General features: G+C 46.2%; 2 protein-coding genes across 6 annotated transcripts; one reads left to right on the forward strand and one right to left on the reverse strand.

Moving 5' to 3' along the window:
* The first annotated feature begins 336 nt into the window (after positions 1-336).
* Positions 337-3,762, forward strand: c13h11orf58 (chromosome 13 C11orf58 homolog). The gene is made up of 5 exons (XM_023809320.2): positions 337-495; positions 873-953; positions 1,507-1,567; positions 2,054-2,163; positions 3,084-3,762. Exons 1-5 carry the CDS (start codon positions 439-441, stop codon positions 3,285-3,287), a joined length of 513 nt encoding a protein of 170 aa, XP_023665088.1. The 5' UTR covers positions 337-438; the 3' UTR covers positions 3,288-3,762.
* Positions 3,763-8,074: 4,312 nt separating this feature from the next.
* On the reverse strand, positions 8,075-98,142 carry LOC111842594 (pleckstrin homology domain-containing family A member 7-like). Of its 5 annotated transcripts, none has more exons than XM_023809344.2 (30): positions 97,981-98,142; positions 97,788-97,864; positions 97,591-97,648; positions 49,177-49,260; positions 41,419-41,530; positions 39,180-39,284; positions 38,839-38,911; positions 37,490-37,590; positions 30,218-30,393; positions 27,609-28,034; positions 26,425-26,941; positions 24,747-24,830; positions 24,238-24,363; positions 23,386-23,439; positions 21,087-21,155; positions 20,149-20,229; positions 19,821-19,970; positions 19,455-19,556; positions 19,248-19,359; positions 18,976-19,142; positions 18,705-18,896; positions 18,484-18,595; positions 18,234-18,313; positions 17,550-17,660; positions 14,002-14,184; positions 13,629-13,762; positions 12,955-13,097; positions 11,009-11,124; positions 9,679-9,723; positions 8,075-8,988 (listed from the first exon to the last, which is right to left on the reverse strand). In XM_023809344.2, the coding sequence occupies exons 1-28, from the start codon at positions 98,061-98,063 to the stop codon at positions 11,024-11,026; spliced, it is 3,813 nt and encodes a 1,270-aa protein (XP_023665112.1). In that variant the 5' UTR covers positions 98,064-98,142; the 3' UTR covers positions 8,075-8,988; positions 9,679-9,723; positions 11,009-11,023. The 5 variants fall into 5 exon arrangements, with proteins under 5 accessions (XP_023665112.1, XP_023665105.1, XP_072554270.1 ...); XM_023809337.2 differs by having other exon boundaries at positions 17,436-17,660; XM_072698169.1 differs by lacking the exon at positions 24,238-24,363 and having other exon boundaries at positions 17,436-17,660; positions 30,218-30,333; positions 97,981-98,141.
* Positions 98,143-106,066: the final 7,924 nt, after the last annotated feature.

A 106,066-nucleotide genomic window follows, 5' to 3' on the forward strand; every position in this document is an offset into this window, starting at 1 on the left:
TATCACTGCCAAATTGCATAATAAAAAAACAACATATGGTATTTATTTTCAAGTTCAATCTATATAGCTCTGCCTTTTAACCTCAACACGTACTTACCTAGTGAGAGTGTCACTTAACTGGGAATAGTTGAGGGTTACCTACATAAGTATAGTTGCAAACGTGAGCAGGAAAACACATTTTTAAAAAGTTGTCAGGTATCGAGCTAAAGCTGCTATTAAATTTGCATCAGCGTTTACTTGGTATCATATCTACATACATCTTCCCCACGAAGCAGCGCATCCCTAATTCTCCGGTCAGCACTCGAACTGCCGCCATGTTGGCCGTTACTACATTTCCCATAATGCAGCCCGCGGGCTAATTTCTCCACGGAGCCCGAGCAGCAAGAAAGTGTAAAGATTGATAAGGGTGTCCGGGTGAGGGTAAAGTCGGGACCCGACATGAGCTCTGCAGGGGATCATCCGCATGGGACGAAAAGGCCGGCTGAGCCACACGAAGTACTGCCTCGCCCGATACGCGCCGCTTTCATAAACTGCTCAAATTGTAGCTAGCTTAGTAATTGGCGTTAGCCACCTAGCAGGCCTCACGGCTCCTTTCATAGGCAGACGGTGATTTTTTTTTAATTTACAGCAGGCCACTTACTAAACATCAAGTGGCCCAGTAACGTTAAATCCGCATTTCATTGTCTGATGTGGTTTACTTAAAAATAATTCTGTTCTAACTAGCGTTAATACGACTAGTGTGATTACCCAGAGGGGAGTGATAGCTTGTGTCAGGTCGCTGCTTAGGTAACTAGTGGAGCTGTTTGACCGTGTTCAGTTAAAGCTTTAACCAAAGGGGTGCATGCATCGTGTTCCCGTGTCCCGTAATGCAGGCGTCCACTGCGTGGGAATCGGCGGATCTGGGCAACGACGAGAGGAAACAGAAGTTTCTGCGGCTGATGGGCGCTGGCAAGGTACGCCGTGCATGCTGCCTCTGACGTGATGTTGTCATTAGTTTGCCCCCCCAAAACCTGCCATGATCCTGGGCATGATCTTAAATTGCCATGGCTGAGGGCTGATGGAGATCTCATTAAGCGAACTCATCAATGTTTCATTGTAACATTCGCATACGCAGCATGTTTACCACCGTACCCTCACAGCCTTGAGACTCTGCTTTGATTTGCCCTTATATGAAAGGTTCCGCTAAGGATAAAGTTAATTATTGCATCTCATAATTAACCCAAGGCCATCCGCTTCACTTATGTGTACAAAAGCCTAAGTCGCTGTGTGTATTGTAAATTCCTTCCAATTATATGCAAAAAAAGAATGGTATTTTAATTGTAACATTAAATGTCGTTTTCCACACGTGTACACATAAGAACCTATTTGCTTGCTTGCTGTATTATATTCATGCTGATCAAGTTCAGGAAGGCTACTGAATATGCGCTGTACCCATTGTCAGTGACACTCATTTTTTTTATTTACAAATCTCATGAATGATTACATGTGGATTCATTTTTCCATTAGAAAGAGCACACCGGGCGCCTCGTCATTGGAGATCACAAGTCAACTTCAAACTTCAGGACAGGTGAACAGCCTTTCTCACTGTGCATACCTTGACAGAGCTGATAATATCCCTTGTTGAACAACTCAATAGCAGTAAAGTTATTCATAGCATACAGAAACCAATGATATTTCTATTTTGGTCTTTAAACACATTTTTGAATCACCTAAAGATGTCTACCCAACTCTACACCCAGAGGTTGTAATAAATGCTTAATTTGGCCCAGTGCATCTTTGGTGGCAGTCTGCTGTAATTTGCAATAAAGTCTTTGGCTCTGAGTGAGTTGATATGCAGCTTAAAATTGAGCTTTTCAAGTAGGTGTCTAGAATGTTTTGATAACATCTACCATTTTGGGGATATTAGCTTCAGACTTCTGAATAATATCTGTAATAAAAACCAGTTCAGTTGATGTGGCTGCCTCGATTTATCCATCACATTGCCTGGATGCATTTGCCTCTGTAGTTTCATATGCAGTAGGTAAGTGATGTACTCTTAACATTGCTCCACTAGGGGCCGAGGACAAGAAGATGAACTCTGAGTTGGAGCAACAGTACCAGCAGGGTCTGGACGGGAAGCTGTCAGGCAGGAACAGGAGGCACTGTGGCCTGGGATTCAGCGAGGTACGGGGAGGGTTGCACTCATGGGACCCAGGGACCATTCAGCCGGATGGCTCAGTCCTGGCCTGGTGCTTAGCCAGCCCCACGTTTTCCCTTAAGATGGCTAAAATACCCGTGACCTGGGGTTTCTGGGTAATTTTATAACAAAGGGCCTTTTCACAGTATTTTTTTTTTCTCCCTGTGAATTTATATAATATTTTTTCCTCGTCTGTTTCATGTCCGACTCGGAGCCTTCTGCGAGCTGCAGGCCTTGCCTTCCCCCCCACCCCTGAGCGTTTATTGTCAAGACTCATTTTAAATATAAGCTCCAGGGCCCTGTGCTGAACTACCGTTCCCGCACACCTGTGATCTCCCTGCCAGCTTTTCACAACTAAATTACCTGGAATTGAATTGTCTCAGCAGAGGAACACAAATGTCCTTATGAGTCATGTTCTGGCCATTTTTGGAAGTAGAAGAAAAATCTTTGACTGGATTATTTCTGATGTTTCATCGCCTTTCGGTGACCAGAACTGCTCAGGCCAGTTATTTGGGAGAGCCAAAAATCATTAAACAAAATTTAATTTCCTTTGTGGAAATGAACAGACTTTCCAAATGTTAGTCCTGTAGGTGTGTTGTCATATACATCCATCTATTCAAAGGGGGCTATTATGGTTATCCCTGAATGAGCTTAGCTGTTGTACTGAGTGTAGACCCCTGTCTTTTCCAGAGCTACTTGCCAATGTTCCTTAGACTTCACAGGGCTCAGCTCCTACTCCAAAATGATTGCATTCCTCAACAGCACCCTGTATAAGGATTCATGGGTTTGGATAGTTGCATGCGGTGATCAGTCCTGGGGGGGGGCGGAAAGCATACATGCAGACCATAAGAGCGACCGACAGCTACTGACGGCAGTTCTATGTCTCCTTCGACTCTGTGACTTATAGTCCAGCTCGCCAGCAGAGATCACAGAAGGCGAAGAGAGGACAGACAGCACAGAGGCCCAGGCCACAGACAGCCAAGAAGCGGAAGAGGAGGAACCATCAACAGAATCAAAGGCTGGCGATCAGGAGCAGAGTCAGGACTGTACAGATGGCAGAAAAGAGGAACAGAAGCGTGTTTTCAAAATGGCATTCGTGAAGTCCTCTTAACTCAGGGACAGAGGTGGGGAGGGGGGTTTAATCACTCCACTCATTTTGTATATTTCTTTCGTCCGGACAGTTTCACCAAATGATTTGGCCATGTCTTCAGTGTTTTTTTTTCCCCCCTTTTTTCATTTAAAGTAAAATACACAGCTTGGTTGTTCTTGTTCCAATAAAGAGTAAAGCTTGCCTGTACTTTGGAAAGTAACTTCCCTTTTTCCAAACTATTGTGGCCTGGATCTCAAAAAGGGGAAAACTGCTTAATAGTTTTTTAAAACTTTTTTTGTAACTTATTTTTAAACCTTTCTCTGAAAACAAGTGAGGAATATTTTGTAATGGATTAATGTGCTTGGTATCCATTGCATTTAACGGAACAGGGTGGAATTAGCATAATATGCCTTTTAAATTCTCTTTGAAGTCCAGAGTGGAGAATAACAAATGTATGAAGCACCAGCTGAATATCAATAAAAATGGAAAAACCACAGCTCTCTGTGGGAAATCTTTGGTGGATTTCTACAGGGGGAGGACCAACCCTCATTTATTGCAAAATGAGCAGAAGAGAGGATGCACTTGCCCCAACTTGGGGTCATGGGTCACTTTGCCCCCTGCTGTCAGAAAGATGTAGATTGATGTAGGTATTTCCAACAGCAAGATCGTCATGTCTTGATATTCTACTGTAATAAGATTTCACTTGGGGTTTGGGGGTGGTGTGGTCACATCCTTTGGGCCACATCTGCATTCAGCTCCCGTCATGTCAGATTATGCAAACTCAGCCACTGCTAATACAGTTAATGGGCAATAAGCACATGAGTGGTTGACTTTGATGTACCTTGGTGGTACTGGAAAGACTCAAGATATTGCCCAGAGAAGTCAGGGAGCGTGCTGATTGGAGGAGCAAAATTTGCCCTTAACCAATTAAATTATGCTGAGCTGTTGCAGTGATCATTTTTCCCCCTTTTTTTTAATGCCGGTAGCACTGCTGAGAGTTTTGAAATCATACATAATTTCATGTGCCCTGCATTTACATATACAAATTACAAAGAAATCGCTCCAGCTTATTTCTAAATGCTAACAATTATTTAGTTGTGCAATGAATAGGACAATGTATTTCTACAATGGCTGTTGGAGGAAATGAGGTTAAGACACCAGTACTGTGCGAGTTACAATCTGATCAGTGAAAAGGAAAAACAAGGCGGCTAGAAATTCCTGTAAATATACCAACACATGATTACAACTTACCTTCACAGAGGAGAATATAGATACACGAAATTAAAAATGCTCTTTTAAATGAAAAACCTTTGAACTTAAGAAGTGCCTCAAAGTTTTTCTCTGCTACCTTTTTGTATTGAAAGTTCACCTCTTTAGTCTGCTAAAGTTAGAATCCCTTTTCAAATAATAGAATGAAGTGTATAGAGGTCAGGGCAGTCGATAAAATGTTCAAAGGGAATCCTTGGAACTATGATGTGGAAATTTGCACACTCCCTTTATACCTAGTTAGTAGAAGAAAAGGTTAAATGAAAAGGCAATCTTTTTTTTTTTTTAAATTCAAGATCATCCAGCCAATCAGTTAAGTTTGCATAATGCCAACTGTAATCAGTAGGATCCTTTTGGATTCAAACTAAGATTTTATCTGGACCTCAGGACCCATGTCCTTGATCGTGAAACCAATGCATGCTGAGCTTTTGACATTTAACACAACAAAGCAGAACTTCATACCTAAACCGGAGGTAACAAAAAACATTCTTCATTTGATTCAGATAAATCCTAAAACAACACAATAATACTGAGTAATTGTAATTTGTAAAAGGTTATATATATATGCACACACCTCAATTAAAATTCAAGTTTAACACAAAACGGACGATTTTAAGATCAAAATATTTGTCTAAGACAAGTGTTCTTAACCTGAACTCCTCTTAGGGGTCCATGAACTTGGATTGATAAATAGCATTTTCTTCAACTATGAATGTACACTCACCTAAAGGATTATTAGGAACACCTGTCCAATTTCTCATTAATGCAATTATCTAATCAACCAATCACATGGCAGTTGCTTCAATGCATTTAGGGGTGTGGTCCTGGTCAAGACAATCTCCTGAACTCCAAACTGAATGTCAGAATGGGAAAGAAAGGTGAGTTAAGCAATTTTGAGCGTGGCATGGTTGTTGGTGCCAGACGGGCCGGTCTGAGTATTTCACAATCTGCTCAGTTACTGGGATTTTCACGCACAACCATTTCTAGGGTTTACAAAGAATGGTGTGCAAAGGGAAAAACATCCAGTATGCGGCAGTCCTGTGGGCGAAAATGCCTTGTTGATGCTAGAGGTCAGAGGAGAATGGGCCGACTGATTCAAGCTGATAGAAGAGCAACTTTGACTGAAATAACCACTCGTTACAACCGAGGTATGCAGCAAAGCATTTGTGAAGCCACAACACGCACAACCTTGAGGTGGATGGGCTACAACAGCAGAAGACCCCACCGGGTACCACTCATCTCCACTACAAATAGGAAAAAGAGGCTACAATTTGCACAAGCTCACCAAAATTGGACAGTTGAAAACTGGAAAAATGTTGCCTGGTCTGATGGTAGATCCTGTTTAACAAATCTGTTGGAGTTTTTTGAGGAAGCTACTCAGGAAGTTGATGATAAGAAGGCCTATGATGTCATCTACTTAGATTTCCAAAAGGCTTTTGATGTTGTTCCCCACAAGAGGCTCTCACTTAAACTCAAAGCGACAGGTATTTTAGGAACTGTAGCGACCTGGATTGATAACTGGTTAACGGATAGGAAGCAGCGAGTAGTAATAAGAGGCTCAATGTCACAGTGGGCCTGCGTTCATAGTGGGGTACCGCAGGGTTCAATTTTAGGACCACTTTTGTTCCTAATTTACATAAATGATATAGACACCAATATATACAGTAAACTGGTGAAATTTGCAGATGACACCAAGGTGGGTGGTGTAGCAGATACTGAACCAACGGCTCAGCAGCTACAGCGGGATCTTAATTTAATTAGTGACTGGGCTGACACCTGGCAGATGAAATTTAACATAGACAAATGTAAGGTACTCCATGTAGGGAGCAGAAATATAAAGTACAGGTATTTTATGGGACCTACTGAAATAAAGGTAGCTAATTATGAGAAAGACCTTGGTGTGTATGTTGATGCTTCCATGTCTCATTCTCGCCAGTGCGGGGAAGCAATAAAAAAGGCCAATAGGATGTTGGGGTATATCTCCAGGTGTGTGGAGTTTAAGTCAAGGGAGGTAATGCTAAGATTATACAATTCCTTGGTGAGACCTCACCTAGAATATTGTGTACAGGTTTGGTCACCATATCTTAAAAAGGACATAGCGGCCTTAGAAAAGGTGCAGCGTAGGGCCACAAGAATGATTCCTGGTCTTAGAGGAATGTCATACGAGGAAAGGTTATTTGAGCTAAATCTGTTCAGCCTCAAGCAAAGGAGACTGATGATCCAGGTCTATAAGATTCTAACAGGTTTGGATGCTGTTCAACCGAATAGTTACTTCAGCATTAGTTCAAATACAAGAACTCGTGGCCATAGGTGGAAATTAGCGGGAGAACATTTCAAACTGGATTTAAGGAAGCACTTCTTTATACAGCGTGTAGTCAGAGTATGGAATAGTCTTCCTGATAACGTAGTGCAAGCTGAATCCTTGGGTTCCTTTAAATCAGAGCTAGATAAGATTTTAACAACTCTGAGTTCTCAATTAAGTTCTCCCCAAGCGAGCTCGATGGGCCGAATGGCCTCCTCTCGATTGTATAGTTCTTATGTTCTTATGAGTCTCGATTTCTGTTGAGACATTCAAATGGTAGAGTCAGAATTTGGCGTAAACAGAATGAGAACATGGATCCATCATGCCTTGTTACCACTGTGCAGGCTGGTGGTGGTGGTGTAATGGTGTGGGGGATGTTTTCTTGGCACACTTTAGGCCCCTTAGTGCCAATTGGGCATCGTTTCAATGCCACGGCCTACCTGAGCATTGTTTCTGACCATGTCCATCCCTTTATGACCCCCATGTACCCATCCTCTGATGGCTACTTCCAGCAGGATAATGCACCATGTCACAAAGCTCGAATCATTTCAAATTGGTTTCTTGAACATGACAATGAGTTCACTGTACTAAAATGCCCCCCACAGTCACCAGATCTCAACCCAATAGAGCATCTTTGGGATGTGGTGGAACGGGAGCTTCGTGCCCTGGATGTGCATCCCACAAATGTCCATCAACTGCAAGATGCTATCCTATCAATATGGGCCAACATTTCTAAAGAATGCTTTCAGCACTTTGTTGAATCAATGCCACGTAGAATTAAGGCAGTTCTGAAGGCGAAAGGGGGTCAAACACCATATTAGTATGGTGTTCCTAATAATCCTTTAGGTGAGTGTAGATAAACCACAGCAGTACTAGCAGTACCTGTTATTTTGTCAAAAACCGCAATCACAGGCATGGTCATGTCACATCAAAGTTGTTAGATTTCATGTCACATCAAAGTTGTTAGATGGTGCATTTAAACACATTCTGAGAAGGGGTCCATAGACACCACCAGACAGCTAAAGGAGTCCAAAGCCCCCCCCCCACCCAAAAAAAAAATGAGAACCCCTGATGTAAGAAATGCTGAACATTTTTCTGGGGGGTTGAAATGACCATCCTGTTCCTGCCAGATAACACGGGAGTCATGTGATTAAAACAATCATCTGGTTTCTACTCAGGAAATAAGGTCCAACATAATGAAGCCCCAGGTTATATCCACCACTTTTCTTTCCTCAGAAAATGAATTTTCCAAGCGTTTACATCTTTATTGGTTACCTGTATACATGAAATTGTATACAAATGACTCTTAGATGAGAAACCATATCTGAAGACAGCTTTTTCATGAGACTCCTGTATTCCACTACAAGGCAAGAGATATTGTTATAATACATTTGGATTCAACAGTATGACAAAATATTTAATGAGGCAAAAAATATCTGATTAATTCTTTACAATTTACAGTTTTTAACAAATTGCATTTTACGAACCCATTCTGCGTTGCGTTTCCCTCCAGAAAATTTTCCTAAAGATTAAGTTATTTTTTACTATTTATTATTATTTTTTTTTTATCCCAGTGTTGTTAGCAAAAATAAAATTCATTTAGCAAGCTAAGATGGTGCTTTAACTGGCAGTGCTGGGTCAAACAAAAATATTTTACTCTTTTCACTTTATGAATATACTCATTTATAGAAATGAAGAAATGATGAAATATATGTATTTTTTTCCAATTTCCTGGCGAGCTCACCAGAATAATTCCGCCTTAGAATTCCCTTGGATTTTTCTGTCAAATTTCTGTCCATATAACGAGAGGCGATGGTGTGTTTCAAATCTTCACTACAATACAGCTTATGTTAGAAGTGCAATATTAAGTATGAAACAGATTAATGTTGACAGTAATACATTCACAGCAGCCGCCACGCTATGGATCTCCTTTACAAAATATTTAATTTCAGCTTGTTTTTCCCTTTTCTTTTTTTATTTAAAAAGTGTTACAAAAACTAGTCTTCTATTCATCTCTCAGTGCTCTGCAATAAAGGATCTATGTTACAGGTGATTTAATGCTGCAGCCCGACACAGTTCTTCTGACTTCTTGAGTCCAGGTCATCACGTCTGGTCCCTGTGTGGTAGCACCTCAGTGTTGTGACACGGCTTTGGCTGGAAGGGAAGCAGTTTGAGAGGGGCAGAGAAAGGGGGTCAAAGGTCAGACCGGCCCTGTCAACAGCACACAGACATCATGGAAGACTCATGGATATGTTGGGGGGGGGGGAGGAATCGCTCTGATCTAATATGAACGAAGATGGAAACACAATGTGAACTGAGAATAACAAAATGTATGACCAAGGAATTTTCTCCTGTTAAAAGTTGCTAGAGATACCCGAAGAGTATGAAATGTATGAGGTACCATGAAACTTGCCAGTCCGACATTACGATCAGATCTGTCAGATTCTGATGTGTTTCAGACACAATGTCAGCGTTTTGTTCCTCGATTGCCCATCTGGTCATTCATGCACATTACTCTGCTCATCATAACTGTGGCATCACACTGCTTGTTCCCGACTGTGGAAAAGCTACAGAATAGTATCCATTTTTTTTTAAGAGTACATCCAAGAAATACGGACCTACAAAAGGTACATGAAGGTTACACATACTTATAAAACGTTTTGTTGTATTTCCCATTTTTAAATTTCGACATAATCAGCATTTCATTTTATAAGTCTTTCACTTTATAAGGACCCAGACACAGAAATATGATATGGGTGGGGAAAAATGAGATGAGAAAGACATCAGCACGACAACAAAACACGGCACTGAGCAGAGACGCCGACAAAAAAAGTGGAGGGGTACCTTAATAGACCGCTGACAGGTACACGCCCCCGCCACTCCGCCTCTCTGCACGGCGAATCACAGCAAAAAGAGGTGCCAGTTAAACACTACAGCCCGTAATCAGCACGCTTTCTCCCCTCCACATTTATCAAAGGAAGGACAACGCGGGAAACAGCAGGCTGCCCCCTTAGGGTCACGACCAGAGGTGAGTAATTCAGGTCCAGAGAGTTAAAAATCCAGACCAAGATTTTGTTTCAACCAATCAGTTGAGTACTATATGACTGACTTTTCATACTCAACAGGTTGGGTGAAACAAAATCTGGGTCTGGATTTATACTCTCTGGACCTGAACTACCCACCTCTGGTCACGAAAGGGATCGTGGCTGATAAAGAGAACCCATGTGAAGCTGGGACATGGTCTGACCAGCTTCATCAGAACATCTGATTCTATAAAGCAGGTGGGATCAGATGATTTTTTTGCCATTCTGACAGTGCGGTATATGCTTGGTACAGCTTCCTTTGACCCATGGGACACCAACACCAACATGCGGTCATTCCAGCCCGGCACACAGATGCGGGGGGGATGGTGAGGGGGGCTTTCGCTGAGATGAATGGCGGTGGGAGCTGGCAATGGGCTAGCGATACCAGAACATGATGGGACGGGACCCACACACGTACCGCTGTATAGCCACATGAGTTTGGACGACATGGACCGTGTTGCTGCGCAGATGATGACATCATCTGGCACGGGGGACCTTTGAACCCCCTCGCGGCCAGCCCCCGGCCCAGGGAGGACAGGAGTGCGGTTCAGCAAGCAGCTGGAGGTGGCATGGGTGAAGTTTAACATGTAACCAGGCAGCACTGCGCGGTTCTGTTAACCAATTGGACGGCACGGCACGACTCAGCCAATCGTGGCTGCCTTCAGCACTCCATGGAAGGAGCCGTTCTCGCTTACAGATGGCAGCCTAATTGGCGTTCTGGAGCACAGCTGTGCCGCCAAGGCGTGGAAGCAAGGGAGACCTGCTCTTTGTTAATTAGACACAATGCACCATGTTTATCGTGTTTGTTGTCTTCCACACCCTCTCGGTTTGTTTTTGTTTGCCCCCCCCCCCCCCAAGCTGGCTCAGTTACAGAATCAATTTGCACACAATTCACACTGCCTCGTTAACTGAGAAGTAATGGTGGGATGGTGAGCGCCGGTGCCAAGTTCGCCTACACCCACCTGTAAGGATGCCGACTGTGAGCATGCCAGCGGTGAGGTGCAAAGCCCCCCCCCCCCACCCCCACCCAACATGATGTTGGGACAATTAGCGAAGCTCCAAGCACATTTGCTGTGTTAAACACGGCTTACTTTGTTTGTTCTCTATCAGACAAACGTGTAGTGAAATCCATTGCTTAGGGGGGGTCGCGCCGTTTGCGTGGCAGAACCAGGAAGGGGGGCTGAGGAACTGCACAGCTGCTGTGGCACTGGATGGGGGGAGGGGGGGCACATACAGAAACAGGGCTCCGTTAGTGGGACGGCTGCACCTGTCCCGCCCCGCAGCCTATATTCTCCCCGCCGCCTCTGCCACTAAATGCCAGGCACCGTGTATTTAATCTGTTACTGCCTTTCCCTGGTAGCTACTGAACGCTGCGCTGTGGTCACCGGTTCCCTAGACGCCCCCCTGACACTCGGCAATCTCACATTACATCCACCTGCAATGCTTGGAAACATCCTCCAGGGGGCTAAGTTGAACTCAAAATACCACCTTCAGGTATCATCAGGTAAATCGGACTTTAAACGCGGAGGGGAAGAGGTGAACTGAACGCCGCCGCTGCCGTTCGCTGGGCCGCTCTCGGCCAGGGAGAGAGGGGCCTCTCCACCTATCTTGCACGAGCGAAGATGAAAAAGGTTCAGGAGCTCTTTCATGCCGGTTCACAAGTGTGTTCAAAGAGCCGGCGTGGGACCGCGAGCCCGGCCCGCGCAGAATTTAACTGGGTCATCGATCGCTTCTGAAAACGGCCTCTTCGTGAGATTCCTCCCATCTGAAAGATCAGACGCGCCGTGCGGTTAGACGCGTCTTTACGCACGAGGGCCGCGCTAATCGGGAGCGACGTGCGGCCGGTAAGAGAGGGATCCTGATGAGCCTTCCTGCCGCACCGGGCCTTTGTTCTCCAGCCAGCGTTCTTGAAAGGACATGAAGCTGTATTTATCACACCTGCGGTTCATAGCTGTCAGCGTGAAGAGAGGCAAGACTTACAAGTGTCAAAAGAGTATTTAAAGCTGGGACCGAGCGAGAATCAGTATGCAGCAGCTCCGGTAGTCGCTACCATTAAGGATCAGTGTGAAAATCTGAATTTCAAAGGCCATAACTTGATGTTTTTCACAACTCACGACTATGATTTTTATTGATCAATCAATTTAATTTACATAGTATTATAGTGAGGTGCTTAAACCTTACTTTATACTTTGTGATTCTATTTTTTTTAATTATATAAAGGTGCTTATTTGATCTGGGACAGAGTTCTTTGAATGATCCAGGACTGTTTCACGTGGCTCAACTTCCATGTGGTGTGAATTGATCTGGAAAATAAAACCTGAACTCTTGACAAAATGCTCAATTTGGTCCATTATTAAATTATAATGAACAAACAGTAAACACAGGTGGAATAATAAAAGAATCACAATTAGTCATATTCCATTTTAGCATAGATTTTAAGCGAATGCTAGTAAAATTACTGATCACAGGCATTGAGGGTAGCAACACAAGTAACTGAACCGTCTCAGAATAACGTCCACAGCTGAAAGTGTTTCTCCGTCTCTTTTAAGAGGACATGCTGTATAATCCCCATTTAACTTTCACAGTGTAACTACAGAAAACCACACAAAGCATAACCACACAGAGATGCCGCCGACAGAAGCAGGTCATGAAAGCCTTAAACATTTTTGCTCTGAATCCCAGTGTCCTGCCTCATCAACACCAAAGTCAAATGAAAGGGATTTTTTGCCCAAAAACCAACTAGATGTATGTGTATAAGGGGACAGAAAAAGGAACCAAAGAACCTGTCATTACAGTAACATCAATGACAAAGAAAGACATCAACATGTGTACCACAGTTAAAGGGTGACAGCTCTGGCTTTTAATGGAAGCTCATGTTGGTTCCGAATCAGGAAAGTCTTGTGTAAATTATGGCGCTCCTGTCTGACCTCTGAGTGAGTGCTGGGGGGGCTGCTATTTTGTACTTTTAGCGTCTTCGTAAGAGGAATATAGACGGTGGGGCCAGTGGCGACACGGTGGGGCGATGGAGGCACCTCACCTGCCACCTCCTTGCTCCTCTGCGAGGCCTCCGACGCCAGCGTGTAAGAGATGGTGATTATGCGCTCCTGCTCCTGCAAGGCTTGGTCCATGTCCACGAAGTCCGGCCTCAACGGCGCAATCGGCGGCTGGAGTTTCTGAAGACTGCGAAGGGAGAGACAGGCAGACAGGCTCAGTCTGACGGATTTGCAGATGAATAAAGCCAAGGATGGTATGACGGAATATGTGTAGTGCTGTGAAAAGGTCTTAGGCAGCCAGAGGAAATGATTAAAGCTATTTATCTGGGTACTAAGTGTATATTTGCTCAGAAAAATTAAGTTTAACATTAGAACATATGCAAATTTACAGTAATACAATAAAAACTAAATTTCACCACCAGCTCATTTATTTAATTAAATTTGTGGAAAAAAGTCAACAAGTTAAGGTGTCCTAGTGGCCAAGTCAAAAATTACAGGGGTATATTGCATGGTTTCTGCAAATAGTGGGATAACTTTAACATACTTTGACAGACATATCATCAAAGTTTTTGCACCAACTTAAAGATCATTTAAACATCATATATATATATGTTGTGTGTGTGTGTGTGTGTATGTGTGTGTGATCATACATCCTGTAGACTTGTTCAACAATAAGTTTCTGAAATACTGAAGTGTGAAGGACAGGGGAACTGGCTACCTGGATTTAGCCAGGATGCTCTTGATGCGCTCAACTTTGCGGTTACGAGCCTCCTTCTCCTGTGGGCTCAGTGGCTCCTCAGGGTCTGAGTCCACGTAGCGCTCTGGGATGGACACCTTCTGTGGCTTGGAGAGCTGCAGGGATGGGGCTCTGGGTCAGCAGCTCACCACTAAATTTATCACCTTACATGCTACATTTCATCTGGAAGTTCTTCTTCCAAACCATTTGTTCTTATTTATTCACATTGCAGGTTCTCGATCCACGATAAAGTCAACCACAAGTAAACATAAAAATAATGTTTTTAAAATGGTACATGCAAGATGCTCTTGAGCAGGGAAGCCCGCCATGTTCACACCAGAGTGGCGGTCCATACCTCGCGGGTGAGGTCAAGACTGTAGTCCAGAGGCTCCTGGTCCGGCTCCCGCGAGGGCTTGTCCTTCATGACCAGCCACTCGTCCGAATGCGAGCGCTGGCGCTCCTGGTTCTCGGGGTGCTGCTCCTCACCTTGCACCGCCCGGTCCAGCAACTGCAAGTCGAACTCCTGCTCCCGTCTCCACTGGGACAGGGCAGGCAGATACAGCACAGTTACTTCACCTACACCTGACCTTCTCCAGCCTCTCCTCAGACGTGTTCAGTCCCTCACAACAGAACTCGGCAATTAATATCTTAATTCAAGAAGTGTCAATGCTACATTGGCAGTGGCTTCATGTTTGACTTCAGTCTGACGGTTAATGGACAATAAGTCTATGATTCATGTCCCAGTTTCTTTGGTCGATCCCACTCGGCTGTGGCTGGACTGGAGAAGCTGCAAAGCAGACCCACAGAGGGGCGTTACATATACACACCCAATCCACCTGGAAGAGTCCCAGCACCCAACATGCAGAGCAGAAACAGTGTGAAAAGCGGCTGTGTGACCAGTCACCACGGTCAGGCGGAGAAAGCAGCACCCACCACCCAATTCAAGACGCAGGGGCGCGGCCAGCGGTACACAGACACCCCCCCCCGGTCTGTGGGTGCTGAAGGCGGTCCACTCCGACACCCCCGCTGCTGCTCTGACACTTCAGCTGTGTGTCAGTTGCACATCTCAGGAAGACTGCATGCACATGCATAGAGGTGTATGACCGGCAGGATTGAATCATGCATGTTGGGAGCATGAGCCAATATAAAAATATACCAACTATATTCTTTAACACTAAGGAATACTGTGCAGTATATTACTTGTACATACAGACAGCGGATATCCAGTGTTCAGAAGCTACAAAGTCACAGTCACTTGGTTGTAAGAAATAAAATCTTTGTCTGGATTTGTAGCTTCTAGACCGGAAATGCCAAACACTGCAAATATCTACGGAGCCAAAATCAGTCTCATTGTTTTCCCGAAGAAGAGGATGCATTATGGGATGATTATTGAAAACCTCACAAATCCATCCAAATGACAAATCAGGCTGTGAATTAGCCTCACCAGACTACACCGAAACGTACATGAAACATACATGAAACGTACATGCCGACGGATAGCTCAGCATACATACCACACACATGCATTCCGAAATGTTCAGACATAGAAAAAAAAATGGCTAAACGGGACGGACACTGGTGCGGTGGAGAATCAGGCTCTCAGGCATTCAAGCTCTTGAGCGTCACTCCAAAGGGAGCTTCAGAAGGGCCGGAAAATACACGAAACATTCCAGGCACTACGGCGCTAGCTGGACGTAACGAAAGTGTACACTACAGAAATATCACTAATACATATTCGTACGAAGGGCGGCAATGAAAAGAACACGGCCAGCGTTTATTCATTAGCAAAGTGCTTTATTTATTCCTTAGGTGCAAACATCTACATAAAAAAATTAAAACAAGTTTGTGCCTTCCATATTCCATTGGCAGGTTAAACGTGCGGTTAGTGATCAGGCTGGGGGGGGTCACGCCAGACAGTCCTAGTCGTTAGTGAGACGTCCACCGAACAACACACAGGAGGTGAGGTCAGGTGCGTTAAGATGTTCGGACAGCTGTAAGCCATCGACTGCTCTGCCTCCCCGTGGTACCAGGCCGCACAGGCAAACAAAAAGGGCCGAGATGCTTAGGCTCACTGACGCCCCCCACTGGTACCAAAACGACATCTCCCCAAAGCACGACCAGAACAAGTCATTCCTTAAGAACTCTAAAAGGTGCAAACACAGCTTGTGCAGAAACACTTGGAGTAAATGCAAACAGAGCATTAATACTGTAAACATAAACCTTTTGAATAATGACCTCTTTGGGCATTATGAAGCGCACACTTGTTAGTCATAATGCATAATCGATGCGATTTTCAGCTAGCTAGAAGCATATAAGCAGCTTTTTTAATTGGAATCTGTGACAGTAAATCATGCGGTTGTAAGTCAATGGGACTATAATTCAACACCTCTGACTGTGAAGTCGCTAATGACACAACAAGGCCTAGCTATCAGAACTTCATGGTTATCATGTGATGTCCAGAACAGCACCACATTAGCCAGTAAAATGATGGACTGTGTGTGGAGACAGAGTTTGGGCGATTTCTTGGTGTTTTGTTGGGGGGGGGGGGGGGTGTCAAAATTGGTTGGACAGAGATGGAGGAAAAGTTGTGCGTGTAGGAGAGGAAGAACATAAGAGGAGATGATGGTGGAAGCTGGCCAGAGTTAGTGGTGGAAGTCCACCTTGAAGAGCACCCCCTCGAGCTTCAACCGCCTTCACCCACCGGAAGCAGATCGGGCCAGCAGGCCAAAGAACATCCAGGTGCCACCATGGAGCCTATATATACAGTTCTGGAAAAAATGAAGAGTCCACTCCATATTTTTTAAAAATTGTTAAATCCTGGTTTAATTGTGGTTCTGCTGGCAGAAGGCTACACTGAATGGGAAGCTGCTTCAAGGCTCAAAGTTTCTAATGTGAAGCAGGAGACACTGGGTGCGACCAAAAAACTAGCGAGGTAAAGGACGGAAGCGACTTTGTACAGCCAGAGTCACTATCAACTTATCTGGGAGCGCCTCATGAATTAGAGGATGACATCAAATGACCTTCAAAAGGAATGGGAAACATTTAAGTGCAGGTGTGAAGTGCACTGCTAGGACAGTTCATATCAGGCTCCTAGAAGGAGGACTGAAATCCCATAAAGGAAGAAGCCCTTCATCAATGAGAAGCAGGGAAGAACCAGGTTGGAGTTTGCAAAAAATATATATATTACACAGAAGCATATCCATAAATTGAGAAATAACTGAAACTAAAAATTGTCTCAATTTTTTCCAGACCTGTATATGAACACTGATTTCATGGAGTTCGAGCACCAGGCTTCCTGAATGGAATTTGATGCAGCTGGCTTACATTGGATCGATGGGTGAGAAATGTGGGCCAAGGCTGCCTCTGATATCGCGTTATTGCATTAGGCTGGAGGACAACAACGCTTTGGCGTGAACAAAACAAAAATACGACAGACTTAGGGTCTGAAAAGAACACTTTGTGCTATATATCAAAAGGTATATAAAAGATAGCTTTACAAATGTCATCTGAATACTGTTGAGTAGCTGTATGAGCTTTAGGTTCCTTCAGCAGACACACAAATCCAAGCCCCCCCCCCCCCGAAATACATTCAAAGGTTAAAGGCCCCACAGGACGCGTCCCCCCCCCACCCCCCTCCAGTGACACCGAGCTACTGTGACACTTCGGCAATTAGCGTGTGGAATTAACAATTCTGCGGGGAAGCTCGAGAGCCGCTCTGGGGGGGGTGCGGGGGTGGGCAGGCAGGCGTCGGGGGCGGGGTTAGTCATCGTGCGCCAGCACTTAACGTACTGAGCCCAGGTCGGCAGAGAGGGGCCGGGGGCACGAGGAGGAGGAGGAGGAGGAGGCCCGGGTTCCGCCCCCCTGGCGTTCCCCCTGGCTCAGTGTGCGCTTGCGGTCTCGCACCAGCGCTTTCTGGTGCCTCTTCATGCGCTCCACCTGCTCGTCGGCACTCATGCGGGCCCCACGCCGAGGCTCCTCCGAGTATAGCCGCTCCAGGGCACTCTTTGGTCTCTCCTGGGGGGACGGGAGAGGGGGTGGGCAGGAATGAGGGGGGAGTGTGTGACAGGGGAACGATGGGGGTGAGAAAGTGTGTGATAAGAGGAGGAAACAGGAGGAGAGAGGTGAGAAGGGGGGGGGGAAGGGTGTGAGAATTAGGAGGAAGAAAGACAGGGAGAAAGAGAATGTTAAAATGAAGGAAAGAAGGAAAAGAGAGGAGAGAGGATGTGTAGGGGAGAGATGTGTAAAAAGGAAAGGATGAAAGGGAAAAAAAAGAGTTGGAGAATGAGAACAGAAAAAGAGAGAAAGAAAAAGAAAGCAAAAAGCAAAAAGGAAAAAGAGAAGTGCCACAGGTTAATTTGAGTTCTGCCGTTTCTCATGGGAATGTGATGTAAGGGGGGGCAAACACAGCACACAGACCACCCTGCACCCTCACATCCCAGGGCCCCGTCTCTGTGCGCGTGTGAGTGTTTACCCCATCTGCACCAAACACGGCACCTCATCACAGCCACTCTCGTGGCATGCAAAAGCGGGGCTGCTGCCGGCAACATGGTCACCAGGCAGCCGAGCGAGCAGGCGGCGGACGCTCACCTTCAGGCCAGATGCGGGCGATCCCCTTCTAAGCACCACGAACGAGGCGGGATCCAGCCTTGAATTGGAGCTGGCCGGGCCTGTAAAGGACACCCAGATAACATGAAGGAACTGTCTCAGCCTTTGTAGCATCTGCTGGGAGCACTGAGCGCTATAAAGCCTTGGAGAGCTGTAGCTTTGTGACGTGTGTCATGCTCGCTAGTCTGAGTCTGAATCTGAGTGCTTCTGCTAGGGGGGGGCGGCAGCTTACCTTTGCTCGGTAACGTCTGGTAGCCGGCATCCGGCTCCAGCACCTCGTAGCTCAAGTCCGGTTCTCCCAACCCCAGCAGGTCCGGCTCACTTAAGTACGGCCGGATATCCCCCTGGGAGAGCAAACACATAAGGGCTCAGGACCTATGCTGGCCCTCAGGGCAGCGCGACTCGCCCTGAGGGCGCCGCGACCCGCCATGGCCGACCGGCCGGCATACGCACCTTGTAGTCTCCGTTGATGTACGGGCCAACCTCCCTGTCTCGCCGCCTCTCGTCGGATTGGCGCTTCAAGCCCCGGACGGACGTGTGTCGGATGACCGACGCCTCCTTGGGGAGGGGGGGCACGACGGGGGGCTGCTCATCAGGGCTGTACAGGTAGGGCAGGGGGGGTCTGGGAGGGACGTCCTCATCGACCTAGAACCAAGGGCACACGGTCACTCCCAGTAAGTATGCAGTGGCCCAGGCTCCCCAGCCCTCGCTGTCGCTCACTCACCCACGTCGGCGCAGGCTGTTGGTACACTGGGGGGCTCCACGTCGGCTGCTGCGACAGCCGGCTATCAGGGGCGGGGCCTCGCTGGGGCGGCTTGACAGCTGACGTGGAGACACTCACGGACAGCGAAGGCACAAAGGACGACGACACTGAAGGCACGAGTTTTCTCTCTGCAGAGGAGCAGACACAAATGTAAAGGCGTGCCTTGCAGTTCTGTGGCAGCTCAGGAGGTGGCGCTCTCTCACCAACACTTTAAATGAGGAGGCCCCGCTCACCTGGATTCTGTATAGACTCTATGGTGACCTTGTAGTTGGCCTTGCTGGAACTTAGCCCCGCCATGACATCCTCGATCCTCCACAACTCCTTCCTCATTTGACCCTTCTCTTGCTACATTGATGAAGGAACAAAGGATGCACAGCTACTGGTTAAAGATGACAGTGCGGAGAGGGGACTGACAGCTCCACTACTGACTCAGGCTTCACCTGTGACAGGATGTCCCGGTTCATCTGGTCCTGCAAGGCCTCCCTTAAATGCTCCAGGTCTGTTTCCAGCCGGCTGTAATGATTCCAAGCATTCTCCATCTCCTGGACAAGGGTTTTTTAGACCTTGCTCAATGAATGTGCTGGACTGTTGAATCATTCAAGTAATCACCATTTAATTTAGAAATTTTATTTGCTATTTGTTGTTGGGTACACATGTGGCACAAGTGTCCAATCGTGGATTACCGATAAAGCTAATTGAATTTGAACTGAAATGGAAAGTGGTGTTCATATGTAGCATAACGACAATTGAGATATCAAGGGTCTCGGAGTACTACTGAAGGCCGGTTTAGGCTAGGCTGGGCTCACCGTGGACAGCTGGGAGATCTCGGCCCTGATGTGCACCACATCTTCTTGTAGCAGCCTCTGCTGGTAAGCAATCTTCTCGGTATGGGCTGGCTGGTCGCGGTACTGCTCCATCTGCTGGTGGGACATGTCCAGTACCGACTCCAGCTTGTCCTGTTATTGACCAGTGGACGGTCAATACGAGCACCTTCCATGGGCACAAAAACTCTCCTCTGTGTGAGGCTCACCATTACCCTCCTACCTTATCGTCGAAGCCACGTTAAGCCAAGAGAAAACCCAGCAGCATCATCAAAGAGGGCGAAATCTTTTTTAAGCCCTGACCAATCAGTACCTTATCCTCCTTTAACGTCCGGATGCGTGTCTCCAGGTCCTGAAGGATCTTGTCCTGCTCACACAGCCTACTCAGCTTCACCTGCAGAGGTGAAGATTCGTTTTCACCAAACGTGGCCCTTCTAAGATACACCATGTTCGCTTACTGAAGGATCCTGTTGAACGTCATTCACTCCACCATAATGCCTCAAAATTACTTACATAAATGAAGTGCCTATATTAAGAAACAACTTTTCTTAAAATTTTACATCTATGTTCCATGGCAGGATTGTGCATCCATGGAAACATAAAGCATGTCTATGTCTAAAAACTGGGTTAGATGTTTAAAAACAAAACCAAGTCGCAGACAGAAAACATACGCGCTGACTGCCTATTTACAGACTTTCACAAATAGTGATTTTTTCTCCACTCCCAAAGTTATTTTCCATTCTGTTAAATTAATAATTAAGCTGTTTTTTCTACTTCACTGCAGTAATATTGTTGTTTTAATGATATCAAATATTCATCATTCTGACAAATGGAGCATTCTTATAAATTGTTAAACTGCAACAATGTTGCTCAGTAAAAGTCAAGACTTCCAGCTTCTACACCTCTGATCACGTTACGAGAAAGGAAGAAATAAAGGATTATGAATATCAAACTGAAAAATTTAATAGCGCAAAATATGAAAACCCCTTGCAAGTGTTTTTCCCTTTAGATTGAAAAGCCCTTGACGATAGCCTCCCCAATCTGCATGTCAGAGTCTCCTGCTCCCCACGGCCCCCGTTCGACTGCTTGTTTGTTTCAGGACTTTTGTTTACATGCTGAGTGAAACGTCTCAGATGTGTTCTGGTGACGGCCATTTGTGAAAAGAGAAATAGCGAAAGAGAATGCACAGTGATGGACGGCTTATTTCGGAGCACAGGACGGCCTGCTCCGAGAGTAGCCTTCTGTACTTACATCCACATCGCTCTCGGCTATTTTTACAGGTTTCGTTGTTTTGTCTTTTAACATCTCGCATCCAGGCACCTGGGACAACACAACAACAAAAGCAAACGATCACACACAAATGCTCGCAAACGAAAATCTGCAGCTTTGCCAGCAGTGTTAGGGCAGCGAAACTAACACCAAAGTCCCCCTTTAAAGAAAGTGAAATGAAATATTAACAGATATGTGCAGTGCTATCCGTCTTAAACTTTTCAGCGTACATTTTGTACATGTATTTTATATATAAACAAATTTAATATACATTTCACATACACACAGTTTCTTTAAGACTGGGCCAACTTGGCAAAATGAGAATTACATTTAAGTTTTAAATTTAAAATTAAAGAGCATTTTTAATTAAGTGGATTAGAGCATGACACTTCTCAAAACTGAATAAGACACAGGATCACAAAGCTCCTAGTACAGTTGCTATGGTTTTTTGACAACTATACCCATACTTACCAGTCATCTGGACATAACACAAAGTCACATGTCACAGTGAATCGCCTTCAAATATTCCCAGTAATAACATTCTTTGTGGCTTAAAAGGATGTATTTTAGAGCATTCAGTATGTGATATATGGTTCCAGATGTTTTCACTGGGATATATTTGAGGAGACCGACACCATGATTGCAGTCATGGAGTGTAGAATCTCGCAACATGCGACACAGACACAGACACAGAGCTCTATGCAATACACTGGCGATTCAGATGCACAGCACACATGCTAAGCTGCAGCAAGGACGCACCGCACAGGCTGAGTGACTGCAGAGAGACTGTAACACACCCAACTTGGTTAAAAATAAACTGCATGCGCAAATAGGAATGGGACCCTGGAGTGGGATTTGGTAACACACTGTTGATCATGATGATCAATGGTTCAATACTTTCCTTATTCTTCAAGTGGAAATAGAAATACACTTATATATTTGTCTCCATACCGCAAAATCTGTAATATAAATTGACCATATTTTCATGACCATTTGTCTCACCGTCTGCCTCATATTCCTGGCTGGTGATGCACTCAGCTTTGAAAAACGGAAGTTTAAGGAAACAGCTTTTCATTTAAAGGTAGGAAGCATCTCAACCTGCGTCTAGTTTCTCGCCCCCAGTTCTCCATAAACCCTTTGCATTATTAGGAGGTTAATATGGTACAGATGTCCGCAAATACATAATAGTCAAAAACTTCACAACAGAAATCATTGACCAATTTGGAATAAATCTTATTTTATGTAGAATCCTGCTACTGAGAATGTGAGAAACAATGTATGAAAATAATTTGGATTTCGGTGAATTCCCCTTAACCAATTAAGCACCTCAAAACACCAAGCAACTTTGACACTCTGAGATCTTCACACAGCATATAAAAAAGCTCACTGCTGCAAAACCGAAGGAAAATGGAAGGTTTCGCGAATCTAAGGAGAAAGCTGGTGTTAGACTGCCGAATCAGGGAGCTGCCCCAGGCAGAAAGACCACGAGAGGGTTTTCATGCACAGTCCAACATTTCTTCAAAAGTCTTCTGCCAATCCTCTACATACAGGAATCTCTCAGTAATGAAATCACCTGGAGTTCATGCACTCTCAGGAAAAAGGGCACTAATTTGTACCTGTGCTTGTCACTGGGCCTGTACCTTTAAGGGTCTGCCAGCTGTACCCTTAGCTGTAGGAAATTGTACCTGTACAAAGATGGACTAGGAGGAATGTTTTTTGTACCATTGGGGGTACATTAATGTTGTTTGTACCTTGGGGAGTCCATTTCCGTACCTTAAAAGGTACAGAAATGTGCCTTTTAAGCTCCAGTGACAAGCAAAGGTACAAAAACTGGTACCATTGTTTTTGAGAGTGTGGTTTTCTGCAGTGATTAAGGATGCAATTCTTGGTTCCATCAGCAGATCAGGAAATGACCCATATCTCATGCCACTACATCTGTACCTCCCTATCAAGAAATGCTCCACCTTACACAGTCAGCTGCACAACACAACAGTGTTTCCAACTGGAAGTAAAATGCGTTCCCACCATACATAATGGTCTTTAATTTCACACACTGTAGACAGATTTTACCCACAGGTTAAGAACTGGTTAGTCACAGAAATGGAAAAAGCTCTACTGCTTGCTAAAAAATTCATGTACACTAAACTACACTAAGAATGAGAAAGGGAGGTAGCTCTAAGTGGACAGTTAAAGGAGTTAGTGGGGGAAGCTTGCTGGCCAGTGGCCTGGACGAGGGTCAGGAGGAAGAGGAGGGAAGTGTCTTGGCTTTGGCAGCTCCCACCTTCAGGTCTAGATAGTCCAGGTCCTTCTTCAACTGCATGTAAGTATCATCAGCCTTCAAGTGAGGAGTGAAGAGACAAGTCACATGACATGAAACGTCACAGAGAGATTTCACAGCGCCACCTGGAGCAACGGGGGTATCAGACCTTAGACTCACACTGCAAGGACCAGGAATACACAAAAGAAAAGCGGATCCTTGGATCACGGTCATTAAAATGGTCATGTTCATTTAGTAATTAAGCTAGGATTAAAAGAAAGATGAACTACCCTGAATTTGGCCTTTTCTGGCTACACGCTCTGACCAGAGAAGAATAGAAGTTTCCTGCTGGAGCCTCACAGTGTATAAAATGTACCCGGCAGAAGTAATGGCACGATTGTACAAACACAGCCATTTCAAAAGCCCCTCTGAGTCACTTTACAAGTTTCATCAATCACTCTGTGTGTTTGTAAGTTAAACCCTTACAGCAGATTAACCTAAAACTCGCTGTGGGGGAACAAATGCAAACGTCAAGTCAGTTCTGAGGAGAAACCAGTCACACTCATCCACTGATGTTCAAACCCAGGGATGTTCATGAATGTGGGGGAAACTGAGAAAGTGCTTTAGGTTTACCCTGGATCACAAACAATCCAGAGAGAATAATGCACCTGATGCAATGGATGACGTCATGAGTGCCATGGTTACTAAGCACGCAGCACAAAGAAGCCAGCGGTCAAAAACAAACAAAATGCAACATTTGGAGTGCTATGCTGCAGTGCAAGCTGATCCAGGGACGATCGAGCAGCCAGTGCACAGCAACAAAGCTGGATTCATACGAGGCATGACCGCCATGCACTTGGGGGGGCGGGGCCTGACCTGGAGGCTGGGCCCGGAGACGGCACTGTGCCGCTGCAGATGGGCCAGCGTGGTGTTGTTGCGCAGGCCCGCCATCTTGGCCTGGTGTCTCCTGAGCTGAATGAGGAGCAAGGTAAGCTCCTCCGGCTAAGCGCGGGGATGGCGGGATCGGGGGGCGGGGGGCGAGAATAGGAATGCTTTGTTCAGATCCTGATATTTACGTTTTAATGGGCGACCTTGACGAGACTCGGGGGGGGCACCAATGGGGAAACCCAGGCCCGAGAGAGCCCAGCAGAGCGAGGTCCTCCCATTCAAACACCCCAGACAAGTGGGACCAGTACAAGCAGAACCAGTCCTCTGCGTGAGACATACGCGTTCAGTCCGGATCACATAAGCTCAAAGACCCACGCCTGTACAGACATAATGCACGCAGGTAAGACACTTCTATCATAAACCCCCTACAGGACCGAGCAGCTACACATGATTCAGCCGTGGGTGGCCAGGGGGGGTGGGGGGGGGCAGCTACTTACCGATTTACCATGTAAACTAGGGGTGCTGACTGTGTGCGTGATATAGCCCATGGACGGCATAGATCGCCTCTCCATCTGAGAAGTCTGTGGGCAGGAGAGAGACAGAAAAATCACATGGGCTGCCTTCCCAGTGCCCCATTCCCAGGGGACTAAGAGACCCCACACCCATACCTTACTGGAATTAGATGTTAAGAAATAATAATAATAATAAAACTAATAATAATCTGTTAGTTTTCGATCTGTGCAAGAAATACGAGTGAGAAAAAAACATAGAACATTCACAAGCCTTTATATTATTTAAGAAATATACATAATTAGAGCCTGAATAAGAAAGTAAAAAAATTACAGTCAGGGAGGGTATCCATGCGAATGTCTCATATGCTCGCAAAGTTAAGCCACGCCCAATTCCCCACAAAACGGGACTTTAAGAAGAACTCGGCTCTTCATGCAAACTTCGCGTAGTGCTGATCAGACAGATCCGCGCCTTTATCCCTCCGCCCTGTTATTTGAGCGTTTGCGCGTTGGATGCGGCGTCTCGCGGGACCGAATCACCACACGTTTCTGTGGATGCGGCGCAGAGACCTGCCAGGATTACCGCCGGAGCCTCGGAAGGACACAAACAACGAGAGATTTAATTACTCACACATAAATTAGCCCAAACCTGCCTCCTTAAAATAACATTTGTTCGCTAGCAGCGGGTGCGAGAGTGGGAGGCGTTCGCAGTGTGAATTCCCCCAGCCCCGTTTTTTGCTGTATAATAGGTTTTTTTATTTAAATTAGAGATCAGACGAAAGACTCTCGCTGCTGATTTTTGGGGAGGGAGGGGGCTGCTTTTGGGATCCTAAACGGCCCCCGGCGCACAGCACTGGTCCTCGGTGCTTTAATGATACATTTGTACTGGGGGAAGAGAAAAAAAAAAACACACACACACACACACACACACACACACACACACACACTGACGCAGGGGAAAGAATTAAAAATGAATAAATAAATAAAAATGGAAAAAAAAAAAAAAACGCCAAAAAAGTTGCAAGATTCACGAAAACAAAGTTTACGCAATTCTCTGGACTGGAATCATTACCGCAGTCACGGCAGTAACTGGCTCCGCAGCGCGCGCTGAATTAAACACGTCCCTCGCTTGCCCCTTTAATACAGCTGCGGACGCATTGCGCAGCGTCTAATTGCAAAGTGCTAATTAGTAGCGTTGGCTCATTAAAGAGGCCCGGCAGCTGGATGCAGGACTGGCGGACGGATGCGCTGCGACTGTACAGCTGCACGGGGCTGATTCACGCGTGGGAACAAGAAGCAGCTATGACCTGTGGGGGGGGTGTGGTGGAGTCACTGGCCGGGCAAAGAGCGTGACCTCATGAGCACCTGGCAGGCGGGTAACCGGGGCGGAGGCCGTGTGATTGTCCCACCCTGCTCAAGATGTGGCCCCATAAAACTCCAGCAGGACAATTTCCCACACTCCCGTCAAAGACCTTTCTCTACGCCAGTGATCTTAGGGCCCCCCAGGTCCTCAAATCTGTGGTCGGGGGCTCCGTGAGCGGTGCGATCCTCCACCGTCAGTCAGGGTTTATTTTAACGGGACAGGCCTTCCCAAAGCTTTTAAAAATCATTGCCACTAGGTGGCGTGATGAGCACGGCAGCACTCCTGCGGCACACAGGTTCTCACCTTGGACAGCTGGGTGCGCATTTGCAGGGGGGAGCCTGAAGGAGGCACTACCACGGGTGGCCTCTCGTGCGGCGGTCGTACGGTCACCCGCTCGGAGGGTGCGTGAAGCCTCCGCGGAGAAAGGGTCTTCGGCGGAGGCCCCGGAGGGGGGATGTCGGAGGGCGACGGAGGCACCGAGATGGAGCGGGGAACCTCCAGGGCTGCCCTGAAGGAGGCGGGATCGATGCCGTACATGGGCACCGTCGGGCTGCCGTAGCGGAACTGCTGCCGCTGCTGCCACTCGTAGAGCTGCCACACGGTGTCCTCCTTATGGGCCACGCGCTCGTCCGTGGACATGCGCAGGTGACTCAGCCGGTCCTGGGCGTACTTGTAGTCGCCGGTCAGGTGACGGGGCGCCAGAGGGGGGGTAGCGCCCATCGAGTGGCGCGAGGCCTTCGGCAACGACGGGTAGGGATCCACGGCATTTGCCTGCGGCCGCACGCTTCTCCGTTGGAGCGTGTGCTCAGAGGGCAGCAGGCTGCCACGACAGCAGAGCAGGCAGAGAAAAATTTACACTGAATTCACACACATCATAGACTCCTGGGCAACCATTACTTAGCTTATACTGTATTACACACCCTTTGGGTGGATTTCCTTCTGTTTACTCTGCTTTGAGTACAAAGGGTTTCTGGTGCATCGATGCAACATATTTGTGGCCAGTAGAGGGAGATGTTCACTCACAGCTACCACACTGTATTCACACCAAACTCCAAAGGAAATAATCTTTCAAAAAGTCATACATGCTACAAATGGTAAGAATAGGGTTTTAAACATAGCACATAAACTGTTCAGTAATTCACAAATAATTTTCCATTTTAAATGCAAAATTTTCATATACACAATAGCCAGCAAGACCTTTCAGAGTGTGACATGCATGTAGGTACTAGAGAAGTACTAGGGAGCATTTTTTTGTACTAGGGAGCATTTCTCCTCGCCTGTGTGGACCAGGGGGGCGTTCCATGAAGCAGGATTTCTCAGTTAGCTGGGTATGTTAAGCTAGAAGGCATTATTGTCCAGTAGGGTTCTCCTTACCTACACTCTTATTGGACAATCATGACCTACAGCTTAAGTTAACCCAGATAACTAAGAAATCCGGCTTTGTGGAAAACCCCCCAATGCAGGGACCTGCACCGCATCCCACTGACCTCATGGGGTCTCCCTTCTGCACCTTCACCCAGTGCTCCACCTGGGCCAGCGTGTTCTTCCTCTGCTGCTCCACATCCATGGGGGAGGCCACGCCCCGACCGTGCGGAACGCCACCATTATGCTCGGGATGGACGCCCATCTTGTGCACGGGGGGCACCGACGGGGCCCGCGAGAAGGAAGAGTTTGGGGAAAAGGCGTCTACATTCCTGCCTCTGGACGGTGACCGGCCTGGAGCGTGACCCTCGTCTTTCCGGAAGCCATAGCGCTCCCCGCGTCCCGGGTCGGACCTCTCAAAGCTGTTCACTTTCTCCGGCTTCCCAGGCTGCCACGTGTCATCCAGATGGGCGGGGCTTTTCTGCTTTCCATTGACGTGATTCGCCTGCGGGGCGGCCAGCTTGCCATCCTTCTTAGACTTCGTCGCCTCCCTGGCAGAAATTAACAAAAAGATAATAAGAATTAAATATAAATAAATCTGAATGGTTGAAAAGATGGAGTACCAAGAAATCAATGCCTTCCTGACGGCAAAAAAAAAATCCGCAGCCCATAATAACATTCGAAGAGATAATTTTTTTGAAAGCCAGTTGAGATGATGTGGCTCGTTATCACGTTTGTCACTGCAGGAAATACGAGGTTTAAAAAAAAAAGCCAGCAGGGAGATAGACAGGAATTTTATTAGCGGGGCAGGAAGATTGAGCCAAAGCTTGGGAAGAGGAACAGGCAGCCTGACGCCTGTCAAGATGACACCCTGGAAAGTGATGAGGGAGGGTGTCACCCCTGACAGTCAAAGAGATACCCTCGGGTGATTGGAGTGATCATTTGCTGCGTACTGATCGTCTCCTTGCAAGCCATTTATCATCCCGCTGGGTCGGAATTACTTAATGCACCTGTAATCTGTAATCACAGGTTCACAGGACAGAATTCATCATAAAATCGGTTCAATGCATTCTGAAGAGCATCTTAATTTTCAGGCAGAAGACTGCTCTCAAGTAAGACTTAAAGCATAGTTAATGATGTGAACAATTATATATATATATATATATATATATATATATATATATATATATATATATATATATATATATATATATATACACACACACATATATATATAAATACACATAAAAAATTGACAGCTTATGGAGGCAGTCCCTTGAAGAACACAATCTCATAGACATAACATCACCTCTTCAGGATTGGGACTGCAGTGACGCTCTTCTTGAGGTTGTGTATATGTGAGTAAAGAGTAATCATTAACTGTGACAGCGGATCCTGTCCTTATCTGGTCTCCCAGGTGGCATGGAGATCGTTCGCCCCCTTGTGGAGACAGATGGCACCTGCACTGCATCCTACTGGCCACTAGATGGTGTGTGAGCACTGCAAACCTCATGATGGAGTACGGCAGACAGGGCAAGGCTATGATTCTGCAACTTACCTGAATTCAATCTGCTCCCACGCTTTCTAATGCAGCCCTATTAATCTATTAATCAGTATAAGCAAAGCAAAAAAGGAAGCAGATTCATAAAACCAAGTTATTGGATTCCACTAGAAAAAGAAAGAAGGGCAAGAAAACTGATCGCAACCAACTGATTTGGATATTTAAATCCAAACCTCTTGTCCCTGATTGGCTCCACTGTTTACCTTGCGTGTCACAGTGGATGGATATTATGAGTGATGTAGCCCAGGTCCTGTCCAGCTAATGAAAAGGAACAAGCAGGCTCACTTTGAAAAACCCATAGCGCATTTGTCATTTAATGGCTGATCTATAGGCTATGTGGTAGCTTGGGTATGTTGGGAGAGCCAGTCACATAGGACCCGTGACCTTAGCTCAGTTTGTGCTAAAGTCATCCCCAGAAATGGCCCACAACAGCTCCAACCTTCAGGCAGAAGGCTAAAAGAGGCAGAACGAGCAGCACCGTGTGCACGTCCTCATTCAGTGACATTTAGCCTTTCCCACCGGGCCTGAGCTCATGGTGGAGGAGGAAGGTGACGGGCCGTTCCCCAGGGGCTTCTGGGAGCAGAGTGCTAGGCAGCCACAGGTCATCCCGCATAACAAACGGCCTCAACTTACCGTGACACCTGGTCTCCAGCACAGCACCAGAGAAGTACACTGAGTGCCAGGTTGGCACAGGGTGGGGAGACTGGCACAGGTGCCGGGACACTTAACTAAGCACTATCTGCCCGCGTGCGAAGGGGTGCGAGGCATTCTGTTCCACTCTCACTGCAGCCAGAAGTCCACTGAGAACCATATGCCTTTTTCCAGGATTACGGTCAGCTACCTTCCTCACAGAGGGACCCGTTTGCAGTCTTCCTCATATCACCCTTCTCATTTCTTCAGATCTGCTGTGCAATGCTCACAGACAGCTGATCTGGGCTACATTAAACATGCATCATGCTGTATACAGGCATGAGAACGACTGACAAAATGATGACATCATCAGACGAAGACACAGTACAAGCAGGATGAAGTACAGATGGACAGATACACCAAAATACTGAGACAGACACACAAACCAGTAAGCAGGAAGACAGACTGACTCACATACAGGCACATGGAGAGAGAGACAGACAAAAGGAAGCCAGGTAGGGAGGGTGCTGGTGTTGGACTGACCTACTGAGCCCATGGGTCTGCATGAGTGCCGCCTGGTTCATGGCACGGACCCAACCGTTCATGTCCTCCAGGGTGTCGGCGCTGAAGTAGTACGTGCGCATACCGCTGTGTTCGGCCTGTGAGCCAATCACAGAGTGCCTGTTGTAAATGTAGGAGCGCATCCCTGTGTGCACCGCCTGCAACAGAGTGCCAAGACGTGAGCCGGGACTGAACCGTCAGTACAAATTGTGCCACACCAATACAAAGCAGGTACAGTCCTATCAGCGACATCAATACAAAGCAGGTGCAGTCCTATCAGCGACACCAATACAAAGCAGGTGCAGTCCTATCAGCAACACCAATACAAAGCAGGTACAGTCCTATCAGCGACATCAATACAAAGCAGGTACAGTCCTATCAGCAACATCGATACAAAGCAGGTACAGTCCTATCAGCAACACCAATACAAAGCAGGTACAGTCCTATCAGCGACATCAATACAAAGCAGGTGCAGTCCTATCAGCGACACCGATACAAAGCAGGTACAGTCCTATCAGCGACACCAATACAAAGCAGGTACAGTCCTATCAGCGACATCGATACAAAGCAGGTACAGTCCTATCAGCAACACCAATACAAAGCAGGTACAGTCCTATCAGCGACATCAATACAAAGCAGGTGCAGTCCTATCAGCGACACCGATACAAAGCAGGTACAGTCCTATCAGCAACACCAATACAAAGCAGGTACAGTCCTATCAGCGACACCAATACAAAGCAGGTACAGTCCTATCAGCGACATCAATACAAAGCAGGTACAGTCCTATCAGCGACACCGATACAAAGCAGGTACAGTCCTATCAGCAACACCGATACAAAGCAGGTACAGTCCTATCAGCAACATCGATACAAAGCAGGTACAGTCCTATCAGCAACACCGATACAAAGCAGGTACAGTCCTATCAGCAACACCAATACAAAGCAGGTACAGTCCTATCAGCAACATCGATACAAAGCAGGTACAGTCCTATCAGCAACACCGATACAAAGCAGGTACAGTCCTATCAGCAACACCGATACAAAGCAGGTACAGTCCTATCAGCAACATCAATACAAAGCAGGTGCAGTCCTATAAGCAACATCTATACAAAGCAGGTACAGTCCTATCAGCAACACCGATACAAAGCAGGTACAGTCCTATCAGCAACACCGATACAAAGCAGGTTCAGTCCTATAAGCAACATCAATACAAAGCAGGTTCAGTCCTATCAGCAACACTAATACAAAGCAGGTACAGTCCTATCAGCAACATCAATACAAAGCAGAAACAGACCTATCAGCAACACCGATACAAAGCAGGTACAGTCCTATCAGCAACACCGATACAAAGCAGGTTCAGTCCTATAAGCAACATCAATACAAAGCAGGTACAGTCCTATCAGCAACACCGATACAAAGCAGGTTCAGTCCTATCAGCAACACTAATACAAAGCAGGTACAGTCCTATCAGCAACATCAATACAAAGCAGAAACAGACCTATCAGCAACACCGATACAAAGCAGAAACAGACCTATCAGCAACACCGATACAAAGCAGAAACAGTCCAACCAGCAACACTAATACAAAGCAGGTACAGACCTATCAACAACACCGATACAAAGCAGGTACAGTCCTATCAGCAACACTGATACAAAGCAGGTACAGTCCAACCAGCAACACTGATACAAAGCAGGTTCAGTCCTATCAGCAACACCGATACAAAGCAGAAACAGACCAACCAGCAACACTAATACAAAGCAGGTACAGACCTATCAGCAACACCGATACAAAGCAGAAACAGACCAACCAGCAACACTAATACAAAGCAGGTACAGTCCTATCAGCAACACTAATATAAAGCAGGTACAGAGCTATCAGCAATACCGATACAAAGCAGAAACAGTCCAACCAGCAACACCAATACAAAGCAGGTACAGACCTATCAGCAACACCGATACAAAGCAGAAACAGACCAACCAGCAACACTAATACAAAGCAGATACAGTCCTATCAGCAACACCAATACAAAGCAGAAACAGTACTATCAGCAACACCAATACAAAGCAGAAACAGTACTATCAGGCACAAGATACAAACCAGAAACTAATCCTATCAACCACCAAAATCAGTCATATTAATAGCCAAACCAGCACAAACAAAAACCAGCCCTAATGACCACAACCAACCAATACCAATCCTTTCAACCACACTGCCACTAATCACCAAACCAGCAGAAATACCACACCAAATGTAACAGACAGAGCAGGGCCATGCAGATGGAAACAGTTCAGTAATAATAGCTGTATAATGAACAACCTTTATCTCAGCTTTGTCTAATCAGGGCTGCATTTAGATTATTCCAGCCATAAATTTCCATTTCCAAAGAATCTTCGAAAGATTTTCCAAGGCTCATTAAGACATTAGAGTTGAATGCAAATGGTTCTCACAAATTAACCCTAAAGTCACGCCTGCTTCCACCAAAATTAAATCCATGATTCTTTTTAAGGCTTTAATGCCTGATTAGTTACCCTAATATCAGCTATATTGTCAAGCAAAGCTCTTTATAAGACACAAAGGGACATGTCATAGCCACTCCCCCCCCGCAATGAGCCCCTAACCCTTCCTGCCAGAAAACCAAACCTGAAGTTCCTTCAGCATCTCGAAGCCCCCTCACCTCATTGCATCTTCATCAAGGTTGGGATAGAGAGCTCTGCTGTCGAAACCTGCTGTAACCCGGGGCTTTCACCATCCCATAAATCTATCCCGTGGGGGGGGGGAGACAAGTGCAAAGGCCCCCCCACTGGTTAATAACGCTCGAGCTAAGCGGCTTGGAGTCCCAGCGTAAGGCTATCTGCTGTTGCTGCTTTGGGATAACCACTTCTCTACACCCTCTGCTCTCTGCCATTCCCCTGCAAACCCAACCCAACCCCAACGTACTGTGCATGGATCTGTGTAACCCTTTCATTAACGTAATCACACACACACTGGCCCAAGCTCCCAAATTACACGCCCGTCCTGATAGGGTTCCCACCCATCCCTTATAAAACGGGATGATGGTGGCAACTCTACGCCCTGATGAACTATGGAGCATCATACCCAGGTCTTATCTGGTTTCTCCCAAGTACAACTGGGTCTGTTTACATCACATGACCACCACAAAACAAAACAATTTCCGTTAAATATACAGGAGATGCCCGCAGGCATGTGATTTGCAAGATTACTTTAAGCTGTTGTTTTTTTTAAGCTATTGTTTAGATGGTTTATCAGAGTACTGTAGGCTGTTGCTGCACTCACTGTGGACTGGCAGGAATGGAAACAGCGGGATTACTTTGCTTTGCTGTATTCTGGCTCTGAATTTTTGTTTTCACAGTGCAGCGCTGCATTAATCCTGCCTGGCTGACCCAGTACAATCTTCATCGATTGCTTTGGGGAATGAGGGCCCCACTGTTTGCAATGGACACACACACACACGCACACACACACACACACACACACACAGACACACGCACACACACACACACATGCACAGACACACACACACACACACACACACACACGCACACACGCACACATTTTTCAAGAAGTCCTATAGTTTATTAAGCCCTTAATCATAGGTGACTTTTTACTGGGTGTACAATTGCACCCTCTATTGGTTAAATGAAAATGCTATTTCATCTATGCTATATTAAGTTCAATAGAATAAAACTATAGCATGAAGTTATATTTGAAAATGTGCTACTCATTTTAAAGTGTAATAATAATTTATTGTACATGTATTTACTATTTTATTTTATACAAATTTATTTATCTGGATGAATGACTGGTTGAGGGCTCTCTCCTTGCACCTCCTGGGAGAAAAACCCTTGAGTCACCTACGCCTCTGATATCTGTTAGGTCTATTAATGTCTACTAGGTAAAAAAAACACTTTAATTTATAGAGACATTGGTGCCATAGGACTGACTGTGCCTGACAGCAATCTACACGACTCCTTCAGAAATGAAGTGATTACGACTTAACCTTTTATCCTCACAATTCCTCTTTAACAGCCAATTCCCTAAAAGATAAGATGTAGTGATCCAACTTGATAAAATAAACTAGGATCCAATAAACCAAGGTCACCATAAAAATGTCATCCCGTGAAGTCCCCTCCCAGTCAGCAGTTTGGCCGTCCTGTTACAAGAAGCAGCCTCCGTCCCCTAAGCAATAGCAATCTCCCATTTCCCAATCTCCCATCTCCAAACACAAAAAGGAGATCATCTGGCAGGCACTTTCTGACATTTTAATCCAAAAAAAGCACGAGACACTGAAGAGGTAAAACACAGCACTACAACTACAGGAAATGCTGATTAAACAAAACAGCATGTTCTGAACATGATACATACAGATAAAACTGAGCAGCTTACACACACAAACACACACACAAGCACACACACACACACACACACACACACACAGATGTCTCAATAACTTGTTTATTTCAAAGCCAAAGAAAATCAACTCATTTATTTACAGATGAGGTGATAAGAAGTAACAAAAATCAGAAAATACCTATACCTGAAGGGGCCCTTCTGGAGGAACAGGCTCACTCGCGCCATGTACCCGAGCAGGGCGCCCGCGGGGTCAAAGGTCAGTGACCGGCCAATGGGGATGAGAGAGGGACAGAGAACCTGAGCAAATAGTACAGGGGCACCGCCTCCCCGCCCTTAGTAGGGGTGTGTGTTAGTCAGACAGGGGGGCAGACGCTTACACGGGCACAGGGGCTGGGGCCATTGATCTGCAGCCCTGGGGGCGGGAGGTACGAGAAGCGCTTAGCAGCGTTACTACAGGCATCAGATTGGGGGGGGGTGGGGGAGCAGACGGGGACACCTGACAACCTGATGGCGGTTTGGTGCTGCAGGATGACACCGTGAGCTGGAACAGCGGGCCCACGATTGGCCAAGACACTCAGAATCCCACTCGGCAGCTAAACGGCAGCAGAGTGAATTCTACGCCCAGCACGTCATGGGCCTTCAGCGCCTCATTCGTTTAATTTCCATATTTCTTCAAACATAATATGCGATCGCAGAAAGAGATGGCCTTGCTTTCAATAGGCTTACACCGAAAAGGCACTTACAGGTGAGAAAAAAAGGCCACCAGCACGCACAAGAAAAGAATGTGCGCTCAAAGCAGGCAGCCCTGACGGAACATCAGCAGAACGAGTCCCTTTCTGCCAGCACGATCTTTCTGATAATGACTACTTTACACCCTGGATAGTGTCACGGAGCCCTGTCAGCGTACGGATGAGAAGCTGATAGTTAACAGGCTAAATTTTCCCTCCTGGCACTACCTCTGTCCCACTGGAATGAAAAGAGAGCTGGCTAACGCCGGAATGACATCACACGTCACTATTTCAGCCATGCAAGACGGCAAGCGGGAAGAACGGAGAGTTACTGCCCTGGAATTCCCATTGCGGTACCTATTCTTACGAGAAGGTTGTCCCCAACAGCTGGGAGAGTTCTGCACATTCCAGATGCTTTGTTTGCGTTAGGAGACGTTACAGATGATGAGGTGTGGCCGGATAGGTGCTGCCTCCCAGACTGTCTGACAGAGAGGGTGGATCTACTGAGGTTTACTGAAGTTCGCATGACAAAACAATTTACGTGGGAGGTGTCAGATGCCTTGAAGTGTTGGAGGGAAAAAAACTACAGAAACTGGCACATAAAACGATTTGTTTCCTTTATTTCTCTTCCATTTCAAAGTCATCTACGTTGGGAGTAGCTGGAGGATGTCGCTCTCCGGCTGAAACTAGAGGTGTGTGGAAACAGGCTGTTCTGTGCTTATGGTCCAGCCCTCATAGTGAAGGTGATGACACAGCACAGTGATTAGGTCATAGGATGGGTGGGGTAATCACAGGCGTCTAGGAGAGCTACTGTTCACAAGGTTTTTAGGAAATGAAACTTCACCCTGAAACTACAGATTTGGTGCTTCATTCAGTCTCTTCCCTGTCTCTCAGCCCTACAGTAACAGCGTCTGCAGCCAACCTATTGATCACTTTACACTCTGGTCTGTAGTAGACTGAGGTGGAAGGTTCTGGTCCAGAAAGTAAAAATCCAGACCAAGTGTTTGTTTCAACCAACCAGTTGAGTATAAAGAGTCACAGTCACAGAGTAACTCAGCTGGTTGGTTGAAACAAAACCTTGGTCTGAATTCTTACTTTCTGGACCAGAACTTTACACTTCTGCTCATTATAAGGTATTGATAAAAACACGACATGTATTGCAATTTGGCCATTCCTCATAAAAAACCTTCATTCATTTATGTGTATGGACTGATGTTGGTGAATCCTGGTACAGGTTTGCTTCCTGAGAAACACTGGGTGTCATATTTGGGGCACGCAACAAGGTTCATGGGACAGTTCGAAATGTGACCAAATGTCCATGAGAAGCCACGGAGAGACCGCCAAAAGACCATTTAGGGACAACAGGACAACACAGAGCACCATGCATTTTGACAAGCAGGCAGCTGGCAAAAAGGTGAGGGGACACAAGTTACGTGTGGACCGACAGAGACAGAGACGGACACGGCTACTGATGTCATCGGCAATAACATGCTCCTCGACAGCACTGCAAACTCTGGAAAATGCATCCTCGCTATCCAACTGCTAGCCAGTTAACATAGGGGGCCGTCTTCCACGGCCTTCATTGGGAACAGAAGGGAAAGGGATTAATGTCACATGACAGGTCAACCGAAGGAACAGGGAAGCCAAACAGAAAAACGTCACGCAGCAGCGATTAACAAAGTGTTAACATTCTTAGGAATCACAGCAGTCATTTAACTGAGTCTAATTTAGCCGAAACTGAGACACATCCCAAAGGTTCCGCTAATTCTGCAGTGAAGTATTCACATGTGAGGATTATCCTAGCCTCCGGTATGGCTTAACGGCGCATGTCAGGCCTAACGAGCTAATCGAAGATGTGGGCGGCGCCTCCAGCGAGCCTGCTGCGGTACGATGTCAATAGACATCTTGCTTTCGACACCGGCGTCGCCAGCTGGCGCGAGGAGAGGAACTGCAGCTCCGCCCCTCAGAGGCACGCCTTGAGTGGCACCTCTACCCGCCCATCACAACTATTAGCACGTTATGCAATGCAACCAAACTAAGTGTGAATGGGCTAAGCCTCATTTAGATGTAATAATATTAAGCCATCAACAGTATGATGAACATCTGGGTTTACAGATGTGCCGCTTAACCCTTCGTTTACGAGACGGGCGCTTACCTTGAAGGCGTACTTGCGGCTGATGTGGTCGTCGGGGTCCACCGGGGCGACAACATAACTGGGCAGGGGAATACTGCCTAAGACCGTCTCCTCCCGGCTGTCTGTGGATACACCATAAGCAGGGTGGTCACCTATGGCGCCATGTTCCCACAATTCCCTGCTCATTCCCACACCACACCTGCCTTCCTACCTCGTATCACGCATCGTGTAATGCAATAATAAATAGGGGCAGAAGTCCTTCGTCCCCTTGAAACTGTTGCTCTTATCTCATCATCAGCAATTGGTCATTGAGTGTGTGTGCATGTGGGTCATGTATATATTACATTGTGTGTGTGTGTGTGTGTGTGTGTGTGTGTGTGTGTTTTGCTCGGCGTCTATGTGTGCCAGAGATACCAGCAGGACGAGAGGATTACGGCAGCAATGGGTCAGAAATAATTCAAGGATCTTTAAAGGAGACGTTCCCCGGACCACGGCCGGTCTTTCATCTCCAACACGCAATGGACGACGGGACAGTTTCCCGTGCCAACAAGACTGGAAAAGCCAGGATCTGTTTGTGTCCCGTTTTTGGGAGGGAGCCAGGAAGAGGGTGTGTGTGAGGCCCGGCAGATAGAGAACATAAGAACATAAGGAATTTACAAACGAGAGGAGGCCATTCGGCCCATCGAGCTCGTTTGGGGAGAACTTAACTAATAGCTCAGAGTTCTTAAAATCTTATCTAGCTCTGATTTAAAGGAACCCAGGGTTTTAGCTTCCGCTACACTAGCAGGAAGACTATTCCATACTCTAACTACACGCTGTGTAAAGAAGTGCTTCCTCAAATTTGTTTTAAAATGTTCTCCCACTAATTTCCACTTATGGCCAATGAGTTCTAGTATTTAGACTAATATTGAAATAGCCATTTGGCTGAACAGCATCCAGACCCGTTAGAATCTTATAGACCTGGATCATGTCCCCCCTTAGTCTCCTTTGCTCAAGGCTAAACAGATTCAGTTCCGCTAACCTTTCCTCGTAAGACATTCCTCTAAGACCAGGAATCATTCTCGTAGCTCTGCGTTGCACCTTTTCTAAGGCAGCAATGTCCTTCTTAAGGTATGGTGACCAAACCTGCACACAATATTCTAGGTGGGGTCTTACCAAGGAATTATATAAATGTAACATCACCTCCCTTGACTTGAACTCCACACACCTAGAGATATAACCCAACATTCTATGTAGGTAAGACCAGACGACACAGTTACACAGAAATATTTGAACTCGCAATAGGAAGAGTTTATTTTTTCCCACAGATATGATGCTAAAGACCTCCGTGGGTCCAGCCGAGCTCCCAGCGGCACCCCCAGCTGCCTCACCTTTGTAATAAAACAGGCAGAAATCGGACAGGACAAACCACCTCCGCTTCCACAGCCTCATTCCGGAGCTGTCCTGAAAGCAGAAACGGCACAAAAAACAGGGGGAAGGGATATATTTTTAGCTTTCTTTGCCTTTTTAAGTTCAAATTGCCATTTTGCAGGCAGAGGCAGCCCTGCTGGAGACCAGGCCTCAAGCAGGTCATTAAAGTAACAAAAGTCACCAGCATTCATTTACTTCGGAGTAGTAAAGGAATGAGGCAAAGGAGGAGGTCTAGCTGTTCATCTATCATGAATGTCCGCCGGGCCAAACCAACTGCCAGGGACTGGCAGGGGGGTCCCACCTGCTTGAAGAGCCAGCCCCTCACCACCACCGGTATATTTGGGTTCCGTTTGATGGCGTGGTCCCTCTTTCCGAAGTTGTGGACCTTTCCCCCGGACTTGGTGCCCTGCAAAATAAAAAAAAAAAAATTAAAAACATGCAGTTTGCTTATGATTCGGACGGCCTGGCTCATTTTCTGGACAGGGTGCGGGCACAGACCACTGAGCGGGAGGCGGACACATCCTGGGCCGGCCAAGCTTCCACAGGCCTCAATTAGCACTGAGCACGCAAATGCAGCCAAAATGGGCACCAGCGTCACCATCGGGCATGAGTGGCACGCCGCTGTGCGTCTGGGCCGTTTCCACGCCTCCCGCACATTCCCAGCGAGAGCAGTAATCCCCATCTGATGTAGGATTTATCCTGACAGCGCGGGCTTTATTTAAACAGAAGAAACCCAGCACTAATTCTTCAGCAAATTAATGAAATCATGCTAGCAAACAGGAAACAAATTACAGGCCGGAGTGAATTTAATTACTCCTAAATACACAGAAGAGAGAGCTAGTAAATGACGAGAGGCTTGTCCAGTGACACACACCATTGTGGTTCTTTGTAGCGGGCAATAACAACAAAAACAAAGGAAACAAAAAAGAGCTTGTGACGCAAGTCTGTTCATTTTGGGGTGGAACCGCTGCATCCGGACCAGTTGCGATTTCTCCAAGTCTGGTTCAGTATGAGCCGCTGGAGCCATCCAAACATGCCAGGCTTGAAGCGCGGACATGCCCATGCAGCTACATGGTCGGTTCACTCGGGAATCGATCTGTCAGTCATGATTTTGTGGGGGCACCAGGCAGCATCGCAACCAGAGCCGGTGGTATCAGGTCACAATTAGGGTCCTCGGTGTGGAAGAACCGGGTCCACTACGGACTGTAAATGGGACAGGAACATGAGAGCGCCATGCTCCATCGTGACTGACGGGATACAGAGGAGCCTTTACGAAATCACGTAGTTTTATATACCATCAGACCAGGGTGAAATGTCCTTTCCGGGGACAGGCTCTCATTCAAGAGCGAAAAACGGTTGTAAAGATGCTTCCTCTGCGACGTTATTTGAAAAATGGTTCCTTAAGCTTCAAATATATATGACAAAGCGAGAGTATGATTAACACCCTGACTCCTTGCGGCAGTGCAGCATAACATGCTTATAAGAATATTACTCATCTGGATGCTGAGGACCATGTGTGATATCAGAGTCTTGTGTATTTGTCTTGTGTATACAGAGTCATTTATCGATATGATGGACATAAGGCATCCCTGCAATGCAGGAGTTTTACTGGTTCAGACAGATAGCCAATCAGATTGTAGAAGAAGTGGGTTCAAGTAACCAGACGAAGCAGGACCAACCACTCAGATGTCTTGGTCCCGTCTCCTCTAGTTACTTGGGCCCACCTTCTCTACGATCTGATTGGTGATCTTTCTGAACCAATCATTTTTCTTTCGGCCCTCAGAACAATTTTGTGTAAGCAAAACTCCCATAAACGCAATGCAGTGCCTGTTAATGTTAACGGACAGTCCTAAACTACTGCCCCAGACTGGTCTGGGATCAGTCAAGTAGCACACGGACAAGGGAGACTGCAAGCTCATGGTCAGCTGCTCAGGGGAACAGAAGAACATAGGAGAAAGCCAGGAGGTCACTTTTCAAATTGAGTGCCACCAATGCTTTAATGGAACCCTGCCCATCTGCATCCATGCAGCTGATTTGCCAATGATCGATTTCCGGAGGTATTGCTGTGGTTAGACCCAGGGCACGCCTGCATATACACAGCCCCACTCCTGACCTCTGAAGGAGCCATTTAATTGAATCCATTCCCCACCCCCACCATGATCTGGGGGGTTTTAATTGGCTCTCTATGGACTCGGCCTACATTCATGCGCCCATCCACCCATTAAAGCCCATGGTGATTGATCAGCCCTTCAAATCAGCCAAATGGCAGCCGGCTGGCAGTGCATAGTATTGGGAGCAAAACCCAACTGCCATTAATAAATGTGTTTATCAGCCTGAAAATCTGCTTTGTCAAGGGGAACATTAATTACTCCCCATTACCCGCAGGGGAAGGCAAAACAACTCCGATTTCATTGAGTAGTAGATGCTTTACAGCTCTCTCTTACAAGGATTTGACCTTAAACGGGGAGAGGCAGGATGCCAGTGTATTAAATCTCAACAGCACCTTCTTGGGGCACGTCTCCAGTAAGCAGCGTCCTCACCTTTAGTCCGGAGACAGCATCCACCGTGGACGAGGTGACAGCTGCAGAAGACTCGCTGACCATGCTGGAGGGCCGCTGGCTGGGATGCGGCATGGACATGCGGGGGTTTGACCTGCAGGGGGCAGTGAACGGTTATGGGAGACAGTTAGGAGCCCAGATATCTGAAGACACTTTCTGTGACAGATTTCTGAAACCAACCCAGGAACAAAAAGACATCTTTCACTCTATCTGCTAACCTTTTATCCTGGTCAAGGCCACTGGGAGCCTGGGGTATGTATAGGGAACAAAGCTGGGGAACCAGTTCATACATATACTATGGGAAATTTAGATACACCAGTTATCCAAAATGTATGTGAAGAAAACCGAAATACACCATGAGAACATCTCAGTAGAGGTGGAACCAGTCACCATGACACTCAACAAATTAGACAAAGCATATAACATAGCATACCACAGTATTCTGGGTAGCGTTGCTTTTTTAACATATTGTCAAAACATCATACAGATGCTACCCAGGTTACGATGGGGTTACGTTCCAATAAACCTATTGTAAGGAAAAAAATATCATAAGGCGAAAATGCATTTTAATAAAGCACACCTAACCTAACAAACAAACATCACAGCCTAACTTACCTTAAACATGCTACGAATACTTACATTAACTAGTTGGTGCAAAATCATTAACACAAAGCCTAATTTATAATACAGTGTAATATCTTATGTAATTTATTGAATAATGTACTGAAAGTGCAAAACATTTACCCATCGTACAGTCGAAATATCGTAACATGGGCCAATCTAACTTGAGGAGCATCTGTATTCCAGGGTTTAATGCCTGGTCGGTATGGCGGTATAAGAGATTAGATACCATCTAAGCCTATTTTTAATCACAGGAGATCAAGATTGCTGAAAACGGCACTAAAAAAAGAAGGTCACCCAGAAACAACGACAGGTCACAACGGGGGACTGTTTCTCCAGCAGTGCCCCACTGGCAGGTGCAGTGAAGACATGTGTGGGTGTTGGTAGACTGTCCAAAGGGAGGCAGGAGGCTGACAATGTAACAGGTCTTGCAAGACTAACTGAACAAAGGCACTGTCACCTCAGTGGGTGAAAGAGCTAACAGACTCTCCAGCTCCCCCTTCCCACCCGGGAAAGGCAAGGGAGAAACTCATATTGGCTCGTCACTGTACACAGACACATGCGGAGGAGCCACTTTAGCCACCAAAAGGCAAAGACAGCCACTATTCCCAGGAAGGACCCAAAACAGCAGCTGAGAAATATGGTAAGAGCTTGGCCCTCTGAATCACTACTGTGTCTCTGCTTGACATTGACTCTTATCTCCAGCGGTGGGACACACCAGTGGGGGGGAGGGGTGTGGGGGGGGTTAGCCTCGTTCTCGCTGCACATCGTACTCCAGTGAAAGCATAATTTACACAGGGCTCCTACTCCCATGTTCCTTTGAGTGTCGTACAATGGGACAGTCGAGGGCAGCAAACGCACTGCTTTACAGCGGCACCCCTGAAATGTGGCAGGCTGTTAATTTCCGTTAATTAAATGCCAAAGAGCCCCCCCCGGTCCATGTGGAGCCCGGGGCTGTCGCATAGTTGGCGGAGACTCAGAAGAATCTCTGGAACCTTCTGAAGGTCATGTGAGGCTAGTGCTCTCCATCTCTAACCACTGAAAGGTCATGGTCACTGAAATGTTCAGGACTGGTGTTAAATGGGGGTGGGGGGTGGACAGCACAGCCACATGTCAAGTGAGAGGTTCCTCATTTACCATAAGGCTTTGAGCTCTGCTCTCTACTCAGTCCACAAAATGATAAATTCTCCCTGACTTCCATAACATCGAAGCCTCACAAACTGGAACCTCCATATGTGAATAGTGGCTTGGTGATCTGCATACGGCCTTTTGTGGTTTGACACGAGCCACCCATAGACACACAATACAATCTATGGGAAACACATGTGCTTACAGCCAGTCTATTCACACGGGAGACGCAGATCCAGAGCCCCAGGCTGGGGCTGCGCCTCCATAAGTGCCTCCCTAAGCACCTCCTGGTGTAAGGGAGGCACTGCCTGCCCAGAGGGGTTGGCGTGAGTGAATGCCCGTAAGCCCAGAATCAGTGACGGGTGGCATCTGGTAATGTGGAGAAGGCCATGGTGCCAGCTAGTTACCCCACCAGCTCCAGCTTTGGGGCAACAGGGGCGAAGGAGGAGTGAGACCGGCTAGAACCTTATGGGAGTTCATAAAAAGAACCGTTGACTCTTCATGAGGTTCGTTGACCACACTCATCACGACCGACGCTACATCCGCATGTCTGGATCCACTAGGCCGCCGTGACCGAAGCCCGATTCTCCTTCATCGCCGGTTCAGGAATTCAGCTGCCATGTTTAACCAGGTACCAGCTCCCATGAAGGATACAGTTCGAGAGTCATCCTTGGCTTCCAGTCAAAAGAAAGAGTGATTTACTGCATGTTGTCAAAGGAAGAATCATTTCTACTCAGACATGTGGAGAAATCCAGGTGGAGCTGCGAGCCAGCAACCACACCTAGAGAAATGCAGTGCTGGGAATTAACAGCAGACTAACTCCCATGGAGAAGTCATTGTGCAGTGTTTTATAATTCAACAAACAGAAACTGCATAGTAAACTGGAGTTCCTTGATTATGCATTTAGCAACATATGGACAGAAGCTCTTTGCTGGTGTTGATCCTGAGTTACATCATGGACCAGAAAGGTCATTTCCCATAACCGTGCAGCCAATACATGGTTACATTGAGAATGTCAATCTCAGAGAACACTCACAGACAGCACAACAAACAAGCCCGCCACAGATTAACATAACTTGCACACTCATATATGCAATCCCATCAAGGAGAACCTGCAATCTCCCCACACAACATCAAGGTTGGAATCGAACCCACAACCCTGGAGGTTTAAAGCCACGGTGCTGAGCCACCAAGTGCATTGGACACGATCAAGGATTCTTTTTACAACATATAAGCTTTTAAAAAGCAGTTAAATGATTTTAATAAACTGATTTGAATACAATGATCAACCAATTACCTGTAACAAGGGTAACCTTTTCCCACTGGGCAATGACCCCTAAATACAGGAAAACATGAGTGGAATGTTTTTGTGGTGCAGCTTTGTAACAGCGTGTGAAACTGCTCCGGGAAATAACTTTACGGAGGCGTCGTCTAAGCTAAACACCAGTGCAGCGACGTGGCAGATGAATCAGCGTTCCCAATTGGGAACATTCAGCCCATCTTCTCAGCTCATTGCTAACGTCTGTCCACCATTTCCTTCCCCATGGGAGGCAGGTTGAAACTAGTGGGGGGGCCCAGACATCACCCCACCATGGAATTGTGAAAAAAACAACAAGGAAACGAAGGCAGGTTACTGTACAAAAGCTCACAGAAGGACTGCTTTCCAGCTCCGCTCTGCTTCTGTGACTCTCAGTATGGACTATATACAATGAGTGAGGGGACCAGCTGTCTCAATTAGGACTGCTTCAGTAGTCATGTGACCTCAGTACTTTAGCGACATGGAAAATAGCTTTTCACTTCCACTCATCTCAAAACAAAACCAGGCTTAACAGGCACACCTGCCCATAATCAAGCGCATCCACAGGTACAAACTTCAATATTCAGCTGACACAGCCTCTGAAGAAACCAACCCTGTTAGGTGCGACTCACAAAGCACGCTGGCGTGACTGGATGACAGTTTGACCTGAACATGAACGCGGCGCTCACCAGGCCCCTTGTGGTACCACTACAGAGGTTTAGGTTTATAAATAGCTGTTTTTCTCCTGCAGGGTTTCATATGTTTAGTTGGGAACTCATTGGAGGGGACCTGGGGCAGCATAAGAAAAAAGATCCATCAAAACAATAGGGCTGCAATCATCAGAAATAGTTTCCTGTGGAAAGAGGAAGAAAGCAGCGTCTGACAGAGCTTTACAGCTGGAATCAAATCCAGCATTTTTCAGTGAATCTCATTGCTGCGAAGGATTTTCTCTTCTTTCATAAATGATTTTTAATGGGGCTCCTTTGAGGAGGACCCAGGAGACGTTCCCACAAGTGCAAGGGATGCAACCTGTCAGGCAGGACAGATGTAGTTCAGTAGGCCTATTACCTCACCTGAGAGAAATGAGCACATCCTCCCAGCATGCACTGCGGCATCGCCCCCCACACCACCGCTCCAGAACTCCCCAAAGCTTGAAGACACATCTACATGCCTTCCATCTCCTAGCCTGTTCTTCTACAGTGAGAACGATCACCCCTAGTTGTTCCAAGCATTCATTCCATGTCAACATCTGCAAATCGGGTTCAACTTACAAACCAAGATTAGTTGAACCAGGTGTGGAAATATACAGGATACTTTTGGGTACTCCAGCAGACTTTTGGGAACCAGAGCTCTAAATGAGGCTGATATGGACATGTTATAGATCAGACACGGTGTTTTTAATGGCCCCATTCCACACGGCTTCAGATTACGATTGTTTTGCCACCCTATGAATGCAGCAGGTATCCTATATTTAAACAACATCACTAAATATCTGCATGTGTACAAAACACTCACTAGATTGCCTATCTATCCTGAAAAGGAGTTTCCAGGAAATACAGGGATGTAACGCGCCGTTTTCAAACGCGACCACTAATTCTTGCCAATGTAGATTATCAGTTCATCAACCCAGTGCGAAGCTTCAAAGGACGGTGTTTTCTGAAGCGTGTTGAAGCGGTTTCATCTGACTGCAAATGCTGCGCTTTTGGGATATAATCCCTTTCATCTAGCAGGCAAAAGATTCCTTTTAATAGGTACAGTATGCAGGGAAGAGGGATTAAATGAATGTGTTTCAGGATGGTTAGGCTTCCTCTGATCTACATCGACAGCCTTGATTTCTGTTCAAAAGGATTCCAGTTGGCTTTCTAAGTGCCCTGTACTCTGCGGACACTTCAGGGATGCTGCCCAAATCGTCTGCAGGGTTCGGTCCCGAAGACGATGGCATGTCAGGGCGCTTATTGTCTCCTGTGAGGGGTAGAAATGCTCAGCCTGAGCGCTCGCCTCATTTTCGCCAACGAGGCCAGGGAGCTGAAAGCGGCAGAGCAGAACCGCCCAGCTTTGTGAGAAGCTCTGAAATGCAGAGGAAAGCCTGCGAGTAGCGGCTGCAGGCAGCTGACATTCAGGGAGTGGACCCTGCATCTTCCCCGCATTACCCATCTCCAAACTCCTAAACACAGCGCTCACAGGAAGTCTTGGGACACTCGCTAAATTCCATAACAATGTTGCGAATTTACTGGTTTCATAACAAAAGTCCATCGACAAGCAATGCTTAACATATCTGTACATATCTTCCGTGCAGACATTTTCTTTTTATTGTCAACATTATTTTGAACTGACTCGTTCAGTCCTGTTCTTGCCATTTTGCTGTTAATCGCAATTGTAATCATTGGCTCCCAAAGCGATACTAAACACAAATGTTTGGTGTTTCATGTTGTTCCTGTTCTTGATGTTAAGGTGTTACTGATTAGTACTCAAATGATGCTTGTCAATGAACCTTTTAACTCAACAGCTCTTTTAGAACTATAATTTGGGTTTTAATTTATTAGTACTTGAAGTGAATGTTTTACTTTAAACTTCCAGTTGTTTCTAATGTGATGCATAATTTTTTGTAAACAAATGAATGAAGTAATAATTCTTGTTAGAAAGCCAATGAATCTGCAACATTTTTACTGGATTAGCAAGTCACATGACTTTCTCTAAGCACTGTATCATCACCACGGGATGTGGAAAAATCATATTCACACATCACAATTCCAATTTCTGCTCCTATAATATTTCCAGGTATACAGAGAATAAATATGAGGTAAACAAAAATTAAAATTTATGACATAGCTTTGAGGGAAAATTAATACATTCAAATGTTATTTTTCTCCATTACAGTTTGCCCCCCCCCCAAACTAACATTGTAATTGATTCATCTCAACTGAGTGTTCTTAAATGGGATGTTATGGGGGTTGTCATAGCAATGGCAAGTAGCATTGAGGCATTGCTTGCGTCAAGCTATCCGCTCCAGGCAGACATCACATTCCATCAGATACCATAGTGAAGTGGTCTGGGGGGGTGTTGGTGGGAGGGGGCAGATTGAGATACAGAGGAGGTGGAGGTAGCAGGTCAGATGCAATATATAGCATGTGAAAACAGGCGGCAGCAAGCGGAGAAGGCCGCTAAGACCAGACACTTCAGCTGATATGACCCCCAAACTGCAGAATCATCCGCCCTCTTAAGAAAGCCCCCCCCCCCGCCCCCCTCAGCGCAATGAGCTGGGGAATTGCCTTGTGGATCTCGAGTAGCGTGTGAATCGCTGCTATCATCATGATAAAAAGCAGACTGATAACTGCAAGTCTAAGTGTCTTTCTGATGAAGGTTCTACACTTTGTATTCTGGTCATTGGGCCAGAGAGTGGAAGAACCAGGATACTGCCCCCTGGAGGCCAAGGCTCAGACCCTCATGTGGACAGCTGCAGCCAATTTGGCCTTGACTGTGTCAAAGCTGTAAGTGAGCAGCATCCATCAGGACCTGGCAGAATATTTAGCTGCCTGTCACCTGCCTCTGAGCATTGGGACTGATGTGGCATTATGACATCAAATTTAAAGGGGACCACTTCATATTTGTTATGTATTGAATATTTCGATTCCAGAAAACCACTGTGATTATAAGATATTCATATAATATTTTCAAATTGCGCAAAATTAAAAACGTAATTAAAAATGGCAACAGTCTAGACTGATGTTTCTATCCACTAGATTAACCTTTGTAATTAATTTGAATGCTCGCTCATCCTTTGTCTGACATTCAGCAGCTAGCAGGATAAGTGCCACTTATAGAAGTCAAATGGATGATTTGCGAAAGTTTAATTCCTCCAGAAGGGTGGGGGGGGGGGGCAGGGGGGGATGCCCACAGTTTCTTCCAGGCTCTGCTTTGAGCTTTAAAGGACTTTGGTCCAGGACAGCAGAAGCTGGAGGGTCAATACCTGCAGATATTACAGTCACCTGCACCCAAATGGTCCAGACAATATCCATCAGAGAATGTCACCCAGGCGCAAAGGTAAAACCAGCACAGCAGTCCTGGGGCAGATGGCCTAGTTATACAAAGCAGAAAATAGGGAACGACGACTGGAGCTTTGTGAGACGGCCAGGCTGCTCTGCTCTGACGTGCTCTTCGACAGAAAGGGGGCTGAGGCTCAGGGCTCCTGCAGTAACTCAACCCGACCCTGGGTGGCCAGAAATGTGGGCAACAAGGTGTCGTTTACAGCCTTCCCTGCCCCTCCCCTGCCTGAGAGTCACTGGCTATCCCCCCGCCCCCGCCCCACCACCATCAAATTTCACCTCAAAACACACCCCACACCTTAAAGAAAGGGACATTTCCATCATTCCAACAAATTAAAATTCTCTTTTAGGCACTACCAATAACTTTCCACATCCTTTCCTTTCTGGGGATTCTAAAACATTAGGCATAACGACTTAAGTAAAATTCAGCACCTCTGGCATTGGATGCATAATCGATTCAATCATAGGAAATCATGATCAAATCCCTTAAAAGCAATAAGGTCATTTTTATTATCACAACGTCCTGCCTTGGCATCTCTTAACACCAGACCAGCATTATTCACATCATGGTCTGTCCCTGAAGAGCTTCCCCCGACAACATCAGCTCCGAAAGACGCTCCTTATATGACAGTCAGGAGACAGGAGACTTACTGCTCTCTGACGCTGAAGTTACCGTTCTCAGAAGATAACTGGCCAGTCACAGGATGCCGGAAAGTTGTGGTTCTCTGGTTATGGCTGAAGGCAGAAATAAAAAAAGGGGGGGGGGAAATGGGTGAGGGAGGGGTTGAGATAAAACAGAATCAGTATTAGAACTGAATACATCAGTTCCGGTGTCTGTGGTTTGCAGCATCTCCAGCAGATACCTAGAGAAAGACCTCACAAAGCCTGACTGATTGAAAAGTTAGTAATTATACAAAGGGTCATAAACAGAGACAGCTCATACTTTTGGGGAGTGAGGGGGCAATTAATTAGGTCTAATTCCAGTAGGTCATTATTTGTTTGAATTAGCATTTTAAAGCACTGTGCTGACCTTGGGGGGTGGGGGGGTGGCAAAGACAGGGAAATGGTCTCCATAGGAAATTTCTCAAGAAAGAAAAAAATGCTCAATATTCACAGATCAATGTTTTCTATACAAGTCTTCAAAACAGTCATTGTGGAGTAAAATGACCGAACCATCCCTGGAGAGTTAAAAAAAAACAGTAGATAAAGACAAGAACACCATTAAACAGAAGAGTACTCACATGTGATGGGGAAGCTGGACTTTAATCCTACTGAGCAGTTTTTCCCAATCCGGTCCGCAGGGATCAACAGCCGGTCCATGTTTTGGGTCCCTCCCAGCTCCCAGCAAAACTGTGGACTGTCTACCAGGGAGCTGGGAGGGAGCAAAAATGTGGACCTTCTGCAGGACCACAAGGACCGGGTTGGGAAACACTGCTTCAGTGTTAATTCTGAACAACAAAAATTCATCTCAGACTGGAGCAGAGCGATTAAGTCAAAATACCCAACTACATAATGCAGGCTGTTCTAGACCCCCCCCCCCCGCCCCCCCCGCCATGCTTCAGGAGACACACTCTAGGCTGAGTTATTACTGCAGTCTCATACTCGCTGTCAGTTGCCGTTGAGTGTAATATTCCCAGGGTTGGTTCTGTCATGGCTTGAACTGGACCATTGTGACCTGTAAGTAAGTGTCTCCTTCTAATCGGCTCTATAGGTGTTCTGACACCATCTAAAGACAAGAAAGGGAGATTTTTTGCTGCCTGACACTGACATCAGCCCCAGCTCTGGCCATTCCAGTTCTTGAGAGAAGCTTCTAGAAGATAGGCTGAACCTGCTGCTTAATGGCACCAATATCTAAAAGAAGAGGTGACTGAGAACACCAAGGACACCAGGAAGTCTTTATTGGCCAAAATAAACTTCAGAGTTATAAATGTCATCAGAACTTGAAGGACCAGACTCCCGTCTTATCAGCTTCCTATTTTAAACGCTGGCTGAAGGCCAAGACCGGTGAGTGCCTGTAGGCAAGGAGGGGGCCAGATGGGATAGAGTCAAACCCAGATGGGGTAGAAAATACCACACTATCACAGTCACGATGGAGTCGCCTGCAGCTGAGTGAGGTCAGAACTCCTGGCAGTATTTTTCTTTGGACATGCAGTTTAAAGTTCTGCTGATCGCCCAGTCAGAAAGAGTGAAGTGAAATGCCAATAACGCCCAGCATCACCAATGTCAGCACATCTTCACTGATGCCTTCCACGCATCCAAAATGACAGTGACCTTCACTGGAGACCTAATCCTTTATCCCTTTAATAAAGACATCCCTGTGATCGCATGCAGACTCTCAGTGCAAATGGGTTATACCCCACATGAAACCGTTTTCCGGTGTGGCGACGATGTCATGCATGTCGAAAGTCAGAGACGAGAATAAGTCAGAACGTGGGACACGGCTTGATGGCAAAGGACAGGCTTTAGCACTTCAAAGTCAGCTCAGGTCTAACAGTGGGACTTGTTTCCAACATACAAAATGACACTTTGCACAGAAGATCAGCCGAGGCTGAAAGGGAAATTAATCGATCATTTGTGCCGCTGGTTCCGCACGATGTCGACAGGCTCTGACACGCTAACAGGGGCCCAATGCGAGGCTCTAAGTGCCTTCAGCCCACCAACGAGAGACCAGCAAATGTGGCGCCTCAGTCGTTGGCTTTTCAGCTCAGCACCCACGCTGACGCCGAGGACCCCCCCCCCCCCCCAAGACTCGGCGTCCCACCAGGCAGCTTCTGGGGGGGCCCAGGTGTCTCTAAAAAAGGGGACACATCTGCAGAGGCTGCGCAGAGACACGGCAGGGCGACCTTGATGTTCTGACCCATTTGGCCGCACTAAGGCACATGGGGGGTGGGGGTGGGGGGGGCAGCTCCTCAGCCAAGATCGCATTCTGCTGATGCAGCAATCATGCTGCAGTTTTTAGCATTAAAAAAAAAAATGCGACGGCAACAATCAGCAGCACTGAGACTGAAACACAAACACCGTTTCATCCAGACTGAGTTCATCGTGAGTCAATTCCAGAAAGGATGATGCCCCACAGATAGAGACATACCAAACCAGCCAAAATTCACTTAACCTACTCAAACAAATAACCGAGCTATAATCCTTAGTGGGAAACAAAAGATTTGAATTAACAGACTGTTAACTTGACTAATACAGACGCAAACGCATAACTAGGTCAGCGTGACACCAGACACCTAATTAGATGAGATCAAATAAAAGATTGCATTCTGGATTTTGTTCGCTCAAGTCAGCTGACTGACAGATCTGCCTAAGGGGAAGCCGTAAATGGCTCTATACAGGCACAGTTACTGCAATCAAGGCACCCAGCAGAGAGCTCTTACACCAGAGCGACTGGGTGCGTCAGCGGCGTCGATAAGCTGTTAGGAGAGACGTTAACGCCGCCCTACAGAAGAAAGCTATGAGAGCCTTTCCTGCAGAGTTGTTATGCAGGATGCTGGGTTACATCTCTAGGTGTGTGGAGTTTAAGTCAAAGGAGGTGATGCTGCGATTATACGATTCCTTGGTAAGACCCCACCTAGAATATTGTGTGCAGGTTTGGTCACCATACCTTAATATGCCTTAATCTGCCTTAGAAAGGGTCCAGCATAGGGCTACAAGAATGATTCCTGGTCTTAGAGGAATGTCTTATGGGGAGAGGTTAGCTGAGCTGAATCTGTTTAGCCTTGAGCAAAGACTAAGGGGGGACATGATCCAGGTCTATAAGATTCCAACAGGCATGGATGTTGTTCAACCAAATAGTTACTTCGATATTGCCTATGGCCATAGGTGGAAAGTAGCAGGAGAACATTTTAAACTGGATTTGAGAAAGCACTTCCTTACACGGCATGTAGTTAGAATATGGGATAGTCTCCCTGTTAGTGTAGTGCTAGCTTGGGTTCCTTTAAATCAGAGCTAGATAAGACTAACAGCTCTGAGCTGTTAGTTGGCTTCTCCCCAAATGAGCTGGATGGGCCAAATGGCCTCCTCTCCTTTGTAAATTTCTTATGTCCTTATGTAGTGGGGTGCAAGAGGATCTGAGCCACACATGGGTGGGGGGTGGGGGGGGGCTGCTCTAGAGCAATCAAAAACACACTAAACCAATTAGCAGCCGTGCTTCCCATGCCTACCAACCGTCCATGACGCTCTGGGTAATTTGAGGGGGATTCCTGTGAAAGTGTTTCGGAAAAAGGCCTCTGTTGACGGTCTAAAACAAAGGCTGCCAAGGAAGTTAATAAGCTGTTAAATATTAGGATATTCAGTTCAGCGGAGTGCACAGCGCACCCCCCTAGAACAAGGCAGCTGCAACAAAAAGTCCACTCCATCCTGTACTGGAGTCTCTTAATCGCCCCCCCCCCCCCCAAAAAAAAATCCTCATTATGTTCTGTGGGGGTACTTCATTCCATAAGAATAAGCATCTCAGGCTGCTGGCCCCCACGGCCGAACAGTGCTGATGGCTTTAAAAATCTCCAGGCCTCTGTCCCCTGCATCCACAGACCCGACAGAGCGCCCCTCCCCCAGACTCTCTTCCCCCCTCCCACTTGGAAAAAGGTACCACAGCCTGACCCAGCCACCTCCCTCCCTAACATAAAAGTCAGAAGCCCCCCCTCCATTTGCACAATCCACTTTACTGAACCTCACGTTTACATACGTTGACATATATATGCTGCTAGATATTTATTTTTATATTGCTGTCATTACTAATGACAGTCCACCCTAGATTTTATTTGTGCATCTAATTTAGTTGCATTTATACTGCATGCATTTACTGCACTGTACACACTGCAATAAGATGCCTGTTTTGTGTGCATGCTCCACCACGGTCCTGGACAGGAAAATATCCATCATCAGCAAATTCTGACACAGACGATCAGTTTCATGATTGCTGCTTGGCCACAGCCGAGCGAATAGCATCGACCCTTTGCAAGTCACCTGAGCCGATCAGCCACGTCAGCAATATCGCGGTTCCCTCCCCCATAATTTTGCCCACAGTACTGCACAAGGATCCGGCATGGGTGACCGCCGCTCTCCCCTGTGGCGTCCCGGGATGACAGATTTCAACAAAGTATTTCTCGGCTCTCGTCCACCATCATAATGAAGATGTTCGAGCCCAGATAATGGGCTGGAACAAAACAGGACGCAGAGGGGAGCCAGACAAACCACGCCGGACGTACGAGGGCACCAGTGGCTGTGCTACCATGACTGCAGGAATATCATCAATAATCACCAGGACTACCAGCAATAATTCATGGGCAGAAAACAACAGGGAAGACCTAGTTGCTGTTTAATCCTTAGAGGAAACCGAGGAAGAATGATCAAGCTACTGTAGTCAGTACCAGCATATATCTGTATGGGTGAAACCTAAATCGTCCACAAACATTGACTGAGCTGCTAGGATTTACCGTCACACTCCTGGGGAGTTCTGAAATCCCTCTGGGTCTTACCCATTCTGTACAGAAGGTAGCTAGACCCGGTTTTCAACTAACCCCAAAGTGTGGTCTGGCAGCTACCTAACCCACAAACAAACCGCTTCACTCCTGGTTGTACCTGGGGTGCTGCAGAAGAGGCACGGACAGAGGTAACCGGGGCCCAGCCTCTATACCCCCCTCCAATAAGCAGCGATGGTGGAGACATGGTGGTGCGGGGGCCGAACCCTGAGCATCTGGTGCGTGGGTGGATGTGCTGTCGAAGCTTACAGGCTTCTAAGCATTCTGGACGCTACACCATGTGACTCATTAATTAGCCCTGTGTGAGCTGAGGAAAAGTAGCCAGTCAGATTCTCTAATTTATAAGGTGAGACCCAGCATTGGGTGAGGGATTCGTGGCACGTGAGCAAGATTCAGCCTTATCCAGTCACCCTTGAATGGCCCAGATGCCCACGGCTACGCTTGACCTCAAGGGCGATAGAAATTGCTCAAACACAATAGGAGTCGGTCCTCACATGGGAAGCCTTATACCTCCTGCTCGATAACAGCTAGAGACAACTGGGGCCAGGCTGCAGAGGTGGAGATAAGGAAGCAGTGAAATATAGGGTGAAGATCATAATAGCAGACAGGGACTAAAAATAAACACGTAACCTAGGAAGCAAAACATTACTTATATCCTATCAACCTTAATCTGAACGCGCTTAAACAAAATGAGAAAACATCTGTGAACAATCAAGAAAGCAAAGTAAACTGGGATCAAACGGTTACACAAACTCGCGGCAGCGCTCTCTGTGTTGTCCCGGTAACAGTGTGCCATTCCCAGAGTGCACCGGGGCTGCACAAACGTTACACAACACTCTGTTGCTTCTCAGTGTTAATTAAGACTGCATTCCTGGACTCTCGTGCCTGCATTAAATTACTTGTGAACTACTTGTCAAGGAATTCACTTAATGGGCGCATAGGTGTCACGGGGAGAATGATCAGAAGAGGGAGGGGTGCAGAAGATTAATGCATCATCATATACAATCAGCTGTTTTAAACATCCATGTTTGGCTTTGGCAGCATTTAAGATCAGTCGATGCAACTCCTGTGCCTCAATGTCGCATGGAAACTAGAGCTCAGCTCGGCATCTTAAAAACCCCTCTATAAATTACACACACCCACACGCGTACAACAGCACTTCATCTCTCCCTCGCCGCGAATAACATTATAATGCTGCCAACCGGACCACACGGACTAGCTAAATAACGCTCAAGCAGTGAGCGCTGAAGTCCGGCCAATGACGCACGCGGGACACCTGTTTACGCAGATCTTCCCACAGCAGGCAGGGCCAGCCTCAGCACTGCGGGTCCTGTGACCGTCATGAAGAAACGCAGGACCCAAGAAATCAGAACTGAAGGCCACGGCTGGATCTTCCCTCCTATGATGGACGAAATCCTCTTAATGCTTAACGATCCAGCGGCACTGGGCGGATCAAAAGCTATCATCTCTAGTATCTTAGCAGTTCAATCTTTAGCTGTGGTGCTGCTAAGAAATATTGGCCAACATTGACGAGTCGGAACGATGCCGATTTCTTGATTTTTAACAAATATCAGTTAATACTGATACATTATGGCTTCTGTGCCTTGATGTTTCTCCTCAGAGAACAGAGGGTGAGATCCTCGTAACAATTCCGGGTACAGTGCCATGGACACACCCCCTCAACCCGCCCCCCAACCTCCAACACCACACACCTGCTGTTAGCCACCATCTGCTAGCTTCCTGGAAGCCTCATCACCTACAGCAGCAGCAGCTGGAAGGCGGGACTTAGACTCATGGTTGTGAGCTTAAATCCCCACAGACAACTACTGTTGCTCCCCTCGAACACGGCATTTTCCACTGAGCTGCTACTGTTGTTAAAAAAAAAATAATAAAATCTAAATTACATTAAAAAGCCCAGGAGCCGTAGACGCCGCGAGTTCGTGCAGCCGGGTTGGGATGGCCTTCTCAGGCTGGTGTCAGACGGCCAAGGCCCGGGCACAGCCAAGAGAAACATCTCTGGGATAAAGCCAGCTCTCAATTAACCTCGACAGCACTTGAAAAAAAAAAAGGGGGTCGGAAACAATTACTCTGACTGTCTCCAGGGGAAACGCGTATGCATTTTAAAATAGAGCAGTAGGGGAAAAAACTGTCAAGGTGTGGACGGGTTTGGCACTTCGGGGCTCACATCACCATAAAAATATGCGATCACCTCCTTCAAGGTGGGCGGTACATCTGTCTCGATATGAGACCATTGGAATGCACTCACCGATGAGCGAGCGTTTAGCCAGCAGGTGAGTTTAACTGAAGGTTATATCTATTTAAAGGTTTCCAGCATAAATGAACTCAAGGTGCACACAGCGGCCAACTATGGGGGAAATCTTGTCAATGAGGGGGACTCGCATTTTTCATTCAAGACATTGACACACAATGTTCGCAATGTGAGGATTTGTGAACCAGCCATCTTACGGTTTCTGAATCAGGAAAGGGTAAATCGGGGATTTCAGCCTAAAACCTCTTAGCCTGTTTGCTTATACTTAGCATGTTACTAATTTTAGCAGGGGGGGCTCAGTCCTGATGCGAGCTGAACGAAAATGGAACACATTCAAGCCTTTGTTTGGCACACATGATCAATTTTCGCCTCTCAAAGCCAGGTATGGGGGCTTTCCGAAAGTAATTCAATTACGTAAACTTTTTTGCCGACCTGTCAGAGGGCTCGTTAAATAGTAATTATTGAAAACAAGCACAGAAAACGATGGTCCTGCTGGGAAGTAATTACTGAACGGCTCCAGAACAGAGGCTACCATCGCCATGGAGATCGGAATTTCACGGAATGACCATATGCCGCGATAATCCCTTCCTGACTGCGGTGGCTGAGCCCCATTGGCAGCCACGTGTGGCATCTTCATTACCGCTGCGATGCGATGGCCTGACACTCCATGGCAGGACCCCAGACCCCAAAAACCCTGCATCACTTAGAAACCCAAGAACACGCTACCTTGCCCTGTCAGAACCCAACAAAAGTGTTTGGGTGCCAGTAGCAGAAACACACCCTGCAGTGGCAGCGAGGGAACAAGCCAGATGCCCGCCCCCCCCCCCCCGCCCCAATCTACAGCCCCATGATTGCTTCTCATCTCATGGTAGATCGCCAGCCTCCCGCATGTGTCCCACCTTCTTGGCGTTGGGTGTAGACCGAGGATTCCAGCACAATGCCCCTGAAGAAAGCCAAAGACAGGTCCTGGAAGGGAAAAGTGGCACAACTTCCAGCCCACCTCGATTCCCACACCATCTGCTGTCAAACATTTCATTCACTGGTAAGTATCGAGCAGCTATCCTGGGGTCTCGCTCTCACCTCACGCCATGGAGCTTCTCAGCTTTATCTGCATCCCCTGAGAAACCACACAAGGACACTGGCGGGCAGATAGACCATTCACTCTGTCCTTCACAAGCACAGGACAAACACTCCAAGTTCAGAGCTGGTCAGGAGAAGTTTTCATGCCCTCTACAGTGGCTCTCCTTCCAAGGACATTCAAAGTGGTTCTCAACCCAAATGCTGGTCCCCTCCAGTGACAGGTGTGCAGAGATATCAATGTCCACTGATGTTTCACTGTCAGAAATATATGAGTGACTTGTGTATATGGGCCCAGAAACTGGAAGCACTGGCACAGTGTGGTAAGGCTTTCATTTTTGGTCACCGTGGCCAGGTGGAGCTGACAGGCCTGGCACAGCCACACACTCCAGGCTCAGCTAGGGTGACCACCTAATCCATGTCAGGGGGTCACTCTGATCTAGGACAGGGTTCGTAAGCTACTATTCCAATTAAAGTCAGTGGGATTTCACTTTAACAATGAGTTCTTGCTGATTGGTCAGTCTCCTATAATCATGCGTGTGTCACTAATGTTAATGTGAAACAGCCGGATGAGTCTTTCAGTCAAGGAAACAAACCAGTCAAAGCACAAGAAAAAAAATTATTAGCCAAGTGCAGGAGTCTTTCAGTTTTAAAGCTCACACCCTACACCGTGACGCTCAACATGCTGATCGCCGAGGAACCAATCTCCTCATCTCTAACCAGTATCCAGAACGAGACCAGCTGAAGGTCCCTAAGGCGGCCCTGTCAGCCGCTCGTGGAGCACCTTGCACATCTTCATTACCCCCCCCCCCCCCCCCCCGGACGGCTACTAGCAACGCTCTAAACAATAACCGCCTCCCAGAAACCATAAAAACCACGCAGCCTCTCTCTGGAGGAGAGAGAAGCCTTCAGGAGGATCTAACAGAGGATCTAACACAAAGAAAGAACCTCTGGGACCACTGGCGCGTAGAGATTAAGACTGTGCGTTATTATGTGGATAACAGAACAAGTACAGATAAAAACACAATAGTCTGTTTGAAGCAAGGCATGCTGGGAGCAGCCCCAATCAATCCTTTATCAACAACATGCATTGCTATTCAGTGTCTCGTTCATTAGCATCTCGTATTATTTTGCTGAATTACGCCTGAGTGGCGTGTCGTCGCTAAGGACTTCCTCTTAGAGACGTCCATAATCACCCAAAGATAGCACGGGTGAGAGACCAGCTGGCATGAAGAAGTCTGTTCAAAAGGCACCATCGCGGAAGCAGAGGACGTTCTGTTTGTGAAACGGCACAAATACAGGCAGGGCTATCGAGCGGCCTTATGCAACGCCAGTGCTGGGATTAGCAGTCGGGGATCCAGCTCAGACGGAGAGAGGGTATTGTCGAGCGGAATGGGACGCACTAAGAGTGAGGATGCGCAGGCCAAACGCTGCCGTCAGAGTCTGGCCAGAAGGCAGAAAGGCGCTGCATGGGACCAGGGGAAGGAAGACACTCCAATGAAGATTTCTAACCAGAAAACAGCAAACTTCCCTCAGCACCAGACCATTTAACTTACTAATAATATTAGCCTACTGCTAACAAAAATTATTGCTATAATATTGCTATATTATCATTTTATATGATTACATTGTTGCATAGACAGTTGGATTATTTATTGAAGCAAATTAATTATTTATCTTGTTCAATGTGCATTACTACAGTTCTGCCCTGATCTAATCCTGAGATCACTGAGCTCCAGGCCCCCCCCTTACCCACGACACCCCTGGGCCCACGGAGGTCACTGACTCTGAGAGCACTGAGCTTTCACCCACACAGGAGAGAAAATCACAAGCGAGTGTCACACATCTTAAGAGCGACATCCTGGAAAAGCCAGCGATTGAATGTCAGTCATTCGTTCAGAGTTTTTAACAAAGTGATATTTCAATCTTTCATCTTACATATATACTGTAAATAGCTATTGCAGAAGAATAATAGGTCTTTCTTTACCTTAATCAGTTGTTTTCCAACCTGCGTATAATAACTGATTAATGTAAAGACACAGCGTGTTTAAGATAAACGACAACTGCCAATTAAACACATTGGAAACTGCATCTTATTACGCCAGAACCATAAAGCCCCAGGATTCGTATCTTAAACATGAGAACTGGGGGCGGGATGTAATTACCGAGCTGATAGTTAGGGGCAGAGCTGTCAGCTGTGGGTTACATCCACCAGGAAGCTATTTAAACCCCAATTAGCTGTAGCTGAGGTATGTAACTGTGTGCTGGGTACCTATGGAGAGGAATGCAGGGGGCTGCATAATAGATGGAGAGACGTGCCAAAGCATTTACAATGGAGCGCCTCTCTGCTTCCCTGATCTGTGGAAATTAACGCAGGCAGACGCTGTATATCACTACCAGGGAACTGGGCCAAAGCCAATTCTCACCTTTCCAAACGATTACTGAAGCTTTTTTTTCCAGTTAAACATTTAAACTTGCCAAGTTGTGAATGTCACTCTGCATTTTCAGTGTGTATTACATGACTGTGTAACCAGAGGCCTACAGGGAAAAGCTGCCTTTCGACAGAAGCTTGTAGTATTTGAAGATGATGCTGTTCATAATGGCTAACTGGTGTGTGACATCATTGCCATTCCCCAGACAGGGTGGGGACGGTTTCTGGATGACACTGGCCTGTTGTTTATTAACAGTGATGGTGGCTTGTCTCCGTTTCGCCCCTGGCCCTGACCACTGAAGCCCATTTCGGCTAGTGGTGGAGGTGGGGTTGGTAAATACAATAATACTCCCAGGAGTAAGTGACTCAATGGCAAATAGGCTGTTAAGAATGCAGGGGGGTGGGCTACAGAGGATAAACAAGGCTAGTTTCTATATACAGTTACATAAAGGCTACAACAGGCAGCCCCAGGCCAACAAGAAGTAATTAGCATTAGCATGGGACAACACAGTGATTTACCCGAAAAGGCGGCCTTGTCCAGCACACACCTTTGCCCCCCTGCAGGGGGGGAACGTGAGGTCATTACAGCACGGATTACCGACACCACAATCTGCTCAGTGAAAGCCGGCCGCGGGCTCACACTTCGCAGCCGTCTGACCAGCTCTGCAGGAAGACTAGTAGCATTAGCATCCTGCTAACTTTTGGAGCTGTCCTCTGCTCCCTGGGACAGGATCCCAGTCAGCTACATCTGGCTCGTTCCTGTCAGGAGCGCCTTGGGGATAAACAGAGAACTCAGCGGAGACCCGGGTGTGGCTGATTTAGTGAACGAACTCGCGTCAGAATGTGAGAACGTCAGGCTGGTCCGTTCAGAGTCTCGGCAAGCCGCGCACGTATTTGGGGCCTCCCAAGATGCCCAGCTCACTCAGACTTTCCCGTCAGGAGACAGGGGGCACTTTTCACGCAGGAGATAAGCAGGGTATTTGCATCGACAGCGAGGATGGTGAACGTAGCGGCAAAGGCATCTAGGGGCTTGGAGAAGATGTGCTTTGTCCATCGACAGAGTGACTGCTGCTCACTCTTCATATTGTAAATGAGCATTTATTTTTCACACCCCTCGCCAGGAGCCTGGGGGTGGGGGCGCAAGCCGAGTAGCGGGTTCAAGGAGCACTCTGTGCGTTCATGACTAATGCATCGCCCATTTTCTCCGCCACACACAAAACGGAATTAACACACCTTTTGTGAAGGCGGTTTGACTCTGGCGAATGGGGAAGAATAGAGCCCAGGGTATGTTTATACTAGTGGGATGAAAGCGCGGTGGGCGGGGGGTTAGCGGGGGCACTGCGTGACTGTGGTGAATGCGGACAGGAATTCACATCCCACCTACGGGGCCCCTCACAGCGAGACTATTCTGGGAGCAACATGTAAACCGGGCTCCAACGATGCATGTTTTCTGGTACAGCTTCTCTGAGGACCTATGAAAATGTACAGTACTGAAAGTGGCCCCTATCTGGCCCTTACCCATCTGAGCCCCCCCAGGGTGTTCTATCCGGGGGAGTCCGCACAGATGTGGACACAAGAATTTTAAGGATCTCCTTATACTTGGTAATCATGGCCTGCTACTCAAACCTAGACCCTTTAAATGGCCCCTCAAATGTCGCTACATCCGAACGGCTGTCCCATTAGTAGAAATGTAATGCTATTAAACAAGATTTATTAATGAACTTGTCCATTTCCAAGCACAATGCTACAGAGGATTGTAGTTTCAAAGAGACATGTTTTAACGTTGCCTGTGATATGCTATCATGTATCAAAACGAACGTACAGGTGGCCCCGTAACTGGCCACGCCGCCCACGTAGTATAGAATTGAAACAATGTGTTGAGTGTCCCCCTGTTACTGTAATGATTTGGGAAGTCGTAATTGTTTGACACCATTATTTACAGTTTGGTGGAGTCCCTCCAACTCCACCCAGTAGACATAGATATGAGGTGATTGAAATGTGGATTAATTCTGATCATGTGTGGACTAATCATCCTGAGATTCAAATACATTGTCCATGATTCACCTATAATATCATTGTATTAAGGGTAAAAAAAACTGCATAGCATGGTTTCCCCCCTTTTCTTTTCTCTCTCTGGTCACTTATATAACTTGTTTTTCACAAATGACTGGTTTCAGAGTATCCTTATCTTATGCGAAAGAATCCTTGTTTTGGAATGCTTACTGTATCCAAGGACGCTTACCAGGTGTCCCTGGGTTTCGGAGGTGTTCACCCAGTATGTTTTGCACACCATTGGTCGGTATATGAAACACCTGCCTTGTCCTCTCTTTTGAAGAGTCTTCAGAAGAGAAGAGAAAGCTCTGCTCATTCCTATTTTGATTGAAGCTGTGCCTAGCGGCAGGAAGAGGGGAAAGCATTGCCCAAGGGTACTTGTCTAACTATCTTAGATTGAAACCGCACCTAGTGGTCAGTGTGTGTAGGACACTCACCCCATCCTCAGGAGGAGGGGAAAGCATTGCCCAAGGATACTTGTCTAACTATCTTTGATTGAAACCGCACCTAGTGGTCAGTGTGTGTAGGATGCTCACCCCATCCTCAGGAAGAGGGGAAAGCATTGCCCAAGGATACCTGTCTAACTATCTTTGATTGAAACTGCACTTAGTGGTCAGTGTGTGTAGGACGCTCACCCCATCCTCAGGAAGAGGGGGAAGCATTGCCCAAGGATACTTGCCTAACTATCTTTGATTGAAACCGCACCTAGTGGTCAGTGTGTGTAGGATGCTCACCCCATCCTCAGGAAGAGGGGAAAGCATTGCCCAAGGATACCTGTCTAACTATCTTTGATTGAAACTGCACCTAGTGGTCAGTGTGTGTAGGACGCTCACCCCATCCTCAGGAAGAGGGGAAAGCATTGCCCAAGGATACTTGTCTAACTATCTTTGATTGAAACCGCACCTAGTGGTCAGTGTGTGTAGGACGCTCACCCCATCCTCAGGAGGAGGGGGGACGCATTGATTATAGGAACTTGTCTTATCACTTCTGATTGAAACTGCAAGCTGCTTACCTGGACAAAATTGGAAATTAGACAACACATTGCCTGAGGGGAGGGGTGAGCCTGGCCAGCTCGTCCCCTGCCCGCACGCAGTGCCTAAATTTAGCATAAAAGAAGGGGGAGATCTCAGTGTTGGTTGGAGTTCGGCCGTGGGATAGAGCGCGCATCGCCCCCTTTCTCGGGACTCACGTGTTGGTCTCCTGCCAGGACTGAAACGGGCTCCCCAGTCTAAGAGTGAGGGTAGGTGATGACGGCACGTCCGAGTGTGAATAGCTTTGCAGTGTCAATGTGTTAATTCAATCAATTATCGCAATAATCATAATATCAATTTGCACTTTGTATGTATGCATGTTTTTGTTGTCACTTTTTATATATGCCTATAATCTCTTGTATTGGCGGTTTGATTATTGTTTATGATTTATAATACCATTAGATATCACTTGTGATATGGAATTATTTTACATTGCCTTTGATCCAATATTTTGGTATTGATTTTAATGCAAGGTTATTTTGTATTACTTGTAATAAAGCGTTTTTAGAAGCAAACCTAAGTGTACCTGTTTGTCACTTCGAAAGCCCTATATCCCCCTCACATGATCTTAAAACAACGTTCCAGCAACTTAAACATGGATCTGATCTCCTGTTTATTCACTGATGCTGCCGCAGAGGAGAACAGAAGGGAGCAGTAAACATCCCACTTCCTCCAGCAAACAGGGGACACAGGTGCCTTCAAACCCCCATCTGACCATGGGAAGGTGGATGGTGAATCTGCTTTAAAACTCCACCATCCGCTACAGCCCTGATACAATCCATCCATACATCAATGCTGTTCATAATGGCAGTCACAAAAGTGCAGAGTAACTGTGCTATCCCCCAAACAGCCTGAAATCCACTAAATCTTCAGAAGTCGGGGACAAGTTGAAAAGTTCAACATTCTAACAGACACCAGCTGCAGAGTAAAGTCAGCGAACGAGACAGTCAACAAATCTCCTCCATTAAGTGACACCAAATATGCACACTGACACATAGAGAGCATTATACAAGCCTGACAGGCATCAGGAGAATTATTTTTATTTTATGCTACCAGGGATGATCACAAATTGAACAAATGCTTAAACCAAAAGCTAAAACATCGGAAACCAGGGGATTAGCCCATTAGCGCAGGGCTGCATCACAAGCCTTTGTGACATGATTAAACTGGAAGAACAGAAGCTTTTCTCTCAGACTGCAGGCTTCTCCCCGTGCGAGTTGTCTGCAAAAGTCAGGGCTCCACATTCAACCAAATTTTAGCTATTTCAGCCCATATCATCTGGCCATAATTTCCATTCAATCGAGTCTCCTTCAACCTGCGCTATTGACGAAACCTATTTCTTGTTAAACCTGTCTGCCATCCCGGCAAAATATGGTAAGTATCATAGTGCCCTGCCAAAACAACTGACTGGCAGATTCAGCAAAATAGCTAAACATCAAATCCAGGGCCTTTTGATCCACAGCAAAGCGGTTAATCATAACATTAATCAAGAATGCTTTAATGTCTTTTGTCTTAGTGTGTAAAATCCATGCATCATCTATGTAGACTTGACAATAAGAGGTACTTTGACATTTTGGAAATAACGGCCAGTAGGTATTCAATATTGCAAGGTTTTTTTTGCCCCTAATCAAAGATATCAGTTCAGCTACAAACACTTTCACCAGGAGACGAGTTCATATCTCAGACACGAGTGACATACAGAGGGATTTAAGCAGACTGGCCACAGAAGGTCGATTAAAGATCCCATCATTGATAACGTCTGTGCTGTGAAGCTAATGGAAGTCTGTACCAGCAAAGGAACACAAGATTAATGGCAGTCTCATTCTCTCCACGGAGCAGGCAAACGGCAGCACGCTGGAAACGTACTAAACGCCGTCAGGCGGTATCCAGAGCAACGGAAGCGCAGAGCCGGACTGCGGCAGACGAGAGCGTCACAGCGAGAGCGTCGCGTCTCCTCACGGTGGCCGCGATAGGCGACGTCATCAGCTTGATTCACTCAATCGCCACACATCTATGTTAATTGAAAAACATTAGCTATCAGCAGCAGGTAGACAGACCGGCAGTCCATAGTGTCTTTTTCCATGGTACCGAATCATCCTCAACCGACTCCACAAGGCTACACACCACCCCCATACTTTCAGCATTTGCTTCATAGATTTAACTACTTGTTGCATGTAAAGTAAAAGGCAAAAAAAGATCATAAAACTAATACACTGTCTGTCTTTCTCTTCGGTCCATAAGTCACAAATGAGCCCCACACACCCTCCGCCTCCCCATATGACATTTTATACACTCCTTGCACACACTCTCCATTGAGAACGACCAACACCTTGCAGCCAAAATGTGTGTGTCCAGAGGATGCAAAAAAACCAAACACCAGTCTAGCTGTTGACAGTAAAATGTCCAGCTAAGCTGGAGGCAGACAGGGAACAGCGAGCACTGAAGAGCAGAAAAAGTTCTCACTTTCCCATCCATTAGTACAGTGTTTCCCAGCACAGTCCAGGGGGACCCCCAGACACTGCACATTTTTGCTCTCTCCCAGCTCCAAACACAGCTACACCTGTTGATAATTGGCTGGGAGCTCAAAGGGAGCAAAAATGTGGGTCCCTGAGGACTGGGTATGCAAACACTGCATTAGAATATGGAATACAGCACCAATGAAAGTATATGGGCAACTACATGGCTATTTTCACAGGCTATAAGGGACCCCAATACAGCATATCACAGGCACCTTATTGGACTTAATAAAGACACATGCTCAGCATCAGAGGTGAGGAGAGATGTAGACCTAGACAGAAAAGCAATAAAACAAGAATACGAGACAGCGTGTGAGTGATCGAAGAACCACTTGAAGCTTCTGGATTCACGTGGTGCTGATCTGGCAAAGTTAGTACTATACTCAGCCACAAATTGTGGGATCTACGGGCACCCATGACGATGATAGGCGCCTGAGAGATGGTGAAATGTCCACATAGCGACTGTTGTGACGACAGACACTTTCCAAAGTAGATGGGAGTGAAATCAAGAGACGAACAGCAAGGGGGAGAGAGAGATTAACGTCGTAGAAATGACTACACATAGTGACATGTGATCCGGGGGGGTAATGCAAACTATGTAAAAAAACTGGGCCAATTTGACTGAAACTAAAAGCTATCACTCAGAAAGCAGTTTTACAGCACAGCTTTTCATTACAGGCCAGCAGACTCCCCGGGGGAATGAGTGAAACGAAACAGGTTGGGTGGCACCACACCGAACGCAACGGAAAGGTCTGACACTCTCAGCCGGAGAGAATTCGCAGTTAACCGCTAGCCTGAGAATGTGCCAGATTCTGCACGTGTGTGCAAATGAGATGCTCTGTCGTCATCATCATCACCAGCACCATTGTGGTCTCAGCGCAGTATATAACCGGCAGACGGAAGATGGCTTAATCACGCAAGGCCAGCCAATCAGGAGGCTGCCGTCTGGCTCGGTTGTCATCTGGGACACTAGCAGAACAAGGTGGCATCAGGCCACACGTTGCCACGGTAATGACAGACGTACTCGCATGTACAATCAGATAGAACAAGAAAAAAAAATCATGTTCAGGTGAAGTTATTTCACAAGGAAGAAAATCGTTCCCAAGAAAAGTACACAAGGTGAACGCACCCAGAAACGACATCATTTCCTTTCGGTCGGCGGTTTGTTTGAGCATCTCCCAGGCTGTGAAAAAACTGAGCTTGTATCACTCGCCGGGGCTTTTGCAGCAAGGAAACTCAAACGAGAAGCTCAGCAATCGTCTGCGAAGCATCTACATTTCAGACACCTGAGACCACAGAAAAGGAGACAATTTATGATGCTGTCGTGGATTTTCATTCATAATTCATACCTGATGTTCCTCAAATTACTGATGGAAGGACGAGGGAAGAAAAACAGAAGAGAGAAACTGATTAAAAATGCCGCCCACATGCAGTTTAGTTTAAAGGCAGTTTACAGACAGGAAATACAGACGGGAAGTGAAGTCGCACCACCCGGGCAGGACAGGTCCACGTCAGGTTATGGAGGGACTAGACAATGGCAGCATCCAGCATCACATCCCAGGGACAAACCAGGACTTGGACCGAATCAGTGCTGCAAACGTGCCTAACATTCGGCGATTAAACCGGAACCAGAGTACACGCTTAGCATTTGGAGGAAGGAAATCTACGGAGCTGACAGACAGCCAGCTGTACAGGGGAGAGACTGCCATTAAAAGTTTTTTCCTGGGACCATCAGCCCTTGAGATCCAAGAAGCCTGTCTGAAGCTTCCTCCATTCTGTGAATGGATTTACAAGCTGGCAGCCTAATTCAGGTGTAAAAAAAAAAAATCTGTCAACAACTGTTGGGCACCATGATAATGGAAGGACTTTCTTATCACGGCTGACATGAAAGAAGGCAAACATGCTGTCAGGCAGGGAGAAGGTCAACCAGAAGTTTACCAGCAGCATCGCATGAGCCAGGGGGCTTTGCGGAAGAGACAAAGGCGCCGTTGACTCCGAGTCAAGGTGTAACCCGGCAAATCTACGTCTCCCTGTAACCAAGGAGTCTCATCCAGGCGTTTCGGCTGCATTCTGCTATTTCCCTCCCAGCCCAGCATCACAGGGATCGGAGCCATGGCTGGCATGCTGTAAACACAGGAAGCTAGGCATTCCTCACCGGTCACGGACTTCCCACTCATTACCCAGGACGCCTCCCAAAGGGCACTTTGGGTGGGGAAGCCATCTTGGATCTACAGCTCCTGGAGTAAATGGCATCTCATTTACCTCCCATCACACGGATCTTAAAATGCTATTTATAGTTAAACTTGTCACGATAACCCAATTTACGCTTAAACAAAATAACGCTTAATTGCTTTCCTGAATGCCAACTGTTTATTAAAACATGCCTATCACATAAAATATCGATTACATTCATCATCTTCAACGTGATATGAAAAACGCTCCTGGCTGATAAATTACGCTTTGCAACCCTACGAAAGTGATACAGCGGCAGCGAGCGAGCAAAGCAGGCCTTTAGGCTCCTCCCCCGTAATTCCTGCATTAAGGATATTAAGACAGACAGACAGATACCATTACTTTTTATTTGCAATTATGCAGATGTATCACTCAAACTCATAAATCATCATTTTGGTTAATATGAATAAATAGCAGTAGGAATTACAGGGACCCTGGGAACAATGTAATGGCTGCTCAGCATTACAAAAAACAAACAAAAAAAAAAAAATGACGCTTAAAAACGCACCAACAATGCATCATTCTTCTCAAATATTTGAGATGAAAAATCCCTGCAGCCCACAAAAGATCCATCTACCCGTCCAACTGCTGATTCTGATCAGAGCCTCTGGACTGGGAAGGGGGGGGGGGGGGGGGGGGAGTACACCCAGATGGGATGTCAGAAGGCTCACACACCCTCGCACACACACATTAGAGATTCCAATTAGCATAACTGAAAGCCTTTGGACTATGGCAGGAAACCAGAGCAAACCGGATCCAAGACCGCAACCCACAGAAGACTCTCAAGTCAAATCAGTCCTTTCAAATTCTGTACTCCTCTTACGGGCTCCGTCCCATCAGCTCAGACAAAAAAACGAACGTCACCCATGCTTACAATCCTGAGGGGATTATAATCACACACACACTTCTGCTCACGCAGCTCCAGCACCTCATTGGCAAGCTGCAATGCTCTCCTCTGCAATGACCTCCTCTGCAATGCTCTCCTCTGCAATGACCTCCTCCCGAGCCCGGAGATTAAACTTGCTCCCCCTTTCTTGGAGACACTTCTGCAGTCAGAGGCTTGTGGGGTGCCAGAAGCAGTGGCCGGATCCAGGAAACTTTCCATGGGTAGCCTGAGGCCCATCCAAAGGCCCAGCGGGTTTCACGTCAAACATGAGTAAATATCAAGGACCCGGACTGGGTGTACAATGAAACACTAAAGACGGTTCCTGGTAGATCAGGGCCCCCAGCAGAACAGACCCTGAGAAAACATAATTAACTGACTCCAAAGAAACACAAATAACCCAACATGAATCCAGTCATTTCTTCAACCTGAAAGGGTATTTAAACAGGACTGTTCTCCTGTTTACTTATCTGCAACTATAATGTTAGAACCTCAGGTTTTGTCACTGTCAGTAATGACACTTTATTGATCTCTGTGGGGAAATTCTCTTTTCGCTGACCACATTTTGCTCTGCATGACAGCGACACACATGTAGGTGAGAGCGAGCTTGGCAGCGAAGGGCAGCCGCCTGCAGCGGTGTCCATGGAGCTGGGGGTTAAGGGCCTCACTCAAGGACTCACAGATGTAACTATTCAGTCGAAACTGGGCTCAAACCAGTGCCATGCTGCCTCAATGGTCCAGTGTCACTCTAGTTTAACCATAAATTCTTCTCTATCCTAGTCACTTGCTGGAAATTAAAGGTTAAATAAAATAAAATAAGTATTCTATGGTACAGTTAAATAACATTGTTTAATGTGATCATCTTCTAATGCATCTCAGAAGCAAGTTAAAACTGATGCAATATCATAAAATCTATGCTGTATTTAGGATTCAGAAGAGATTAATTAATTGCATACATCTATTACACTGCATCAAAGACTGAAGCCATTTGCAACATTTATTCATCCTTCCATCCATCCATCTTCTACCCACCTATCCTTATGCAACATTATGGCAGCATTATGACAGCATTATGACAGCATTATGACAGAATATGTAAGACAGCAGTTATAAGAGACTAAATATACAGCGGTGTAATTCTTAATATGACATGGGAACTTCTCGAATACCAATTTATACGTTATTTCCACTCAAGGACACGTACAAGCAAGCAAAAGCTGGAATGCACAACAGGCATGTGTGACTGATAAGCATATTACAAATTAACTGCAGTCTGACCACACACACACACACCTCCCAAATCACAAGTACTGACTGTTTCATTACATTTCTCTGATACAATAGCATGTTTGGTCTTGCGCCGAGTGCCTTTTGCTGCAAGCAGCTGGACCTTCCTGGAATCCCAGGACTGATTGTCCTTTTAAGCATTAACCACATTAACATCAAGCGCATCATGGTACCGATAACAGGAAGTATGGTTATGAGTAAATGTAGCTGATCAAGAGGCCTGATGAACCAAACTCAAAGAGGTACCAGCAGCCACATCAACCTCGAGATTTATATGTATGATGTCATGTCCAATTCACAGTGAGGTCAACTTACCCCAGAAAGTCTCCTCTGACCACAAAAGCACATCAGCTCCCCTCATGTCAGCTCCCAAGCCTGCACTTAACTTCGTTGATGCTTTCCACAGTCGTCAGCAAGCGGCTTGGTTAGATATTAATTTTTTGTTTCACAGTGTCAACACAAACGAAAATGAAAACAAGTGGTCGTAGAGGTCTTGACTCAGACCATGGAGCATGTCACAGATGTGGAGCATCACAGTAAATCTGTATGATCCGTAAAACTCTACTTAGATCGCTGAAAGCCTTCCTGAACATTTTAGTCACCATAACCTAGATAATATAGTCAATAAAACAAAGCATAACGGTTCAGGATGACTGAAACATGAATATAAGAGACTGCATTTCCAACTTGTGCAGTCCTATACAGAGATTCACCATTTCATAAGATGTTGTTTTTGACCTTTCAAATCATATGGTTCCTCAACAGCAGTCTATGACTGACAATGTGCTTATCAAATATGGAATGAGATGCAAAGACTGTGCCAGACGAAAGAAATCTACCCTTAAGCACATGGATCTGAAGACAACAGAAAATTGTCTGTCACTCTCACAAAAACACACACACACACACATTCCCAGCTGCTTCAGCAGTCTGACCGCTGCTCCTTTAAATCTTCTAAAATGAGAGAATAAATCAGTATTGAAATTACAGGCAAAGCTGGCATCGACTCGCTTTACCTAGAACTCCAACTGAAGCTTGTTCTTTGGAAAAAGAAGCAACCGATTCATTAATAAATAAAAGTTCCTATATAAACTAGGGCTGTCGAAATTAACGGGTTAACGCAGATTAATCCATCATCATGATTAATCTGATTAAAATTTTTAACGCAACTAACCCATCTGCAGCGCAGAATGACTCAAAATAGTAGTAGTTTTATATTGTTTAAGCACTACTTCTCATTTGTGGCTCATTAAATCGGTCGCACACATTATACCGTTCAACTTATCTGTGAACGTGTTGCTACGGAGTTTTATACGTAAAGCACCACGCATAATGTGTTAACTGATATTGCTAACAATGGCAATTAACCGGGCTAGAACTGGATTTCATGATTAGTCGGATTATTTGTCGGATTTACGGTAGTTCGTGCTAATTGTAAGTGAACGAAGATAAAGACCATTTAAACTGAGGTACCTTAAATACGACAAGTTGTCCGGCTAAGCAAAATATCTTGCTTTTTGATATGGGTCCATGGTATTGCACTTCTGTGGCAGATGGAATGCATCTGACTCATGTTCAAGATGTTCAATAAACATGTTAAGTGCATATATTACCTTTTTTCTTGAGTCTGTTTACTCATGCAAAATGAATTGTGATTAATATAGATTAAAAATGAATGATATTTAATCGTGATTAATCTAAATTAATCCACAGCAACCCTGTCATTAATCTGATTAAAAATTTTAATTGTTTGACAGCACTAATATAAACATATTTTAATATAATCTGAAGGTGAAAATGAGCACCATTTTGAGAGTTGGCACTAAAAATAGCCTCAATCAAGATGGCAGCAGGTCAGCTAAAAATCAATAATTCCACCAGTGGCGGCCACTCTAGCATAACAGGTCACACGGAAGCTTCCTGCCACCGGGAACAAAACAGGAAATGGATTTAATGAAGCAAGAATGATACATCAGTTACACAGATGAGGTGGAACAGCGCTGAACCCACAATGCTCAGGTCTCGCCCAGCAGTGATTGCATCTCGACAACAACATGTAACGATGCTTCAACTCTGACTTGCAACAGACAGAAGAAATGCATCTTGGGACCCGTCCAACGACAAGTCAAATTAGCCATCTTGCCCCTAACACCGGTACCTGTCCTTGATAAATTACACCGCATCCTCTACTGTGAAACGGTTTCAATTATTGGTGGGGTTCAACCCACCCATAATTTACGCCCATGGGTGTGACCAAAGCCCGTCCATTAAGACAGGCAGGGGGCGGTAGTTAGCCTAATACTATAAAAGGTAGGATTCCTACTAGTCAAAGTCAATGTCACAGAAAAAGTACCTAGGAGTCAAAAACTAGTACTAGCAAGCAATTACTAGCTACAGGTTCCGGCAAGATAAAACCACCAAATATATATAAAGATTTTAGCTACATGTGTTTATTTGAAATACCTGTGATAAGACCATTATCTTGCTGCACGGAGCAGGGTGAGAGAACACACACAAGGGGAGAGTGTCAGAGCACGGGACGGAAGCTACTGGCATCACGCCATTTCTCTGCGGGACCCCCCCGGGAGACTCTGATTGGGGGGGGGGGGGGCTCCAACCCTCCCCTCCATCAGCAGGACAGACCGTGACAGAGCGATCTTTCATCTCCCGCCTCGTTTAGGAAACACGTTCCAGAGGAGCCGTCCATTGAGCCACAGGGGAAACGCCGGATGTCGGACGGTAAACGAACACGGTCGCAACAGCAGTTTGGTTCCCGTCATTCTCATGTGATCAATACAGAGCGAGAGGCTTCTCAGAGTACGGATGCTTCCGGGCTTGCCGGGACTCAAAGGCGGCTTAGATACGGCTTGGCTCCCCCCCCCCTAACATCAATGAAAAGAGAGTCATACCAACAAACGCCGATCTCATCACTAAGACTGAACAAGAAACAGGATATAAAAGTGGGGTTTAGCTACAATCTCAGCACAGAATCTTTAAACTACAAAGCATATTCAATCTGTTTGTCCTTTGGGCATCATGACAAGCCAATCCTGCACCAATATTTGCTTTTTCCTTTTTAATACTAGAGCTGTTAGTTTTTTTGTCCAACTTTCGGCAATAACCAGATTTTCCATTTGCTGGTTAAGAACTCAGTCTGAGGGATTAGCAGAGGCAGCAGCAGCATGACAGATAAGTGCTTAGAGGGCAGGAACAGGGGGAGGCAGACTCTGGGCAGGAGGGAAGGTGTTGGCATGCGACGGCTCCAATTAGGACAGAACTTTATCATGAGCACTGCCAACTATACAAGGCTGGAATCTCAGCCACTCACACAAATTAATTTTCCCCACTAAGGCCTTAAAAATGGGGCAAGGACTTTATTAGACAACTTCTGCTGGTGACATTCTTGCATATTTACTGACACAAAGTGACCATTTCAATAGCATTCAATAGAAATAGGGCATAAAAATCCCGGCATTGCACTTCTATGTAGATCTAGTGGGGTAGAATTTAAGCATCGGCAGAACCACAAGATAATATTAGAGACCCCAGAGGCAGAGAAAAAGATCAGTTAGCATCCTCTGCCATGTTAGATACACACTCACCTACTCCCCGCTCCCCTGCAGTGGCGGTGTCGGTTGTCCCAGAGACAGCGCAATTGGGTCTGGCCACTAAGTACCATGCTATAAAACTAGCTCAGCGCCTCACAGCCAACTCCCAGGACAGTGGGATGAATGCACAGCAACAGAGCTCCACCCCCCCCCCCCCCCTACTATCAGACCCTGAGTCATCCACAACACCTAGCCAAAAACACAACTGCTCAAAGTCTATATCCCACAATACTTTGCAACAGGAAAGTAAACAGAACCAAGTGAAGTTTATGAGGACACAGAACATGAAAAATTCTGCCAGGGAATAACCTTGGGTTAATATTTGGGTTAAATATATATATAAACTGCTGCTTCCTGAAAAGAAAAACTCACAGTAGTAGCTGTTTTATGCCCACAATACAGGCTCTTTTCCCACAGTCCCTCTCACTGACATCATGGGCAGTGTCACACAGGTGCGACTGGTGTAACAGTGTCCTTTTGTGATGGCCCCTCGAGGGGGAAGAGTGGCTCGGGGACACGCAGGGCTCCTTCCTGCTTGACGGGCGGGCCCTGTGTTTGCTCTGCCGGCCGGATCAATCTCCAGGTTGACTGACCCTGTGGCCAGCAGAGAGCTCCAGGGGTTGGGGGTGCAGGATCATGCCAGAGCTGCCAGGCTGCTTTAAACGCTCCATCCGAAAGCCAATTAAGGTTCAGAGGTGCATACTGAGGCAAACATTTGGTCAGACACGCGAAATGGTGCATCTACTGATGAGCAAAGTTCCGGGAAGAAGCCCCCCATGAAGCATTATTCCCCACAGTAACATTTATTTTTAACAACAGAATGACAAATGGCTGTTCACAAAATTACCCCCCGCCCCCTTACATGAAAACCGGGAATCTGTTGCTGCATCCCTAATGTCACGCCCTAATGACATCATCAGCACGAGACAAGCGGACGGGGGCATTACCGGAGTTACTAGCCCGAGTTGGGTGTTGTCATCCACTCCGCTGAGCTTTACCGTCTGGGGAAGGTGATGATAAAAGTGGCTCGCGCCTTCCTCGTCGTGAATAAGGTCATTATCTAATTACTGTTAAACTCAGCTGTCAAAAACCTGAAGTGTACTCGGTCTTCCGGTCAGCTGTTTGCCTGGTATTTAGCTGTGTGATGCATTTACGTTTGCTCCTTCATTAGGAGTTTAAAGCAAAAGGGCACAGAGCCCGTGGGGGCGACCCCTCCCTGCACAGGCCCCAGGCTCACCGGGTCTCTGCCGCCACTGAAAACGACTGAGACCGAGTGCACTTCAGACATAGATTCCGCAGCATCAGGAGCAGGTCTGCATGACTGTGCAATAGCTTTTCCCCCCCAAGCAGTCCGGCTCCTGAACAGCACGCTGCCACCCCCCACACCCCCCACACCTGCCTCTTTACTGCACACCCTGCGTCGCACTACGTAACACTTTATATTTTATTTATTCACTCCGATCCCGTTATTGCTGCTATTATGTGAATATGTTTACATCTATGCATACCTGGACTTTTACACACGTATTCAATTCTTGCACAACTTGCCTTAATTTGCACAAAATAACTTGCTCACTTTATTACTGTCTTCATATGTAACATATGAGCTCCATGTCATTGCACTGTCTATCTATTCAGTCCTAGTCTGTCTTCTCTGTTCTATGTTCATTTAGGTAAATATATGTATATAGGTGTTGTGTAAATTATTACCCCCTCTCACCCTCACTTATTGTGTATTGTTGGGATGACAATAAAGATCTACTTACTTACTTACTGATCCAGCATCCCGCACAGGCCCCTACCTCCACCCCCCACACCACATGAGTTAATGCTAAAGACGTTCTATGGATCAACCAGGCGGCAGCGGCAGTGGAGAGGGACATATCAGATACGCACAGCGACAAAACAAAAACAAGCGGACACACAATCGGAAGACAAATCGCTACTTATCTCCCAGCAATCGATACCATCGTCACAGGGAGCCTACTGTATATGACGCCCAGTACAAGGACAATCAAAAAAAGTCTTTATCTGTGTTTGTTGTGTGTGTGATGTAAATGTACACACTGTAACAGGAGCACTCAAAAATAAGCCCTGTTTCACCGGAGAGTGTCGTTAAGAATATGTGGGCTGAGCGGCAGCTTCAGGGCCTGGGAGGGGGACCTGTCTTGGTTCAGCCAGGATCCCTCCAGATAAGGCGGCCGGATGGGCACACGGATACAGCGAAAGCCAGAGATGAGAAACCAGGTAGGACTCCCAGGGAGAGCTTCTGATTCAGTAACGGCTCATTAAAGCCAGAGGCTAGAACAGCAAGACACAGAGGGAAGGTGATGACGGCCACAGTGAACCCGGGGAGACGAGAGAAACGGACACACGCGCCGAGGAGCTGAACTTCACTCCGTCGCAGACCCTGCAGCACTGGCCGCTCAGCAGCAGCAGGCAGAAGAACCTCCCAGCTTATGAGAACCTGACAGTCACAAGAACCAGCGTAATATGACAGCCCACAATTCCTCCCAGATGACAAAAAACCAGCAGGTACTGTAAGATCCAAAAGATCACTCCGAATGTACGAGAACCTGCACAGCACAAGAACGCGCTACTTGAGAGCCCAAAGTCCCTCCCAAATCACGAGAACATCCTGAATTACGAAAACATACAGATTAAGAGAGCCTGCACTTTATCTCAGAGCACGAGAACTCACAAATGGGAAGCACAGTTCCCTGCAGTTCTTGTAAACTGTGCAAAGAGAATCACACTGACGAAACTGCTGTACTGCAGGTTCTACCACATTCTGCTGCTATACTGTCACCCCCCCCGGACACACACCTGGACACAACTCCCCCCCGCCTCCCTGCAGGTAAACACTCACAGTGTCAGCGTCAGCAGTAGTGGAAGCTGCCTGACAATGCCCCCCCCCCAAAACAAGTCTACTGCAGTTAGAAGCCTTGGGAGAGCGTGTACAGCCTCCCGCCTGGCAGCAGAGGAGGTGCCAGTCCGCATACCCACCTGAAGGACACATGGTAGAAGGGGTGTCCAGACCGGGCCAGGCTGCTGGAGAGGCCCGGCTGGTTCCACATGGCCGCTGCGTGCCTGTAATCCGCCGGGGTTGGACTACATCTGCAGGCGAGGCGGACGCTCTGCTCTCACTGACGCGCGGGTCCCACTCCCACACACAGGGAGCGACGAAGGGAGAGAGAGAGGCCGCACACACCTGGTCCCCCCCCCCCTCCCCCCAACTCCGCCGGCTACCCGCACTCCCCCAGCATCACAGGATGCTGTCGATACGCTGAGGTTCAACGGAACCGGCGGAGACGAGGCGTCGCGAGCATCCCCCCTGTATGCCGCCCCTCCTGCCGGCCGCCGTCCTCTGACAGCGAGCCGCCGCCGCCGCGTCCCTTTGGAGCGCGTGCAGACGGAGATGCCACTCTGCCCGGACCGCCCCTCACTCGCTCGCTGCCAGGTTGCGCCGCATGGACCGCGCGAGTGAGAGAACGAGGGAGAGAGAGAGCCAGCGAGCGAGCGAGGGAAGGAGAGAGAGAAAGAGAGAGCGAGAGAGAGAGACTCTCGTCCAAAAGGGCTGCAGAGGCTTGGCAGTGGTCCAGCTGATCAACGAGGCTGAGAGCACAGCTCGCCCCCCCCCCCCCACAGGCTCCCAGAAATGGTGAAAGCAGGTGAGGGGCACTAGGTAAAGGCTTCCCACAACGATGGAGGGGGCTGGCTCTGTTGGAGGGGGGGGGGGGTTAAATTAGCCCCATCTTATAAGTCCACTCATCACCTGAGCCCCTCGGTTCTTATGCTGTGACTTATGGATGGAACCGCAGAGGGGAATCGGAACCGGCATTAGCATGCTACCCCCTGCTTACCGCTGGCCCCAGAACACTGGAGCAGAATAAAAAGTGGATCGATCCCTCCCCCCCCCCCCCCGCTATTTGACTGTCTTCACCGGCAGCACAGGGTCCCACTGAACAAGAGGCCAAGATTCTCTGCCCCAACCCAGACATGGAATCGTGGCCTCTTGTTTATTGGGGAACGATGACCCAGGCAGGACAGAGAGCAAGTGACCAGTTACCACAATAGGGGTAAGTGACTTTGATCAATCGGTGTCCTTTAGTATTGAGATTATTGCTATGGGCAGGTGTGTCCAAACTTTTGACTGGCACTTTAGAAACACCAATAGTTCATCACTATAAATACTCTCCAGCTCAGACCTCAGCGGAGTGACAGGCAGAACACATTATAAATTATTCACATTCATAACCACCCACCGACAGATACATTTACTACACTAAAAGGCATTTACAAATAAGCCGACACTACAGCATACAAAAGACTTAATGCCTTCACAACTGTGCTCAAATCACTATTGTTTATAGTAAGTTATGTAAAGCTGTTACATTGACTTTTGCCTTTATTAGACATGAATTTATTATCTGTTTAATCTGGCGCTATAGAGCTCGACATTTGCAGAAGCAAAATCAGCAAGGTAACGTTCTCCTGACATATTAAGCGTTATGCTCGGAGCCCACTGAGCAGTACCATGCGGAACCACTATCTTGAGTGATAAGCCAAAAAATAGCACCACAGTGTAAACTTGGATTCGGTTGGGTTTTGTGGGCTATTTTTTCTCCAAAAGCACTTTCTTAATTAATTCCACATAAGCCTAAAAAAGCTCGTTTGTCTTTGGCGGGATTGTTATCAGCCAAAGGCCAGAAACTAATCAGATTTTCCATAATGGAACAGCGGCCTGTTAGGAATGCCTTAAAACACGCGGATAAAGTGACAGAGTAAAATGTAGCAGGCTCATTAATGAGACATCTCCTCGTTCGCTTGAGTCATTTACCCCCCTTTGAATATGACCTGCCCTGCAAAGGGCACCTCCAGTGCGCATTCAATGGGCAAAGCCCTGTTAGCCATTCTCCCAAAGGCCACTGGCTCCATCTGGCCTGCAGAATGGACGGCCATCAAAACAGAGAGGGAGAATGATTTCTGTCAGGAAAATAAACTTCGAGGCCAGCGTCCACAAGACTCTGGATTTCAGCGACCTCGGTCTGTCAATGTAAGCGGATCTAGTCGGAGCAAGAAATAAGTAAAGTCACAGAAGAGCAAAAACAGACAAAATGCTTAGATTCTCAAATTCCAACATGGATGCAGGATGTAAGTTTAAAAAATGCTTTTTTAAGCATTTTGTGTGGGAAAAACCAAGCTGGCTGAAAAGCTTACATCACAGTGTACGAAAGAGCGAAAAAAAAATACAAATGCAATTTCAGGAGCCTGCCTTTGGTGTGGTGTACATTGCACATTATGTCTGTTCCTGCCCCTCCCTGCCTTTGTGGAAAACAGGGACACCTCCAGTTAATTCCAGCACCTCTTAAAAGACACTTACATGTTCTTGTTTAACTTGGATGATGAGGGGTTTAAGTCAACAAGGGAGACATAAATGAATTCATAGCAGCTATATTTCAGGGGAATTAGTGACTCAAACCACTCAAGGACCTGTTAAAAACAGAATCTGTTTAGAAACAAAGTCCATTTTCCTCCCGATCCTTAATCCTAATCAGCACACGAAAGCGTGCCAAATTCAGGCGCCAAATCTCAAAATCCCAAGCTATTACCCAGAGAAGAAAGACTCCTACCTCAGATCACATCATACATTGTATTTCGAGCATGAAAACGTCCCTTGGCTCTCAATCCCTCAGTATCTGCCACCCAGATACTTCAAGGGGGGTGAGGCAAGACAAGAAAGAAAAGGCATGAATGATCTGTTTGTTAGGAGAAGGAAGGCGGCGGTTTGCAGTAAATCGTAGCAGTTGAACGGCAGTGAGGGTTTGGTCTTAGGTTCCCGCTGAGAAAGACAGCAACGAATTCCTGCCTGTCCCCGAACCGAAAATCCTGCCCCCAGATCAGGCAAAAATAAAATCAGGCCCCAAATCAACCCTGCAAGCGGCAGGTGTAACACATGGTGTAGCAGTTTCTGTGAAAAAAACAGACACACATTTACACGTCACACAGTAAACACACACACACTTTCGCCTCCCAGAGTACTGCCTGTCGGCACAACGTCTAAATTACAATTTGAAAAGTTTGCATTCCTAAAATAATAACGATGTGTGTGTGTTTCAGTGAATCTGACACTGCCAGTCACACCGTTAGTCTCTGCTACAACAAGATCAACTTTTAATGCATCAGGGTGAAAACGAATCGACAAGTATGAAACAAGTCGGTTTAGGTGACATGTAGGTAACGGACTGATATTTAATAACGCCTCATATGTCATAAATAAGTAAACAGTCTGCGTTTCACATGAAAGGTTGCCATCTTGGGAGGCTGAATCGCTGAAACTGATACTGAAAACCTTTTAGAACTTTTTACAAAAGGCAGAGCACTTACTGAAGTTAAGAAGCCTACCAAGGGCTTTTAAGCAGAACCTTACCTCCTTCCCCAGTCGACTGCAAAGCTTCACATTTAAATAGAAAACGGGGGAAGAATTGGCTGTTGTTCTCATGAAGGACGCTGGTCTACCGTCAGAGGAGGAGAGGGGGGAGCACAAATGGCTGTTGCTTTCCTGGGCCCTGAGGTTCTCAGAACTCTTCCCTGACTGGCTGTTGTGGCTCAGTCACCCAAATCAGGCTGCTGAAGTATGTAGCTGGAGACAAATGCCAGAGCCAGGTGCCAGAAATATCCCGGCCCCCACCTCATCCTAACCATCCATGAGCGAGTGGGCAAATGAGTGAGTGCCCCTCCGATAAGACGTATCGTCTGAGCGTCCCCCCTCACCAGCCCCGTTTTCATTTCCTGGGCCTCTCGCTTTCTGCCCCGTGTGGAATCCTATTGAGGAGCTCCTTACACATTCCCACCGTCATGAATATACCCTCGAAGCCTGGAATAGCCCCGTGACGCTACCAGTGTCCCATCTCCCATCTACCTTGAGAAAGTCTAGACAAGCATTTCCAATGCTTTTCGGAGAAGCTGCATCGCCCCCCCAAAACAGAGCTCTAGTGCAAGAGGAACCTGACAGGATAATGTATCACTGACAGCCCCCAAGCAAGACCTTTTGGCCACAGAGATTTCCAGTTTCAGGGCTGGATAAGCATGGTTTACCATGTCCTGTCGAACTAACACTCAAGGATGGCTTTGGCAACCCTACGGTCCTCAGCACCACCCACTTAAGGGGTGGTTTAAACAGGACACCCAGGTCTAACTCTCCACACCACCGAATCCATGACCCAGGACAGGAACTTACGGGTCCCTCACAACCCCAAACAGCGAAACATGGTCCAGCTGGGATGATGAACTAAATCATGTGACATAGGGGATGAAAAGAAATGGATACTTTATTTGGACATCAGAGAGGAGATGGGTTTGACCAAACAGGAGGGGAGACAGCCACTTCAACATCAATGCAAGAAAAACCCACATTAAAACGAAACATTAGATCATAATGTGATCTGGAATGCGTCGCAGTTGAAGTGATTGAATACGCTCGTCACCGGACTCAGCCCCACCACCTGACTTGGCCTCACCCCCCCTCTGTCTTTTAATGAGATGTTCCACACCATCATCATACACTTTGAGAGGATAAAACCAAACGAATAAATAGGGTCCCTGAGGATACAGCAATAGACCTGAGGGAACCTAAGCGTGGTGGTCATGGCCCTCATCCCAAGAGTCTCAGAACAAAGATGCTGGCTCCACGTATTTAAATTGAACTCCCCGATAAAATATTCAAATATACATGAAACTGCAAGTCCCTTTTCAGTGTGTCAGCAGAAACGTTTTAAATAATGTAAGCTCCCCGACCGCAAACACCCACCCTTGTCCGGCCGGACTAAGGCAGAGTGGCTTTTTCAGCCCTAACCTTCACACGACTGGAAAGCTCACCGCCATTCTGACAGATCTACACACCCATCGCCTTGGTGACAGCCCTGACATCTGCCATTAGGGCTTAAGGTCATGCAGGATTCCCTTCTGCTCTCTATGCTTAGCCTCTTTGTGATGAGAAATGGCTCAGGTTCAGAACTGATACAACAGGGCTTGCGTTAGCATTTTACCTGAACTGCTAAATATTCTACAGCACACTCTGCTACAAAGGGCCCAAAGAATAACCAAGAGTCTAATGAGGACCATATTTTGTTATATTTAAGCTTTTTGTGACTATGTGGAATAACATCCTGCTGATGATCATGCTTTAACATTTTTCATACCTGATTTCCAGGCATCCTACAGTTTCACACACACAAACACACTCAAATTTCACAAAGATATTTATTTAGTTTTCTCTGGAGAAGAGACCACATAATTCAGAGCTCTGGGTTTAATCGACACAGCTGGGAATTGTTCCAGGAACAGCACGTGGGATTCTAGGGTTCAACAGCAGCTCATACCCTGGAAGTGATCTTTCAAACACATGTCCAACTACTCAGCTCCTGTGCAACAAAAACAAAAGTCGACTGTCTGCTTTCGACCCAAAACAAGCAGTAGGCTGCAAACGTTTTTTTCACTGAAACTCAACAGCAGTCCCTGGTGGTCGATCCATGTTAGTGCACCATGCCTGGCAGCCCAACAAATCTCGACATAAGACATTGAGTGTAACTAATTAGTGGGGAGCGAACATGACACCACCCTCTAGTCACTGTCCTCCTAGAAGCACAGTATTAACCCTCATAGTCCCTGGTTAAAAAAAGCACTAAGCATACTCCTCAAAGAACAGAATCCCAACCAAGGCAACAGGTCTAACCATCTAATCGATGAATTATTAAATTCAATCAACGAAGCTAAACTGTGCATGTTAGCCCCTAGTTGGTCCTGCCCTTCTACCTTTCCTCATGATACCGGCTGTGGTTGTGATGTACCATACACCCCCACACAGCCAGCTACACCACACATCTCCCTGTGCCAGCTGTGTCAGTACCTGCCGCGGAAGTGCTCTGGCGCTCTGTTATGACACCTTTTCAGGTACACCAGCGCGAGTGTGGCACGTGTACCCACAATGCGGCGGTCCGACCATACGAGGGTGAGGTTATCAAAGGCAACATTCACATTGGGGAAGGGCTCTATACTTGCGTGGTAAACCTGCTAATCAGATTCTCTCCCACAACACGATTTAAAAACTACACGTCAACACACCCACATGTAAGTATTAAGCTCACTTCCCACGGGTACAAGCGCGGAGAGATTTGAGAGGCTGGCATTTTTTGGTCTGAAGTCTAAACTGCTGAGCAGCCTCCTGATTCCACAGGCATACTATCACAAGTTTAAATAAAAACATCAAATAAATAATAAAATAAAAATAATTCACTTCTCTCACCCAAAGAATAACAAACACCACCTTCAGGCACCAGGACGACAACATTCATCAAGTGGTATGTGTCAATCTGGCCAGGCTTCCTACGTCAGAGTACAAAACCTATTACGAGGCGGGGATGCCCTTTTACTGAGGAGACACATGGACCTGCTTCAGATAAGAGCGGCAGAGCCAGCGCTAGAGCTCCGGTTCACCTAAAGAAACTTTTCAGCCTCATCCCATTAAAAAAATCTCCCCTCTTCATTCACGGGAAAAAAAAACAGAACGGAAATCGAATCACTCGGAAGAATGACGTGCCGTGACAAAGAACGGGCTTCCTTTTAATTAATATTTAAGATCTGGAAAAAAAACAATAAGGCGGAGTAGAATGAGGTGAAGTATCTTACCATTAATGATCTCATGGGACTGAGGGAAAGAAATAGATTCACAGTTCCGGAGCAGAGCAGCGATGCAGACATTCAGCTCACCTCTCCAGTCTTCCTCTGCTAGTGACTCCCAGCCACTAAATGACTGCTATTGTTCCCCTACTGTTTCTGATTACACACAATACCGCCTCTAAGAACTGAAAGTAAAAACCGTCCTCATTCCAGGACTGAGGAATTCCAAAGCCCCGTAGTCACCACTGAATGTATTCTCTTCTTCGGCAACAAAACACGGTTATGATTTGCCTTTTAATGCAACGCCCACTCCACATTGTGAGTTTGTTGCCGAAGGATGGGGTGGATGGTGAGGAACGCTCCTGGGCCGAGCGCTCGCCCAGAAACTACGTAGACAAAACACGCATTGTCGCGAGTAAGTCCTACTCATTTGCTGCTCCATGCGCTCGGCGCGTGTGCTGTTACGCAGCGATTCGGGACGGGTGTGGCGTCACCGCTGTAATCTCTCAGGCTTCAAATGTCTGAACTTGCTTCTCTTCAAACAGAACAACGTGCTAAAACAGTAACAATTACAAATGCACAACCTGACCTTTCTGCCCGCTTCTTTCTAGTTAAACACTAAAAGGATTACAATCCTATTAATTTCCGCACATGAAATGTCTACAGAAAAATAAATGAGGATACTGTTGACTTAACCTGTTTGTTTCAGACACCCTTAGCAAACCAGCATCGGTCTTCCGTGACTGTTCATCCAGTAACTGGTCACAATGAGCCCATAGCCCATCCCACGATAGAAAGGGCAGGCTGGACAAGATGCCAGTCCATCACAGGGCGCATTCACACGCAAATATACTATAGCAACAATTTGCCGAACCACCAGTTTCTGGAGAAAACCCACGCAAATATGGGTAGAACCTGTAAACACACACACACACACACACACACACACACACCAAACTTCAAAAGCAGTACAAAAATAGATTCCAGACTAAATCAAGCAAGAATTGTCACACCAGCCCATCCAGGGTAATATTAAGACAGGACTTATTGTCTTTCAATGAAGTGGAAACTCGAGTTTTCAACTGGCCTTTTGGAAAGAGCCTCGCATGTCACCAAAGTCAGAGATCAGGGCCAAACTAATATTGAGCCAATATTATAAGCACTTGAGTGCTTAACTTGGGATCAGTTAAGGGGATTCAGTAAGAAGGCCAGCTTCGTCTCTTTCTTTCCGATGTAGTTAATTTCCGGAGTGTGCAACCACGATTTTGGGGCTTCCCAAAAAAAGCACAATAATAGACAATAATAGCTGAGAAATGGGGCCGCGGAGCTGATAGACACAGCAAGAAAGCGGGCCCTAGGTTTCCTCAGACAGAATTATATGCATGCTTCATATCTCCCAAGAATCATAAAGGTCATAGAGGAGGCGCTTTTCATCTGCTTTATGTGCCGGATGATCTATGAATTCTGACAAGTAACTCCCGCCCCCCCCCATGAAACATGATGTAACACAACGCAACGTTTATCGGTTAGCCCCTACTGCCCTAACACGGGCTGACACGCCAAGCGGCCCACGCCACAGAATCATCCATTCAGGTTTACGGCATCTGATATTTCACTTTGAAGCAAAACCCGTAATGGCAAAGAGTACCTTTTGGTTCCTGAGAGGCCTGGGTCTCCGTCCTGGCTACCATCCTTGGGGGTGGCCAGCACTGTGCCCCCCCCTGGGGCCTGGGCTCCCCAGCACCTCTGGGAAAGGCTCTCACAGCAAGCCCCCATTCTTGGAAAGGCAATTTCATCCTAGTCGCTCGCTGGACTCTCCATTACCAATGAGTACAAGTCTACAGCAGCTCATCTTGGGAGCCAACGTCGGTGTTTTCTGCAGAACCCCCCAGAGGTGGTGGTTAAATACCCCAAACTGAGTGACGGAATGGCTGGTCTGACCCACAGCAAGGCACAACCATCCACTGTACCAGGATAGAATCGCTCTTTTGTGCTTCCCTACCGCCTCTCAAAGTGCCCCCAGGGCCCAGTTGTTTTTATGAACATTACATGTCAACACTCATCATCAGTCACCACCCGTGGGATATTAATGTGATGGTCCTTCCGGGCTGCCCAGCGAGAAAACCCACGCCGGGAAAAGCCCTTTTAATTACTTTATAAATTTCCGAAAGATAAATGTGTCCAGCTTCACTTCTTCAGTGAACTCTCACAGGAGAGCCAATGAGCAGAATGTGTAAACGTGGTGGGCCAGGTGGCTGTGAATGATTTGCGCGACTGGATCACATCTCGGCACCAAAGAAGCCGCTCAGACACATCCGTGGAGAGCAGCCCTTCATTTCTTCCATTCCAGGACCAACAGCAATGGTGACTGTAGTCCACACAACCAGACCAGGAGGTCTCCATTGGGAATCCTCACGACCTCCACAGACTGATGATGGTCTTCTCTTCACCCAGCAACATCCTTCTTTGAGTTCTTGAAGTGAATAGATTTGCCCCTGTGCCCTTAGAACTGGACTTCATCATGCGGAGCACAGTATCCCCACTGCATCATCAGACACGCTCATTGCCATCAATGTGACATCTTCCTACAGCTTAAGGGAACCATTCTCAGACCCCAGAAGATCTGGATTTACTCTGGCACACGCAAAGAGTGCCAAGATTCCAAATCCCTCATTCTCTGACCCTATAGGCTTAAGAGATAACCGGGGTTGCCAACATCCATCACTTAGCAACCTACACCTTGCCAATGAGTTTGACAGGGAGAACTGAAAAGCCAACGTGATGGTTTGCTGTGACAGGCTAACAGCCTTTTCAATTTACAAAAGGATCTTTGTCTGAAATTACCATAGAGTAGGAAGATATACAAGTAATTGTTTTGTGCCCTGACAGCAACAACTGTCAACAAAACAGAGAACATCACCCGGCAAAAAGAATTAATAAATAACAACAGGAAAACAATTCTGATTCACAAGTTCATTCAAATCACGTTAGGAGGAACCTTAAATAAGCAGGACAGACCTGTTAAACCTTTGGTTGTCCACACCCTACAAATTATATTCAAAAGGCATCTTTTGCCTTTTAGATAATGTCAGTGTTGTAAAGGTTAAATATTCACCAGAGCATCATTTGCAAATTCTGGAAGTTTTTTTTAAACTACTTTTAAGAAACCACATAAACACTAGCTGTAAACATGCCTTTTCTGAAACAGTTACAGTTTATCCACAGAAGGAAATGTTTCAGTTGCCCATACTTCAGAACCTCTATCAGTCATCAGCTGTTGTGGCTGGGTGAGTCTCACTCATTACGATTTCCAGCCAAGTGACTAGCTCCTCGTGACGACCTTTCCTAGCCCCCGACACAGCATCTAAAGATGAGCCGTGGCTCAAACTTCATTTTTAAATCAAATTAATTATCTCCCCTGCCACGATAAGGCCATGTGACGATCTTATCTCATGAGGAGTCTTCACAAGATCCACAAGCACCTGACACACCTAGCCCTGCTCTTTATCACCATCTCAACTCAATTCACACCTCGGTCCAGGTCCAACCAAACGCCATCAGCTCCCAGATCACCTGGGTAATGCAAGAACGACTGTGGCAATTCAACACACTGGATTACTCATTCCATCCGGTGAAGACACACCTAGCAAGTAATTAGCCAACATCACTGACATTTAATGAAGAAAAAAAAATAGAGGACACTCCACTTCACACACTCCCTCAACCCAAAAACATTCCACGCATACTCCCATTCAACGGGCAAGCAAATGTTCCTCACACTAAGCCTGACCCCTCCCCCACTACCAGTGAAGTTCACTTCAATCCCCCTGCCACCCACAGAGTCATCTGAATAGCCCATGAAGAAAAATAACTCAGGCATTCTTAGAATTCTGTTAAATTTTCACAGCCAGGTAATTATTTAATTTGAATTCCTTGGTAGATGTTTTCCACCAAGTATAAGATAGTCTTCTGAATTAAAGGATGGGCAGTAATGCAATTCCGCTAAAAGGTTTGCAGGTGACTTCAAAAGTATTTTCTGCTAGCTGCTGACTAGAAGCATAACTGCACAGATACAGGACTGCAGGCTCCGCCTGGCCTGCAGAAATGTTTCCTCAGTAGCTCTTACTGCTCCTGTGAGCCTCTTCTTTAAAGCTTTCAACATCTTTGTGCCTGAAGCATCTCCCGACTTACTCTGCCTGAGCAATAAGCGGGATCGGAGTGAACAACAGACATAAACCTCTCAAAGAGACGACAGAGACTGACCGTAGTCTGACTGAGCTCTACACTGCTGTCGACCCCATGAGGGAGGGCATACTGGACTGGGCAGGGGAAAAGCTGGAGTAGGCTTTGTGTTCCATCAGAAATCCAGCACTCCCAGTCACCGGCCCTGAGGGATCTCGGCCGGGAAAAGAAAATGCCTTTGTCCACATAGGACACTATTGTAACCAGGCACCATTCTTTGAGCCATCAGCGGGGTGTAGGGTTGCACCAGCACTGAGTATTCTCCATCCTCTGACCTCTCTTTACTCCTCACCGCACCATTCATTGCAGAAAACACACACTAGCTGCCCTTCTGTATCTTGACGTCGCACAGTTTCATACCTCAACATTGCCCTTAGTTTAACATGTAACAAAATCTGGATAATTCATAGGGGATTTGGTGGCTGGACCACATGAGCTGTAGGAGACGTCACCAACAGAGACACACTGAGAGTGGGTCGGCCAGGCACAGGCTGACCTGCTGTCCGCTGGGGGCGACGGAGCTGAATCTGCTTCTACCACAACAGAGCAGCCCAAAACAATCACCCCCATTGTGCCACTGTGCCAACAACGTGCAAGAAGAATCACAGGCTGTTTCCAAGGCAGTGGCATGCGGGGCTGGGTCTAGGAGCACTGGGGGGAGGGGCTTGGAGGAGGCGGGGCCTGCAGGGTGTGGTCATGGTCTTAACCACCTACATCAGGGTTATTCAAATCACGGTCCTCAAGGTCTGAGCACTGCTGGTTTTCCAGCCTTCCTTTACCTGTCAGTCAGGTGTGAAGCCTCTGACCAATCAGAATCAGTAATTATTAAACTAACTACCTGGGAGAACTGAAAACAAGGCCTGGATTTGGAATTGAGGTCCAGATTTGAAGAACCCAGACCTACATCATTGAGAGGTCATCCCAAAAACCCGCACCCACACCGGCTCTCCGAGGATCAGGCTCGTCACCCCTGCAGTATATAAAGGTATTGCACAGATACGGCCAGTTTTGTATAAAACTGTCAGAGAAACCACCTGGATGCATGAATTTTACCGGCAGCTGGCCTGAAAGCCTCCATATCCTCACAGGTTGGACAGCAAAAGGCAGCCGGCCCCCTGCCTCCACAGCCCTCTCCCAAAGCCCCACCCCTCCCCGCACACCCTCCGGTTATACAGCTCCCGGTACCTTTTCACACCATCATCGGGACGACACAGTCGGCCTCTTAGCCCTGCGACTCGCACACTCAGCCGGCCGGTACAGGTCTGACGTCCATGCAGGCCCGGACACCGGATCCGGAGTGCAGCGGGGATGCAGAGACCACCCACTGGTGACACCATGCAGAGGACAGTGTCTCACCCGTCCACGGCTACGGCGCTGAGAGGCGCAGCTCCTTGGCCAGTAAAACGCAGCCCCCTCCCCAAATCACAGACAGTTCAATTCAATCAAAGCAGAGCTGGGAGGGCTGTTGTCCCCAAAGTCTAAAACAAGCCACACTAACAGCCAACCTGCACCTCCTTTCATCTTTGTCACATACAAACATGCGTCCTGCTGCCTCCACTCATCACACGGGAGATTCACAACAGCTCAGGGGCCGGTGGAGGTCATCTGCCATCCAGAAGGGTTACGGATTCCACACAACGCAAATTTCTAATATAAATATCAGAGAAGCTTCCAGATCAGTTCCCTTGGCACCTTGCATAATCACATGAACATAACATGCCGTACTTCTGCCGGCGGAGGGGATCTGCGAAGCTGACTCTAATCAGCCGTTCCCGTCTTTCTGTTAGCGCGCTAACTGGCAACATGAAAAAGGAGGTTAAAATCACTTGTAAAATAATGGTAACTTTGGCAAAACGAAGTGGCCCAAGACATATCAGACGTTACGGTACCACTTCAAGGCATTTGGGATGCAATATATCGCTGCTTCACACATTTAGGGCACAAAGGTGGCATATATGAAAATGAGTCTTGCAAGATTACAGCGACATGCAAAAACAAAAGTGTCTCCACGACCTACGGAGAGCAGGGGTGCAAACAAATGGGTGAAATTCCAGCACTGAAACACGTGGGGAGGTTCAGCCGCATCCGTGAGGCTGTAAGCAAATAATTAATGTTACTTAATGTTTAAACTGTTAAAGGATGTCAGGCCTCATCTGTTCCTCAGTGAATACAGAGACAGCAGCTTGTCGTCGCTCCCCTCAGAAATCCGCTTCCCTTGTGGTTTTGCACTCTAACAAAGACACAATGTTCGAACCCAAGATCAAAAGAGGATCTGTCGAGCAACAAAACCCAGCTTCTTTTTATGGATCTGACACACTGTTGTTTTCTTGGACCCTTGAAGGCAGCACAACGATCGCCTTCATGTGGCTAACTATAGAAGTGTCAGGGGTGACATATTTCCAAAATTATTTTCGTTGACCTTTAGGCGGCCGCCCACTTCACAGCGACGTCCGACCCGGTCCGTGGGATCTGCCTTGGGGAGGCGACATGAATCAGCAGCAGCACCATCTCGAGGTTAAAACTGCATACAACACAAAATGGCTGGAGGTACCTCCCAGCTCTTCAATCCTTGTGCATCCATCCACTCATCCATCCATCCATCCATCCACTCATCTGTCCATCCGTCCATCCATCTTCCTACCATTTATCCTGGGGGGGGCTGGAGCCTGTCCCAGACAGCATAGGGCCCAAGGCTGGAGGAAACCCACTTAAAAACAGCATGCAAACTCCACACATACAGGAGACATTGGTATTCAAACTTTGAATCTTAGGCGTGTCGTGCAAAAGTGCTCCCCACTGAGCCACTCTCTGCAGCCATCGGGAGACGCTCGATTCAACTCAGCAATCAAAGCAATGACCAGAACAACCAAATAATCAGAACACCCATTCAGATCATGCCTGCGTTTACATCATATCAGCAGCCTTTATGATTGAAGACATTACTACTTAGTAACAGGCCTAGACTTTTGTGAATGGCTTACTGGTAAACACAGATTGAATAACATCAAGCACTGAAACAGACTTTAGATAAATGCTATACCCCCACAGGCCACATCGCACCATCACCCCTGCTGTAACCTAGCAGAGGATACGCTGCCGTTAAAGTCAGCAGTGATGTCACACATAATGAAGATTTACTGCTTAGAAGTGGATGGAATTGCAATGTCTGCAAGTATTTCACACTCAGAAACCAAAATCGATAAAATGTGTTTATTCTTATAATCTAATATTCCCAAAAATCAAATCATACCATCATAAAATGTTTGAGAAACACAATTAGCAAGCTCCCCCTAATCATCACAAATGTCAATTCTGCAAAATTATGGTTTCTGATGTGCTTTTATTTTAAAATTGAACTCAAAATGTGCAACTGCGAAACGCCAGCTCAGAAATGAAGCTGGCGATGAACAGAAAACTGAAGACGGCATCAAACAAAATAAAGAGATTCTGGGGGGTAATAATTCGAGAGAGCTTGAGCAAGCAGGCAAGCTTTGAATCCATATCACCCATCTGCTTTCCAAACACTATACATTCCAGGGGATCTCCTCACTGAGGGCTTTCAAAGCCTGGAAGAGGGAGGGATGGGGCTTTTCAAAGCCGACCAGAGCGTTTGTTTTACTCTGATCCCACTTCTGTCGTCTTACTTTCCAGCAAGATTTCGAATTCGCACAGACACCATGAAAGTGAAGCCCACATCACCAGACGGTATCATGAATACGCAGATGCACAAGCACAGCCAATAGGCCCCTGGGGCCAGGTTTCAGCGGTGGACTCGGTCCGGGCCGCGTTCCGTGCCCCCCCCCCACTGCGAGAAAAAACTCTCCATCTCATTCTGTAACACTTACTCCTATACAATAAAATGGAACTGATTAATTTCACAAGTCTTACAGCAGAGTGAAAAAACTTGTTGAAAATATATTGCAAAAAGTCTTTAAAAGTGTCTGGGGGTTGACAGGATAGGAAATGACAAAAAAAAATAGCATTTAATTTAACCTGCTATGAAGAGAGGTTAATGGCTAACATAACATACAAGTGCTTAGCTTTCATCTTCAGCACTGCACTGCTACTCAGGCTGGATAGCGTACAGTGAGGGCTTTGCAGTACTGCCATCATTCATTATCTGCTGGCTACATTAACTGGAAATGGGTTTGACCGCCCCAAGAAATGCCACATACTACAGTTCAGTACATGAGCTTACTCATGCCTTCAATGAGCCAGCCTCATCATCACCTCCTAGAGGCCTGCTCTGGTCATTGCACGTGACACGGACAACTGGTGAAAAAAAAAATCCAAAGGCTTGGGCGGTATTTTATACCATCCAGTATACAGTATTTTAATGGTACAGTGGTACCTCAACCCACGAACAGTCCTGTTCACGAACAAATCGGGTTAGAAACCAGATGTTTCAAAATTTATTATACATAACAACAAAAATATCACATTTTCGAAATTACTGTATTGTTTTTGACTATTACTCAGTCTTTTAAAGTTAATTGTTTAGTTTTTTTTGGGGGGGGGGTGTTTTGTGGTTCTTTTCCATGTATTGTTGTCTTTCGAGCGACCAGCCTGCCAACAAGCATATGCTAGGTTGTGTATGGGTCCGCCTGTTCTCTCGTTCCCTTTTTTGCTCTTTAAGGTTATTTTAATTTAAATCATAAAGAATTGAAAAAAATCAGTGTTTCTGAGGTTTGAACAAATTATTTGTATTTACATTATTTTAAATGGAAAAAATTTCAGAGTCCTCGAACAAATTAAGTTTGTGAGCCGAGGTATGCCTATATTTTCAAAATCAATGCCTTTCTGGTATTTGGTGGTGTTGGGGGTGAGTGGTGGGGCTCCCATGATAAAATACAACAATTAACAATATAAACAAAAATACCATGGTATACCATATTACTATAACAGAGCCCAAATCTCGTCCAAACCATCATACGTGTTTCTCGAGGGGAATTATCGGAGCTGCCACACAAAACCATCCCTGACGCGGTCGGTCGTCTGCTCCGGGACAGGGTGTTCTCCCGATTCATGATACAAGGCCTTCACAATTGCGCACATCATCTCCCAGGCGGCAGCTGGGTTCAAGGGGCCGGGGCATCGAGCTCCATCTTCCGAGGCACCCGGGCTGAGTTACACACGGTGAAGGCCGTCTATTCATCCCACATGCCTCCCTGACATGCCTCCCTGAACTCCGTGTATGCAGCAGGCACACAGGGTCAAGAAGTTCATTTAGTGTTTGGCTGAGCATTAGAATGGCCAAGGCGTGTGATCGGCGCGATTCTGAAGGCGAAGTGATCGTTGGCACTAGATGTGATAGTTCCAGCATCTCAGAAACAGCGACCCTCCTGGGATGTTCATTCACTAGTGTCTAGAGTTGGCAGAAAATGGTGTGATTATTAAAAAAAAAACACCCAGTCAGTGGTAGTTCTGTAGGTGAAAACACCATGTTGCTGAAACAGATTGGAGGGGAATGCCCAGACCCATTAAAGCAAAGGCACTAGTGTAAAAATAACAGCTAAATACAAAGGCTTCTCTAAACGTTAAATTGATGTACCTCTGAAGTGGTTCTGGTAATAAAAGTGCGTCCTAACTGACACTAGCTAGGACTACTGCTGTACGCAGGACAGCTATGGTGTTTCATCCGAAAAGCCAGGCTCTTCAGCACTGACCCAGAAGCACCTACCAAATGGACCTCTAACAATTAATCCATCCGCTTGCTGAGTTTGCCCCTTCCTGAGTGCAAGCCCATGCTCTCCACCAGCACCCCCCCCCCCCCCAAACACAAGTGGGGAAATGTCACGGCAAAATGTCAGTGCTGGCTGAAAGGAACGGCTCCGGCGAGACTGTGCAAACACCGCACCCCCGTGACCAAAATGCAGCCCAGCCGCAAGCGAACCTAGCTGTGAGTCAAGTAGGGCACTCCAGTGTTTCCAGAAGATTCCAGGAGAGGGTCAACATCACGACAGGACCGGGGGTCACCCTCTGTGGCGGCACCCCTCCCCCCAGTTCAAAGGCGAGTGTGCGGCCACACGGCCCCTCCCACTGCCCACGGCAGGAACCAGCGGTCAGGCGGACAGAGGGACATTCCAGCCCCTGGGCAGGCATGAGCAGAATTACAATTAGACTGTTTCCACAGCACTGCAAGCCATTGTCATCAATTTCCTCAATTATGTGAGAAAAGACAGTGTGAGATTTGGCCAGGCTTGTTTTTGGGTGTGTGGACCCGCACATATAAATCCGGACTAAAGGCTCTGATAATTCAGTTACGACTCCTTGCTTCTAGCAACTCTACTGCAAAAAAAATAAACTTACACTACCAGTCAAACGTTTTTTGCACACACTGAGATTTTCTACATTTGCCACTTGTCACTTGACATTTACTAAAAATACACTCATTGTTCTTTGCCAACAAATACATTTACAGTATGTTCACCATTTGAGTACCTTTATTAGCAACAGAATGTCATGTTTTTGATTCATCAAAGTAACCTCCTCTAGCAGTTATAAAAGCAAAATTTCAGGCATCCATTCTACAAGGAACATTACTGCTGTTTCGTGGGATGAAACCCTTAATTAGTGCATTTAAAGTTAAAGGACAGCCTAGAATTACACCACACAACCAGACATGCACTGTTACATACTCTTTCCATGTTATAAAGGAAACTTGTTTTATTTGAATTATATTTTCATTTATAGTTGTTCGCCGAGCTTTCCAACGCTTAACAATAATTAAAAATCTGCAGTTTTTTCAATAAATGGAAAAGTGGTGAAAAAAATTTGACTGGTACTGTACATATAAAAAAACCACTGTCTGAACATTCTGTGTGAGGCACATTCACCTTGGTCCTCTCATGTAGCATGACATGAGACGAGTCACCTGTTAGAGAAAGACAAGCTAGAAGTGGCAAGAAAGGCTTGATCAGACCCTGACTCCACATAGATTAAAAAACTCTAATATGAGAGCCGAGATGAAAATTATGAACAGATTTATGCTATCGACCTAAAATGACTTACGTAACCATCACTGTACTGGGAGTCTGAGCGCAGGGTCCCCCTGGGGGCAGGAAGTGACACAAGCAGCTCACCAATGTGTAAATTTTGACTGATAAATTTTAGATCAATATTGTTAATACTGACACAGGGGGGCGCCAGTGGTGAAAGTTGCTCAGCTTTGCGGAGTTAGCGGAATGACGTTACGTAATTTCATATTTTTTTATTCTGTGGAAAATGGAAAAAAAAAATGGTCTGTGGACGAGATTTGATAAACTTGTTACGGATTGCATACAACCATCTCGGGCCAGTACTGGGGGAGGGGGGGGGGGGATGCAGTAGCATGCCTTATTATTTTACATTGGAAGTTGATACCCTCTTTTACTTTGTTGAATTAACCGATAAAATCGCTCATCCTCCATCACAGAAGACATCTTTTCATCCAATATGATCATCTCCATTTTAATAGTAGCTATGTCTAGCTCTGGTGTTTCTAACTTTGAATATTAATGAAGTTTAAATATCGGCCGGTAATACCAGCCAAGACTGACATGTCGGACCGATGCCCATCCACCAATACCGATATGTTAAATGATATATCGTGCATCTCTAACATCATGTAGCCACCATAAAAGGAGTCGACTGACGAGGAAATTCACTGAAGTTCCACCGTTCATGTGATTATTGTAATAGAACTCTACACAAAGGCATGTTGATTGGATTCCCTTTATTAATAAAATTAGCTGTTTCAAATTTTCATCTCCAGGCAGAAGGATCGGAACCAGTAACCGGCATTTTGCAGAATCTTCGGCAAGCATGTGGCCATTATCGTGAATATTCTTCACAAAGCACCAAGAAAACTAAGGGAACCAAGCAGTAGAAACTAAAGAGAAACACTACAAATCAATCTCATTATAACAAACTGAACACCTTAATAAGACAGGATTACATGCAATGCATCCCAATATCATCAGAAAATGACTGCTCACACTCTTGAAACACATATCAGAAAATATATGAAACAAAAAGGCCACTTTGCATTACAAAGCAACTTTCTGCGCACAAATGAATTTACCTAATAATGAAGAAAACAACAACTTTTGGACAAATTGCCATATTTTTCCTTATCTGAACGTCTACTTCCTGTCAAATTAATCCACCCCACTTCCACACATTACCACTATTTATGAAAAAGAGCATTACAAGGAAAGGAAGTGATGTCACACTAGGTCTCTTCAGCAGAAAGGACTTTTACTATTACAGTAACATCATCCACCCTCTTTCTGTAACCACATGTCCTGTTCAGGGTCGTGGGAGGGTCTGGAGCCTGTCCTGCAGGCCACAGGCGCAAGGCACAGAACAACCCAAGATGGGGCACCAACCCATTGCACTCACACACACTCAAACTCCACACACATGAAGCCCTGGCGGAGCCTTAATCCCCCGTCCCAGAGGTGTGAGACAACAGTGCTAACTACTGCACTACAGTGCCACCCCAGTAGCCTCATAATCAAAGAATTCCTGAAATTAGCAAAGCCATAACTCTCCCCTTGGGGGCTATTGATGTCACAATTATTAACGAACAGTTTCAATATTTGGTGTTGGAGATGCACTATGTTCCTAGGCTATGATATAAACATTCCAGCAGTTGGCAACAAAAACTTAGTGGTTTGATTTGTTCCAGGAAAGCACCCACTATATGCTTTTGTCCTGGAGTATAATCTGCAAATACTGCACTATTTATTTTTTTTAAATAATCCTTTTCCCAAATAAAAATCAAGAAGGCAATAAAATAACAGAAGACACACAAACTACATTCTGAATATTAAACCTGACATTGGGAAAAAAAAATATATATAGCATAAAGCATTTGAACAACATTTATGCACCGCCTTGATGAAACTGTACATCCTGTAGATTAAAAGTCAGAGAAATACATCAGACACATGCATTAAATATACCACGTCAGCAATGCTATACTGTAAGCGCTACACTCATGGTGCAGCAGGACTGTTGGTTCAGAGTCCTGAGCCACTTTTAGACTCGGAATCATTCTGCTCTTGACCTCTGCTCCACCATCACACGTTACAGTTCGCCTGACAGCATAGACGGCGTGTTTGACAGCGTGATCTCCCTGCTGATTCTATCTCTGTGTTCACACCCCAATGAGAGGTAAAACAGAACGCGTCAGGAATTTCTTAAAAGTACATTTTGACTTTTTTGAGGCCAGGGGTGTTTTTCCAATGTTTTTAAATATGCTACAGGAACCATCTAGTTACTGATTTCTCAGGAATGTTGATTACAGAAACGAGTTTGCCTTAATGAATGTATGTATTGTGTCAGTATGATTAAATAACATAAGGCCTTATTATTAACTGGTGTTAGACCGTATATTTTGAAGTGTAGATTGTTTTACTAAATTCTTTAGTCTATATGCATAACAGGTTAACTTTTTTACCCATTCAATAAATCTCGGGAAAAATGTGTCAGACTACCAAACAGAAAAAAATACATACTGTATAACAAAATAGCATGTAGCTATTGCCTTCTTTGTGCACGGACCTAGAGCAGGTAGTGGTCTACAAGAGACAACCCCGCACCTTCGGTCTGTAACAGAGGGAATGCGGTTTATCCAGATGTAGAACACTGCCTTCCTGCATTGTGTAAGGAAGAGGGGATCAGACCTTGGTCAATTAGCCATCCCCATAAAAATGTAAGCAGAGAAATGTCTACTTACTAACCTTAATCCAGTGATTTAAAAATCCTCAAACCACCAAAACTATATCCTAAACCGTACAAATGACCGTTCAAGAGACCGGTAAGGAATAAAAGTATCAGAGATAGAGAAGTAATCGGTGAAGACTTAAAAATGTAACACATTAATACTGTTTTCCATCTGAAACAGACGTAATCCCCCAATTCCCATGTCGCTATCCGAGTGGGAGAATCACCGAGCATAACGACTACAGTGCATCGGCTTCTGCTTTCGTGCGGCACCACTAGCCACGACCAGCTTTAACTCCACAAACTTTATGCAAGTGACACTTAACTGGCAGAAAAAAACTCTAAAATATTACCTACAGTTTATAATAAATCTTTCTCTGGATCCCGATCTACCTTAATGCAACTATTTATTACAGCCCTTCATGTTAATAGAGTTTACCGAAGACTAACCAGTCTGAGCCATATTTAGACCGGAGATAAATGACAACTGGGGGAATGTGAGCGTCTCCGCTTAACTCGTATAGTATCACCATGTAAAACATTAATAAAAGAAAGAGTTAATTACTTGATGAAGTAGCTGGCCCCCTCGTCTGTGAATCCTTCTTCCCATCCTCGCGGTAGATCTGTAATGGGAAGGTAAGTTAATCAGCGAAAGTATCCACGTGTATTGTATTAGTATATAACTAATCATGAGCGCAAAAAGAAAAAAACGGGAGGGAGATTTAATTAAGCTGCAGGTGCATATGTGTTATTCGGGGATACCTGATCGCATCATATGTCCGGAGTTGACAGGTTCACCAGTTCGGGGATGGAGCCAAGTGGTGCGATGAGTTTCATCACTGGAAAAAAACAAAACAATATAGAACACCTGCTCCCGAAGCAATAAACTTAACTAAAAGTACCCAAAGAAGCATGAGCGGCCAGCACAGCAGCAACCCATCAACAAGATACTCACTTGATAAAAAAGACCCGGCCATCTTTGCAGACCCCGTAAGAACAGTATGCAGGCAGCGCGTCCCGGCCGAGCGGAGCCGCCATGATCCTGATTTGAAGCCTTATTTCATGCTGCGCTCCGGGGGCATGCAACAGATCCAACCACCACCACAAGGGCAATCCCGCGTTAAAGGGGATGACGGCAAGTCGTTAGCCGACAGGAAAGACGAAGAATATGCCGCCAAAGACAAAGCTGCCAACTCTCACGCATCTGGCGCGACTCTCAAGCTTTCAATATATCTCGGCAAAGATATATTATTCCATTATAAACCTAAAATTAGCTACATCAAAAGTATTGGGGCAGTTTGCAAACCTTACGGCATTCACAGGGTAATAAAACTTTTACATACATGTAAATGTGTGTGCAGACTTGTCTCGAATTGAAAGTCTCATGACAGCCAGCTGACCAAAGTTGTCAGCCCTGAGAAGAGGTTCTGTAATGTTTCTGCTGAACCGAAAGCATATGAAGCGCTACATAGTGGCCCGATTTATTATTAAAGAATTGCTGCAGTTGACTGAACACCTGGAATGTCCCCTTACCTGAGAAGTTTCTTTACACACACACACCCCTTAGCTTTCGTAAAAGGAAACGATGCGTTAAAAGTAAGCAGTTGTGGATGAATGGAAATATTAAAAATAATCGCACATCGGCATTAACCAGGAGGGCCGGTAGTTTGTCCAGTGTCGGGTACTGGGAGATCGCCATCTTCAGCTGGATCCCAATCTGATTCATCCAGAGCCTTTGGAACTGCAGAATGAAGACTCACCTTATGCTTAAAGTTAAAATGAAATACTTGTGCATTTCAAACAAAAACCAACAGAAATTAATATACAGCATTAGATCCAATAGTGCCATTGGCTGGATTGTGTATTTAAAATTTAAGGCGAATTCTTGGAAAGTAGTGATCTCATGCAGTTTGATTTGAGATGTCAAAACTCAGATGAAAAGCTATGCTTTCCCATTTATTGAAATTTATTTTCCCATTTTGAAAGATACTACAACTAAATTTTGACCAAGGTGCTTCATATTCAGTATTTGTTTGAAAACACCAGGTCCTGTTTGAATGCAGGAGGAATCCTCTCTCAGGTCTACACAGTCGGCAGTAAGTTTATTGCAGGAAGCAGTCAGCCATCAAACTGTTAAAATGCTATTATAATGTCATCCGATGACATCGTTTATTACTTCGAGGATCTAATTTCTTAATTAACTGGTTAGTCAAGTATTTCATGTAGAATTCCTATTGCTGAAATTTAGGATGAAAAATGATAATTTACTAGACATATCTGTATGGGGGAGATGGTATCAGTCATGCCTTCGTCTTAACCTGCTCCTGGTGAGTCAAGCCATTTAAGTACCGGTGTCCATGTCTGCATGTCACTGCTCTGTCTCACTAGACCACCTACTTCAGACCTTACAAAGAGAAAAGTAAACAGCATATCTGTGGCATCATGTGACAGTGAGGTGTGGCGTTTCTACATGCATCCCGTCCCTCTACGTCATGTAATCTCACTCTACCGCCTTTGTGTTTTTATTGTTTTTGTTTTTTTTTTTTACCACGTGCTTTTTGAACATTACGCAAGGCTGGACAAAGATGAGCATGAGCCCTAAGGACTCGGTCGTCGTCGGGTATATATGATCCTGAAATAAGAGGATGAGTCACAAATGATTCCCTGGCCTTTCTAATGGTGTACACTTCAATAAGACTAAATGAGATCCCAGACTAATAATGACACTTACAATTTCCAGAGGACCTAATGCGTGACCTAATGCATGCATATGAGAATTAAAAACGCAAAGCACATGCGTTGGAAAAACAATAACATAACAAAAAGTAAGTTTCACAGTTAACAGATAGCCCACTGTTTAACTGTGTGGTATTTGTACTCAAAGAGAGCATGGAAATCATGACTTATATAGGTAGTGGGGTGACCTTTGTCTGAAAGTCGCAGTGCCTTTAAGAAAGATCTGTATAATGGACTGCCAAGAAAATATCATACTTACCCATCTACTATCTGTCAATTTTAATGCATTGTGGAAGCATCTTTCTTTAATTGTCTTCTAGATTTTGTAGGACGGCACTTTGGCCCCCACACAAACTGCAGTGTAGTAAAGTGCGTATGCATTGGATTGGGACGATTTTAGAGCAGCCATGTGAGTGAGCCAAATAATTTCAGTCCAGTCGAATTGCATCAATGTTCATTATCTGGACAGGCTGATGGTCGATGTCATTATTGTAATAGTGTTATTAGTATATTTGTTATTCACAATAAGGGGCAAAGCTCTGAGTGGGCTACTCTTCAAGAAGACATCAATATTAAGTATACAACCATTCCATTAATATTTGATTTTCCCGTCCCTTTGGAGAAAAAAGATAAATTAATGCAGCTCCCTGTGCAGCCTGAAAGAGTTTTAACATTCTGGTGTTCTGCCTTGTGCAGCTGCTCTGCTAGGGCCTTGCTTTGGTGTGGACGTCCTGCAGTTTCCAGCCCAAACCAGCTCTGCTCTCTAGCTGAAATACATATGGACAATAATATTGGGACACCTGGCCATTACACCTACAGGAACTTTTATGACACCCCATTGTAAATCCATAGGCATCATTATGGAGCTGGTTCCCCCTTTGCAGCTATAACAGCTGCTACTCTTCTGGGAAGGCTTTCCACAAGATTCTGGAGTACGTCTGTGGGAATTTTTGCCCATTAATCCAGAAGAGCCTTTGTGAGGTCAGGCACTGATGTTGGACATGAAGGTCTGGCTTACAATCTCTGTTCTATAGTTCATCCCAAAGGTGTTTGATGGGGTTGAGGTCAGAGCTCTACACAGGCCAGTCAAATTCTTCCACATCAAACTCACCCAACCATGCTTGTATTCACTGGGCTCTTCAGAGCGGCACATTCTTTCACAGATGTTTGTAAACCCAACTGCCTGACTAGGTGCTTGATTTTATAGACCTGCGACAATCTGTCTGAATGTAGTACCTGAATTCAACGATTAAGAGGTGTGTCCCAATACTTTTGTCCATATGGTGTGCATGTCTGCCATCAAACCCCTGATCTTCTGTAGGTAAAGGGAACAAACATTATCTGTCCTCAGCTCAGCTCTTAGGAACCTGAAAGCAAATTGTTTGCAGTCTTTGGCGTGACGCTAATATTGGGACAAGCTGATGGGATACTAGTGGCTTCCATAGGCACGTGCTTTATTTTAGGTAAGTAATCCATTTTCCTTTATGTGCATGCAGTGGTTGTTCAAGAATAATGAACAGCTTAAGACATCATAATGCATTTACAGGAAATTTTATATTTGTTCTTCTATTCTTCCAGTTCCTGGTGTTTTCCATTAAAAAACTGGGAATGAGACTATAATAGAGGTGAACATATGTGCCACCATGCAGCTAGTCTCGCAACAACAGCGAAACCCCAATTATCATATTTATTCTTATTTTATCCTCAGTAGAAGCTGAAACAGGAGGCTCCCTCTGATCGTTTATTATGTCTTATTTATCGTGATGCCAATTAACGCACAGCTGGATCTGAGCGATGTGCGGTCAGAGGGATGCTTGGCTGAACACATGGAGCAGACCCCCCCCCCACCTCTGCCCCCCACTACCCCCTCTGACAATCTGACAGCGGGCTCTCTGCGTGGAAACGCAGCACCAACGAGTCACTCATAAATCAGATGCAGCTCAGTTTCGGATTCGCTACCCAGACTGAGCCATGGTATTAATGTAGCTGCTACAACAGCAGCGCTGGACGCGTTTGACATCACCCTGCACAGCAGATCCCCGTGACCTGCTGCGCTTATCGTCTCTGTATACATAAACCCACCCCCTTATTTATCATTTTGCAATGTGGTGAACTTTAGACCGAAGCCTTTCCGGACAATGAATTTACTGCGTGTATGGGCTTTTCACACCACAATGTTACACCATTTGCTGATGTTCTAAAAACCAGCTTCATTTTAATATTCAAGCCATTCAGATTTTCTGTTTCCCTCTTTGAAGCTGATTTGCATGCGTGACGGTCTTTCTGCCGTGGCTGTACCCCGATCGTTTTATTTACTTTTACAGCACATGCCCTTAGTAGGTCAACCAAAGCATGCGGTCCATTATTCTTTACGTGTGTTTGTGTTACAGCACATTCATAAGGGCTAGAGATCTGCAATCCAACAGAAAAAAAGGAAAATAGTTGTAAGCTTCTTTTGGGAGGGGTGCTTTAAATTACTGGAGCATGCTATTGATTAAATAGCATTCCAAAAAAAAAAAAAAGTTTCTCAAATAAAATCTATACTGTGTGAATTTAGGATGATCCATCCATCCATCCATGACAGCCAATGGCCTGGAGCCTGTCCCCGGAAGGTGGGTAGACTCTGGACAGGACAGCAGTTCATTGCAGGGAACACGCAACACACATACACACACACACAGAGTAAGCCAATCCTGAGGATGAGAGGTCAACGGATTACCCAATGAGCCACTCAGGCTCAAATGTAGTAACTCAGTCACATAACAACAGAGTTTAATTCTTCCCTTGCTACATGCATATAAATCCACACATTAAAATCTGTTTTGATGCCAATCACAGCAGGACTGTGAGCGCTTTATTTTGCTGGTATGTCAGATTCCCCTGTCATGGGCACAGAGTGTCACAGAGCCAAACATCTAAAGATCAGACCGATGGAAGGCGTAACCCCCGTGCCGTCTTATCAGGCTAAAGTAAACAGCAGGCCGGCAGGATGGCCTTGAGTGCAGAGCGGGAGGGGAGGCCTGACACAGCCAGGTCCTGGCGAGGCCTGAGTCCAAACGTTGTCCTTGACTGTCGCTCTTCCTGCTGCCACCTCCAGCCCTAAGGGTGATCCAGGCTAAAGCAGCTCAGGTGGGACCGCGAACCTGCTGAGTATCCGAATCCGGTGCTGCTGACTGACCTACCCGCACTGTAGATACAGCCAAATGGCATGAACATATGGGGCCTTGCCGAACTCCTGCCTATCACCTGGCTCAGTGACGGTCGGTGGTTCCAGCTTGTATGGGGCCCTGGATGGCGCCCTGGATGGCGCCCTGGGTGACCCCCCCGAAATCATTGACCTGACATGCAAATACGTGATTAAAAAAAACAATTGCGTAATTGTCCCATGCACCCCCCCCCCCCCCAGCAAAATGCACCCTGGGCGGTAGCCCATGTCGCATATACTGAAATCCACATCAACCAGTGACAAACCCAAAACCCACACATGGGTGTAAATTAATGGGGGGGGGGGGGTGGGAATTGTAACCCTATAGTGAAAGTCAGTCAATGCAACCACCTCAACCCCCCCAGTGCTCAACCCAAAGTTATACCCTTCTTCTCACACACACTCACTCCCAGTGAACCTGTACTGAATGCTATGTAGACTCAGAGTACATAATGGCGACAGCAAGGTTCCGGAATATCTCTCTAAACAAGTGACACAAAGTCCTATTTTTGCTTAATTACACACTAACCAACGAGTTTAAGAAAGGAACATATAGATTTATGACTGGAAAAACTACTTTATTATCTGTAGTACACATATTGTCACTGTCTTTGTCTGTCTCGTACGAAATGATGCAAAACCAATATGTACACAAGCACTGAATAATCATCATCGTTCATCATGACTCCCCTTCATCGCCATGTGACCCTTAGGAAATTCTGTGCTGACCCTTTTATCACTATTTTAGCCAGGAATGAGCTTCTCTGCACAGCCCCAGACAAACACATCCATATCAGCATAGTCCTTATAAAACCTGTTCTTCCAGTGTTCAGACTGATCCAGATACCTATTGGCAGCTCTGCCTTTCTTACTAGTTCTACATAATTAGCTCTGCCTTTCTTAATTGCTCTGCATAATTTAAGTGAATTAAAATAAAATACCTATTTCACCAGATCTTATGTCTTGGAAAAAAATATTCCGTGCAACTATGTATTTTTTACTGTGTGAAACCTATCGACTGACTTTGTGGCACGATCCGGTTCCTGTGCTTAATAGATAAAATCGCCTTGGTTTCCATGGCAGCCATACAGCAACAAAGCAGAGGGCTGTACAAAGACGTTATTCAGCTTTAAGATGAGAGACAATACTCATGAGTCGAAAAATAAGCCTCTTATTATATCCAAACATCAGTTTTACAAAACAAAGTTAAACGAGTTTTCTTTATTCAAGCAACAAGTTATACAATCAATCTGCAATATCAGTCAAGTACTGACCTCTTGTGGTTAAAATAGTCAATTGCAAGTTCTAAGTTTGACGCTTATCTGGTGAGTTGTGAGCGACAAACATGCTCTCCTGTGCTGTGACCTTGCGGTGTAGTTAATCTTTTTCAATAAAATATTAAAACTTTACTGCACTATTTCTAACCCTTTAAATGAAAATGTTACTTGCACTGAATTTCCAATTCCATTATATTAGTTATAGTACTTATACTTATTATAGTACTTATTAACTACTACATATTTAATAACATCATTTTTATGCACCAAAAAAGATGCCTAAATACTGGAATGACGTTTTCCAATATCTACCCAGCTGTTACTATGATGTTAAGATTTCTGTCAGGTTAAATAAGCTTCTTGCTGATCCTTTACCACTGAGCACATGGTTTCTACCTGAATTTAAAAAGCGAGCCACTTTAACTTCAATCGTGGGAAACGTTCTACCATTATTTCTGCTACTGTTACACCTAGGTAACAACACCCAGCAGGTGGTCGGTGAATCAGTCACTATTACCCGCGGTGAAGAGCATTACGGCTCAAACCAGCGAAATGTAACCTGTAATATTCTCTAATGTGATATTACAGGCCAGACATGATACGTGATCAGGCCTTGTGATGTTGAAACCACATCTGTGCCAGGCATTGTGTGTTTACTGTTTTTGTGGCTTTATTGCATCAGCAGGACTGAAGCCCTTCAAGGAGACCGCTTGCTGTCTCTGACCTGCAGGGGCAAATCTTCTGCTGCCGGCGCCGGTGGAGACAGAGCCGCCTCCCGTACAGCAGACACAATACCAGCTCCCCGATTGCATCACGCGGCGGGGCCTGGATAATTGCCCCACGTGAGACCGCGCACTTGCCCCGGACTCCCCCATCTGTGCCGCACCTGACTGGCCTCGCCGCATGCAATCACCAGTAATCCTTTCACTACCACGCTGCGTTGCCTGGAGACCAGGGCTGTTGGGGCCGGGCCCTCCTGCTAGGACAAAGTAACGTAACACCTTTCTGCCTGATAGACTCTCTCAACGCGCCGTGCCAACGCACTCCAGGAAGCGGGAGGGATTACGTGAATGACAAATCAAGTCATCTTTATCTCGCCACAATGTTGCATCTACAGTTTTCTCCAAAAGCCAATATTCCTTTCCTCATAATACTCGCATAAGCAGGAAATGCAAGGCTTGTTTTGGTGAGCGCGGGTAATGGCAACCAATGGCAACCTTTTGTGTCTCAATACAACTCATCCATCCATCATTGAAGTTTGCTCTCTAAACAGCAGGTGCACCGGGACACAGCGTGGAATCTCCCACCCCCGACATAATAACGCTCCTCACCCATGCGATTGCAACTCCATTCAACACTTGCCAGGCTTTGCGCGATGCTGCTTACACATCATCAGGCATCTCCAGGGAAGGGGGGGGGAGGTCGGATGCTAATTGATTTCTCCTCCGAAGAGAACATTTCATCATGCCTTGTTTTTTAACCCTTGCTCACTCATGACGTCATTGATGCAGGGACCATCACGGGCGTGAGCAGATGCCCTGTGGAAACCTTGCATGGGGGGGTGCAGCCAGCTAACAAAGTGACCGCTGAAGTGTACCAGTCACCCATGCAAGAGGACACAAGCCTTTTTTTCTTGCGACATGAGACAGTGAACAAGTCACCTCTAACAGTCCTCTGAAAACAGTTCCACCAAACTGGACAAAACATAAAATCAACTCGGTCAATCCCAAGGGAGGTTATCACTCATACTCCACAAAGTATTCAATCTCAGAAGTGCTAACGTGTGTTGACCAACAATCCATAGGGCCTATAATAAAGAATGA

This window comes from Paramormyrops kingsleyae, chromosome 13 (assembly GCF_048594095.1).
Source record: "Paramormyrops kingsleyae isolate MSU_618 chromosome 13, PKINGS_0.4, whole genome shotgun sequence".
Lineage (NCBI taxonomy): Eukaryota > Metazoa > Chordata > Actinopteri > Osteoglossiformes > Mormyridae > Paramormyrops > Paramormyrops kingsleyae.

What these genes read in the sequence shown, in the direction of transcription:
- c13h11orf58 (XM_023809320.2), top strand. Translation starts at nt 439, where the DNA reads ATGAGCTCTGCAGGGGATCATCCGCATGGGACGAAAAGGCCGGCTGAG. An exon ending in GGCTGATGGGCGCTGGCAAG is followed by an intron (nt 954 to 1,506) that starts GTACGCCGTGCA and finishes TTTTTCCATTAG; the next exon opens with AAAGAGCACACCGGGCGCCT. An exon ending in AACTTCAAACTTCAGGACAG is followed by an intron (nt 1,568 to 2,053) that starts GTGAACAGCCTT and finishes TTGCTCCACTAG; the next exon opens with GGGCCGAGGACAAGAAGATG.
- LOC111842594 (XM_023809337.2), bottom strand. Translation starts at nt 98,063, where the DNA reads ATGGCGGCTCCGCTCGGCCGGGACGCGCTGCCTGCATACTGTTCTTAC. An exon ending in TAGCCGAGAGCGATGTGGAT is followed by an intron (nt 20,230 to 21,086) that starts GTAAGTACAGAA and finishes TCACCTCTGCAG; the next exon opens with GTGAAGCTGAGTAGGCTGTG. An exon ending in AGATCTCCCAGCTGTCCACG is followed by an intron (nt 19,557 to 19,820) that starts GTGAGCCCAGCC and finishes ACCCTTGTCCAG; the next exon opens with GAGATGGAGAATGCTTGGAA.